This window comes from Amphiprion ocellaris, chromosome 17 (genome assembly GCF_022539595.1).
Source record: "Amphiprion ocellaris isolate individual 3 ecotype Okinawa chromosome 17, ASM2253959v1, whole genome shotgun sequence".
Lineage (NCBI taxonomy): Eukaryota > Metazoa > Chordata > Actinopteri > Pomacentridae > Amphiprion > Amphiprion ocellaris.
The window spans coordinates 18,514,397-18,658,575 of record NC_072782.1 but is presented as its reverse complement, the minus strand read 5'-3'; the positions used below and the strand labels follow the sequence as shown (position 1 = coordinate 18,658,575).

The window sequence follows — 144,179 nt, the reverse complement described above, 5'->3', positions numbered from 1 at the left end:
GCGAAATTGAGGAGTCACATACAATGAGTGTCACCTCATGGGGGGGACAGTGGCCTCGGGGTGGGGGTGGGGGACCAGAACCAGCAGCTCTTTGTAAAACACTGCAGCAACTTTGAAAAAATTAGAGAAATGCACTGTATCTTTTCTTTCTTGCAAAAAAATTGCAGAAATACGTCATTTACTGAAGCAAAGTCGGTTAAAAAGTAAATTCAGGCTATGTGTAGACTCCGGAAGAACTAAAAACAGAGGAAAATGAGAGGAATGTGGGTCAGGATGACACATTTTCTTGTTGATTTACTGTTAGTTGACTTGATATTAGAACTAATACAATTGACAGATTAAGTAGTTTGCTTATTTTGATAATGAACTTTTGTTTTTGGGTATTTGTCAAGCAACAACGTTAAAATATGCTTGCAGCTTCTCAAATCTGAGGATTTGCTGCTTTTTGCTAAAATACATGCTAATTTGTATGATTTTGTGGCTTTGAACAAAAACAAGCATTTAAGCGACAGTTTTTCACAATATCTCCATATTTCAGACATAACAGTGGACTGTGGAAATGAAAAAAAGAGCTAGTTGCAGTCCTTTTGGTATTATGCTATTGCTATTGCCACAGCCTCTGCCCTGCAGCCAGTTTTCTACTATATTTAGGTGTGTTCGCATGTCAGGGGTTTCTTCTCTTGCCCATTAAACTACAGTGTCTTCAGTATTCAGACTGTTCAGTTTAGTAAAAGTATTGAAACAGCTCCATAAAAATACTCCATTACAATTATAGCACAGCTGAGGCATTGGAATGGCTTCTATATCAGTATTTGTGGTGGAGTTTAGGGACTATAAAGGAGAAAAAAAAATGTGTTTAAGTGCTATAAAATTGTGATTTTGTGCAGCACTTGAATAAATGTACCAAATTTCTTTTCATCACTGTAAAAAAAAAAAAATAAGCAGAATTTCACTTACAAGACGTATAAATGTCACAGAAAACACATTGTAAGATGTGGTTGAGAAAGTATGCTGAAAGAAGTAGCACGATTACACTGGAAACATATTCTATTACTATCATCAGTGTTACGGTGGGTGTCAGAGGCTCAGGTGCAGGAAATAGAGATCATAGGCAAAAGACTTTTAGAATGCTTTATTTACAAAGTGCAGAATGTAATAAGGAATTACAACAGGAAACTGGAACTATACAAAACCCAGAACTACTCGGAATGAGATCCCCTCTATAAGGGATGGGAAGACTAATTACATTAAAGAAATAAAGAATGTAAACCCCGGCTTGGTACCACCTCGTGAGGAATACAACGAAAACCCAAAATTAAACAAAACCCTGAGTAACAATAATCCTAATGGAATCCCCAAAACCCAATAATGCACACAGCAACAGTTATAGATGTAAACCCATAAATTAACCTTAGCTGGGATTAACAACTATACAGAAAATAGAAATAAACAATGAAGGAACATTAGTTCATCATAAAAAACTATTCTCTGGTTGAGCTCAGTATCAGGGACTTAGCTGACTGGGCAGGGGAACAGAGTTCTTGACGAGGACAGGCTTCAACCTTCCCGGTAAAGAGACGACCCAGCAGGTGGAGAGTGTGGGACTGTGGTGGAGTGGCAGGTGTCGTACTGGGAGGGTTAGGCGAGCTGAAGGGCGTTCGGAGCTCCTGGTGTGGGAGGCTGGCAGCAGGTGCTTGCTTCAGAGGACAAGAATGGAGAGCTGACTGACTGAAGCATGAAACGCAGGGAATCCAACAGGTGAAGTTCTCTCCAATGAACCAAACGGAGCAACAACAGATCGAGGAGGTACAGGTAGGTGAAAGAACTAAACAAAGAAACACAGGACTGCTGGAAGTCACAAAACAACTGGCAAGGACTGAATAGTGCGCAGCACTAACGAGTGAAGGTTCACGGTTCCACTCCGAGTGAACAGCGGCGTCTGGTTTTATGGAGATGATGATCAAGGACACCTGCCCACACTCTGCCTCTGCTGATGCATATCACCTGCACCTGCTGCTCAGCCTCTGTGTCAAAACACACCTAGGAGAAGGAAAAAGCCTGGACCAGAGGAGGGAAGGAACTGTCACTGATCACAGCCAGAGGCTGTGACCATAACAATCAGAAATGGAATGTATTTAAAGTTGCAAAAGTAAGTTTTACACTTACATACATTACCAGTCAAAAGTTTGGACACACCTTCTCACCTTCTCAGTGCATTTTATTTATTTGTATTATTTTCTTCATTGTAGATTAATACTGAAGATTAACACCTTTTTTGTTTACAAAAAAACATTCCATATGTATCTTTTATAGTTTCGATGTCTTCAGTATTAATCTACAATGTAGAAAGTAATTAAATAATAAAAATCATTGAATGAGAAGGTTTGACTGGTATAGTGAAGTAGCAGAAATTCCATTTACGTGAATTGAAAGAGCTCAAATTGTACTAAGCTAAAAATACAGATCAAGCTGCTAAAAAAGTGCAGAACAACATCAAACAGAGACTATGAAATGTGCTTCTGGTCCCATCAATGCCTCCTCCCCATGGTGCATATTGTGTATAGGATCCAGAAAGGGATGCAGATTCAGACCAATTAAAGAAGAGCCCACAGGTCCCTGTCCAGTTTAGCTTTTAAATTGTGTCTAATCGACTGAAAGCACGTTTAAAAGGCGCGAATGAGTGACTTATCAGTGGTGCTGATTCGATTTGTAGAGCTAAATGAACATTTGAGGGTTGGAAATGGCTGAAAAGGCTCTTAGCACAGAGCATGTTGTAGAAAAAGGACCCAAAAATAAACAGTGTGAGACTGTTTTAAAAAAAAAAAAAAAACACACACACACAATCAGGATTGTAGAAAGAAAAACATGAAGGAATGAGGAGGCAGAGAGAGCAGAGCTGGTACAAGGGCAGCTCCCTCACTGGTGTGTGAGCAGAAGGCTGAGAGCCTCCTTCATCGTCAGACGCCTTTTTTTTCAGCACTGATGTATATTTCGTTGTCCGCCGGCTTAATTTTGATTTATAGTCCGTCCATAAATTAGAAAAATATGTTTTAGAATTCCATCCCGCGGAAAAAGCGGCCCGTGATGTCAGGGGATTGGGTGATATTTAAGATGTCAGAAATACATATTGGATTAGTGCGCTTTGTTCCCCAGCAAAAGCAGGTGTTTAATCATAGCTGATGGCTGCAGCGAAATGCGTCAGGACAGGCCAGGCACCAAAAAACTGGAGCTGCGTTCCCATTGCGATAAATCATACGGCCAAATGTTGTTACATTCACACTCACATGCCCTCCCTCCTCCCTCACTCCTCCCCCTCTGTCTCCCCCTTCCTCCTCCCTCACCGACACTGGCAGGTATGTTTACTGGGAAACTCTATCACATGCTGGACGTGCACTGTAAAACTAATCTGTACTCTTATATGGAATTTATCCTTTTTTATTTTACAGATTAAAAATAAATAAATAAATAAAAAATATGCAGAAATATATAAAAACAAAACTATTAAAGCAGACCATGAAATGTCGTGTCTGATGTAAAATAACAGTAAAACAGTGTATTTCTGAAAAGTCATTTTTAAGAGTAAAGATTTTTTGACATAAACAAAAAAATATATTGGTAAATAGTCACTTTTTTAGTTTAATAGATGAACCTGTTGAATTTAAGTTTAGTACTGTATATACTTCTAAAAGCACATACAATTATTTACATTAACAGAAAAAGAAGTACTGTGGCTGTACTTTTACATGCATAGATTTGTTCAATTTGAGATATTTGTATAATTTCAGAATAAAAATGCTGAATGAATGTATATGTATACCACCAAGGAACAGGACAGAGTTCTTTGACGATCGGCGTGTTTGTCTGTCTGTTTGTCTGTTAGCAACATTACTCAAAAATAGACCAACGGATTTGGATGAAGTTTTCAGGGAAGGTCAGAAATGACACAAGGACCACCTGATTAAATTTTGGCAGTGATGCAGCTTATAGTCTGGATCCATGGATTTGTTAAAGATTTCTGTATCATTGTGAGATAGCATCATGGTGTAATTATGAAAAGTGAACGCTATGTCAGCTGTTGATGATCACATGATTCAGGTCCTACTAAAAATCAACCGCTGTGGACTTATTGGGACTTATCCGTCGGAAATGATACAACAATTGAGCAGCCTTGGTGGAGTACTGCGCTCTCTGAGTGCTTTTCTTGTTTCCATCTGTGTTTGTCATTTATCGTTATGTCTACATTGTAAAAATATGTAATTTAACAGAATATTTCAATTTTACTTCATTTTACTTTAAAATACACAAAAATATCACATTACAAATCGATCTCTGAAATTGCATGTCTAATGGAAAATATCAGTAACATCAGTAACATTTTTAATTTTTTTTAAAGAAAAAAGAATTAAAGGATTATTTTTACATCAAATGACTGGTAAAATACATTTCTAAATATACAGTTATTTCACAAATATTATCTAATTATTTGATAGATAAATTAAAATATAGCTTAATACTGTGAATGTATTTCTCAAATTACATATAATTAGTGACAAAAAGAAGCATTGTTGGTGTAGTTTTACACTGATTTATTTGTTAAATGAGATATTTTTTGCATTTTCGGTGTAATTTTGAAATTATTTTATTTAATAATTTTTACATCCGTCAGCTAAATCTATATGTTTAATAATAATAATGATGTAGGGTGTTATCCTTACCATTTCATTTAATGGGGTAAGTACAATTTTGTAATAATTTTATAGGATTTAACAATCATTTTTGAATTATTCAGGTAAATTCACATCATACATCCCACTGTAGGGTCTTAACCTTCACATTTAAGATAAGATAAGATAAGATAAGATAAGATAAGATAAGATAAGATAAGATAAGATAAGATAAGATAAGATAAGATAAGATAAGATAAGATAAGATAAGATAAGATAAGATAAGATAATCCTTTACTGCTCCCACACCGTGGAAATTTGTATTGTTACAGCAGCAATAAACATAATAATAATAATATGTACAAGGATGAAAATGAAGAATACAGTATTAATACACTGTAGACATGAACACCCAAAAAATAATAATTCCATGTAAAATTAAGATCACAAAATGTATTTTAATTCTGGAATATTACTGTATATTTAAGCAATGGTTATTTTCTACAGTTTTCTACATTTTTTTCATTTTTTTTTCATTTTTTTTTTTTTTTACAGTGTGTGTCTCCCACCTTTGCACCTGCGGGTTAAATCAGCTGATCAGGGGTGTAATTGAAGCAGCGGTCCATTATCTGAGCCTGATGGATGACAGTAAAACAATTAATCTAATCCTTGGGCCTAATCAGAATTTACACAGCAACACTGTGCTTTAGATCATTTGCTTTAATTGTCTTTTTTGTGTGTGTCAGTGAAGGCAGCAGTACAGGTGAGCTCTGCGGTCATTTCTGAACACTAGCACGGATGAGCAGCTGAGGACAAACCAACTCCTGGCTCTGATAAATCTAAATGACACAAATGAATGCGATCCATCAACGTACACTTTCAAGGGAAAAAAATCCATTCATTTAGGGATCTCTGGGGGTGTAACAGATTTTTTTGTTGTTGATATTAGTAGTTGGGTAATCCTCTTTACGCACAGCGGCCTGAAGTGATCCGGTGCGTCCACGGCCCGGTTGTTTCCCGGGATCAGCGGGGATGGATGAGAGCTAGAAGGCAGCAAGAGGAGGGAGACGTTTAGGAGAGCAAACATTTTCAAGGTCACCCGGTGAACTGGAACCAGAGGAGGGGAGATGCATGGAGAAAATAGTGCGTTTTGACACCAGCGCGCCGTTTGATTAAAAGGCAAAGTAATGGGTTTAAACACACGCAGCCGGAATGCCGCCAGACTCTGTTGGCTTTTTTCCCCGCAAATTACTTAACGGTGCAGTGATGGAAATAAGGTTGTAATGTTTGGTAATGGAAAAGAAAGCCTATATATTCTTTTTTTTCTGCTCTTCTTGTTTTCTGACATACACAAAATAAATTGGCCAAGCTAATAACCAGGGCGCATGAGATGCCTTTTTCCCCTCCAGTGTGGGAATTGGTTTCTTTTTTTCTTTTTTCTGTTCCATTTTACATTCATTACCATGAACAGTAATGGTGAAAATGATGAAACATCAATCTTGTAATGTAACATTAGTGAAAGAAAGAAAGAAAGAAAGAAGAAGAAGAAGAAAAGAGCAGGTGTGGAGTTGAGGGGGAAAAAAGCCAAGCTTGCAGGTTAAGGTGCAGGGAGCCCTTAAACGCCTCACGGTGGCACCGGGGGTACCTGCAGAATAAAGCAAACCCGCAGAGCAGAACAAAGAGGATTGCAAAACACACTGGAAGATGATTTAATGCAGGCTGCGTGGGGAAAACAACCTCCAGCATATTAGTTTCCACAGAGAAGTGCTAATCATGCATGCTCGCCAGTGGGGATACCGCCCGCAGATCTGACTCTATGGTGCGCTAAATATAGGCTTTATTGAACATGGAAATTCAATAATCAAAGCACCTTAAAAGAGAGAAGCAGGAAGCCTCGGAGGGCTGCAGGATTTCTCTGCGTCTGTCTGTCTGTCTGTCTGTCTGTTTATCCTGGACGCAGCTCTTCACTGACTCTCTTAATTCCTCTTTAATTCCGGTGTCAGGGCCGCGCGTCCCCGCTGTCCCGCCCGGTGGCCCCTCCGCCGCCCCCGTTTTCAACTCTCCCCAGCATTACTCAGCTCAATGACACACGGCAAATTGCATTTAATAAATTAGCTTAATGGATTCGACGATCGGTTAGCGGGCACAGTGTTTCCTCTGGTTAAGCAAAACATTTATATCCCACATTCTCTCCCTCTCTCTCTCTGCCTCCTTCCACGTTCCATCCAGATCTGCAGCAGGATGGAGGTATAATGGGCCCCCGGAGTTTTTGCTCATTTTCAAATAATCCTCATTCATTTATGACTTCTTGGGTAAATAATACAGCCTCACTTGACTCCAGGCTCATCTCTCCTGGAAGCAAATCTGCTCCTGACCTGGTTCCTTTAACCTCTCGGAGTAGGTTCAGGGCGTTTTTATTTTGCTCCTGTCACGTTTCTAACCACTGTGGGCTCATAGTCCTGCACCTATATGGAAACAGTACAACAATGGCTAGAAGCAGAGAGAAGCTAAAAAAAAAAAAAAAAAAAAAAGTCCTTTGAGCAGTGTGGCACAATTACAATGCCATGGAATATTAAAGAGGAAAAGTTAAATTGCTTTGATTATGTAATTTACAATAAAAATATATAAATAAATAAAAAATTGTCTGTTTCGCTTAAGAAAATTCAATCCCAAATGGTTAAAAATTTAAATTGCTATTTTTATTTTAAACTGTTTTTTTTGTTTGTCTTTTTTCATTTCAGTGCTGATTATGTTCTTATAGTAGATGTATCTAATAGAATAAAATAGAATATCTTTATTGTCATTGCGATTTGCAACAAAACTGGCCAATCTTTCAGTACATATTAAGTAATAATACAAAATAGCAGTGAAGTCCAGACATTTAGTGTGCGTCTGTTGGTCTGTAATTTGATGGACATACACTACCGTTCAAAAGTTTGGGGTCACCCAGACAATTTCATGAAAATTCTCTTTTATTCATGTGCTAACATAACTGCACAAGGGTTTTCTAATCATCAATGAGCCTTTCAACACCATTAGCTAACACAATGTAGCATTAGAACACAGGAGTGATGGATGCTGGAAATGTTCCTCTGTACCCCTATGTAGATATTCCATTAAAAATCAGCCGTTTGCAGCTAGAATAGTCATTTACCACATTAACAATGTCTAGACTGGATTTATGATTCATTTAATGCTGTCTTCATTGAAAAAACAGCTTTTCTTTAGAAAAAAGAATAGCACATTTCTAAGTGACCCCTTACTTTTGAACGGTAGTGTTTATGTGCTATTAAGTATGTATGTACTTATGTGCTACTACATAAGACCACCTGAAACTAGTGTTGAGCCCACACTGTGCTGAATATAACGTCTAACTGAGTCTGTACTGATTTGTTGGATTCAGGGCAGTTAGCTGCTTCCAGTTTTTATGCTAAACAAAGCTAAGCAAACTAACTACTGTCAGTAGCTTTATATTTAACAAACAGATGTGATTGGGTGGTGTCAATTTTCTCACCTGTATAGCCTGATATAGTTTTTGTATCACATTTGATAGGTTAGGCAGTTTGGACATTTCTTTGTTCACAGCAATGTTGATTTTAGAAACAAAAACTGCTTTTTGTCATATTTATTTAACTATTTGTCATGTTGATGAGATAGAGCTCTCAGAAATTCATGTAGCCTATATAACCATTTGTATCATATTTGCTACATGAGTATTCCATTTTCTATCAAAATAGAATTAGTATGTACATAATTTTTTACCATTTTGCCAATGAGTATTCCCAATACAAGAAATAAGCTGTAGTTCCACATGCTATAGATATTTTACTACTTACATTTTTAATTACTTTCTACTTGTCTCCTCTCTGATCTGTGTAAACAAGGCCTGCAGCTCAGCCGAAAAGAGAAGTTCTGAACATTTTTATCTTAGGTTTAGTTGGAATATCCCACAAGTGAAATGAGAAGGATCATCAGAAACTTGATAATACAGTAAATTGTTCTGTTTTGACAGCTTCAGGCTCTAACAAATAGTAAAATATTGTTGATGTCCTCACAAAGATAACTTGCCTTTAATCCTGCCGGCAGGTTTGGTGTTCAGAGGGTTAAACCAGTGTGTTACAGATCACCATCATCATCATCACCATCACCACGAGCATCATCCTCCACTCTTGAAGCCACGCTGACTGCATGCCGTTAAATGTCACGACATCCTCCCTCCTCACCACCACAACAATCCTTTATGGCCTCTGCATGTTTGGTTGCGCAAAACAATCTCATCGGACATTATTGATGTTACAGATGTTATAGTAATCAAATTATCGGCCTGTGAAGGGCCTCTCTGTCAGCGCGCCGTGTGATGAATTATAGTAAAGGTCACAGCCTGCTGGTGCTTTATGGAGGGTTTGGATGGTAACGCTCAGGTGGATGCCTCTAGGGCCGGCTGGGCGTCGCCTCACACACACACACACACACACACACACACACACACACACACACACACACACACACGTATATATATATAGAGGTGCACACACGTTATTCGTTCAAGTTAAGGTGTTGTTGCATCTCGAGGGAGGAGAGATGGAGGTGAGGGTCACCTTTTCTCATAACACAACCTTACCTGTTGTATTTACACATAATGGGGGCTTAACTTCCCAGGAGCATTTGGGGCTCAGAGGAAAGTGAGACTGGGAGCAGTGGGGCTCTGTGGAACAATTAAGTCTGGAGATATTTTTCTTATTGAGAACAAATTCCAAAACCATCAGGGAATGAACCTGCCACGCATCCAAACACTGATGTATCTCATTCCTCTGTACCACTGAGTGGACACTCAGTGAGTCACACACTTTTTGAATTTCTGCTGTAACAGTGGAAACACATGATGTTTTTTTTTTTTTTTTTTTTTTTTTTTTTTTTAGTGGACTAAGGAATTAAATATAGAACAAGAAAAGCACTCGGAGAGATCAGTACTCCGCCAAGGCTGCTCAGTTGTTGTAGAGTTTCCCACTGACAAGTCCCGATAAGACCACAGCAGTGGATGTGAAGTAGGATCACAATCATGTGATCGTCAGCAGGCAGCTGACGTAGTGTTCACTTGTTGTCATAGATACAATGACGCAGTGACTATTTTATAATGATACAGAAATCTTTAACAAATCCATGGATCCAGGCTATAAATCGCATCACTGCCAAAATCTAAACAAGTGGTCCTTGTGTCATTTCTGACCTTCCCTGAAAATTTCATCCAGATTTGTTGGTCCATTTTTAAGTAATGTTGTGCACAGACAGACAGACAGATTTACAGACAACGGTACAATCATCACATAACTCCACCACATTCTTTGGTGGAGTAATAATGACTGGTTTACTCTGTAAATGTAAATAACATTTAAAAAAAACAAAAAAAATGTATATTACACTGTAAAAAAACATACTTTTAATGAATTTTTCCATTAGATTTTTAGAGGTTGTGAATTTGCATGTCTAATGTAAAAGAATGTGAAAAAGTTGTAATTGTAAATAACCATGACCTTTTTTGGTCAGAAAAATATTTTTTCAAAAATCATAAATAAATAATTGTTATTTAGTAGATGAAACCGCTAGATTTAAGTTTTTATCAGAAATCAGCCCAAATTTTGCAGGGCATGAATGTTTTAAACTGAGTGTCACACACTAATCATCTACTAAACTCAGAGCACCTGCACAGGTTTCCCCAGGTATCATTAAATTGTTTCAGTTTGGTTCAATTATCTCAGTTTGGTTCAATATGGGGAAGACTGCAGACTTGACAACTGGCCAGAAGACCATCACTGATACCCTCCATAGGATGGGTAAGCCACAAAAGTTCATAGCTAAAGAGGCTGGCTGTTCACAGAGTGCTGTGTCCAAGCATATCAATAGAAAGTCCAGTGGAAGGGCAAAATGTGGCAGGAGAAGATGCACCAGCAACAGAGATGACCGTGGGCTTCAGTGGATTATCAGACAGAGAAGATTCAAGAATCTGGCAGAGATCCAGAAACCACCACATTCAGACGCATCTAGGAGATGAGCCACAACTGTCGGGTTCTTCGGGTCAAGCCACTTCTGAGCCTGAGCCAACGTAGGAAGCATCTCAACTGGGCCAAGGAGAAGAAGGACTGGACTGCTGGCCAGTGTTCCAAGGTTCTCTTTTCCGATGAAAGTAAAGTGTGCCTTTCATTCGGGAATCAAGGTCCAAGGGTTTGGAGGAAGACGGGTGAGGAACAGAACACAAGCTGCTTGAGGTCAAGTGTGAAATATCCAGTCAGTCATGATTTGGGGTGCAATGTCCGGTGCAGGTGCTGGTAAACTCTGCTTTCTTAAATCCAAGGTCACCCCAACAGTCTACCAGAATGTTTTGGTGGACTTCATGATTCCTTCTGCTGAGGATCTGTATGGAGATGCAGATTTCATCTTCCAGCAGGACCTGGCCCATACTGCCAGAAGCACCCAAACCTGGTTTGATGCCCATGCCATCACAGTGCTTGACTGGCTAGCCAACTCGCCAGACCTAAACCCCATTGAGAATCTATGGGGCATTATCAAGAGGAAAATGAGGGGCACTAGACCCCAAAACAAAGAAGAGACAGCAAGCATCAAGGAAATATGGGCTTCCATAACTCCCAGGCAATGCCACAGGCTGATTGCTTCAATGCCACGGTGCATCGAGGCAGTGATTAAGGCAAAGGGATTCCCAACCAAGTATTGAAGATTGACATATCGTTTTGTAAGGTACCATATTTTGATTGATTTGATGTGATCCTAATTTCTTTTTTTTTCTGCAAAAACTGAGAAGTAAATGGTGATTTCTTCACAGTATTCTAATTTTTTGAATTCCTGTTTTCATGGGTTTTATGAGCTGGAAGCCCAAATTATGTAAAAATAAGCAAAAAAATACTTGAAATCATTTAAAGTGGGGCCCTGAATCTATAATCTATGAAAGTTTAATTTTTTTGAATGGAATTATGGAAATAAATAAACTTTTCCATGGTATTCTAATTTTTTGGAATGGGTCTGTAGATACAATTAGTGACATTTAAAAAGAAAAAAGTATTTATCTAATTATTCATAGATTATTTTCATTAATTGAAACATTTTTTGCACAGTTATAAGTTTTCAAATCTTGAATGGGTTCAGTTTTTATTATTACTTACATCATTATATTCATGTGTTGGTGCAATTACATGTGACTATTATGAATTGCATGCAATTTCATCTTTTGTTTCATGCAAATATCTCTTATTAAAAACTTTAAATTCAAATAAATGCACATGATGTCATCTCAAAAATGCATTTTAATTATTGAAAATTACTTTCAAGAGGTGGTTATTTTCCATTATTTTACAGTATTTTTGACATTCACCTGCTGGAATATTATATTTTTTTGTTTGTTTTTTTACAGTATTTTTTCTAACAATTTAGACAATCAATCAGACTAAATTAACTCTTCTTGATACTGTTATTTACACATTGCATACATATTTGAATTAGGTTACTCAGTTCTTGCCTTTTACTTTTAACTGAGAAACATGTACTTATTTGCGTGAGATAAGCTGTTGATAGTAGATTCTTTAAATCTGCACTCTGTAGTAATTCGGTCTGCACATGTGCAGCTTAATAATTAATGCTTGTGTCAGTGATCAAATACAATATGACGACATCTACTAACATAATAAAGTCCAGAGGAGTAAGGATCAGTGTGAAACATGGATCATCATTGCATAGACAGTTATTAAGACAGTAACCTACTTCGCAGTTGCATTCATGACACTAATGCTAACACTAACAGTAACACTAATGCATCAAAGAATCTATCACTGACAGCAGCATATAGTACTTCACAGCTGTAGCACTAGAAAACGTGGTAGAAAGTAAGAAGAATTACAATTAAGCATTTTTCATTTGTGTAGCATATTCCACTGCTGGTGTTTCCACACAATAAAACTGTGTATAGCTGTTACCTTAACCCTTTTCTGCAGATCAATACACATCCATGGTTAATGGCTTTAACACTTTTGGGGGAAGACAAGTAATTTTTTAAAAAATAGACAATGAGGGTGAAAACTTTATTTTCTCTTTATAATTGTAAAATGATTAAAAATATCTCCATAAAATGGAGATTGGAGGGTTACTCTTATTAATTACAAAGCAACAGCGGCACACAGAAACTTAAAATGTTACATATTTGTAACTTTTACAATGTTAGAGAGCTGCATTTATATGATACAGACTTTAGCTTAATAAGCAATGTGGTATGAATGTAAACAAATTGCAACACCCACATCACTGCTGAAAGAGGTTACAATAAAGATAAAAACATGTCAGTCAAAGTTTGCTGCAATTGTGTGACTTTCACAGAATAAAGCTGAAACAAAAATGTCATCATAACATTCGTTTATATCACAAATTGAATATATTTTGGGTATTGTGATAATAAGTTGATAGCTTTTCTGTTAACTGTAGCTCATTTGCAATCATTTAAGTTCACCTCATTATATTTTAAAGCCTCATCTATTTTCATATCATAACAACATGGTCTCTTATGGAGGGTAACGCTTTAGCACCTCATTCAACCTATTCTAACCAAACTTCCTCATCTGAAATCATCTGGACTGTAAACTGCAGCTTCAGCAGCCATTGTCCATTTTCTTTCCCATATTCCATATTGAAAGGAATGATCAGAGGCATAAGAGGTGGTGATGATAATAAACTTCCCAATTTGATGGATCAAATAGTTGCAAAAGCACTTCATTGTTTTACCAGTTGAACTAATTAACATAATACTATTGAACAAAGAGCCTCCCCAATGGCTTACATGTACTATGTTTTGCATTTATTTGTTTTTTCTTGTATTGGAATTTTTAGAAATAATGTTAATATTTACCAGCACAGACCCTCAAATACACGGCACTGCTCAGTTCAGGAGCATTAAAGGTGGATATTCAAATGCATGTAGTAATGCAGGTTTTATTTCTTTCTAAAGCTCATAACTTCACAGAGGTTTTCTTGGAGTTAGACTGCAGGGTTGGAGGGAGGCTCTGCTGTCAGACCAGCTCACATTAATCCAGACACAATTATGTGTCATTGTAACTTTTAAGATGTTGCAGAGCTGCATTTATGATGCAGACTTTGGTTTAGGTTAATAAGCATGTAACTTTGAGGTTTTTGTAGATTAAAGCTAAAACTAAAAATTTATGTGAAAATTTGCTTATATCACAGATTTAACTAACTTGAATGCATTTTTATCAGGTAACGCATTTAGACTGATACTGTAATAGAAACTCTGCAAACGTGGATTATCTTGAAATATGTGAATGTATCCAAATCCAATTTACTGCATTGGAATTTTTAGAAATCATTTTAATATTTGCACTAGCACATGCCCTCAAATACACGGCACTGCTCAGCTCAGGAGCATAAAAGGTGGATATTCAAATGCACTTTATTTCTTTTTAAAGCTCATAACTTCAGAGAGGTTGTCTTGGAGGTAGACTGCAGGGTTGGAGGGAGGCTTTGCTGTCAGACCAGCTCACATTAATCCAGACGCAATTATGTGTCAGCGCTCTGCTGCAGTTGGGTGTGATGTAGCCTTGGGCTGCGCACGGCGCACACAGCCCTAATCAGGAGAGTAAACTCCGCTATATTTCAATTTGGGAGTGCGCTCTTCCGCTCCGGGGGGCTGTGGCACCGGTGATAAATAAAACGCCCATTTACTCCCCACGTTCGCCCACCGCAGACATCCAAACTGCAGCCGCCACCAGGCCCGTAATCATGGGCCGCGTTTGGACGGCGCACATAAATCACACAATTGGAAACGCCATGATTAGGGATGCCAAACTCAAACAAATGCAGCGTGTAACCTTGTCAGCCGGCGGAGCTGATATGAAATCATCTTCAATGAGAAATGAAACAAAATGGAACAATTGACACTCATCCAAATATTCAATCCTGTGTGAAGTTAAAGCAGCGCAAACCCGAACCATCCACGAAGTCAGATCTGAGCTGTAATCTTAACCTAAAAGGATTACAAGCTCCTCTCTGTAATCCCTCAGTATTATGACACATCTGCTATTAACAAGCGGGACAAAGGTGGCAGCCCGGGCCTCGAGCTCCTTTCAAATGTTAACCAGCATGTTCCTGAAGCCGGCTAAAGTGTTAATTGGCTGATTGAGTCCATTTATGTAATCCCTGAGTTTCAGTGGTGCCCTCAAACCCTCCAAACCGCCAGTGGATTTGGGTGAAGTGCTGCAACACGATCTCTATTCAAATATTTCCATATGACAACTGCTCACAGAGCACTCCAATTAAAGGCCAGTCACTTTCTATTTAAGCTGCCTCAAAAGATCGCCGCCGTGTGCGTGGAGCAAACAAAAGGATCTTTCCAAAGCGTTTAACTCCCCCCAGAGTGACTGCGGCCGACCCGCCCCCTCACAGGCCATCTCAGGGGATTAAATGCTGGATTTGGGAGGAGAATTGGGGTTGCAACACTCACTGCCTTTCCCCCCTATTTCTCTTTTCTCTCTGTGCGCTAAAGAGGCCCTGCCTGTGCGTGTTCAGCACCGTGGAAATGAGATGCGCATTTAAATCTGGGAGCAGCGTCCGCCGCCTGTGGCCGTGCGCTGCCAGGAAAGCTGCCCGCCCGCCCCGCCGGCCGGCACGGCACGGCACGGCACCGCCCGGGGTTAAATAAGCGGCCTTCAGAGCTGCAGGAGAAGGAGAGGCCAGGCTGGATGCTCTCTACATCTGTGATTTCTAGCAAATTCATCCAGCGGTCCCCCCGGTGGAGAAGGGAGGATTTTTAAATAGGAAATTAGCATTCAGATGAGAGCCGGGTGCGTTACAGCGCAGGACGGAGGATTCACACATGATCCAGTTTTATGTCCGGGAAAAGATACTGAGGACTGACTGTCTGCACCGAGCAGGACTAAACATAAAGCTCTCATTCACCCACTGATGTGTTTTGGTCGGAAATCTTATTTTTTCCCCAGATACAAACTGTTAGATCAAGATGAAGAAATATTCCAGTCTGGGAATCATAAAGTGCCAGTAAAGTGGATTTCTTTGCCAAGTGGTTTACATTAAAAGTATAAACCTCAAATCAGGGCTTCAAACAACTGTTTCTTTTACTAAGATAATGTCCATGAGGGTCGTCTTAATGTGTGTTTACATACTGAAGACGTGTTGTACTATAGGATCATAGAATCTAAATGTTGTTCACTAAGTCCTCTGTGTCTCATTACGCATTCTGCAGCCCACAATGTTTAGAAAAAAGGTACCAAGAAACAAAGACTGCAAATTGTTTGAAAGCAAACCAGGCCTACTAAGCTGTAAAAAAAAAAAGGCTATTTTTTTTAACATCTGTTTTCATATTTTACAGATCATAACTAGAAAATCTGACCCTAATTAAAACAGGCCCGAATCCTAAACAATGTCCACATCAAAAATTAGTATTCTCAGAAATGATAATTTCAAAAAGTAAAATCACAGTCTTTACTGCATTTAAGTCTCCAAAATCGGATTAGATTTTTAGCTTTTTCCTGTTATTTGAAAGAAAAAGTTGTATATTAAGTATGAAAAATGAAAAATAATTTTTACTGGTACAGATTAGCCCTGTTTTGTTAAACTACAGATGTTATCAAGTAAAATCACAGAAAGTGTTCATTCATTTACACGTTGACTGTACAAAAGCAGACATAGATCTGTATTTTTACCAATAGTCATTTGTTTCTTTTACAATGTTTTACTATAAAGTGACACTATTTTACTTAAATCCACTATTTTATGTTATATTTACCGTTATGTTTACCACTTTCTTTACAGTTTTAGAACATTACATTATTCCTTTATTTTTTAACATTTTTTTGATACCCTTGCTGCCAGATTTTCACATTTTTTAATGAATTTATTCTTATTTATTTATTTATTTTTACAGGGTATGATGCAGGTTGGGCAGGGTACAGGCTTTATTTAGGTTCATATTTTCTGTGAGAATTTCAGCTGACCTCTGGACCAGCTGATCTGTTGCAGGCTACACCTGGACTGAAGATCAGCAACTCTGATCCTTTCAGTAGGGACAGACTCCAGCTCCCCACAACCCTCTACAGGATAAAGCAGCGTATAGAACATGAATGGATGGATGGTAACATCAGAAAATGAAAGGAAAGAGCCTACCACAACATCCCAGAATCATTCAGAGATATTCAGGGATGGAATACTTGAACTTTACTTGAGTATCCACTTTGTGCTACTTATACTTCTAGTCCACTGCAAGTCAATTTTAATCTATTCCATTTTATTTGATGAATATTTTAAATTAAAACAAATAAAATACACAGTTTAAAAATTAAAATCTGAGGTTTTCTACATCTTTAAGCTTGTGACTCATTTAAAAAGCAGGGCCACACTTCTGTTGTCTATGAGCTGCTGTGCTATGACAAATTTATCCTGTCAATGTCTGGAATGGTTTCCTTCAACTAATCTTCTGAGGCTCAAAGATGTAAAACTATCCAACATTTGTTAAAAAAAACAAAAAAAAACAAAGAAAAAATAAAGAACTCAGCACAGAGTAGCCATGTATATGTAAAACGGAACATGAAAACATTACTATCTAAAACATGCTACACATTTACACCTTCATAAAAACTAGGGCTGTCAAAATTAGCGCGTTAACACAGATTAATCAGCACCATAATTAATCAGATTAAAAAATTTTAACGCAATTAACACATCTGCAGTGCAGAATGACTCAAAATCCCTGAAACGTATGTGGCAACACATTTAGGGCATCTGAAATTTGATGGGTCGCTTCTATTTCACCAGCGCAGCTTTTCCAATGTTTACCGCATTAGTTTATCAGCTCAGGAAACACACAGACCAATTAGGTACGAGTTCAGCCATCCCATGTGATGCTACTCAGCCAATAAACTGGTCTCTGCATTCCAGCCGCTAAACTATGCAGCTGAGTTCAGAAAACAGATGAGGGACAGACGAGAGGAGGACGGATAAAAAGATAAACAAGAAAGACACTCATAGAGTGCAGTGCTCCGCCAAGACTGTTCATTCCTCAGTTTGTGTATTCAGAAATCACAGCAACATAGAATCTGGCCGTTTGATGTAGATCGACCCACAAACTAACTAAACAAATACTAAATTGCCTTGCGTGAGCACAGGTATGTGTTGTGCATGCGTACCTTATGTAGTACAGATACCGAAATGCGTGACCGAAATATGTAACGGGTCGAGTGAATTGTTGCAGGTGTTACCAACCCGATTCTGCTGCCGAACCGTGGTTGGTCAGCCTCGGGTAGCGCTAGCCCGCTTAGCTTAGCACGGCTCGTTAATGGTAAGAGCCAATATAAGCGCGGACAAACTTTGCAGGGGTAGAACAAGGCACTTCTATTGAACCGGCAGCAGCTGTCCACACTTACAGTTCATCCAGGGTACTCTGGCTTCTCCCACTTGCCCTCTATAATAATAATAATAATAATAATAATAATAATAATAATAATAATAATAATAATAATAATAATAATAATAATAAATTTTATTTATAAAGCGCTCTACAAGTAACTCAAAGACGCTGTACATAAAATACAAAAAAATAAAGCAAGAGTTATAAGTAAAAACAGTTAATTTAAAATCAATACACAGTAAATAAAATTCAAGATAAAATATAGTATCACGTAAGGAAAGCAGATCTAAAAAGGTGAGTCTTTAAAAGGGATTTAAATGTGGTGAGGTTGGTGCAGTCACGGAGGGCATGGGGGAGTGAGTTCCAGAGTGTGGGGGCGGCAATGGCGGAGGCTCTGTCCCCCCAATGTCGCCGGCTGGTCCTGTGCGGGATGGAAAGGAAGTTTGCGTGGGAGGAGCGGAGATTCCTGGATGGGGTGTAGGGGAGGAGCAAATCGGTAAGGTAAGAGGGGGCAAGATTATGGATGGACTTGAAGGTGAGGAGAAGCAGTCTGTACTGGATATGGTGTGAAATGGGGAGCCAATGGAGGTTCTGCAGGACGGGGGTGATATGGTCGTGAGAACAGGTTCGGATGAGGAGTCGGGCAGCAGAGTTCTGAATGTATTGAAGTTCACTGAGAGCATTGGAGGTGGAGCTGAAGAGAATGCTATTGCAGTAGTCAAGGCGGGAAGTGATGAAGGCATGAATGAGGGTTTCAGCGGCTGAGAAGGAGAGGAAGGGGCGGAGACGGGCGATGTTGCGGAGATGGAAATAGGCAGTTTTGGTGATCTGATTAATGTGGGGTTCAAATGTGAGGTTGCTGTCAAATATCACACCAAGATTGCAGATGTGAGCGGAAGGAGACAGGGTGGTGTTATCAATGGTAATGGGGGAGTGGGGAAATGGTGTGAGTGATTTGGGTCCAATAATGATGAGGTCGGTCTTGTTGCAGTTTAACAGGAGAAAGTTTTTCCTCATCCAGGATTTGATGTCAGCCAGGCAGCTGGAGAGAGAGGGGAGGGTGGTGGTGGAGATGGTGTTGGTGGAAATGTACAGTTGGATATCGTCGGCGTAGCAATGGAAGTGTAGGCTGTGGTGGCGGATGATGTTGCCGAGGGGGAGGAGGTACTGGATAAAGAGGAGGGGGCCAAGGACTGATCCTTGAGGGACACCATGTGAAAGGGGGGCAGTGGAGGATGTGCAGTTATTCACCTTGATGAATTGTTGTCTATTGGTGAGATAAGATGTGAACCAGGTGAGGGCGGGGCCGGTGATGTTGATGGAGGATTGAAGGCGGAACAGGAGGATGGAGTGATTGATTGTGTCAAATGCGGCAGAGAGGTCGAGGAGGATGAGGATGGTGACTTGTCCAGCGTCTGAGGAGAGGAGGAGATCATTGGTCATCTATGACTGGCTATATCATCAAGGTGCATCTCACTATGCCTCCTCTCGCAATGATACGGAAATCTTTAACAAATCCGTGGATCCAGACTATAAGTCGCATCACTACCAAAATCTAATCAATTGATCCTTGTGTCATTTCTGACCTTCCCTGAAAATTTCATTTAAATCTGTTAGTAATGTTGCTAACAGACAGACAAACAGATGGATGCATCACATAACAGGATGGCGGGATACTAATTGATCTGTTTCTCTGCTGATGATACTGCTGTAATCCCAAGTAGTCATTTGAATGCAATATTCTAACTTGTGATGAGGTATTTATGCTTTGTTTCTATTGGTATTTTGCTGTTATTGAAGAATTTGAGGAAATTAGAGTCAAGGTTCCTGTAATTTGGTCAGACTCCTGCCTTTGTTTCAGAGCAGCGGTGGCCATATAACACCAGCAGGACTGTGAAGTCTTCTGATCAAAGTTTGTTCGTTGATTCTGCATCAGGGCAAAATTAGATGGAACTTATGAGGTTGTGGCTCTGAAACCTTGAAGCTCTCCCCAACTGGACTTAAATTCTGTGGACATGATTTGTTTCAACTTGCTTCTGTTTTGTTTTTATCGGGCGGTCTACATTTAATGTCTGTTGCTCCTTCTTTGATTTGCTTTTTAGTTTTGTATTCTCAAGCAGTTTGCTCTTGAAAGGCGTTATTTAAATAAAACTTACTCTCTTAGTTCTTCCACCACCGGAGATATTCAATTTTTTATTGCCGTACAGGAGAAAAGCAACAAATTCTGACAGGCAGGAAAAAGAGAAGACAGACATTTACAGTTTTAAATTACTTCATAAGGGATGCAGGAGAGATGTCCTCCTCAGTATTTTAACAATTGGTCCATAAAAATTCACCAAAATGCAGGAAATTAAGTGTTTCATACTGAAAATGTCCTCAGGGAGGACACCCAGACCTTCCACCTGATGTTCCCTCTGTGTCATGAAGGATGTCATCATTTATCAGAGCGAATGTTGATTAACTTTCTGTCCTATAACTGATCGACTGATCTGTTGTCACTGCATTATATTCTGTGATGTTTTCCATCTGTTATTCTGTCCAACACAAGACTGGAAATCTGACTTCAAAAGTTTGAAAAGTTCACCGCCTACATAAATCAACAATAATACAGCGGGTTCACAAAAATAGATCTTTGATGACATGACATGCAGCGTTCACGTCATTTTGTCCACCTCCAGCTTCTCTATATAAATACATAAAAGAACCTGCCACTGATCATCACATTTTCCTTCAACACAACTGCACTTTAACCAACTTTAAACACTTTATTAATACTGACGTTAAAAAAAATCCTAAAATCTCAGCACTGTAAGTTTCACAAGTTTTATCGACAGTAAAGCCTCTATCTCCATGAGTATTTTATTAATGTCAGTTAGGGTTAGGAACCATCTTCATGTTTCTTTGTTTGTCCATAACCTCAAAATAATCATTTTACATAATATAAAACAGATAAAATCAGTAAATCCTGATATTCCAGAAACTGGAACCATCATATTTTGTCATTCTTTGAATGATAAATGACTTAAATGATCAATTAAATAATCAGCCAACACCACAGAACTACAATTTCAATTTTACGGATCCCACAGTTTCCAAATCAGCATCTGCCTGTTACCAGGGAACGGCTAATAGAGACTACATTCAGCGTTGAGGATAACACATTACTGTAATCACATTACATTTGACAGTACTCTATTAATGTTATTCATCACTGTTTAGTATTGACGGTACAGTTAGTAATTAGTGACAGTTAAGTCTTATATTTTGAGGAAGTGATCCTCTGTGATTCTCTTAGACATGCAGCTGAGTCTTTTTCTTCCTATGACATTTTTCTATGAAGAGCTCTTCTCACTGACGTCGCTGTTGGCCGTGTGGTAGAATGATCCAATGAAAGAGCATAAAAGAAAGATTTAGTGTGACGTTTTCATTGGGATACAGATTTGTGCTGATATGTGGCCATATGTAAGGTTTGATGTTATACTGTTAACTGGCAATATGTGACATACAGGTCAGTCAATACTGCGGAGTAACGCAAAAGTAACACCAAGGTAACACAAAAGTATTTCAATAGGTAGTAAAACCAGTTAATGTCTGCAAATAAGCGCAGTAACACATTCCTTAAAAAACAAAAAGTAGTGAGACATGTGTAATACATATATTTATTCCACCAAGGAATGCAGCGCAGTTAGGTGACCATCGGTGTACGTTTGTCCGTCTGTCTGTCTGTCTGTGTGCAACATTACTCAAAAATGGACAAACGGATTTGGATGAAATTTTCAGGGAAGGTCAGGTATGACACAAGGACCAACTGATTAGATTTTGGCAGTGATGCAGCACATAGTCTGGATCCGTGGATTTGTTCAAGATTTCTGTATCATTGCGAGATAGCGGCACCGCGTCACTGTTACTATGACAACAAGTGAACACTACGTCAGCTGCCTGCTGATGATCACATGATTGAATAAAAAAATAACAAGAAATTGGCAAAAAAAATCTGCCCAAACTGGCGTCTAAAAAACAATTGCGTGATTGCAAAATGCAACCTCCATTTCACATTTTTATCTGTTTATGATATCATGTATCATCTTTTAAACGAGAGCTGCAACAATTTTTCGATTATTCAGTCGTCAACTTGTAAATTAATCTGCAACTATTATGACAAACTAAATATCACTGGTTTGAGGTTCAAACAAAACATTAGTAGTTTGTGGATTTTTCTGACATTTTATTGAACAAACAACTAATCAAGAAAATAACGGTCAGGTTGATCACCAATAGAAAGAATTGGTCATTGCTGCCCTTTATTTACATCTCGACTAACGTGTGACGGCTTAGCGGTATGTTACAGAGATGGTATCATCAGTACTGAATATTATTACTGCAAATAATGTTTACTTTCATTATTGATGAACTTGCTTAATATTTTCTCAACTAATCAGTTAACTGTTTGGTCCATAAAACTTTACAAAATCATAAAAATAATGTTGATCGCTGCTTCACAGAGTCTGAACAACAATCCAACAATCCACAAACATTCAGTTTACTACCATGAAAGACAAAAAAAAACCCAGCAACAAATCCTCCTCACGCTGTTTTCTATTGCTGTTGCTCTAATTATTATGAATAATTCCAGGAATACAATGTGTTCTGAGGGGAAATAAACTCATGCAAACATAATGCATTGTGTAACGAGAAGAAAATCAGCAGATACGACTGTGGTGAGTAAGCAAATCATGAAAAAGGGGCAGATTCAATTTTCTAAACGCAACTAAATTCCTTGAATGAACAATACATTCAGTGAAAGCAGAGACAGACACACGCAGAAGCACTTCTTCTCTGATTTCCAGACTCCACTCTGGCTTTTATAATCACTGGGAGGACAGAGGCTGATGCAGATGCAAAGTGTTTGCAGGCGGAGAGGCCTGGCACTCTGCTCACTGCTTTATTGTGCGCTCGCTGTCACATACAAGTCTTCATTAGGAGCGTCGAGAGACTCGGCGAGGGGCTTTTGTGTGCGTGAATCACTGTGGTTTATGTGTCTTTTGCACCACTAATATGCCACTATGTCAGATGGAGTCTGTTTTAGTGCAAGCCTTTATGGGGGCAAATTGGTGCCGAATAGGACAGCGGAGCACTTTAGCAGCACTCACCTTCTCCTCACCCCTTTTAACTTATTAACTTACATTAACTCATTTTAACCTGTCAACAGTGCTGCATCTGTATCACAAATAAATCACAGCTACAGTGTGTAGCCGGCTGCAAAATGTGTTTACCTCCGTGTGAATCCACACACTCAAGCTTTCCACCTCCGAGTCACTATTAATGAAGCCAATCTCCATTCTGACTGTGTGATCACTTTTTAATGCACTTGAGTGGTTTTTAAAGTGCAATCAAATGCTAATTAAAGGCTAGTGGAGGTTTTTTTCTTCCTTAAGGGCTGACCATAAATGCTCTTTCTCCGTGTTTTCTTTTGTGCGTGCTTTCTCTGTAGGAGAAACATAAGCAAGAGTCAATTGTTAAATGCACCTGCAAGGCAGCTCTCAGTGAACTGTGCTTCTTCTTTTAAAAGGACACAAAAGTGGAAGGTAAACAATGTCATGAAAGCACAGCCTTTCAAAGAATTTGCAATGATTAGGCTTTCTCTGGCTTCTGAGAAACAGCATGAACTAGATCAGTGCATAAACACATAAGGCCACAACGCTTTCTTTCCACAATTTCATATTTAACAATATCATGTTGATAAAGTTCCATTTAAAGCTGTACAAAATCTAATTATGCTTTCACTATTACTGATCACACGATTCAGAGTATCTACCGAATGCTTTGCTATTTCAAATCATGAAATACAGCCACGTTTCTCCCAGTGCTGCCAGTAACCTGTTAGAAACCTCTCGCTCCTCATCTCCACTGGACTGTAGATTGATAAATGCGGGACACCAAAAAGGAAAGTGAAAAATCAAATCAGCAGAGCTGAATGTGTCTGTCCCCCTAATGAGCCTTTGATTGAACATTTCAGTGGGGAAACATGTAGTCATTAGTCTCCATGCTCCAAAGAAGCATTTAAAAGAAACTTCAGTAGAGCTGGAAAAAAAAAACCTAATTACAATACAGGAGACACAGGAATAGCTGCGAAGCATCAATTTAAGCATAATCACCACAATTACTGTTCCCACGGGTCTGCTGGAGTTACAAGCTGATTGTTTTGGGGAAGAAATTGTATTTGTGTAGATGTGACACCATTTCCTCAGATGTCGTGCATCTTCCCATCATCACGCAGGTCTTGGTTTTAAGAGCATTTAGCACATCGAGGGAGCATCGTTTTGTGCTGCCGGAGGATCAACTGCGTTAGTGACTTGTGAAATGATCAGCTGCAGAATCTGTAATCTGTTTATGTACTGTAGCCTTTAACAATTAGACTTAGAAATGAATCAAACTGTGCATGCAAATTTATGTGCTTTAAACAGTTTAAAGGGTCAGTCCAACCAAATTACAGACAGAATAGACATTTTCACTTATTCTCTGGTGAGACTGAACCATGCAGAGTACAACTGATAATTGGACTGAAAACTAAATACTTGGTTCACACTGTCATTCTAATTACTAAAAAGTTTCTTTCTTTAAATGCTGTCTTTTTGTTTGTGATATTAAATGTTCCACAATGTTAAATATCTCTATTCTTTGGTCAACCATCAGTCTTTTACATGTTTTCTGAATAATTGTCAATAGATTATAATCATTGTTAATATAGTTTTTGTCCAACAACAAGTGTTTCTTTGTGAACATACAGTGGTGGAAAAAAGTTTTCGGACACCCCATGCATTTGTCAAATATCGCATCAAGAATCACTCTTAGGTCTTCAAGTGCAGTTTCTTTTAGTCCAGTCACAGCCCAAATACTAAACAAATCCTAAAAAAGCCAGTAAAAGCCTAAAATTTATTGGTTCCACAAAAATACATAAGAAACTTTGAGTATTGGGTCATTTTGGTACCAGTGATCCACCAATGAAGGTCATACTTTTTATTAAAAGACACAATTTTTGTTACCGTGCTTCGTGTCTATATAAAGTCAACACATTTGAAAGCTATTCAGAGACAAAAATGGCTAAAACAAGAAACCAAATGCAGGAAACACGCGTGAAGATACAGATTCTCAGCCAGGAAGGGTCCAGCTGCCGCCAGATAGTCAGGAAATGCAGATGCAGTCCTTCAGCAGTTGGATACACTCTGCAGAAATACAGACAAACCCACAGCTTGGAAGAAAAACCAAGATCTGAGCGTCCAAAGGTTTCTTCAGCAAGAAATGATCACATCTTGATCCACATGTGCAGGGAAAACCACTGAAAGACATCACAGGAGCTTCAGCAGCAGTGGTCAAACCAAACTGGTGTCCAGTGTTCCACCTGCACTATATGTGGCTGACTTTTAGATCATTGCTTAAGGTCCTACAAGGCTGTCAAGAAGCCCCTGATCAATGAGAGACAGAGTTTAGCCTGGCGTTGTTGGGCCCAAACACACAAGAACTGGACAGCCAGGAATTGGAAGAAGATTCTGTGGTCACATGAGTCCAGCTTCCCAGCTTTATCTTCCTCTTGCTAATCTGAGGGTACGCAGAAGGCCAGGTGAAGCATTATCTCCAGCATGTACAGAACCTACTGTCAAGCATGGTGGAGGCAGTATCATGGTTTGGAGATGCATCAGTGCTGCTGGTGTTGGTCATCTCACTGTCTGTGATGGCACATTGAACTCTGCCAAATATTGTGCCATTCTCCAAACCCACATGCTCCCTTCTTCATGTGCACTGTTCTTTCGAGGTCTGGACCAGATGTTTCAACAAGATAACAAACCTTGACAAACATCCAGGGCCAGTAGAACTTTGCTGCAGGAGCTCAGTATCCAGGTCTTAGAGTGACCAGCTCAATCCCCAGACATGAGCCCCATTGAAAATCTGTGGTGGATTATCAAAAGGTCTGTTTCAAAGTGTAAACCAAAGAATTTAGAAGAATTAAAAGCAGTAATTCAAGAAAAATGGGACAAGATTACCCCTCCACAGTGTAAAAGGCTGGTAGGGAACTTGTCAGTCAGGAATAGAGCTCTACTGCGTGCTAATGGCAGGACTACTAAATATTAATGTGGTGGTTTATTTATTTTTTGTTCAGTTTTGAACACATTCTCTGTTATTTGTTGACTTTGATACAATGTTGAGAACTGACATATTGAAACTGTCAAGAATTAGTTTTGTTAGTTTTTCTTGTAAACAATAAACAAATGTACGTCATTTGTATTTGTTTGTGTCTGTCTAATGCACCCACACCTTTTGAAACACAAGAGATTTTTCCATAAATATTTCATGATAATATTTGAGATTGTGTAAAATTTTAAAGGTGTTCAAAAACTTGTTTCCACCACTGTAAATGGTGTGAAGTCAAAGTTGTCTTTTCATATAATTACTGCAAAAGAAAAAAGAAAAAAATCATTATTTCTAAATATAATTCCGAATCTAATATAGTGTTCAAAGGCCATGTTAGAAATGTTTCTTCTGAACAACTTCAGCGTTTATTTGCCATGATGATGTTGAGGATTACAGCAGTGATGAGGATGATGATGGTGTTTTTTATTTTTTTCAATTTTTATTTGACCTTTATTTTACCAGGTGAAAATGTTTGAGAACCAGTTCTCATTTGCAAACATGATCTGGCCAAGAGGCACCAGTAGGAATAAATACACATGTAAACCACAGACAAAAATAGACATAACATGGAACACAAGTAAACAAGTAAGAAGCATATGCATATGAGTGAAAAAAAAATGTGCATGAGGTGTAAGAAAGTATGTGTGTATATATAAGTATGCATCTAAGTAAGGTCCAAAGTGATCAGCAGGATTACAATGTGTGGGAGTTTAAGCTTGAAGATGGTGAGTGGAGTCAAAGTTGCAAGTTTGCGTGTGTTTCGTAAGGTGTTCCAGGTGTTAGCTGCTGCAAAATGAAAGGAGTTCTGGCCAAAAATAGTAGAATTAATCCAGCTGATGAGCTTGATGTTTTCACTAGACCTTGTGTGATATGAATCATGGGCAAGGTGAGGAAAAGAGGACAGGTAGGGAGGTGTATGGCCCAGAATTGACTTCTAAACAAAATGAAACCAGTGGTGAAGCCACCGGTTATGAAGGGAGGGACACCTAACCAATTTACAGACATCGCAGTGGTGAGTGTGGAAGGATGCGTTAGTGGCAAAGTAGATGGCTGAGTGAAGAAGAGAGTGAGTGTCCAATTTTTTGAGCATGGTACTTAAGGCCATTTTGTAAATTATGTCGCTGTAATCCAGAATCGAGAGTATCGTCATCACAATGATTTGGCAGCATGAGTGTTGTGGAAGAGGAAAGCTAGTCTGGCTTTGAGTTTGGTCTGAAGGTTGTTAATGTGTGTGGCAAAAGACAGAGATGAAACCAGCCAGAAGCCTAGATATTTATAAGTTTGACGTAGTCCACAGACGAGCCATCTGTATAGCTGATTGTGGGGGGGCTGGATGCAACATTCCTCCTGTCAAAGACGATGCATTTGGTTTTACTGATGTTAAGGCGGAGGTGGAGGTTGTGAAAGGATGGTGTTGATTAGAGGAGAATATTGTATGTGTTTTACCAATTGAAATTCAGATTCTGCTTTTTGATTCTGGTTTTTTATGATTCAGATTCTTTGAGTTTCAGGCTGTTTAGGGTCACTATGACAATAAAATCCAGTTTTTACATCAAAGCAGAAATAATAATCTAATGATATAAAACAACACATTATAGTAAGGAGACATTTCTCTACATAGATTTTACATTTAGAGATTTTACATTGACTCTATATAATCATAATATAGTTACTACTCCTTTTGAAAAGTCTGTGTGTTGTGTATACTGTCACACAAGACAAATAAATCTTAATTCACATTCAGTGTTACCAAAGTGTCCTTCTGCATTTTGTTTACAGCAGAATAGTGTAAAACGCTGCTTATCACAGCTTAATGTTAGCAGCAGAAATACCTAAAGTAATCACAGTAGCAATAGCGGTCTCTTCTGTGGCTTCTCCACATTTTTGTATTAGCTTCAGCTCCTTTCCTGTAACAATAGCGTCCTTGTAAAGTGTTTGTAGCCACATTTGCCAAATTAAGGTGATTGTTACAACAGAGTCACACAATTTGTGCTGTTGTTGATCTGCTAATAAGCAACTCAGTAACAGCTGAGTAAGTTAACTGAGAATAATGCTGAGTCTCAGTTTGTTGAGCCAAATGCAAAAGGAGATGAGAAGACATGCAGAAATTCAGCTCCTGACTAATGGCGCAGACAGACAGCTGTAGATATGTTGTTTGAAGCTCACTGTTTTAAAACTAGTGCAAGTGAAATTTGTTGGAAAATTGATAAGTGGTGTCAAAATTAAAATGTGTTGATGATTCCTTTAGAATCAGACTTTGGAAACAGTTCCAAGTTGGAACTAATAGTTGATGCTGAACCTGAGTGATGATTATTATTACCGTGGCTTGTCTTTATAGCTTTATCGGATTTAAACTCTGTGCTTCTATCAGATATAATATATATGTGTTACCACAGTAATACAACGATAGCACCACCACATTCAACCAACACCACTAATGTAGCCAGAGAGCAGGACAGCCATTAAAACTAGTGTCACAGCAACCAAAGCCACAGTCGTACTTACAGCTACAATCACAATGACAATCCCATCCCCCCTAAAAAACGTTGCACGCTCTAATATTTTTTAGCTTTGAGTATGGCATACATTCACTGTGGCATCGTTTCGATAAGTTTCTGCAATGTCACAGCATTTATTTTCGTCCAGAGTTGGATTCATTTTCTACAAAGATCCTATATTGATGATAGGAGAGTTGGATCGCTGTGCAAAGTCTTCTCCAGTACATCCCAAAGATTCTCAGTGGGGTTGAGGTCTGGACTCTGTGGAGGCCAATCCATGTGTGAAAATGATGTCTCATGCTCCCTGAAACACTCCCTTCGCATTGTGCGTGTTGAAATGCTCTTACTTTCATTATTAAACAAAGCTATGAGTACTACTGTTGATTTCTTATGAAATGATTTCACCAAAGATTTAAGTCATCTCCGATCACGATCATGCAAGAGTTTGTTGTTTGCACATTACTTCATCGAAGATGATGGTTCACCACTATCTTTCCAGGTTTTAATAATGCGTTGGATGGTTCTTAACCTGATTTTAGTAGTTTCAGAAATCTCCTTAGTTGTTTTCTTTGCTTGATGCAGGTCAGTACTTTGACCCTTCTGAAATAGATTAACATCCTTTCCAGGACCACAGCATATGAATTCTGACATGGTTGTTTAAGAAATGAGAAGCTCCTCACTGCATCAGCTAGGGTTAAGTAAGTTTTTACCAGCTGAATCATGTTCATCACTGCAGTAATTATCCAATGGAAGGCTCTTACCTATTTGTTTAGTGAAATCCAGGTGGTGACTTTTTATTTGGACAGGCAGTGTATTTACAACGTCACTCCATGATAATACATCCATGCTGCATGCTACTTGTAGACCTCAGTCCTGTACTAGGAATTTATAATGAAAAATAGTTCCCATCATGAAGTGTGTAATTTGGGTGAGCAGACCCTTAGACACAGCTGAACAGTGAAGATGGTGCTGGTTCATATCTGCACAGAATAAACATCTGGTGTTTGGATGTTGATCTGGCAGTTGAGAGTGAGGGTAGGTGACAAAAAACAACAACATCATTTCTTTGTCCGATCATAACAGTGTGTTGACAAACAGTAAGAACTGAACCAGGGTTGAAAGCCAAAAAAAGGCTGACATAATTAAATTTTACCAAATTTAAATGCAATATGACAGCCAGTAGAACTCTTACTATGTCATTGCTTATGTGTGCTGTATCTTTGCCTGCATGTCTGCGGCCTCCTGTCAGATGAACGAGGGGCTGATCAGACACATGCTGGCTAATGAGAAGTTGCTCTCAGTGTTAAGGTCAGACAGGCGTTTCCTCAGCTGGGATCTTCTGCTTTCCCCCTCCCTCTCTCTCCACCATCGTTCCCTCCATCCCTTCAAACAGAGACCGTGATAAGACCAATTGAACAGGCCCATCATGTCACTGTGCTGCAGCCCAGAGGGGGAACCAAATCAAGCTGTCACTGCACAGCAATGTTGAGGAAGAGGTGAAGGGGAAGAGAGAGAGGCAGCCCCCTGTTCTCACATTCCCTCCCCAGAGCCCATTATAGCAGGTGCCAACACTGGGAGATGGATCACTCACACTCACACTCACACGCACACACATACATGCACACATGCACGCACACACATACATGCACACATGCACACATACATGCACGGATCACTTCAGAGGACACTACAACGACTTACATTCATTTTACACAGACTTACTGTAACCCTACACCAAGTCTTCACCCTGAAAATGACTTCCTCAAAGTGAGGCGGATCCTCACAATATGATTGTAAACACATTTATTTCCCCACAATGCAAGTAACAAAGCGCACACACACACACACACACACACACACACACACACACACACACACACACACACACACACACACACACACACACACACACACACACACACACACACACACACACACACACACACACACACACACACACACACACACACACACACACACACACACACACACACACACACACACACACACCCTTGTACCAGTCTTTAGGATTTTGTTTTTTGTTTGTGTTGTTGGCGTTCAGTTAGAAAGATTCACAGAGGATTGTGTAAAAATAAAATAAAAGTGAGGATATGGAGCAGTTTGGCCAACTTGGTTTGAGATGGATGATGCTGAACTTAGGCCTAGTCTGGTATAAACACACTGGAGCTAAATCTACCCACTGGCCTGGATGTGACTGGGATCCTTCAGTAAGGTGCTACACATAAACAACTCTAATTTTCCATCTGCTGTTAAGAGCTCACTTTCATCACTATGACTTTGAAGGAAAGTTGTGATTTGGGAGTGATGCTGTGTGTGGAAAGGAAATGATAATTAACATTTTTCAAATTTGATCTTTTTTTTTCAAGGCGAATGACAGAACACACAGTTAAAGCTCAAAGAAGGGGAATGGATTAGCCCCAGTGTGCCAAAAAGGATATATGTATATATAATATAAGGATATATGTCTCTAACCTATGGATGCAACTGACAAGTCTGGGAATGCTATTCATTAGCCTACGGCTGCTGGCCACAAGGCTAGAACTTCTAGTCTGAGTCTGTGGATGCTTGTGACTAGCAGGGGAATCCTAGTTGCCAGAACAGGAATGCTAGTCACTAGCCTAGAAATTATGATCATTAGCCTTGGCATGCTAGTTGCAAGCCAAAGGGATGTTAGTCACTAGCCTAGAATTGCTAGTCTCTAATCTACAGATGCTTGTGAATAGCCTAGGGATGCTCATCATTAGCATGGGAATACTAGTCTCTATTCTATGGATGCAAGTGAATAGGAAAGTATGTTACCTATCCAGTTGGTTGCCAAGGTAGCCATGAGAGTTACTTCACTTACTGAATGAAAAGCTGAGCTCGGTGAGCGAGTGATTCGGCTCTTCCAGAAAGAGATCCTGCTGACCTCTCAGTTTCCTCCACTGGTCTCTAATTTACTACTGCTGACCTGTCAGCTAAATCAGCAGCTAAACCTCTCGCTGACTTCGATATAAACATCTTGTCTTATTAGGCCTCTTTTGCACACTACCTGCATGTACATGTATACACCCTTTCTCTTTATACACCACTAATCTAGAAATATGGTTTGGACACGTTGCTGTCTATACAGCCACGTCAGCATCTTACTGTTTTCCTCTGTGACATAAAAGATCAGCATTAAACCTGACCAACAGTCATTTTCATAACCCCACTGCTGTCTGTTGGTTCTAGTGGAAGGGAGCGTGTCGTTCTTTGTGTGAAGTAACTTGTAAAGTGTGCAGATATGTTTGAAAATCCTCTCTGTGGCTGCGTGGATGTGTGTGATGTGGAGGAAAGCGAGGAGTGTGTGCGTCAGTGTCTGGCAGGCCTGACACAGCGGCGGTGTGTGTGTAATGGGAACAGCTGGCTGAGGGAATGAGTACAGAGGGAGAGGTGATGGATGCGAGTGGAGCTCCTGTGACAGATGAGCTAACAGGTGTTCACCACAGTCCTCAGAGAGACGCTATTTATGAGCCGGAAAAGACAGCCAGACGCAAAGCACACTACGCCACCGGCCTGCTCCATGCTGAAACACATCACGTACATCTGCACAACTTTGCTCGACAATGAGCAACACAGCAGAACTGTCTTTAGGCGGCGGGCCGGCTTCAGTTTGCTAAAAGCATCTTTACTCAACAGTGGAGCCTTTTCATCTGTCTGTCTGCACAAAGACATCATGCATCTTGTAGTGCAAAATATTAACATAAAATAAATGTATATAGCTACAATATACTTAATCCTGCACCTTAACTTGTATACATTCATGACACTGCTTCATATCAGGGAAATACAGAAACTACACCAAAGTTTTCAGTATGTTTCTATTTGTCTACGACTATTAATTAATTTAAGAATAACTGTGAAGAATACAACTGTTTATGACTGTATCTGATGGCATATATTTATATTTATATTTTTTTACCCATCGGTAAGTAACTCCTACTGACTATGATGTATTTTGCTTTCATTTTGTCTTATTTTATTATTTAAAAGGCCAGGATAACATTTACATTTTTCTCATTTTATAAATTTCTTTAATTACATTTTAAAATCTTTTTTGTGAGTTTATTTTCCTTCATTCACTAAATATATTTGTCTTTGTGAGTAAATCAAGATGAGTAATTCGTAATTGTTTAAACATCCTGGCTTTCAACCCCAATGTCTGCTACTAGAGCTACATTTTTATATTATATATTTAATACTCTGTAGTGAAAATTTGTTGTCAAGAGATCCTTTAATTTTTTCATTTTTCCAAACCTGAGATTTTTTTAAGGAAAGGATAAAAACTTAGTTATGTTTCTATTTTAAATACTAAATGTATTTCTTAATTTAACCCAGCCTTCAACAGGCTTCGTCAAGGAGAACTTCTGGTAGAACCGTGGGATCAGATTGTGTTTGTAATATAGTGTTTGCTGCTGTTGTAAAAGATACTTGTAGAATCCTACAGGATCTTTCTAACCTGGATGAAAAAAATGCCACGTTACAAAATAACCTAAAACATACAAATATAAGTGACAGTAAAACATAAAATTTTAGGTTTAAATTGTATAAATGAGGCACAGATATGTAATTTCTGGCTACCATCCTCACAATCTTGCAATTTTCAAAGCAAGCAACTGTAGAAACACAAACAATCATCAGATTTTCAACTTTTTGAGACTCTTTATCATGTGTAAAATACTGTTTCTTCAGTAAAAATAGTCAAAAATAGGCCTAAAACTGCTACATTTCATTAAAATGTGATCATGTGATGAGAATTCTGTGACTTTTGGGGCTGAACTGGAGGCTTTGTTTAGATAGAACAGAGAGGAGAGAGACTGAGATGAAAATAAAACACAGGATCATTAAAATAAATGCTGCCTGGCTTATAAATGGTTCACAGAGGAGCAAAGTGGGAGATATGGTGGAATATCTTTCTTGAGTTGATGTGCAGAGTAGAGTGAATAACACCTAGCTTGTAGAGATTGTGAAATGTAAACAGGCCTAGTTATCTATAGTGTGTGGAGCCTCCAGTGTATTTCCAGTCCTGGAAACATCAGTATGCACTTGGAAAAATGTTACACGCATTGATTTTAATTTATCTGTTACTTGTCCTGTAAAGCACTTTGACTTGAGAGTATTATATAAATAAAGCTATTATTATTATTATTATTATTATTATTATTATTATTATTATTATTATTATTATTATTATTATTATTATTATTATTATTATTATTATTATAGTTGTTTATGGTGTATGTAAAATGACTAGATTCAAATTTCGTTTTTTATCTTTTTCACGATTTATGACATAACTTTATTATATGAATCAAAAGACATTTTGGAGTTCTCTCTTCTTGTAGCCATGTGTGTACTGTTTTCTATAGAGGTGTAAGACTTGATAGTTCAGTGAGAAATGAGCCCCACATGTAGAGAAATGGAATAAATGGAACTGAATATTTGTCAAACCAGATGGTTAGAAGAGTCTATGTGGATTATAGAAAAACCTTTTCAAAACAGTGTCAAGTCCTCAGCGCTCTCTTAAGATTTCTGTTTATTTGTTTAAAATAAAAATATGCTCAACTGTCTGACTCTAACTTAGCAGTAACACATGAGAGGCAGAACAGCACAGATACACCTGGAAAACTACTCAGAAAAGCAATTTTTTGATCCCGGTGTGACCTATTTTTGCCAGTGACACTCAAATCTGAGTTTGAATAGCCACTGCCTACGCTGTTTGAAGTTTCTGATGTACCCGCTTCTATACTCGTCTTGCTTTGCTGTTTTTCTTCACATGGATTCATTCTAAATGCCATATGTATTTGTGATTTACTGGAAGATGCATGTTGATTTAAAAGCTGCTGCTGCTTACCTAGTCCTATTTACAGGAGTCAACAGAACCGATGGTGGATAGAAACATGGATTAAGAGGGAGAAGAACATATGTCAGCTGGTGGAGTGACAGATTCATCAAAATCATGATGTCATGAGTACATGGTATTTACCTCAGTCTGCCAATTAGCAGTGCTCACCATTAACGATTTTGTGTTTCAGCCACGTTCCATTAAACGACTATAAATCACAGCGCAGATATTTCATCCAAGTCAAACTGTTGTGTGCAGCAACGCAGAAAGAAGAAAAAAAGGTTTATTGTAGTAATAAAGTCAAATGTTTATTGTTCAGAAATAGAGATACAAATAAAAACATTTAATGATTTAATGATTGGTTTTCTAGACATTATTCTCATGTGGAAGGCACTTCATTGTGGTTTGGAGCAGTTTAAAGGTTGGAATGTGAAACTACATCTGAGTTTGGTGTCACAAATGCTTCTCAACAGTGTGTAGATGTTTTGAAATAAGATGTAGAAACCCTCCTTTTCCAGTTATCTTGGCAATAAAATAACACTGCAGAGGAACAGAGATATTGGCACTGCGTGCAGAGCAGCGATGTACTTATTCTCCCAAACTGTATGTACAGCCTATTTGTACATAATCATGCCTGACCAGAATAAAACAGCATGAAGTTCAAGTAATCACTGCCAAGGCCAGTTAGTCTGGTATTTGTGTGATGGAGTATTGTCATGTTTGGTTCTGACTAACAGGGTGGGAAACATTTAAACACAATGAGAGACCTTTAAAAACTAATTTCTGTGATGCCTTCTGAGTGTTTGAAAGGGGATCATCACTTTAGTGAAGACTTTCAGTTCTTCCAGTGGTTTAGGACAATTCTTTCCAAAGCCACAGACTATAAAAACAACAAACCTTACTTCAACATTTCCAGTTCATGCTCTCCTAGAAATTCAAGTTTCAGTTCTTGAGCTTCTGGATTTTGGATACCATGTGTCCAAGAATTGTCCCAAACCACAGAAATAAAATATATGAAGTCTTTAACTATGTGTTGTTCACCTGTGTCTTTACTACAGGAAGCAGGGGAGAGTTTTACGCCTGGGTGAGGGCTTGTTTGATGTCTCGGAGCAGCATGGAGGCCATGACAGTCTTCTCTGTGTTGATGGTAAGAAGGGCAGTGGAGGACTCCTTCAGCTCCAGAGACACCAGGACCAGAGCTCCGCTGCTGACTGTCCGCCCGGCAAACCTGCAGGGGAAGAAGATCAGTCAGCTAGATTTTCAAAACCGTCAAGAAAGAAAGAAAGGATGGATGGACGTAATGTAGAAAGTGTGGCCTTCAAGGGAGAGTTCAGCCAACAGTTTTGGTGAAGACAAGAGTCTACTGAAAAGTTCCAAACAGACTGATTTGCAAAAATACATTTATTCACTAAATCAGCTAATGGAGGGCTTGGTTCGTAACATCCGACTGTGGGGGGGTATCCGGATACCACAGTTGGGACCGAATATTCGGATATTTGGGTCCAGCCCTACAAATTTGTTTCCATACTATTTTACCATCTGCTCTCCTTCTTTCTTTTCTTATTTTATTTTATTTTGACAGAATCTGGTTGGTACACATGCTTAAAAATGAAACATGGAGAACACAGTGACTATGCTGAAATACCAGAATTTAAAGCTTGCATTTTTCCAGATAAAACCAAAAGTCACACATTTCAAGTTCCAGGATTTCTGGAAATTTTAAAATCTCAATGTTTATTGTTATTATTTGGTATAATGGTGTAATTTTGTCAATTTTCTAAACAGATTTAACATACCTTTCAAATCTGCTAGTGGGTTTTGGAGTTCAGAGGAATTCAGAAGCTTTGCAACCAAACATTTCCCATGTACTATAGGAAGACATGAATCCCATAACATCATTCAACTGAATCACAATTTTCAAAAATATGTATTAAGTTGTAAAACTCTATACAATAAATCACAAATGTACACTTTTTGTTACAAGTGTAAATTTAATGACTTCAATGTTTAATACCCCCAGGGGCCAAACTGTGTTATCCAAAAATATATACATACTAGTTTATATTCATGCCCTCCTAAAGCAGTTAGCTTCATTTCTCTTCTAAAAAACATTTTCCTAATGCACCAAAACAATGCGAACTAGAAAAGCACTCGGAGAGCGCAGCAGTCCGCCTAGGCTGTTCATTCCCCTATATGGCATTGTCAGAAATTGAATTGAATTTGATTTTTTTAGAAGTGCAGAATTTGTTTATTAATTATTGATGATCAGAAATCATGGCAACATAGAATGTGACCAGTTAATATAGATGTACTCACAAACAAAATGACTTTGCGCTGAGCACAGGCATGTGTTATGCATGTGGACATTATGTATGGATACCGAACTGTGTGAACTAAATATGTAGCGGGTGGCAGGAATTGATGGGACTCTATGTACATTAAAGTAGAAACACAACATTAAGTCCTACAGGATCAGATTAACTTGTACAATTGAGTGTTCGTCATTATCTCTGTGACACGTCTATTATTATATTCATAAGAATGCTATATAGGGCTGCACAATATTGGAGAAACTGACATCATGATATTTAGTTTGTGATACGAAAAAATACAGGAATTTTCATCATGTGACTTGAATAACTATTTGTAAAGAATGAACCATTCTACAATAATCGGGCTGATTTTAAAGACGACTGCATTTGCAATCAAAAACAAAAATGACTTTGCACTTGTCACAAGGAGTTTTGTAGTGCTGATTTAAATGGTCAAACAAATGAGTCATGTTCCCTCATGTGGTGGCAACAATTGCAAATTACTGCTGACAGAGTAACAGTTTTTGGTCAACATCATGCTTTCTGCAGGGAGAATATTTTCACACAAATGGTTCCTTGTTGTGACCAAATCTTCCTTTTCAGTGTGTCTCTTCTTTTGCTTGGTCATGTTGCTTACACCAAGTTATAAATAACTCTGTGTGTCCAACAACTCTTAAAGTGGAGTAAATTATGTTCTATCTGACGGACCTCTCTTTTAGATGGATAATGCACACGCTGCTATGCTGATGCTGAAATGACGTGTGGCTCTTTGCCACCCTTAAATGGCAAATGGTCTGTATTTATATAGTGCTTTACTATACCTGAAACGACACCCAAAGCGCTTTACATTATACATCACATTCACCCATTCACACACACACATTCACACACTGATGGCGGAAGCTGCCATGCAAGGCGCTAACCACGACCCATCAGGAGGAGTTAGGGGCTCGGTGTCTTGCTCAGGGACACCTGGACATGAGCTCTCCAGGCCAGAATCGAACCGGTAACCCTCTGGTTACAAGACGGTCACTCTACCCACTGAGCCATGCCGCCCCACCATTAGTGTTGTACAGTTCAGTTTCAATGCAATATTTATTCTAAAAGGCTCAAATTACAACAAATATCAGTAAAATTCCACCTTAATTCACAAAAACGATGTGAAGCCAGCCAGTGTTTAGCTACAATCAGTGACCAGCTTGTGAGAACAAACATCATGAACCTTAATAAATGTGTTGCTCAGCTATTCAGCTATAGGCTTACACATTTACTCACACTGCTTCCACACAAATCCTATACTGTTAGAAAATTCTCTCACACCTCACACCTAGTAATTACCCTAAATTAGGGAATGAGACAAAGAAGGCAAATGATGTGACAGGAAATATAGAGCGTGATCAACAGACAGTCTATTATCCCTGCTGACTAAAGAGCCATTAGGGATGAGACACGCCCTTCATGCCAGTCAAACAGAATTTCGCCTGTTTTTATGGACTGTGAGTGTCTATGAGTGTGTGGGAGCCTTGGGACCAGCATGGGGGATGCCTTGTCCCACCAGCTCCCTCTGGGCCTTCGGGAGAATTCTCCATCCACCGTTTCCTTGGATACCATCCCTGCAGACCGGGAGCAAATCTGGGCGCACATGGTCCCCATTGAGAGCGCTAACAAGAGGCAGACAGGGGCTCTGACCCAGTGTGACCTCTTTGAGGGTGACAGAGCCGAGCTGGGCCCCTCTCCTGCTCCCCTCTGGCCCTTTGCACCTCTGAGCCTCCCGTGGCTAACTCCCAGCCATCTGCCTCTATTTAGCACTACATCCCCGCAACAAAGACCCCCCGTGGCATCCCGCTTAGGCCTGACAAACAGCCCACAAAGAGCCCCACTTAGGCCTGACTAAAGCCTGTGAAGAGCCCCCACAGGACGGCCTGTGGACAGGCGCTGTCGTCGAGGCCTGCGATGGCGTGCTGCGTGGCAGGATGGACGAGCACATCCACCAATCAGCACGCACACTTTAAAGATGGAGAGAGGGGGGACACTGAGAGGATATGCATACACAATGAAACAGAGCTGGCTCGCAAACCTAGTGTGTCTGGGTGTGTCTCTGGGGAGCTGCTAAATTACCATCAACAGAGGACAGGGAGTTTATCAGGGAGCTCTCAGGGAGGAGAGAGAGAGTCCTCCTCAGGCTTAATTAAAATATTAGCCACTTCAGCAGGAAACACAAGTCATTCAAGAAGAGGACGAATTTCTCTCAGAAACACTAACCTCTTTGCTCTGCTCTTATTTCCTTAAATAATTCAGGAGTTGTATATTAATCCAAATTACTAACTGTGTGTATCTCGGATGTGTCCTCTTTAGTGCTTTATTCAAGCTTTAAACCTCAAAACCCACCAGTGAGTTTAAAAGGCTTGTTAATTTCTTAGTAAATTTCCAACATTCTGTCATTTATCAGAGCAAGAAACTTGAAAAACAGGAAACATCATTTGATTTTTAGCTTTCTCACTGTCCTTGAAGTAATTAAACCCAGCTTCTGTTGTCTTCAAGAAAAAATCCAAATGCATCCAAATCCAAGCTTTAAATCGAAATATTTGACCAAAATCGCTTTACTCTATGTCTTGTTTAAATATTACCAAAAATGAATAATTTGCGTAACCAGACACCGAAGAGTCATTAGTAACTCTGTTTGTGACTTTTCAACTGAATTGCAGGTTGGGTTTACACAGAAGAGAGAGGCGGGAAGGATGGAAACCTACCATGCCTATAGTAAGTCGAAACAACATTTTTCACCCCATTATTGGTATCACCTATGGTCACTTAGAAAATAGTGTACGCATTTATTCCAAGTTTTTAAAATTTTTGTTAAATACATAGCCAAAACAATTCAACTTTTGCTTTTTCTATTTCTATGATGTATGACATTACAACTGTGTCAAACTGCATTAAAACTTTTCTGAGTTCTCTTTATTTCTAGCCATGGTTGTGCCATTTTCACTGAGGAACAAGTTGTTATATTGCAGGGAAAAATAAACCCACAGTGGAGTAAAATGTCACAAACATTAAAAAACAGCCAGAAACTGCTTAAGCTTCAAAGGGTTAAAAAAAAGCAGAACCTAAAATAAAATCCTGCTCATGCAAATACATTTTCCCCATTCTTTTTAATGTGACTTTTAACACACATATCTTGAACTCTTGTAAATGTACATCCTTGTGTCTCGTCCTGGTCCCTAAGCTCCTCTGCTGGCCCCACTGCCAACAGCCTAAGGTGTCTATGCGGTCCCTGTGGCTTTGCTAATGGATTTAGGATATAAATCTATCATTTACTCAGCCAGTTAACACCACCCTGAGGCTGCTTTCATTTCGTCTCAGGAGACGCTGCTGTGGGCTTTTGTTCATGTGTGGTAATAAGCAAGTGAAAGAAACAACAACGAGTTTTGATTGTGTTTGATTTCCAAGTGTATTTGCTTTGAATACCCTCACTTTGCTGTTTGTGGCTCTGTGCACATTTGGGTGCGAAAACACCACATCTAACACAACATGAGCGCATTTTTAAGGACTCGGAGGGAAAGATTAAGGTCAAGCAGGCCTTAAACGGGTCATTGGTATTCTCCTGCACTCTTCACATACCGGGCTAAACACTGGATTAATTGCAGTCTATGGAAAGAAAAGCAAAGCATAACCCCTGGACTTAGAGCAGGTGGATTGGCATCGATCAGCAGGGCTGCGGCTAAGCATCACTCTCCAATTATCTGTGATTCTCCTCAGTGCAGAGAGCCTGTGTGTGCCATCTGCCTCCCCTCCACCATGCCACTGCAAACACAAAGTGGGCTTCACCTTTGCATTCACTCTCACGCAGAGAAGACACCCAGCTCAGCAGCCAAGAATGCATTCTTAGATGTTACAACTAATGCACAAAAATGACTCAACTGCATGTTTTCACCAGAAACTCAGAATGGCTGAGGCCAGCTGTGGGGTGGCTCCAGCTGTATGCTTGTTTCATGCTGATTCTTGGCCAGGTGGACAAGTGGAGGAGTGTCCTTCAACTGAGTGGTCAGTGAGGCCAGACCAGAGCCGAACACAAGCGAGCAGACTCAGACCAGGCAGATGGCCAAAGCTATTAGGCCCAATTAGAACCAGGAACCCTCCACGCATCTCCAGAGCTAAGCCATACGGACAAACTGCAGAGCTGCACTCAAAGGGCAGAGGGGCAGATGGATGTGAGAGGAAGGAGAGGACAAACAGACAACAGAAGCGACAGAAGAAGAAAAGATGCAAAGAAAAATGAGTTAAACAAATCTGTCTGAAAATAAACCGGCCACACAGAGCTGTTTGTATCATCTGAGGACAGATCATACAGCACAGTTTCTGCTGAAGCAATCTATAAAGGAGAGACCAGTTGTTTAATTAGTTGGCTTATAAATGATAGTCAATTAAATTTTAAATAGGAACAAGAATTCAACTTCACTAAAAGGAGGAGAATTCTGTGTTTAGAGGAACATAATCGAATTACATCAAAGTGTAAAATAAAGAGAAAGCACAGCTTATAAATCAAGGGGTTCAGTTTTTTTTTTTTTTGAAAATTAGGCTCTAACCAGAGGGATTGGCAATGCATGCAAAATTCGATCAAATTTGCTTTCAAACGGACTGAAAAATAGAGCACATTTATTCTATTCCGCCTGTTTAGACATAAACAAGAACAGCGTTTTCTACATTTGCTTTCCTGCTTGATTTATTGCCATTCTCCTTTCCAGCAATCAATTTCTGTGTTTCAGTGGCATCCCCCTCCGCTCGGCCTCGCTGCCTGTTTGGGAAAAGCAGTGCTGCACCCTGCTGATAGCCGAGGGGAGTGCAGGGAGGAGAGGGGGAGGCAGGCTGTTGCTTTGTTAAACAGAACATGTGCCAATGCTGCGATCTATAACACAAAGAATTTGAGGTCAGTTTAAAGCACATGAAATATGTGTTGTGAACTTAGGTTTCGTATTGAAATCCCATCCATTATTTCTACATTAAATACAAACTCTCACTCCTCCGAGGGCAGATTCCTGTGTGATCTTGCCCGGATTAGAGAGGCCTTTCTCTGGGGAGATCAGAGGAGAAAAAGAGGATGGAGGTCACCTCACACATCACATTTAATGCAGAGTGACCTCTACAATAAGCTCTCAGTGGGTGTATCCGATCTGATCGATCAGTCTGCTATGTGTATGTGTGTCTGTTAGTCAAAGTAGGTACAGCAGCAAAGCACAAGAACATCAAGAGTGATACTGCCATCATAAATATGGTATTTATTGTCACATATACTGCAAAAAAGACAAATCCTCTCCTATTTCCGTTGCTTTAATATGAGGATTTATGAGAGTTATCTGTTCTACATTGAGTAGCTTAGGATTTTAAACTAGTTGTTGGACTTCTCACTATTTTCTGACATTAACTAAACACATTCAACAGATTTATCAACAGTGAATTGAAGTCGTTGGGATGTGCATATGAAAGCTAAAATGAAGTATAATAAACCACACTGTACTGTAAATATAGCTGACGGAAGGGAACGCTCTTTAAAAAACCTGCTGAATTTATTAAAGATTAAAACTAAACTGTCTACAAACAATTGCAGCTCTAATCATAACAAAAAAAGAACTATATTCGGGTTTTTCAGCTGTAAATTAAGTTTAGACCTTCGAGAATTTGTAATTGCTGCCAAATCAAAACCATCAATGGACATAATTAGAGGACAGAGGCATTCAGTCCTGCTCAGTTTGCATCAGCTTGTCAAAGACAAGTCTGTCAAATGTGCCAGTTGAGTTTCAGAAGTGAAAGACTGAGGATTTTGTCAGGGAGGAACTCAATAATCTCCAATAAATGGACCTCTGAGGGACAGTGTGGAAGACCTGGTCATCATAAGGACAACATCAGACAGTATAGAAGGGAGCATCTTCATTACTGTTAGACTACAGGGCAACACTGGGACACTGTCTTCCTTTTTAGCTGTCACAGAAGCAGGAGAGAGATTGATAGCATGAAGTCATTTGAGCTATTGGTTATTCTGAATGAAGTATGGGCTTATTGGATGCAGGCCTTTCCCACTGCCTAACATTGATTTCTACTCACTCTTCCAGCGCTCTGTGCCCTTGTGCAAATGTCTACCTCTTATTTTTACACTCCGACTTCCTCGCTGTCCCTTATTTATCCAGTGTCTCCGACATTTCTCTTCTATTCCAGCCTAAATCTATAAAGAAATTATCACAGGCACAAGATCGCTCGGAGACTGAGACATGGCAAGGTAATAGCAGACAGACAGAAAGAGACGGAGAGGAGGACGGAGCATGGTGCAGAGGGATAGAGTGAAAGACAAAGAGGAAGTGAAAGAGAGACAGCAGAGCGGAGGGAGAGACAGATGGGGGTGCAGAAATGAACGGAAAGAGAGACAGAGCAGGAAACAGAGGGAGAGAGGGAGGTGTAATTATCTATCAGGTGTTCGGGTGTGCGTGACAGAGGAGGAAGCTCATTAGCACACTCTGTGTACACCAATTACACAGCCAGGCTTCTCAGGGCATTCCCCTGGCATGTCTGCATGAGGCTGCTGGGGACACACAGACACTTTCACTCCATGACACCCCCATACACACTGTTCAACCAAAGTCCACGTAAAACGCAATTATAAGGGCACATGTACCCAGGAACAGCCGCCTTCTCAGTCTGAGAGAGAACAAATACACCTCTCTTTGAATCTGTGTAGATACTTAGTCATCCAGGTCATGGTAATCCTAGCAGCATCAGTCATGAACAACTGGATTTTTCTTTTAGGGTTTAAAATACGTTTGACCTCTAATCCACGAGGCTTCTTCAGTTGTAAATGAAGCTTTGTTAGAACTAAAGTTCATTAGAAATGAAGAGGCCTCTTGGATAAAGGTGAAATGTCTTCAAGAAGCTAAAAGAGAAGTCCAGTTTACTGAAGCTCTTAGGACTCTCTTTGACATCTGCATGTGACTCACAAAGTAGTAACTTCTTGCTGGTACCTGCACAAATTTCACATTTTATCACTGTCACATTTGGAGGTGAAGTGTCATAATTTATTTTTTTTTGCATGCAGTTAAATTGTAAACTACTCAGCCATGCTTTTCTACAATCAAAATGTAACGCAGAAGTTTCCATCCACCTTTGAACATACTGTTGAATACTATGCTTTCAAGTGTACTTGTTTAATTGGATACCATCTTTTTATTACCTATTTTTATCACTGATAATTTTTATTTCTGCATTTTGCATCATTAAAATATACTAATACATAGCTTATTTGATTATGTGACTGATCTCATATCTGCCTTTAAAATCTCACAGAATCTGAATGAATTAGTTAAAGATATTACATATTTGAAAAGGATAATTCTATGCAACATTATAGAATCCCAAACTGCTGAAAGATAATGTCACTCTCGCTCCACCTTTTCACTAATTTTTTGGATTAGTGAGGAGTTACATGGAGCCAAGATGACGACAGCCAGAGCCCCCACATAGCTTTAAATCCACTGTTCAGGAAACATGACGTTCAAATATTGTTTCATGAACCCACGATAAACAAGCATCTTTACCAAGATTCCATACAGTTGGTGATTGAAGACCTGTAACCAAGAAAGGTACTGAACTCAACACTGAATTAACAAATTACTGTCAGTCTTTTCTGGTGTGATGTCAATACTGTTTTATAAATTAATTTAAATATAACTCTGCACTGCATTTTCATCATTTATCAGCCAACATGTATAATGACATCAGTACATCTTATATGGTACCAATTTATTGGTTTAGCTTCAACATATAGATGACCCCATGTTCACCAGCAGTGAATGGTTTATGTACCATCACTATAATACCTCCTCTAAAATGTGCAGATATTTGAGGTCCTCACCTCTTTGTCCATCCTCCTCTTGAAACACCTGCAGCTTCAGCACACCAGTTTATTTCAGACTTTGCTCAAACACTGTCAGATATTCAGTGCTATACAACAGCACGTTGTGGCAAGGTGGATATTCTCAGCCATGGTGTTGACTGCTTATTTCACCTATAATGTGTCTTCCACTATATTATAAACACCATACTGACATGATAAGGTACTAAATAAATAAATAAAGATACATATATCCTCTAGAGAGGGTCTTTAAATTACATTAATAAAGCTGTATGACGGCTGACATGATATGTAAACTACAGCTACACCCACTCTGAATACTGATGTGTACTAATTAAACCCTTGACCTGAGAGGAAGTTAAATTATAAACAAATTTAATGCAAATTAAACGGATTTGGTACAAATTTTAAGCAACTGATTGGCTATTCAGTTAATGGTGTATTTCAACAGCTGTCAAAACACTCTTGACATCTAGTGTATAATGCTCTGTCCAGGTATTTTATCAATGAACATGTACATGATCTCTACCACAATGACTACAGCTTGTTACAGTACATTGGTCTGTAAATATGAAGAAAAAAAATGTTTATCTGCAACATCAGGCAGTAAATGGTAAATTGCAAAAATAATCTGGATAAATTCTCTACATAAAAATGACTTTCTTGAAATCTAAAAATCATCACAGTGCACATAAAAGGCATTTTGTGACTAAATTTGAGTGCAGGTTCAACGAGTGAAAATCCAGGGGCGGACAATAACTGTGATCTGAATGCTATTTTAGTGTGCATTTCACCTGCTGAAGTTGTTCTGGCTGGATGAAACCACTCCTACGTTGGCCACAGACAGGACCTGCTTGCTGATGGCCTGACTAGACGCGTTAGCTGTTTCCATGGTGATGGTTGCCGAGGTCTCATTCATGCCCTGCAGCTTTCCTGGGAAGATGCAAAACAACAAAAACAGGAGTTAAATTTGATTACAATTACTTCACGACTGCAATTCTAATGTACTGATCCGGTTTCAGTATTTATCCAACAACAGGTATTATTATGATTCCACTGTCAAATTGTACACATTTCAAAATCATTAAATTGCCATACACAAGTATTCTAGAGGCAGCTTTCAGGAATGAAGCTAAATAATAAAATGCAAAGAGAGACTCAGTTGAAGGCAAGAGATCAGTTTATGTGCACTTAGCAATGAGCAAGGATTTGACAAAAGAACGGAGATAATGTGCACAAGTTAGGTAGAAATAAAATAATTCTTAAAGACAAATAGAATAAAAAAGCTGTTACTTGAAATAATTAATTTGCTTCACTGAAATGGTATATGTAAAAGAAGAAATTTGCAAAAGAGAAAATGGTTCTGCCAGGCAAGTTGCTCCTTTTTTGCCTGAGTGGAAGGTGCATTCAGTAGAGCTCAAAAACGTGAAGTGAATGAAGATTAATTAATGCAGAAGCAGCATTTAAGAGGCACTTAGGAGCAGACTGATGGCTTGGATATGAGGATGCTCTCAGCTCTCAATAGCTCCCACAGCATCTAACTCTACAGGTGTGTGGTGTGTTTGAGCTGGAAATACCATTAAGTGTTTCATAAGAGGCAAGCATTTTGTCCTAACGACAAAGGGGAGGAAATGTTTATTAGAGGCAGACTAATTTGAGGATTTAAACATCTAGTTTTGTCACTAAAAAATGCAATGAGAATTTTAGATTGTTCTCTCACATTCACAGAACAAGGGTGGTCTTTTTATATTTTTCTTATTCTCAGCAAATCCTATCAACAGCCTGATATGTCTTCTTGTTCTGTGCCGTGAAGCGCCATTGTTGTCCAAACACTATTAAAAACACCAGTGAAGCACACTGTTGCCCACTGACTGACTCAACACACACAGTTTGCTTTTAGTCAATCCCACACATAACATCTTGCTGCTCTAAATACTTGCTACCGCACATAATAATACATCCACAGCTGAAAATATTCCCCCAACAAGTGCAATATGAACTCCTCTTTGAGTAAACACTCACTACACTACACTGCTCGGATGATTTTAGAGAGTATTTAACTATGTATTTGTCAGGGATTTTTAAATATTTCAGTAGAAAACTATTTGGATAGGGGATGAAAACATAAAGACATGGACTAAAACATTGTACATTTTGGTCTTATCTTGGGTTTTTCTGAAAATTACAATTTAAAATACTGCAACCTTATTCTTTCATCATTATTTTTACAAATTTCAGAGATTGAGGTCACTTGAATGAGAGAACTGAATTTGTGTAGTTCAATTGTGCTCATGAGCTTACATATCCCAGAAGAATCTGTAAAATGTGTACCATTCTTTAATGAAAACATGAATGATCAGAGCAAATGACAATAAATAAATGTGTCTGACCACTAACCCTAAATGAAAGAAAAGTTTTGCCATGATCAAACATAATTTCTATTTTTAAAAAAAAAGGACAATATTTCATAAAGCTCGCCAGGGTATGTAAATTTATGAACACAACCGTAGTTCTATCAATATGTTTTTTTCATGGTCGATATGAAGACCAACGATTGGTAATCAACTACAAGGGTAACTCATGTTTATTTGAAGTACACATGAAAATCCTATAGAGAGCACAAGAGAAGAACAACTTAAACTTCAATGCAAAATTTAGTTGAAACGCATAAACTGCTAAGCATTTTTTCCTCAATGGTGATAGACTATTACTTGTAACATGTAACCGGTCAGACAGTGCTGGGGGCGAGGCATTGCTCAAGACGTCAGTGTGCTGAGGAGAGATCGAGAGGGGAGGCTGCATCAGACCAAAGGTATTTTATGGCCATTTTTGGCTTTATTTGACAGGTTAAGTTGACAGGCAGACAGGAAAGTAGGGAGAAGAATGAGGGGAAGACCTGCAGCAGAAGGCCGTGAGCTGGAATCGAACCCAGGCGGCTGCGTCGGGGACTACAGCCCGTTTATGGGTCGGCCACTCCATCAGTTGAGCTATGCGGCCACCCGAAGTAGCACATTTTTGAACAACTTCATTTTGATCAGGAATCAGTTTTAAAAACACAATGATACTGACAATTGGGAACGTGTGAAATATCAGATTTGACAATCAGCAAACAGATTTACGGTTTACAGAGTTGTCTAGTTAAATATCAATAACAGACACTATAGCAACTCGACAATTACTGCCTTGATGTTTCTGACATTTTCTAGATAGCAAATGGCCTGTGCATTTACTCAGGTGGACGTCATTGTGTATTAAACAACTTTCCGTTGAGCCACGATGATCTTCACTTTGCCACAAGCTCTTTATTTTGCAAACACTGATGCAGTTTTAACTCACCTTGCTCCTTGCAGAAGTCCTGCTCTGTCATGCTACTGGGCATTAAGAGCTCTCCTACAGCAGGCTGAATGGACACACTGAACTGGTCCTCCTTGGTGCTAAAGGGAGGAAAAGCAAGAGGAGGAGAATAGTAGCATATTTATTTACAGTATGAAAATGGATTCTTGCACAAAAACATGCAAGTGACCTCATTCCCTTCTGCTCTGTAATTTAAATTCATCTCAATCTGAGTGAACAAATGGCGTATGTTTTCTGCACTTGTGTGTGCGCGTGCTTTGTTCGCGTATGAAATGTTTCTCCTGTGATTGCTTTGCAAACCACGCTCTGTGAATGGCATTTTGGGCCGGATTGATTCCCCCATCTCAAACAGATTTTCTGATAAGGTTATTGATCGGCTGAGCAGCGTGCCAATGGCATTCAGCAGGTTGATTTGGGCTAGGGCTGATTACTGGAGGAATAATTGTTATCCCAGTGAACTGGGATCAATTGTGGCTGATGTCTCACCTGGGAGTGCTGGCACAGAGCTGGTAGGAAGAGGAGAATTAACAAAGAACCGACGAGAGAGAGGAAAAAGGCAAGAAAATAAGCAAATGAAGGGACAGAGGCAGATGCAGGAGATGTGATAATGAACAGTAGCAGAAAAAGATAGTGAAAAAGAAGTAGAACTGAAGGGGTGAGAGGAAAAAAATATACATGACTTGATATGAGTGGATGTCAGCTTGTTTTACCACAACTGGAAGTTGGCTGCTTGTGTCGAGTCGCTGAAGTCAATACCCATGGATACTGTCACTGAGGCCTCTGGCTCCAACCGCTCTGAGAATGGAAAAGAAGGGAGGGAAAGACGGGCCGGGGGGGGAGAAAAGGAAGAGTGAGTGACAAGGGCACAGTGTGCAGTGTGGGGAAGGATGGAGCAAAGAGGGCTGGTGGCGGAGGAGGAGGGGGGGGCAGCAGCAGAGTGGAACAGACAGGCATCCACACCACTTGTGTTTTCTACTTCACAAAGCAAGGACACCGTGTGTGAGAAATCTATCCTTCAATCTCATTCCCCACACCTCTAGCCTCGGTGAAAAGAAAGAAAAAAAAACACATGAAGGACTAGCATATTTCCAAAACAACAGGCTTGTCAAAGAGAGCATCAGCATCAAGAGAGATGGGTTGAGGGAGACAGACAGAGCGGGCAACGCTGGGAGAGAGTTAAGCAAAGCCAAAACTGCTGAAGAGGGAGTCTGGACAGCTGGATGGGAGAGTAGGAGGAGGAGGAGGTTAACGATGAGAGCGCAGACAGACAGAAACATCCTCCACGCCTCCCTGGTCGGCCTGTGTTTCTCTCTCCATGGAGCAGCAGCTATTTTACTGTATAACTCTTTCCACAGACAGAAGAGAAGAGCAGAGACTCCAGAGGAAACTGTCTGAAAACAGAGCCATCATTGACTCACTTCCCATCCAGCCTTCACAGCTTCTCTAACCAGCTCGGGGTTTACTTTTATTTTACTTTCTTCTGTCAATATGAACTATTAAATAAACAATTTAGACTGCCATCTGTAGTTGATTATTTTGTGTCGAGATAATAATATCAATATAGGAGTGAGGATTCAGCAATGAGGCTAAGGAATTTTCTGCAAATAGAAAAGTAGCACATGCTGTTTTCATCTCTTAGTACCTTAATAACGGTTCTAAAATAGAAATACAAATTGCAATAGTAAGTTAGTATTAATGGGTAAAATACCACACTGTTTTCAAAAGAAATAAGTGCACTCAAGACAAAATCTGCATGTACTTCTGTACTATTGTAGCTTATTCATTTTTTAAAAAAATAGCAAATTTAAAGAAGCAGTTTGACATTTCAGGAAACCTGCTAATCCAGGAAAAAGTTCCATGAAATGATTACTTCATTTTGAGGTAAAACTAAAATGAGAACTGCTAAAATGTTATGATAATCCATTAATCTCAAGCAAACTGGTGCATACAACTATTACTCCTCCAGATTAAAGCAGAAAATCTCACCAGATAGATCGAGTAATAATTGTACTGTTCATCTTTAGTTTGCCTTCCTGCTAGGTGTACTGTTACAAAACTTTGCTGTCAGTAAATAAGTTAACTGAAGTATCAGATTATGTGCCACAAGAAGTTAGATTGGAGCATCGCTAACATCACTGGGTCTGACAATTAAATATTGAAAGAAATGATGGACATAAGCCTCAAATTCAAATAAACCAAGATTCCCATTTAAATGTCTTATCAATTGGTGTATGTAGTATTAAAGACTGATGACCTGCTAGTACAGTTAAGCAGTATATTAGGGCTGTAGTCTTCAGGTCAACAAGTCGATTGGTTAGTTAATCTGTTTTCATCCGACCAATTTCAGATTAGTTGGAAAATTTCAGAAGTGCTAATGCATTCCATCAGCAGCATTCTAGGATTAAGTCATGATTATTGGCAGCACGAGAAACAACTAACTAATACCACACCTAATCGGGGCAGGTGAGCCTACCAATGTTACATGATATGTCATGTCGGTTTATTGAGCTACGACACAGTTTGCAAAGATTACACTGAGACATCTGATTAGACAAAATGCAGCCACAATGTTGATCAGTTGGTTTGGAACAGAATCCGAGTAAACATTTATAAAGTTTGACGTAACAGTCTCCATTAGGTTGTGAAGATGTGGAGTTCTTTACAGGTACTTTATCCCTCCTGCCACCAAAAACAAGAAATTAATCCTGGAAGATTATTGGTGTAGCTCATTTGTCATTATGAAACTTACACCAGCGACTGTCTGACCAATGAGAATCTGGTCGAAAAAGAGCATATGGACCAACCATTCGACTAAGCAACAGGGACATTACAGCCCTTGTTGTTATTTACTTGAATACTGGTAGCAGCAGTTAACAGTGACAAAAGAAAGGCAGTCATGTTATTTGGGTAAAGGTAATATAAAAATAATGTGATTTCTCAAAGACAGCAACCGCTCTGTGAAGTTTGTAAAAACTCTGAACGAAAAGTGGCAGAAAAATAAACCTGCAGCACCAAACAACTAAAGCAGCAGTATAACACCAGCAACCGGTGTTTTCTCAGTTTCACATGAAGCTTCATCCCCAATTCCAAAAGCACAGCTAGAACAGACAATGTGGTGGAAGGAAATTACACAGAAGCATTACAAAGATGTGCTACCAACCCCTACAACTGCTGCTGCTATTCTGTTTCTGTTGCACAGCAGCTCCTGTTGTTAACAAAGAAGCACTGCTAGCTGTTATTGGTGCTTTTCTTTTGTTGCTCTTGCTCATACAACCCAAGTTACTAGTTTTAATTAAGGAAACTATTTTAGTGTTGTGTTTTGTCTTAAGTTTACATAAAAAGAAACAAAATAGATCCTGAAATCATCTACAAGACGGGAAAAAAAACAAGATTCAACTTTCTGGCTACATCACCCAGCCCTACACGCAAGTAACTGTTACAAATTAGCAAACAAGTAGGATGCTAATTGGTTCAGATAAATGCCAAGTGGATGTACACAGTAAGAAAATCACAAATACTATCCTATTCTAACCTGTTACATTATAGGTTTAACAACTGTTCAAGTGGAGATGAACAGCAGCAGAAGATAATGCAGCTTGCAGGCAAAGGGCAATATTTTTTATTAAATACAAACCCTGTCATATGTTATCCTTCACCTAACACACACAAAGCAGCACTACATAAAGCTTTGTCTGTATTCATCCTCGGCAACTTATCCAAACTAAGTCCAGCCGGCCGCTCACAGTAGCCAGGCCAAATCGATCCAAATTACCCACTGCTTGGCTGCTTGAGTTCCTTCAATGCCCGATCAATCCCCCACAATTGACAGTTTTAACATGCTCCACCGCACACCACTTCTGTCTGTGTGTGTATGTTTGTGCACACGTGAAAAAGAAAATGTTGAAGGTGCACTGTTCTCTGTCTCATATTATTCCAAGTGTTGCCATCATACTATAGTGTGGAGAAATAAGGAGATAGTGTATGTTTGTTTGTCCTGATCAATACTAATGAAGAGGGATTAGCTGAAGTAATATTGGCTCTTTTCAGGTTGGGGGAATGGGACAGGGCTATTTGCTGAACTGATAGCAAACAGGCTTAAAGGTTTTTGATAACATAATGATCATTTAATATCTGTCTGAGAAGTATAGCACAGTTGCAGACATTGGCAGAAGTCATTGTGAAGGACCAAAAGGGACCGCAAATATTAATCAGACTGAAATGAAAGTGGTTATTGAAGTTATAGCAGGAAAAAAAACATCTGGGTAGTAACAAATCTTAAATCTGTGAAAACAAAATAGCACCCACAGAATCAGCTGGTATCAGTTAGTTCTCGCTTTTCTTTCATGAATGAAAACTACAATTTAAGGTGCCACAATAAAGAGAGAGGTTAATGAGAGCTGATTAATTCAGAAATTTGCAAACATTAAAGACGACACACAGTGCAGTTTGCATATTCATTGAGCTGATCTGCAACTATTGGTCCTGCTGGAATCAGAAGCTACTGCTACTGAAGCTGCTTTGTACATCAAAGAAACTGCAACATCTGTCAGAGTCACAATTCCTGGCTTAAACATCCAACCCAGAATGCCATTGTATCTCTAGAAAGAGCCTTCTGTCTAAAATAAGCACTGCACAAACTTGTGTTTTCTGCACAAACACAATTATTCACCATAATGAAAAAAAATACAAAGTAAAAGACCAGCTTTCGAAATCACAGTTGCTTAGACTCACTACTGCCTACTACTGCTCAGTTTGAAAGAAAGGAAAGAGGACTCCCTGTTGTGAAAGAATATGACGTTGTGGAAATAAAGCACTGATTAGCTCATAAAAACATACAATCCTGCAATAATTTCCAAAATATATTAAATATACACTGATCAGCCACAACATTATGACCACTGACAGATGAACAGAATAACATCGACCATCTTGTTATAATGCAGTGCTCTCCTGGGAAACCTTGAGTCCTGACATTCACGAGGATGTTTGACATGGGGACACGACAGAGCTAAGCTGTTCACCCGGGTTCCACACTGAGCATCTGTGGGATGTGCCCGGATAAGCCTGATCTAGGTAGATTTCACCCTGCAACCCACAGGACCCACAGAATTCACTGCCACCATCCTGGTGCTACAGGACATCCCCAGAGGTCCTCAATCAATGCCCCACTGGGTCAGAGGAGTTTTAGCAGCATAAAGGTAGCCAACACAATAATAGGCAGGGGGTCATAATGTTATGCCTGATTGATGTGAATATAGTTCCTTCTTAATATTTTTTACTACTACTGTGATGACCCACAGTTAGATATTTTACACATGGCACACTCATACTCACCGATGGTATTGAAGCAGTGGATGCTGAGGCTTGCTGGGCTCCGGTCTCCTATATGGATCTCCTCCAGGCTGTGATCTGAGCTGTTGGACAGTATGACCTGCACTGCAACCATACTGGGCTGGTACAAACATGGCTGCCTGGGGAAATGGTACTTCGCTGCCAGGCCTTTTCCTGTCATATGGTGAAGCAGCTCATAGGTTTTCACAGGGCCAAAAGATGAGGTGGTGACCTAGAAGGATACATGAAAGACAGGAATACACCACTGATTCTTAGTGTGACTTGGCGCAGTACTTGAAACTAGGGCTAAACAATATTATATAAACCTGATAATGCAATGTTTTGTTTTTCTGCAAGTTATATTGTATAACATGAAAAAATACTTTATTTTCACCAAATGACTTGACAAATTATTTTGAAAGAATTAGTCCTTAAATATAATGATTTTGTAGGGGAATGCACCTACATCAGCTTATGGATAGATGCTACAATTTTCAGATGTTCCTTAAACACCTCACAGACAGTCTGTGGTAGAAGCCAACTAAACAGTTGTGCACAAAAGAAGCCTCTAGTCTCCATTTAACTTTTGCAGAAGCTCAGGCAGTTGTGCAATCAAAAATGACAATAAGCATCCTAATGTCAGTTTTTCTCAAGATGCCTCCAAGTTATTATATCTAGTTTTTCATGCCAAAGTCATTAAGGTTCATGTAATTGTGGGTACCAAGCTAAAATCATGATCATGATTAATAGTGCATTAATTCAGTATTTCTGAAATAGTGGGGCGCGCCCCTCTGGGGGGCGCAGAGGCAAGTCAAGGCGGGCGCGAGCGACTGGGAAGAAAAGGTCCATCTACACGGAACTAATAAGCTGAACTATTGTTTTAACGTTGGCCTGTTTTTCGCAGCGTACAACAATACTGAAATTGCGCTTGTCTATAGACTGCATATGGCTGGCCGTTCAGACTTGGAAGTACAGACTCCCGAAAATGGGAGAACACATCGTGAATGTGCAGTTGGAACACCAGCGTACTTGATCATTTCATGTACTCCGCTCATCTACTCCGATTATTTTTACCAGCAATGTCAAACATACGGCCCGCAGGCCAAAACTGGGCCGCCAGATGGTCCATTTCGGCCCGCGGGACGACTTTACAAAGGATAAAAATTACGACATTAACTGTAAATTGTAAATTTGTAAAACTGTAAATTTAAAATAATTTGTAGACCTTGACAAGTTGTTTTGATCATGAAGTAAAATACTAGATTGTTCAGTTCCAGATACCTGTGACTGAATGTTTTGTGTTTTTGTAGATAAACTGTGATCTGGCAGTTATAATGCATGTGTAAATGATGAACTGAGGCATAATAGGCTACTGTTGAAAATGAACTTGTTTTCCATAAGAAATTTCAGGTTCATAATGTTTTGTAAAAAGATAGTTCATTAAATGTGAACATTTTCAGACTGACTTTTTTGAACTAAAACAAAGGGGAAAAGCTGGAGTTGTGGTTATTTATACGTTATTATGCTGTGATTTTACTGGTGGGGCCCACTGGAGATCAGATTGGGTTTATGTGGTCCCTGGACTAAAATGAGTTTGACACCCCTGATCTTTACTGTGAAAAACAACAAAATGGAATCAGAAAAAATAACACAGCCCTGCATATTCACATTTTATATCTATATCTATATCTCTATATCTATATCTATATCTATATATATATATATATATATATATATATATATATATATATGTATATATATTTATGTATATATATATCAGTTTCACATATGCACATATATATATACACAGACACACATATACACACACAGACACACACACACACACACACACACATATATATATATATATATATATTAGTGGTGGGACATGATTTAAAAAATTTATCTAATTAATTACATGCTTTGTAATTAAATAATCGCAATAATTGCAGTTTTGTCAAATAGCAATATTTGACACAGTAAATGACGTTTTTCAATTCAAATAAAATTGTGGTTGACAGTTGAATCAATGAATAGACATATTGGTGTTCATAATATAAAATTTATTTTAAAAAAGGAAAATGGGACATATAGAAAAAAAATTTGATGACTTAAAGCCTGAATTTAGTTGTTTTTTCCACTGTATGGCACACAAAATCAGCATAAGTAGTTGAAGGAGCTTCAAAAAGTTGAAAATCCAGAGATTCATTATGTTTTCATCTTTTCTGGGTCTGATAAATGGTGGAATTTTGATGGTTCTTTTTTTATAGGAATATCAATTTTTATTTATGTAATTTTTTTAAAAACAAAAATTTTATAATTAAGTTATTAAAAGAGATATTTTTGTTGTTTAGGTTATTCCTCCTCCAAGGAGGCAGAGCCTCGACGGAGTAAAAACTTAAACCACAAAAATGTTTCATTTCTATTTATCTGCATTTTTCATCTGTCTGCTACATTCACAGATTACTGCAAATCTAAGTGCAATTATAGCGATTTTATTCAACATTTTAAGACTTTCTGTAAACTCAAGCACTGTCTAGAAAAGTGGTCTATTATGGGATGGCTACACCGTTAGCCGTTAGCATGACTCGTAGCTAACATTAGCTCTGGTGCTAACAGCAACATGTTTTACATTGAGGTGATACCATCGGCTTGAAATGACGCAGTGATCAGAAAAGTCTTTGTTGTACAATTTGTACACAACCAGGCTTTTATCCAAGCTGCCATCGGGAAGATTTTAAAAGAAAACTTTCTGCCCAACAAGTTCAATCTCATCTTCCTTCACTGTTCACCAGTGCCTGACTTCACTCAGTGCTTCCTGTGCTTCTTCTTCATGGTTACAAACAGACTTTAGGTTCATTACCACCACCTACTGGGCTGGAGTGTTCATCAGAGTTACCAGTGTGCCAGAAATGGGGGAACTGAGTAGGGTGCAATTAATTGCGTTAATATTTTTAACGCGTTATTTGCACTGTAATTAATTAATCGAAATGAACATGTTAAAGTCCCAGCCCTAATATATATATAGATATATTTTTTATTTATTTATTATCCCTTATTAATCCCACGAGGGGAAATTCAGATTTTCGCATATCTCCCCAATTGGGGGAGTCAGAGCGACGGGTCAGCCACGGTACAGCTCCCCTGGAGCAGGAAGGGTTAAGGGCCTTGCTCAAGGGCCCAACAGTGGCCACATCGGGGCTTGATCTCTGACCTTCTGATCAGTAGTCCAGAGACTTAACCGTTGCGCCACCACTGCCCCAATAAAAAAAAAAAAAAAAAAAAAAATTTTATTTTTATATATATATATATATATATATATATAAAAAATATAATTATATTATATATATATTTATATTATATATATTATATATATATATATTTTTTTTTACATATATTTACATACGTATATATGTATATACATATATATACACACACACACAAAGTTATTGGGAGGGCACGGAAGTTTTTTGTCCTCCGAAGCGGGGCCTGACAGAAAGAATTTGAGAACCACTACATTAACTGCAAAGACCTACAGCTGACGTGACTTTTCTTTTTTGCGACCCAAACTTTCTTTTCAGGGTTTTTGTTCTGTTCCTCACTCATTGAGCAATTGCTGAATTTGCTAAAAAAAAAAAAAAAAAACAAACAAATTCCTTGTCCTAGAAATAAAATTCAAAAACAAAACTTTAGAATATCCCAGAATCCTTCAACTGGAGTAAATTGTGTTCAATCCGATAGACATCTCTTGCAGATTAGTTATAGAAAATGAGAACCATGTGAGTTTTCTTATTGCATCCAACTGCAAAATAAGCTGTAGCATGTACTTCACATTGTACTTTCTGTAATGGGACTACTGTGCACGTGCACATCACAATGCTGATGTTGAAGTAATTTATTATGCAGCCTGAGTAGGCACAAATCATGCTTCTTGTTTATCAGAAAGATAAACTGCACTATGGATTAGAGTGATCTTTGAGCAGAGTCCTGTTAGAGCAAAAGAAAAGTGGAAGATGATGAAAACAGCACATGCAGAACATTGCCCAAATGTATAAAGCATTAACACAATATCCTGGGACGCTTTGTGCATTACAGTGCAAATGCACCCACACAAGAGGGCAGATTAATAGAAGAAGCTCCGGTCTTCCCATCACCTATATTCATGCAATTGAATTCATCCAGTCAGCAGTCAGAAAGCACCACTTCATAGTGAAGTGGGACCAAACGTTGGCTGATAACTCCCCCACCCAAGCCCTTCGTTCATTAACTCTGTAGGATAAAAAGGAGCGTATTCAAGAAACGTCCTCCATCCGCCCAGTTAGATGGAAATGGGCTGGATGCTCAGTCAAACCAGGCTGAATAAAAACAAACTCTAATGAATAGAAACACAAGTGCCTGCATGGGCCAAACCTGCCATTCGCTGGCCGTCTAAAGGGGCTTTTACCTTTTCAGAGGCAGGAAATTGTATTACCTTCGAGAGAAGTGGAAAACAAAGGAGGCGGAGGTGGGTGGTGGTCTATTTTCTAAAAAATCTTAGATGAACGCTATGACACTTGACGGTGGTGAGATTTTCATTTGATGCTGGCAACTGTCAGCTCTAATTGGAAAGATAAGATGGGTCGGCCCACACAATGCAACACAGCAAACTTTACATACTGCATTGTCAAATGTGAGAATAATCATTTAATGTGCAATAACATGAGAGACACCTCTGTTGTACTTCTGTCAGCAATGCAAAGTAAGAAAAACTGTAACCAAAGCATGGCAACATTAAGTAGTTTTTCTAGTTGTCAATAAAACTCAAAGATCCTTCTGTCTTGAGTGACAGCACTAATTAGTGTTTTTAAAAAAAAAGGACAGATAAAGCCTCTTCACACCTTCTAAAACAATTAGCACCTGAAAACACTCGTACATCCACACAGAGCCAGCACCTGGACAGATGTATGTCATGTGCTCTGCTGCAAAAGAGTTCAGACACAGAAAAGTTTCTATTTACCACTTGAAAGTGATAAAAAAAAAAAATCTAACTCTCAAAGAAGTCAAAAAAGCAGCAAAATAAAGTCACGAGTGCAACCTTTAAAAAAAACAAAACAAAAAAAACCAAAGAGTGGTCGAAAAACACATCTGCAATAAATGATTATGCGAAGGGTGTGAACTAATTAAGCTAATGGAAAATGACTAAGACTATGATAGGAAGAAACACAGTGGAAACATGCTGGTATGATGGCGCTGCTCTGCGTGTTGAACGGTGTCAGTGTACATTGTTTTACTGAAGCTGAACGCACTGCCAGCGTGTTCTGACTTGGGTGGGAAAATGTACGAGGCATCCTCGGACTTGTCATGTGGCTTGTGAGGATGAAGAATCAGGCTGACATGCGACAAGAGCTGTTGAGATGAGTTTCAGTGTGTTTACTTTGGAGGAAGGGACTATACTTCAACAGCAAGACATGAAACAAGCAACATTTGTGACACTATTTCAGTAACCTTGAGGCTACCCGAAAGTGTTGGCACTGCATCAAAATCTCCTTCAATTTTGTTCACTTGTTCTTAGGTCAGATATTTATTCACCTAATCATGAAACCGAGAAACCAAATTTACTTTTGTCATTGTTTGGTGGTTTTCCGGCAAACAATTTTGCATTTTTCAACCAATTTTAAACTCAGTGCCAATGAAAACACAATAATTCCTTTGTTCACCAATGCTACAGTTGCAGTTTGTTGCTCATGGTTGAGAAATTGCCATGTTCTTTTCTTTATTCTTTCTTTATTTTCTCAAAACAAATGGAATAGAATAGTGATTTTTAGGGACAGATAAGTATCTGCATATATACAAGGCAGCTCAATTACAAAACAATGTTGCTGTTGTGAGATGCAATGACAAACTGTGTATTCGGTCTGCTAAAGGATAGAATGTCTGCACCACAAGTAGCCTCCGTTTGGGCTGTCACACTTCTACCATTCTCAGGCTGACTCGGTGTTATCAAGAAACAGGATCTGTAGAGGACAGAGCAAGCGCTGGGAGCAAGTGCACAACCACGGTTGCTCAAAACGGTATATTTTGCTCTCCCATCTCAGAGATCGGCTCCATACAGCACCCCAAATGGTTCAGGTAACTCCTGGAAGACATGAGGCACAGGTAAGTGCAAATGCTGTGAGAAGAAACCTCAGCGGTCATGACCTTCTGTTACGGAGGATCTAAAGTCACCATCTATAGGCAAGACAGTGAGCCTGATGGATCCTACAGAATGTAACAATGTTGTGTTCTTAGACGAGTCACAATTTTGTCAGTCTAGAGCTGACAGATGTAAACGTGTGTGGCAAAAACTTGGTGAACATCATGCAGAATGTTGCATGAATCAGGTCAATCGGTGTGGTGGTGATATAGTGTAATCTGGTATCGCTGGTAACCACAGAACTTGTTGTCATCGATGACAATAAGACTGACCGTCGTTACATTGACACTGTTGTTTAGCCTGTTGGTATGTTAAAATTGTGCTGTGCAAAACTGACTCTTAAGAGTAGAATAGCCGGCTTAACATTTCAAATAGCCCCAGACAAACACATTTTTTGCTAATTCAGCTGTATCTACGATTGCAACAGTTGGAGTATCATATCGGCAACAGTAGAAAAAAAATGTAAAATTGCTCTTAGATAAAGAATACTCTTGGATCAAGAACACTGTCTCCTTGACAGACTCGCAGCATCTCTCGTGGCCAGACCGCCCAAGCACTTACAGGAGGTCAAGCAAACATTTGTTGCCGTGCTGTAACGCCGCTGTGCCCTCAAAAGCGCCCGTCACGCTACCGCCAGCCTGCAAATTTATTGGGCCACTTTTGGATGTGTCAGAGCAGTCGGTGTCGATAAAGCTTGCCGTAATGTTTGCCACCCCATCACAACATAGATTTACCTCCCTGACAGACACATCCTGCTTCAAGGTCCTGTCTGTCCCCTCGCCCCGAGCAGGCGGCAGCGAGGAGGAGGAGGAGGAATGGACGGCGATAGGACAGGGCTTCAAACTGCTTATTATCACCAATTTGACACAGTGGACAGTTAAAGCCTGACACGTGTCCACACAAGCCCCTTCACCCTTCCATCCGTTGTTGTCCTGCTACGCGGTGGAAACCCATAACACCTCAAGTGTAAATAAGAGAAGAAGAGGGATGTAACCTTGACTTCTCTGTCAGTTGTTTTTTTTTTTTGTTCTTCGGGTTTGGTTCACAGTCTCCACCCTGGACAGGAAGGAGGGAGGTGACAATGAGCGAGGAAGTTGATTGAGAGGCTCTATTATGCATCAACTTAAAGGAAGCTCCTGTGATGGATGACACAGACACTAGTCACCTTCAGAACCCGGACGCCACGTTCCCAGCATCCTGTCTGGCAAATGACCTGAAAATCCCGCTGACATATTCAAAAGGACTAACCAGAGCCGGGCAGCCTTGTGCCGTGTGCATAAGAGGGCCAATTTAAAAGAAAGAGGTATGAGCTGTACAGAGATGTATGGGCATATATTGAAAATCCATTTCTGTTTTTCAGACACTGTCTGCCTCAAACACCAGCGATAGGATTTCATTATGCTCTACAAGTGTTGTGAGGACTGAGGTAAGGGACATGTGTTTGACTTTAGGCCCTTAATTGTTCCCTTCAGTCAGGAGATGACAATTAATTGAGGGGCATCACAAAGACCTTGACTGCAAATTGAATTAAATAAATGTTACTACAGCCACCTAAAACCACTCATTTAATGTAACAAGAACTCTCTCCAGCGCATATAGACAGAGGTTACTTAATTTATGCCAATTTGTCAGTAAATTAGGTATTCTAAAATGATTAATTTTGAAAAATTTTCATTAAAGAGCATTAGCAATAATAGAGGACTGTTATTCAGAAACAGTGGTGTCCTTCATCTAGGTCTGCAAGTATTGATAACAAACTGCCAACACTTTTTTGTATTAGCATGATTTTTAATTGAACTACAGCTTGAACTAAGTATTATTAATTACTAGTTTTCCAGATTAGTAGATTATTAGTTTGTGGTATAATGAGTCAGAAAATTATGCCAATCACAATTTTCCAAAGCCAGATATTAAATGTCAGTGAAGACAAAAAAATTCAGCAAAAAATCCGTTTGAAGAAGCTAAACCCAGTGAAATTGTGATATTTTTACTTAAAAAGGACAATTACATAATTATTAAACTGCATACTGAATCACTTTTACTGACTGACCATAATCCACTAACTATTAATGTAGTTTTAATGTACAGACAATGTAAAATCAAGCTCAGAGGAATATAAGAACATGTTGACTGGGGCTGCAAATAATTCTTTTCATTGTCAATTAACCTGTCAGTTGTTCGGTCTAAAAAGTGCCAGAAAACTGCACAACATGTTGATCAGTGTCTCAAAAAAAGGCTAAGATGATGCCCTCAAACGCCCTATTTTGTCCACAACCCAAAGATACTGCATTTACTGTCAAAGAGTACGTAAGAAACCAGAAAATCTTTTAAATTAAGAAGCTTAAATCAGACAACTGAGATTGCTTTCCTTTTTAAAACTACTCTAATTGATTAAACTAATATTAAAATAATTGGAGATTAATTAATTATTGGAAATTAAATAACTGATGAATCATTGCAGGTGTAGTATTCAAAAAAAAAACACAATTTGTTTATGTGTTGCACTGATGGATCAGTACCAATGTGTAATATTAACGTCACTTGTAAATGATTAAAGTGTTTCATGTATAGAACAATTTCTGCAACAGAGACAATTACTAATAAACTAAATTTTATTGGAGTCTCAAAAGTAATATTTTTTTAAAGCAAGATAATTAAAATTTTGAATGCAGTACTGTAATTTGTAACAGCATTTTGATACTATGATTGTTACTTTTACTAATAGTATCAGAATAATGTAAAAAATGAGCTGTATAGTAGCACAGTAATGTATTTATTATTATTTGTGTAGATATGGCCTAATAATTATCTTTATAAATTTGAAGATTCGGGGTTGAGACTAATTCAGTTGCTTACAGTAATATTAAAAAGCTGTGTGGTTTGGTGATATAACTTGAAATGTTAGTTGTCAGTGGCCATGACAACACATATGATTATAAATATTTTGAAGGAACGCTGTCTTAACCTCTGTCACCTCAGAAAAAGGCAAACGAACAACAAAAAGAGGTGGATAGAAAAGATAAAACACCTCCACAGACATATGCATGAACAGATATCGGTGCTCGTTTAGTAAAGTAATTAATAAGCAAAGAAATGCTGCATTATAACACTGACATTTACCAAACTACCTGCTGGCTGCTTAGGCCACCGCACTGACTGTCTATTTCCGTGTAGGCATTTATTCCTATTTAAGAAGCAATCTCTGCAGTTTGAGTGGCAGCAGGAGGTTTGGAGGGCAGGAGCTGCTATATTCGTGGCACTCGAGGTCCTTCTGCTGATTCATAATGAGACGTGAACCCAGAGCGCCCACTACGGGGGAGGTCAGAGGGGTGAGGCGGGAGACGAGGGAGAAGGAGGGGCTGAGCTGGCGCCCGCCTGATGGACACCAAATGAACAAATTATGATGGCCCCCTCTGGGCGTGATGGGGTCAAACGCCCTGCGCCCCGCCGCTGACAGTTCAATTTCCCCCCAACGCAGCTCCATTCGCTAACTGCTAATTATGAATGAAAAGTTATCAGCCTCAGCCACCCCGCCGCACACACGGACAGCGGTCGGAAGAGGTTCGGGGTGGGGTGGGAGGGCGGCGGGGCGGGGTGGGGGATTTAAGAGGCATTTGTGAGAGATCCTAATGTCAAAATGTTATTAGAGAGAGCGGTAGCATGCAGAAACTGGGGAGAGGAGGAGGAGACAGAAGAGGAGGTGGGTCAAAGACAGTGACCAGGGTTAATCTAAATGCCTTTGATAACCATGCAGTAATTCTCTAAAAAGGCCCGAGCGCTCAGCTGAGACAGACTCGCTGCCTCTGTGGGCAGATTGCTGAGAAATAGAAATGACACTGAGGCCAGTGTGTGTGTGTGTGTGTGTAGCTGTTGTGTGCATGCACGGGGAGGGGTGTGTGTGAATAAAGGTGAGGTTATTTACCCTTGTCTATGAATCCCGTTGCCCATCATGTATTTATGCATAGAATTGACTCTAAATCAGATGTTGATGTGCAAAAAGTTCCCTGTTCTAATCTGCATTTCTATTCTCTATTACTCCCTGGCCTTCACCTGAGGAGGAGAGATTGACTAACAAGACTTGTGCTGCATAAACGCTGGCCTGAGACCAGCTGTCAATCATACTGACTGACAGGCGGCCAGGACTGACGGGCAGAATATAGACTAACTCACCACAAAGCTAAGTACAGCAGCAGAGCTGGGACAGTGTGGAGGCCATTCAGATAGCTGGGACTGAGAACACACTCATCAACATGCAGCATAATGAACAGTTTCCAATAAAAAGTTGAAACAGATTTAGAGAAATAAGTGTTTTAGATGCATCTTTAACATGAACTTATCATCCACTGGTATTTAGCCTCATTTAGACTGCAAACAAATCTTTAATTCCCTCTCTGGTCATTGATTAAATCCCAAAAACTCATCTCTGTGTATCCAAGTAACATATTTACATTGTTTTTGCATGAAACTAATCAGTTCATGTCTTAAAATGGCTTACATGCAAGTCACCACTGTTGCCTCAGCTGCAGATCTACATAGTTCCCAGCTCTCTTTTCACTCACTCCTCCCCACTCACTGCAGCTCAAGCAGACCAGCACACCTAAGAATCTGCACAAAAAATGTAAAACTACGCTATACTACACAAGGGAAAGTTGCAGTATTGATGAGAGTAATCCAGACGTACATGTTTAAATTAGAAACTGACTATGAAGAAGAACAGTGAAACAGACAGCTCAACCATTCAAGTTGTAAGGATTGGATTTTTAGGTTTGTTAAGTATGAAACCTTAGAAAGACTGAACCCACATTTTTGAGACCATCATCAATACACTGCAGTTTTAAGGTGAAAATGCTCAGCAATGGTGTTAGCTGCTTATTTCACTCATGATACGTGTTTCAGCAAACAAAAAACACTACAAGGACATGTTTACATTGTTAAAAAAATATTTTCACCAGAAGAGGTCTTTAAAAAAAAAATCTTGTTCCCTCCTCAGCAGAGCCAGGCTAGATGATTCAGCCTTTCTTCCAGTTTTAATGTAAAGCTAAGCTAAATGGCTACAGCTTTGTCTTTATTCAAACAGGCACTGGACTTATGTATTCCTCTCGACAAACATTGTGGCAAGAAAGCATTGCTTGTAACTCCTACTTCTATCCACTCTGTAGATACAGCACCTATTATCTGTGCATCCCTTTTGAAAGGAGCTCTCCTTAAAACCAGTGACTTTGTGGTATATATATGATACAGAATAAATGAAAGTTTAGAGAAATGTCAAGACATGTTTACATATAAAAAACTGTTTGTTTAACCTTGTTGCTCCCATTAGTCCCTATCGATGTGTCTGAATAATTTCACTGTAAATGATACAAGGGCTAATGTTGGCAACAGAATATGGAAGAAGCAACTGTTTAGTTGAGTATTTTCATGTTTCTTTAACTTTATAATTCCACTCTAATGAACTCTTTATCCACTTTATTAGTGCATGTGTCTTTTCAGATAATTTTAAACTTTTATTTTTACTTGAGTAATGGGAAACAATGTAAGAAACAAGCTGCACAGCAGCACAGCAATATATTTATGCAGGCACAGATTTGGCCTCATTATTATGTTTATAAATTGTATTTTGTCTGTGCATCCCTATTGAAGGAGACCTGTGTTACATTTGCTGACGTTTCTCCCTTTAAATCTGCACTTATAAAGGGTATCAAGATTTGGGTAGATTTAAAAAGCCTTCTGAGAAAAAGTTTTGTTTTACATCATACAAATGAAATGAATTCGACTTCAACTGTACAACAGTTCAGATGCCTTTGAGACCGGAGAGGCATCTAGCTTTAACCTTCTAAGCGTGCAGTAATATTGGAGAATAAGAAGTGGAACTAGCTGAACATGAAACTTCAAATTAAGTACTACTAAAAATGAATGGCAACCAATTACATATTAATCACTGAATTCAATGACTGTACATTTAATATCTTTGGACTGTTGTTTGGACAACATAAACAGTTTGAAGACAAAACCTGAAAGCTTTCTGACAATCTAGTGATTAAATGATTACATAGGCAATAAAACTGGTTAAGTAAAGTAATAACTGTTACTTGCAGCCAATTATAAGTAATTTATGTGCAACAACACAAATTGAACAACAAAAGTCATAAAATTCAAATAAATTGTAATATACAACCACATATCAAAATCCTATGTGAATGCTAAACAAACTGAAGATTAGCACTGTTAATACTCAGGTTAACCATCTTAACCTGTTCTGATGTAAAATCTTTCAACAGTAGAGTTACCAGACGCTTGTGTGACACAAAATAGACACAGCAACAGCAGAAAGAATGGTCTGGACATTTTCCTCCCAGGGGAAGACAAGATACAAAATACACAGATGTGAGGAGTCGCTCACATACTGAGGAGAGAAAGGAGCCGTCACACTAGGAAAGGTCAACCATCAGATATACACAACATGGAGGCACGAGGGACACAACATCTGACAGAGAGAGATGGAAGGTGACAGAGAGGAGGAGAGAGATAAGAGAGAGAGAGGTGGAGAGAAACAGAGTGGGTGGACTTATAGATGAGACAGAAATAGAGTTCAAGGGTGTGGAAGAACAAAAGACAGCGAGGGTGAGAAAGACAGACTATAAGAGATACAGGAAACAGGGAGAGCTGTTGTACCTTCCTGACTGGCTATAAATATAACAAGGCAGAAAAGGTCAATAGTTGGCGTCTGGAGCAGAAATGTTCCACAAGGGAGAGAGGCTCATTTCACCATCTCATATGCTGCTCTGCTGTACTGTCAGTGTCCAAACAATTGACTCTCAACACACGTTGATGGAGTTAATGTCATCCAGTGTGTCTCTAATGCAGAGACACACACACACACACACACACACACACACACACACAAGTGTACTAACCTGCATGGTGGAGGAGACGCCGGAGAGAGAGAGGCCTTCGAGGTCGGACAGCAGGCTGGGAGAGAAGATCGAGGACTGTGGTGTGTTTGTAGGTGCAGGAGAAACTGAAGAACCCAAAGAAGACAGAAAACATCAACTTAAACCTTATCAAAGACACTGTGAAGAGTTTCATGCAAGGCTGTGTACTGTACTGTGGATTTCTATACTGTCACCGGGAGGTGCCAAAGACTAGAATTTTCAAACTGTACATCTTTTACAGCAGCTGTAACGTCCCATACTGTGCCCCTTTCACAAATTAATGCAAGTTATACATATCCCCAGATTGTTTCTTTCAGTGTTTCAGATGGCTCCTTTTACTGTGACTGTATAACCCTTGGTTTTAGTCCTGTTCTAAACTGTTTCAATGTCTGTAGCTTTAAATGCATTCAGGAAGAACACTCTCTCTGCATCTGTGGATAACTGTGCAGCAGCCGACACAGACATGAATGAGAACAGGACTTTCGCTCTAAGCACCCATTTTACATGGAAATATCTCTGAATTTACAGCACAGCTGTTGTTTTTAACTTGTGTTTGATGAACTTGTCAGACGACATTGCGGTTATTAAATCAGTAGTTCAGCACTGCAGAGTCGTTCTAAAGTGACTGTTGGTTAACATGTACTTTTAGCAGGCTATGTTTCAGTTACTATTTTCTACTCGTTCTGTTGTCTGACAGACAACAGACAGACAAATACATTAATGAGGGCAACTTTATGGTTTTTTTTTTTTCAAAACACACATTAAGTTCTGTGTTACACTATGTAACAGATTTTAACTGATGGCCGGGTTGAGCGCGGTTGTTTACAGTAGTTATTAGTGGCTCAGAAAAATATTCTTTTTCATTTGTTTTTGACAACTTCCAGTTTCTGCTTGTAAGAATCTATTTTAGTCAAAAAAGCTACAGATATGAAACAACAGCTGCTTGAAATGAGGAGATTTAAATGAAGCATGATGATGAAGTACAATAAAATGTGGAATAGTCTGACACAGAATGAGGCAAAGTAGCAGCAGTTTGCGAGCTTGTTTTCCCATAGAGGAATTTATTCTTATTAGATGATACAAGTACATATTTATTATGATTTCATTAGTCGTGTTTTAGTATTGCTATGACTGGTTTTAATGCAATCTATAAAAGAAAAACTTCAGGCTGGTAAATTCATAAAATATTTTTTAACTGAGGACCGTATTTTGCAAACAGACTGTTGTGGCAATTCTGTTATAAAATTGCCCAATTACACATCCAGCAGACACACAGCAACACTGACATTCGCTTGGACTGACAAATATTCACTCTCATATTAGTTCTCTTTTGGTTTCCACAGAAAAATACCTGGGGTATTAGTTGGAAGAATTCAGCCCTCTTTAATAGGAATCTATCTTTGTGTGTTTGCCATTTAGGGATGGAGAGACAGAATACACAGGAACTTTTTTGCAGCCTGCTGCTGTTACTAACTTGGTTTATGCAAGCAGCATTTGCAGATATACTTACAGTCATCAAGGTCCAATAAAGAGACTTCCTTCTTGGACTTCACTGCCACCTAAAAAGCAAACACAGCAACTTGATGGTGAGCAACACCAGGAGCAGAAGAAGTACTGAAATAATTTCAATTTCACTGGCAGTGCCTCTGAAGACAAAACATATTCATGCCAAAAAATAGATACCCTGCATTTATATGTAACATGTTTGGAATTTTCAGTGATCAGTCATGCATGGTGTCGTGTCACAGCCGCCACCTCGTGCGACCGAGCCCGGCTTGTCAGGTGTTGCAGGAATTACAACACTTGCCTCAAGCTCACATCACAAAAGCCCCAATAAAAACACATTTAAACATACGAGCGCTTTTATCACCCTTTCTCTTAACCAACCTGGCTCCATTCGCATCGCATAAAGAACCATAAAATTCCACTCTGCATACTCGAGGCTGAGCAGACAGGGAGGGGAAAAAACAGGACAGAGATGTGAGGGAGGAATGAGAGTGAAAACAAATCATAAAGTTAGAGGCCGTATCTTATCAGATTGTCTCTGATTGACGCTTGGTGGTGGTAATAGAGACGGAAACCTTGTTAGTAAAGGGCGGTCTGAAAGAGCAGGAGAGACAGAGAGAGACAGAAAGATGCATAATTCATGGGCCATGCCCAAATGACAAAGTGTATGAAATGAGAATTTCATAGTGCAGAAAAGCAAACGGAGGGAGGGAAATAATGTGATGAGCATAACAGCTAAGAAAAAGATTGTGAGGACTGGAAAGAGGGCAAATGAGACACTGGAAGAGAAAAACTAAAGGTGGTACCATGGAGCCAAATTATATCCCAGAGCATAATTTGTGATTTTGAAGCTCTCAACCCATGTGCAGCCAGGAATCATCTGTCTGGGAGAACATGGTGTTAATACTATAGAGTTGAACAGAGAAGGCCCGTTATCCTGTTTACAGTAACATCGTACTTTACATCGGTTAAGACGTGATATATTGTGAATAGTATATATTATCTTACACCAGGGATCAGCATGACAGTGGGAGGAATGCATGATTTTCTGTAGCTTTTTATTTAAATGCTATTAAATGTTTGATAACAGCTCCAAATCAACATTGTATTTATTTAGCACCAGATAATGAACCACAGCTGAACGAAAGATGTTGCCATGGCTACAATGATCTATATAAAATGTAGTCTATTTTTTAATATCTTGTTTTTCATACAGAGCTGGAAATTTCCCCCATAATCTCATCTACTTCTTACAATGTAGCACCTTCACAAAACCATCATAGAGAAGGAAAATGACTGGTTAAAATTTGACATGTGAGTATTGTAAGATACAAACGATATTAAAACTAGTTCTCTAGTTCAAACTAGGCTTGGGATTCATTAGGTTTTTTTGCATATTACTTGTTTCTTTTGTATTGGATAAACAAACCTTACAATTACTAAAAAAAAATAATGCTCACTCTCTTGGGTCTATCTAAATGAAGGAAGCTATACAACAAAACTGACAGGAGATAGCATCCGGATCGATCAAAATGAATAGAATGATCGACAATCATGTGACACGTGCTGTATTTATTCATTTCATATCCAGGCATTCTTGGGAAAATAGTGAATTTTCCCACAGTGTCAAGTAATCCTGAAAAAACATACAGTTTAATAATAATTTCGGTCACAACAACTCTATAAATCTCACGTTTGTCTGCTTAATTGTTTTTCGTTTCCACAAGGAGTCAACATTGTATTTTCAGTTTGAATATTTAATCTCTATGATGAGATACAAGCAGGAATATGCATTGAGAACTAGTTCAAACTTAAAACAGATTCTTAAAGTCACATTCTAAAGGAATCATTTAGAGAGTTTAATTTTGATTCTGTTTCTCGGTTCCAAAACAAATTTGACTCGCACTGCATGCATCTACTGCTCTCAGTCTGCGCCATTAGTCATGCAAGTTGAGTGCATGCGTGCCCTACCATCTCCTAATGCATTTGTCCTAATAAACTGTGAGTCGAGCATTATTCTCTATGTTGCGGAGTTGCTTGATTAGCAGGTAAACAGTAGCACAGATTGTGACTGCCTCATAACAATCGTCTTAAATTAGTGACTGTTGCTACAAAACACAGTACAAGAACAGGACTGGACTCTGTTATCATTACAGTAAACTAGTTGAACTAAACATGGACACATTAAGCAGAAAATAGATCACTATTGTTGTAGTTACAGATATCTATCTGGGTGTTTCTGCTTCTTAAATTGATCTGTGGTAAGCAGCATTTCACACAACTTTGCTGCAAATGGTGGAAGATGCCATAGCAACATGGCATGAACAGGAACTCTTCATATTCAGTGACAGTGAACACAACACACACAGTTTCAGTAACTATTCTACTTATCTAGGCTTGTCACAATTGACTAAATTAACTGTACATGTATAGCAACATTTAACTGTGACTGAAGCAACAGGCTGCTACTTCTCTCACACACCAAGAGAGAACAAACAAACAACAAATCCACTAGTTCAGTCTAGTCAGCACCTTTTTTAAGGAAGATGTTCTGTCTGGCAGTGTGTGTGCTAATATTAACTGTTCAAAAACATAGCAACTTTTTCGATTTATGTATTTATTAAGTGCTTGTTCAACTTGGTTGAAGGGCAGCAGTGTAAGTAGTATTCAAATACTCTACTTGAGTAAAAATACCGCACAAAAGGTCCTGCATTGAAAATGTTTCAGAAAGACAAAGTATGTCAAAATAATCAGAAAAATGTGTGGACTGAAAGAACCCCAGACACCAGCATGAATAAAGCACAGTGGTCTGCGTTTTCAACCAGCTAAATCATAAGGTCACCTTGGGTTTGGTCTTCGTTTCAGTCTTCTTCTGTGGTGCAGGCGAGTCTGAATCCGAGTCGTCCTCCGAGTCCGTCTCAGAGCCAGAGGAACTTTCAGCTGATGAGCTGCTTTCTTGGGCTACAGGTCCGTTACCATTTTCATCTGACTCACTGGAACGCACAAGAAAACTACCTCAGACGTTGGATCAATATAAGCAACAGAACATGTGTATAAAAAACCCTCCTGCACATTTATTCTGTTCAGCTGTTAAGTGAAACTATTTATTTACATTAAACTTCCACAACTTCCACATGTATATAATTTGAACTAACAGCCTAAGAACCAAAAGGCAACGCACACTTGACAAAATCTTTTCTCTTTTCCATCCAAACTGAAAGTCTAAGATTGGCCCGATCAATCTGTTTTTGTTTATGAAGTTAATTCAATGCTGCATTCACTCAAAAAGATTTTTTCCATCTTTCTCCTCTCTCTTTCACTTGCTCTGTCCCTCTTCAATTTGTCCTGATAATGAGTGTTTACTCCGCCTGCCTGGGATTTTCAGCCGTTAAATTAATGAGGGGAATTGTGACGGTAACTGGCTTTTTAACTTGGGCGATGATGAAAAGCCAGTATTAATTTGGCCTACAGATTTCATTTGCTGCGAACAGGAAAAAGTGATATAAATCACTGTGGGCCTGATTAGGCCCTGCCTGAAATGACTGGGCCATAATGAGGGCATTATGCTGTGTTTGTTGTGGAAGCACTGGGGTGAGCTGCTCTAATTACTGTGTGTATGTGTGTGTGCGTGTGTTTGTGTGTGTTTGAGTACTGGGGTGAGTTGCTCTAATTATACTCTCTAATGGAGAGAACAGGGTCAGCCGGCGGCCTGTCACACAGCAAAATCAGGTACATTCTGTGTGAGTTTGTGTGTCCATGAGCAAATGAAGTAGAGTGCATAAGAAACTAAATTTGCCAGTGTGTAAGAGAGTGTGCGTGAGCGTATTCAGTAGTAATGACTCAAATCTCATTCATTGGTAACACCAGGCTGCTAAATGACCAATCAAAAGTCATTATCCATTAGCCATGTAAATGTGGGTTACGCTACTGGAGGAAAATTCTCCTTGATTAGCTTGTTAATGGAACTCACACTAAGGATATTCCAGCAGCCCTGCCAGCCCGACAGAGAGAGAGAGAGAGAGGGAGAGGTAGTGTGTGCACGTGCGCCCGTGTGCGCGCACGTGTGTGTGTGTGTGTGTGTGTGTGTGTGTGTGTGTGTCTGTGTGGTGTGAGAAGAGGAAGAGGTGGTGTACATACAGCATAATAGGTGTGTATGGCTAGAAAATTGTCATTTCTCCTTCCTATTTAAAAACACAGATTTGGATTAAATCTGATAAACAGGGCACATCTGATCCCAAAAGATGTTCTGCTGTCAGGAAAATTCCTTTTCATTACATTGTTCAAATTGAAATTTTTTTTAAAAACTGTCTTGAATGAGATTTAGTGCCTTATTGTGTGAACAGCATTGATTTATAAATGTGTCATATTTTGTGTTGTGATGTATTTTTTTCCACGCATTCCAATATTTCTAATGTGTTTGTGACAATTTTTGGTATTTTTTAGGATTGCCTATGAATACTAATTGTACTACTTATATTATTTTGAGGCTGACTTGAAGGAGTGTTCTCATCAAGTTGCCAGGAAGGACATTTAAGGAGGGAACACAGACATTTTTTAACAATACTTTAAGAAATTATTAGTAGTGTCATTACAAGCAACAAATAGAAGTCTGGTCAGGTCTGTTCATTCATAAAAGTATGATGCTTATTAAAGCGTCCACACTTCGAATATACTGACATGCTTTAACGTTCAAAAAAATGGTAGGTAGCAGTCAATTTTTTACTTTGCAAATTATAGACATACAGCAGATTTGAAAAGGATTAACATCACAGACGACCTTCAATTTTTACAAATTACTAGAAATTGCGAGAGGAAGTATTAGTTCAGTGACAAAAGGGGCCTCAGGATTTCCTTGGAAAGAGCACCTGGACAAGAATGTCTGGATCTGAGTTTTCCCATCATTATTCCACTTAGATAAGCATGTACTAGTTACTGTGTCTATCTTCAAAAACTACCATAAGCCCTATTTGCACAGGACTACAATGACCTTAGGACCTCCACCAATTTGCAAAAATTGCAGCGGTCATCTGTGATAATAATCCCATTCGAATCTGCTCCATCCGTGCTTTGTAAAATGAATTTTCCACCGCTAAATACCTGTCATATTTCACCAAATACAGAGGTCCTGCTACAATATTAGTCCCATGCTATTAGGAATAAACTAATTTTTTTTTCCCTTTTTCTGATTAAGAATTGCGTTGCAATTACAAATTAACATTTGAACAGCATTTTGGCTACAATTTCAGGAGGTTCATAACACTACACAGCATGCAGACCCACACATGGTACAACAGTAACTATGTGGTAGCCCACTAATATCATATTTGTCGCTAGTGTCAAAAGTTTGAGTGCAAATCACATGGTCTCCAGGTAATACTAGCCTTGTGCAAAGAGGATTTTAGTGTCTCAGTGCAGATGTGTGAAATTCCATAATGATATTTGCTGAACATAGTTACATTAACTTCCGTATGTCTAGTGCAATTAGTCAAAAGATCTCACCCAAAAGATATAGCATATGAAAAAAAGTGCTATAAAGCCTGGAGCTTTCAGTTGGAGAGTTGTTTAGGCTTTGCTCATACGTGATGAAGCATTTTGAGAGTTTTTTCCTTGATTTAGTTTTGGGTGTCTTTTTCCAAGTATTGCGTGTAATTAAGCAAACTTTGTAGCTATGGGTGCCAAAATACTAAAATCTGGTGGTTATAATGTTCAAGTTTAACCTTTTCTTGGCAGATACAAAAGATGAAGTAAAAAATGTCTTTGAGAATTCAAACAGAAAAGCTCAAACTAAGCAGAAGGAAATACAGGGTGTCCCAAAAAATTTGACATCATTTCGCAGGCCAATAATTTTGGCAATTCTTGTTGAAATAACCTCAAATTTTCACAGAATATATAGAAAGAGATCAAGATTTTATATTTAATGTTTTATTTTTGTTCTGTTTTCAGGTTGAGCCATGTCGTTCACTCCCAAAGAGGAGTCAGTTTGCGTCTTGGAATATGCTCGCACACAGTCACCCAAGACTGTGCAGCGTGCCTTCAATGTGAAATTTGGAACAATCTCACCAACTGGCACACAAATTTGGACTTGGTACCAAAAATTTTAAGAGGAAGGCTGCTTATGCAGGGCTAAAGGATCTGGTAGACCATCATCAACATCGGAAGAGAAGGTCGAGCAAGTTCATGAAAAACTCTTGCGAAGCCCCAAGAAGTCCGTAAGGAGAACAAGTTTGGAAACCCAGATTCCTCGAATGACGGTCCCATAATAAACTTAGGATGTTCAGCACCTAAACTTTTCAGTTTCATTGAGCTAGACTTGGTAGTTTTCAAGATAATTGCTTTTAAAATGATGTCAATTTTTTGGGGACGCTGTATAGCAGCAAGTGGGCTGTCAGATGGATAATAAAACTGGCTGAAGTTTTCAACAGATGGAGGTTCAGATTATTGATGCAGCAGAGTCGTAGTCACATTTGTTGTCGACTACGACGCCGGTCCTTCTAGCAAACACACACACCTGTCTAATTAGCTAAGTGGGAAAGAAGCAGGTAACATCTGGACACACCGCGTTCACACAGGGAAGAAAAATGATGCTCTCAGGCTCCAGCAGACAGCAGGGATTTCACTGTACCTGTCAGCAGCAGTTGGCTTGCTTTTCTTCTGCGGCACTTTCTTGGTCTTTTTCTTCTTTTTCTGTTCCAATTCGGATTCACTGGAGCTTTGTTCAGATCCACTGGAACTCTTTCCAGAATCACTGGAGGTCTTCTCGGACTCACTGCTTTCCTCCTCGCTGTCACTGCCTGACTCTGTACAGACACACATACAGTATGCATATTAAACATAAGTCTGATGAGGTCTAGCTTTATTCTACATGATTTCATGAATTAAGACATATTTATGAGCTGCATTTCTTTATGAACAGGCATTTACATTCAATAATTAGCTCTCAGTATAGGTGTAGCTATCGGACTGTGTGTCATTCCTGAAATTATGTATTCATGTAATCCAGTGTTGATACTTGTAATTTTATCTTTTGGATATGAGCTTCACTGTTTACTGCTCACTCACCTACAGCTATATTATATGAGTTGTATTAAGGCAAGACACTAAAGGCAAAAACGTAATTTTTTTTCATGCACTCATCTGCACTTTGTCTTTTCGTGTTGTAGATTTCAACCTGTATTCTCAAAATCAGTTTTTGTCCTATTCTGAAACAAAAATCTACACTTAAGTGACACTAACATACACCAAACTTTCTGTATAATTCCTATCTATATTCTGAAGGGTTTTATTGAGGGGGGTTGTTGATAAATCATTCATAACCTCAATTATAGAACATTTTATCCCTTAATACATGTCAAAAATATATATATTTTCTGTCTGCTGACAGCATTTTCTAATGTATGGAGTGATAAAAAGAGACATCAAAACCCCCTCTGTAAAATAGTTTGGTTCTAACATGAACAAAATACAACAAAAAATTGAAGCTGGCTTTGTCCAGTCTTCAGATTTCTGTTTTAGAATTTAATGCAAATGAGTGGATGTTTAACTAGATACTACCTTATTTGCACATTTAAACACAAAATTTGAGAAAAGCTGCAATACAAAAATTCTTCAGCAAGGTATCAAACTTCGACGAGCTTTGCTGATGTGTGGAAGGTGCCCTTTGTGACATGCAATCAAATTACTGTGTCAAAAGATAGTAAAAAGGCCAAATATTGACTAATGGTGTTTGGTTTGATAATTTGTTTGGCTGCATTGTGGAAAGGTAGCAAGTCTTCTCTTATATTTGACAAAGAAGTGACTCAAGTATTTTTTGTAGAACTAAAACACGGGCATCACAACAATCAATCAGTGCTGAAATTTTAAGAATCATAACTTATCATTCTCTTAACAGGATGAAAACATTTGCATTGTAAAATACATGAACAAACCTTCACTGCTGCTGCTGCTGCTGTCTTCACTGCCACTGCTGTCAGATCCTTCCTCCTCTTTCTCATCTTCATCATCCGAGTAGAACTTGTCGTCAGATTTGGGTTGCTTGGTCTTTCCAACGGTCGGTGTCCATTCTTTCACCTGAACAGACACAGCAGAGAGAAGTGAAGCAAAATAAATCACAACAGTCAAGGTTCATCATTTATGATGAGCAAACTTTCAGATCTTTAATTGTTCTACGAGTTTGTTGAGAATAGCTTTTCTTTTGTAAGTGCTCAGAGTGAAGACTTTAGTAAACAGTGAAAAATGCACACTTTGGGCTCTCAATCATTTCACTAAAAAGCCTTATAAATTAGTCAATTAACTAAAACCACAGCTAATTACATCAGTTTCTGCTGATATTTATTTTGTAGTGCACAAGTTACCAAATGTATTTTCTTTTGAATCTGCATTATATTTAAAACTAGGGTGAAAGCTTGTTAACAACTGCTTTATTGTTGTTTAATTGTTTTATTAGGGTACCCATTAACTGCCACAAAGAAGCAAAGATGAAGTTTGAGGTGGAGTTGAGAGAAAATGCAGAATCGATAGTATCTCACACTGAAAAACAAAGCGCTTTAATTTTTGTAATTTTCGTCCTTTAACTTATAACAAAGTTTTTGACTTTCAGCTGAATGAAACAAAGGTATGCATGTTAATTTCTCCAACCAAGAGCAGGAGTGAAACAAAGCTATAAAACAAGGGATTGAAAATGGGAGAAGTCGGTAAATACCAAATAGGTGTGTTGTGGGAGATCAGACATCACTAGACATGATAAAACAATCCAACCACAGTCATTGGTAGATTACCTTTAACACCCTGACTTTTCAGAACTACACAAACTATTGAACTTTACTTTGAACCCAAAAGAATACCTCCTATGAAACACTTGCTGCTGTACTTCCAAAACAAGACGAAGTCACATCAAGGAACACATCACTAGGTTAGTTTTGTGTGCACTTATTCCAGTACCAGATACACAAACTATACCACATACACTAAAATCTGGAATGAGATGTTTTACTACATTAGCGCAATAACAATAATAACATACAACAATCAATAATAATATAATAATAATAAGAAGAAGAAGAAGAAGAAGAAGAAGAATGCACATTTCAAATAGACATGTAAATACTATCTACTTGCATCCACTGATTCTAATTACTTATACCAACTTAAGTTGTCTTCTGTTATTCTGTCCTGATTTTGTTGATTATTTTGGTTTATATTTTGAGTTATTATGTGATATTGTCTTTAATGTCCTGTACAACACAAACCTGCTGTAAGCCAGTTGTAACTGACTCAGGCCAGTTAAAGCGAAGCACACTTAACATTATTGTTAATGTTTTCATCTTAACCTACATAACAACACAATGAAATGAAGTTATTTTAAATACAAGCTTATAATATTTCTGTTTGTTGTTGTCTTCTATTAAACATAATATCATTTATATTTTTTTCTTTATTCCATTTGATTCTATAATTCTTAGTTATTTAGTTCCTTAGTAATTCTCAGCCTCAAGACTCCCTTGGCTCCTACTGGATATATAATCTTCTGTTTCAAAAAGCTCGGGAATTTCGTTGAACAGCTGGACTATCTTTAAATATCACTAAAAAGAAGCAAGCAGAGCCTTTGCTGGGGAACCTTTTTAAAGCTGCAGACTGACTCATATTGGTGAGCTAGTGAGTATTACAGCAGTAGGCCGCTGTATGTTCGATTAAAAATATATGGGCTGCATTCATTGTGATGATGTAATGCAACAGTTTGCCTTATTAAGATGTTGTTTTTGTTTAGTTTTTTTGTCAATCACTCTGCCTTGTTGCTGATAGGTGTCCTACAAATAAGCCTGTACTGTCCTAACTACCAAGACAAAAAGTGGCTGTGATAATTTTTCACAGCGTTCTGTGGAAACTATATTATTGAGCTTTCAACTGACAGCCAGTGGGAGCTTACATTTAAAGAGGAGTCACCCTGGAGGCTGTCAGCGTTGAGATAAAACAGAAATACACTGCTACGTTCAAGTCCAGTTCAGTCTTTCATCTCATTTGTTAGTAGAGCTGAACGAGTGCTTGTGAGTAGTTTTGGTCATGATCCCTGATGTTGTGTTGATATCCAAATATTAATGAGCTTTTTGAGGTGTGATGCTTGTTATATTTAAATTCTAGCACTTTGATAGTTTTCTAGTAAAAACATCCTCTTAATTCGAGCTTCCAGGTGGGAACAATGCCACTGACACTACTTGAACATGATTTAGTTCTGTAAACCATCACAGTTAATGATGATACATTTCATTCCATGACAGAAATCTTGACTGTTTAAAGATGCACCTACATTCCCTTCATATTACAACACATTGTAATATCCCTTATAGTTTTTATGTCAAAACAATAGAAATGGCGTTATTTCATTGATGTTTGCAGAGGGGCAAATTTCTCTTTATGTCTAACAGAGATGCTCAAAGTGAAGAGATGATGAACTGTTGTAAATAAGAAATAGACACATATGAGATTTAACTATTACAGGAAATCACTTTGCTATTTTTAATTTATATTATTTAGTCTGGATTAACATTTGTATTCAGCCTAGTCCATTCTGTTCTGTTCTTTAAAGCTGTTGCATTGTATTTCAGTACGTCCAAAGACACGTGAACACATCACCAAAGTCAATTCTGACTCAGTTCAGCAATACATCTGGTTCATTGTCAGGCCATGGTGTTACATTCAGTCATACAAAGGTCAACCTAGACAAGCACTGCGCTTAGCAGGCTATTACTTACAACAGAGATTTCAGATTGATTTAATTGTTTCTGTGGCTCTCATTGTTTTTTAATTAGCTTTCTACAATGAAGTAACCCACTGTGCATTACAGCTGAGCTAACAACAGCACTCTCAGACACTTGTGATGAGCTCCACAGCTCAAACCAACTGATTTCTGTTGTTCTTCAGACACTTCTAATATAGTGAATATAGTAGCTGTGTTTCTCTATAGCAATTAACCGATTACCGGCATGATGTTCAGCCTTTTTCCAAATATCATTATTTTGTTTAACCAGTTTCAGTTAAAAAAAAATTATTTAAAACTGTGCTAGTTTGGCTCTGATACAGCCATCTCTCCACCTGCAGTCACTCTGTGGTTCGAACAATCCAAATAAACAGCACTATCTAACTGGTATTACTACTGCAGGAAAACAGATAAAAAGCTTGGAATTTTTATATTCAGAAAAAACGTCATCAATATCACAATGTGGTTTGAGTTGATGCACATAAGGGGAGATGGAAAGACCTTTCTGGGTAAGTTCTGACATAACGAACATGAAACTCGTATGACTGGTCAGCTGTACCATTTCTTTCATTGTTTTCATCTTGAGACGGCATGAAACTTGGCCAGTAACAGTTGACATGAAAGAAATATTATCAGTTTTCTCTTGTAGGTAACCAAAGATTTATTTTTTTTTGCTTTTTCCTCTAGCTGTTGGCAAAAACAGGTTTTGTTTCTGTCTTTTTCTACGCTATATATTACAGCTAATGTAGTCTATACCGCCACCTTCTTATAACACTTCAAAGTCTGCTTTATTTGCTCTGAAACAATTAATAGAAACAAGACTAATTTGCATTTTCATGTTTGTTTTGCTTATTTTTTTTTTAATTTACATTTCTAAACTTCACCTTCACCACAGCTAATGATGGGAATTGTGTTTTAAAAAAAAAAAAAAAAAGGTATATTCCTTACTGCTTCAATGATCTCCACGTTCCTCACAGACTGGTCAGGAGCAACAGCTGGCCAGTCTGACAGCTCCTGGTAACCAGTAGCTTTACTGTTGAGACTGTGAGAGAGAGTGCCCAGCTGGAAACGATCTCGATCTGAAAGTAGAGAAGAGAGAAATTACAAAGTTGGAGCTGGTTAAGAAAGATGACGGTGGTGAAAATCAAGGTTGATAGGAGGAGAAACAAGGGGGCTAGCAGGAATCACAGTCTTAATGAGGGAGCTGGTGGTTAAACGTACCTAATATATGTTCTCGGCATCCTCTTATTCATATACATATATTTACTATCACCTTTTTGTGTTTGTCTCAACACATGCACACAGTCCCTCTCCTTTCTCCCCAGTGGTCAACACAAGAAGATAATCAGCATCTGTGCCTTGGAAGGTGAGCTCTAAAAACAGTGCTTTGCTAACCAAAAAAAGAAAAAAAGGCTTCACTTGTGAATATTAAGAATGACAGGGGTGGTTAACGCTTTCCATAAACATCCAGTAGGTGCAAACTGCCTCTGAATTTTAATGTTGGAGGAGGCAGTTTTTGTCCCTTTTGTCAAGGAGGGAGAGAGAACGAAAAGACAGCTAAATGAAGGAGATTTTTTCTCCTCTCGCTGTCTGAAAAAGGTTAGCATTAGCTCAATAATTTACCCATCTCATTAGTGCAAGGTAAAGGGGTCTGACCTAACTGCCCTTCAGAGAGACAGACACACCAGAATAATAAAACCACGTTCTGAATCAACTTTGCATACTGCTGGAAATAGAGCTGCTAGATTTGAAATGGAGGTCTAGCTAATATGTATTCAGTCATTCTCTTAGATGATGAAAGATATGAGAGATTTAATCTCAAATTTTGAAGGTATTTAGAGAATTTAATACATTTCAAATAAGGATGAGAGTTTGACATTACATATGTATAAGGTACCTTTGAAGGAAGACTCAAGAACTGGAGCTGGTTTGGGGGCAAGTAAGATGCGTCGAGCATACTTGTTGAGGGCGCCACTCTTCTCGCTGGGCACTATCAGCTGTCTTATGAAGCGTGTTCGGTCTCTGATATCGTAGTTCTGGTCGTATTTGCCAAGGTTCAGGATGTACTGGGTCAGCAGCTTGGTCTGAGGGTGAAATATAGAAAGCAGTCATCAAGGCAGTATTTGTGAGGACAGAAGGAAGATGTTTGTGGAACAAAACACAGTTAGATACCATTGCATCACAATTCATGTTGTGGAGCCAAATGTTCTCCCTCAGACACCTTAGGGCTTTACAGAACTCTGCCCTCACAGTCCAACCTTAGCGAACCAATTCCCGCTGCACATCCTTGTGCTCCTGTCCTGTCGTGCATTATCTGGCTTTGAAAACTGCAGGTCTTCCACTGTAAAAACTGCTGTTTGGTCTCTCTGTGGTACCTGCAGACCCACCTCTCATCACCAGTAATGATCCTCCTCATGAGGCTGGAACATCCTGGCTACTGACTGACACAGAGTGTTTGGTTTGCTCTTTGTGAAAGTCTGAGTTATCGTAATTGCCTACCAGCAGTCACAAAAATGTGTAACACAAGTTTTGCTATTGATAGCACAATGTCACAAAAAATCCTAACTCGAGACAGTTATTGCTCACTCGTGTTGCAAATGAGTGACCGTGAAATGTTCTGTGCACACACCACACACAGTCTGAGAACTATTTGATTGCAACTCCTAGATGAACAGATACGCAACGTAACGTATAGAAGAAATGAATGCACTTGTCTCCTCTGTAGAGTTGGAGGCAGTTGTAGCCATGCTTAAAGTTTCTCCCTGCTTTCAGTCTTTATGCTATGTTAACCAGCTACAAATGTAACGCACAGGCATGAAACAGACATTTTTCAAAATGTCAAACTGTTCTTATAAACTCAATAAAATCCATAAACTCTATGTACAACCACTTGAACAGAGCAAGGAGCAAATGTGAATTTCATAATGGCTGCCACTTATTTTCAGACGTCTCCTCCACCCCCTTTTCTTCCTCTATCAGGCTTGGTCCTCATTTCAGTCTGGACAAACAAATTTTTTCCTACCCTGCACAGGGAGAAAGAGCACTTCCACTCGCATAAATTATTTAGGCAGCCATAAAAACAAAAATCACTGCTGCTATGAAGGCAGCATTATCACCCTAATCCTTTACTGCATTGTCTTCATCTCCCCCTCTCTCCTTCCCTATCCTTCCCAACACATTACGAGGAGCAAGAGGTGTAATAATGTGCTCGTTTGAGACAGCAGTGTCCGGGCTCATAAACCCAGCTCAGAGGCCAATATCATCCCATCTAACTGAATGGGCCTGCAGACGGCAAGTTGCACTAAGAGATGCACCATTACATTCATGGCTCTATATTTAAACTGGGCATTTAGCTTCCAGTCGCACAACACAAATGCAAAGTTACTCCAAGACAAAGCTGTGTGAAATAAAACAATGAATGTGAATATTTTCAGATATCAGTGGCTATAATCTTGCATCAAATTTGCCCCATGTTAAAGTCAACACAAAATCTCATGATTGTGATATTGGTGTCTTATTTTTACCTGTTTGGAGTTGGTCAGGTAGAGTTTGGCTGCTAGGTTGACTGTCTGCAGCTTGACGATGTCCTCCTCTGCTGTGAAACTCTTTGCCATCTTACGGAGGACATCAGGTGCAATCTTTGGCACCCTCTCACAGTACTCTCCAATCAGCCACAGGATGCTAGCTCGGGCCATGGGAACCTGCAAGGAAAAGAACTGCCACTGTCACATCACTAGTTTACCACACAAATCTGTTACTGTCTTTACTTTCACATTGAAAAAAAAAAAAACAAATGGGTCAGCAGCTGACATAATGTAATGATAAATCGTACAGTGATGTTGTCAAAGAGCTTGGCCATGTGTTTGATGATTTCACTGTGCTGGGTAGGCTGAGTCTGAAGCAATTTCTTGATGACCACCACACTCTCAGCCACCACAGTCTCTGTAGAAACAAAAGAAATCTTCACAAAACTGACACAAATCTGGAAATTTAAAGTGCTTCAGTGCAGAAGACAAGATAGAACTGTAGAAACAGACAGGTGAAAAACCACAGGAAAAACCTGTACATTTGGCTGTTTGTCAATAAGGGGATCCTGTTGGCTCTATCATGCTGCAAACAAGTATTATACTGCCATGGTTTGACTACATAAGTGGAAAATAATGGTTCATGACACACTACAGGCAACTATTAAGATTCTTGTGTCAGAGGGAGCAGTCAGGGCTTTATGTAGGTTTGTCTGTGAATTTGTCACCCGTCCCAGTATGCACTCAACTAAGACAGTTTACCATCTCTGTTGGAAAGTAGCAGCACCAGGCCATTGAGGCACGTATCGGTCACCTCCGAGATGTTGGTAGCACACCTGCCAATAGCTTGAATGGTAGCTGCTGCAAACGCTTTGTCCTGACTTTTTACATAGGTCTAAAAAAAAAAATAATTGGAACCAGAACAAGGACAATGAGAAGTGTTAAGAGGTCACCAGGAGGCGTAATACAACAAAGTTGATACCACATCTTAACTACTGTCAGAGTTCATATTGTTAATAAACTTAATTTATGTTGGGGAATCACAAAGTATTGTTACAAAAATGGGCAACAATGAAGCATTGAAAAAAGACAATTAAACATTGGACAACAAGAACATTAGAAAGACATTATAACAGATTATACTAATGGAAATCAGTACACGTCGGCTTTTAAAAGCTTAATCATTTTCATCAATCATATAATCCTATCATCAACAGCCAAACAGAAACAAAGAACAAACCTGAAATTCCCTCAGAATAGTGGAGATGTTGGCTTCATTGGCCAGATTAGTCAGGATCTCCAACTGAAAATTACAAAGCAGTTTTTTTTTTTTTCTAAACAAACAAGGTGACTATGGAATAGGTATACGAACATTTCAGAAAGGTTTATGGAAATTTAAATCTGAAATGTTGTTGTATATCACCCTATGTAAATATGTGACAAAACGACATTTACCACGTGTGAATGTGAAGAAAAACTGTGAAAAAACATGGGAATGTGTAACACATTTTTGAAAGCCATGACATAAAATGTTTTGCCCTTCCTTTATTAGCTACAAAGAGAAACAAAATGCACATGTGTAATTTTAACACAACTTTACACTTTTAATCTGTGCTCAGATGCTCATGAAATCATTTCCATCTCTCATATACTCGTTTTACCAGTGCTCATTCACACAACTATATTCCACGGGTTTACAAAGGATGATACATGACCACGGGTTATAATAGTATTAATGAATACCATTTCACAAGCTCAAAATCTTACTGATCCTGATTTGAGCCATTATTGTGGTAAAATATGTACATAATACACAGATAAACTGGTAGCTACCTTCAGTGTTTTGATGTGTGTGGCATCTGTGGATCTCACGTAGAAGCTCTTCATGAAGGGCTCAAACATCCCCTGTTTGGAGATAACTCACGTTACTACATAGTAGGGCTGAGCGATCAATTTAAACAAAAACAGCATTTTAAAACAATGCAATTAGCAAAGCACAAGGCTGCAATTTAAGATGCATATAAAGATATGTGTCTGATCCAGAGTTTAAAGTGTTATGTCAACAGATTTACAAATTCTTGCTGTTCTTTTTGTGTCTTGGTTTTGACGGTATCTCATGTTGGAATGATCTATGATGTTTTAAATGATTACACAGTGAATAATGAACTAAAGCTTTTCTGCTACAAGGTGCTGGATGAAAAGTAAATAATTGTATAAGTCCATGAAGCTTAAGCTACTTGACACTGTGAGCAATGTAAAAAAACATGCAACTGCCACACATGGTGCCCAGTTGTCACACTACAACCCAGGGTCAGGCTTATGGGTTCTGTAGAGCGTCTTTGAGACAATTTGACTGTAATTGGCAATATATAAATAATATTGAATTGAATTGAACCCCGCCCCCTTTAAAAGTCTGTTGGTCTAAGAATAAATGGATAACGATACTGCTGCCTACTTTCAAAGCGTCTCCCTCTAGAGTTCACTGCTTATATTTTTGCACACTTGATTTAAAATCAGCTTTTTAAATGTAACCTTTAATTAATAATCTGTCTCAGTTTATTGTTTTCAGTGTTGCTCTAGTCCAAAATTTTAACTAAACCTTGATAAGAAGTCTTACCTTCCTCTGAATGGACATGGTGGCGATGTTCTGAAGCACAATGTACTGCACCTCCCTGTGCAAAAGATTTCAAAAACATGTTTAGAAATAGACACAGACATGCTGTACAGTACCTACAGCGTCAAAGACAAAAAGCGAGTCATTCATCACAGACAACTGTGTGTATTGTTTTACCTGTGGCTTCTCAATAGTCGAACCAGTGACTTGGTGACAATGCTGACTTCATGCTTAGGGGCCAGATGCCAGTAAAGCTGAGCGACAGACATCACGACCTAAAAGACGTGTGAAGACACAGAGACATTAAACGAATTCAAAGATCTTCCTGCATCTTCTTAAAGAGCCCGTGTTCTGCAGATTTCAGAGGCGGGTTCTGCTCGAGGTTTTTTCCCTGTTAAAAGGGTGTTTTCCTTGCCACTGTCGCCTTTTGGCTTGCTCTGGGGGTCAGGCATATGGGTTCTGTAAAGCATCTCGAGACAATTTGACTGTAATTGGTGCTATATAAATAAAATTGAATTGAATTGAATTGAATGTTTGTAATTGTATTTTTGAGGTCTACTAGAACATGTTTACATGCTTTAACCCTCCCACAATCCACAAATGAGTTTGAAAGGCATGGTATTATATTTTATTAATGCTAAAATGACACCACTTATCATAAACAAAAAACTATAAGAACAGAAAGAAGTGTCAGATGTTCAAATTTTTGATAATCATTAAACTGACTAAATACACGTCTCACTTTAAAAATGACAAAAACAAACATTGCATTAAAAGGATTGGACAAAAAAAATCATTTTGCATTCCCCATTGTAACCAAGAAGCCATGAAAAGTTAGGACAAACAGTCATGTTACAAAAATTCAGGGAATTTTTCTGCTAAACTGCTGACAGGACGAAGTATGGAAACAAATTAAGAATATAAGTATCGAAGTATCTTTAATATTGAGAGCCACCATTTCTTCACCAGCTTTAATACATGTGAGCACTTAGAAAAAATGTTGTATGTGTTGATTCTAGGCATTTAAAAAAATTGCAGCAATAATACATTTATACAAACAATTACATTTTTCATTTTTCAATATTTTATGGCATTATCATTGTGCCATACACCACACAAGACGTATTAGGGCTCGTTGTCCTTTAAACCACAGCTGTGCTGTTTCCATGAAAGTGAAGGACTTTTTATTGCAGTGAAAAATGAGCCTACAGTGAGTAAAAATGTGAAAGGAACAAGAAAAACACTTTCAGAGTGTAGAACTACTTTCAGGGAGTCCACAATACTATTAATGTGTTACTAATTCTAGGTCACTTTCCTTGATTCAATATTTTCAAAAACACTTTTTTACACCTATTATTTTTACACCAACTTCATCTGTCTACTCGTGTGAAAATAAAACGCCTTCCCTCCTACAAAGGCACTGATGACATGTCTCTATGAAGGTAATTTTTTAGTGGAGCTCTAAATAGCAGGCAGACGTGTGTCCATCGTTGCAGGCAGAATGAAAGGGTTCAGGCGTCTATGAAGATGGAGGATGTCACTGTGTTGTCGCGAGTAGAGACACAGCATGTCACATTTTAATCAACACTTTCATTTGGGAGCATTTTTCCTCCCGCTGCCACACAGCGACAGAGACCTTGAGTCTCCTGGATGATGGAGATCTGTACTCGCTCTGGTTTTTTATCTCTTTTTTTCAGTCTTGGTGGGGTGTACTATGGCAGGTATGCCTGTGTCTATATGTTGTGAGTCCCAGTGTACATGTTGTATTTATGTAAGAAAGAGTATCCTGGGAAGATTTATTGCTAGGAAGTGCATATACATCCATACAGGGCTACAGCAGCATTAGCTAATGTGTAGTTTTACTTCATGAAACAGTGACTTTATCAATATCTATATCTCTCAACAGGTTAAAAACACAAACACTGTACTTAGTCACACTTTACCAGTCAATGTATATGAGCTTCATTAAACCTGTCCACTCTAATAGTCTTAAAAACAGCTGTACATGTCCGTGTTTATGAACTCACAGCAGTGTTCCTGCTCTGCAGCAGAGGTTTGGTGTTCCTGAGCAGCAGTCTGTGATCTGGATCCATGATGTAGGGCTTTTCCTCTGTGTGGCCTTTTTTCTCCTCAGAGTCAGACTCATAAAATGCTTTCTCGTTATTCTCATCAAACATGGCACCCTGAAACACAAACATGGTACATCATACTTAACTATTTCAGAAAGTGTATTCCTCTATGACCCTCATGAAACATCAGAATGTTGTGTTGTTGTGACCTAAAATTGTCCAGACATCCTTTTTTGTTGGTATTTATGTTCCTACCTGAGGCTAAGGGAATATTATTGGCCCCTCTGGTTTGACAGAAGAGACTGGTACATTGTGTTGTGGGATACTGTATATTACAAGTCTTTCAGTTATGTGGACAAAAAGTACATTTTAGGAAAACAAAAATTTCAGTGCCTCAAGATATTAATCACTCTGCTAATTTCCTTGCATGAAGCCATTATGCATTACCTCAGAAACACAGTTTGTACAGATATCCCAACTGTGAAAGGGATAAAATACAAGAAAGCCATTTAAAAACAAGGAAAAAAAGGAGTTCTACCATCAAAATGTTCACTTTTTCCCATTTTGTATTGAACCATTTAATTTTTTTTTCTTTTTTTAGCTTTATTTTTCTTATTTGTATTACAAACATAGTTAAACATACATAACACAAACAACAAGTTCAGGGAGTCACAACCTAGATAGGAAAAAAATACAATAAATACATACACTCATCCTCAATTGTCTACCCACATGCACTCTCACACAGTATAGATGTGTTTGTGTAAACACCTGCCTAGGCAGCTTAAAGCAGGTAGACTTTTTGAAGTTACTGGGCTAAGAAAAGGGTCCATTTTTCCCAATATCCTTCCTCTATGTCCTTTTGTAGCCTCAGATTATAAGTGATCTGCTCCATATGACTGATTCACTATATTTATAAAAGTATCCACAGATGGGCCGTGTTCTTGAAGCCAGCATCTTGTGATAGCTTTCTTGCTGGCAGCCATAAAGATCTTTAGTAAATATGTGAACTATTTAACTTTTAATTTACTTCTGTTTTATGGTATTGGGCTAGGGTTGGTCAATATTACTACTCTTACTGTCACCAAATCCCACAAAAAGACCAAAATCAACAACTTTTTTTCAGACTCTCAATAATTTCTTACTTTCTCAGCCTGTCTGTGGTTCAAAGCTTGAGATTGAGACAAAATTAAACACCAGATGAGAAATTGCGGTAATTGAAAACTTGTAACTGAGTGTAACAGTGTCTCCTTGATGCATCTTCTTATTCCCCTTTACTCTATGGTTCATCAGCAGCATTAGACTTCTGATACAGGCAGACAATATTGGATAAAAAATACCAGAATAAAAAATGTCACCAGATTTCACATACCTACAGGGATCACATAGATGCTCTCATAAAACTAGATTTATCGGTTGTATGCCTTTACCAACCAACCAGTGAAGCTGAAATTTATTTTTTCTAGTTAGTTTATTCTAGATCTGTCCAAACAACTAATATATGAAGTGAAGACTTTAAAGCAAATTAACTGGTAGGTACTAATGATTTGTCTCACCAAATCAGTATCTGACCAAATTTTCAAATCTCTGCTTCACTTCCAGAGTTATGTTGTTGAATAATGTCCAAAAAAAAGTGTTTTTAGAACATTATGGTGTCACTGTGAAGTTAACTTTTGACCTTTTGGAGATGAAAGACCATCACTTCACCACTTTGACCTCTGAAACCATTGTGGTAAATACTGTCAAAAATAGAACATGAATTCTTGAGTTATGGCCAAAAATGTGTTTTGTAAGGTCGCACTGACCATTACTAAGTAAAATTAAAGTCCTGAATCAAAGTGAACCCTTTGTGGAAAATTTGAATTAGGCCTTGAACAAATCATTGATTGTCAATAATTGTGATAATTAGTTAAGTCTAATTTCTCAGATTCGAGCATCTTGAATGTGTATAGTTTCTGCTTTCTTTCCTGTCTTGTGACAGTAAACTGAATATCTTTAGGTTGTGAACAAAACAAGACATTTGAGGAAAACTGATTTGGCTTCAGGAAAGACTGACAATTTCACTTTCTGAGATTTTATAGACCAAACAACTGACAGATCGATTGAACAATTGACTGATTGGCTGTTAAACAATGAAACAATGACAACAATGAAAAAAAAAATGTTACTTGCATCTTCAAGAATCAAAAAAGGAAGTCTCATTGCCTTCAACTGAAGCAGTTAAGATTACATGACCTGGATGATTGTGCATCAACACGGCCACTTGAGAATAGTGTTTTGTGAATTGACATTTGACACACGAAATCTTCATTGGTTTTAGTTGTTGGTAAAAAGCAATGCCTCACCTCCTTCCAAGGACTGGTGAACTGTGTCCTGGCGTATCGCGTCAGCATGGAGATGATGACCACTTGGCCCCACTCCTCCACATCCACCAGCAGGTTACACAGCTTTCTGTAGTTCTTGTGGATCAGATCAATGCGATCTGGACACACTTCCTCGAAGGCCATCACCACACTGCCGGCCACCAGCTGCAGGCAAAGTGTAAGGAAGAGGAGAAAGGAGATACACTAACTTGTGAGGAAAATGTTTCTTTATTTACTTCTCTTCATACAAGTTAATGGAGGTTGTGGAGATTTGTAGCAGTTGTGTTAGACAAACTGAACAAAAACTTCTTAAACAAGCCATAATACACAGACTCGAGAGAAATACAACACTGGTTAAGAGATTTGACCCTGGCTACAATGTATTATAATTGCATTTACAAAAAACACAATGCCAATTTACCACTTTGATTACAATACACAGAGTTCAGTCTCTGAGTAGTTAGTTGGCAATTAAAAGGAAAATGTTTGTACTTAAAATTTTAAGTTTTATACAATCCTGAATGTGACGGAAATCAATCAGTAAGAGTGTTTTTCTCAAGTATAAATGTTCAGTTCACAGGGAAAGCAGGCTGAGGAGGAAGCAGCAGCTGAGAAAGCCAATAATGAACTATGTTTTATTGGTGGAAGGAAAAAACCCATTTGGCTGTGGCATGCCCCCCCACCACCACCCAACAGCCTGCTGCCTCGCTGGCTGACTGTGAGACTGAGTGAGTGACATGAAGGTGTATTAATATGCAAACAGCATTATCACAGGCAGGCGAAGGTGAAGAAGAAGAGAAAGGGAGCAGAATCTGGTCTTCGCAATTAAAGCCTTCTGGCCCCTGGTGGCCCTGTGGGAACCCGGTGCATTTACCCATCAGCCCTGCCATGAGCCTGCATTGATTGTGTGTGTATATGAGCTGTGGATGTGCACAGCTGCCGTCTGTGGAGTCTGTGTGGAGTCTGTACCTTAAATCCGTGAGATGATTAACTTTTCTGGCATTCACACAATAATACTGATGGATGAATGACTAGAGGATCAAACAACTACATTTTATGGTATTACAGTGCTCTATGAAGTCATATCTAATGAGAGACACACCGAATTTTCATGTATACTTAAGCCGTGAGATCTAGATAAAATATCAACACTCTTGCATGCTAAAATGTACGTTATCATTGCTGTATGGCTACTGCTAGTCAAAACATAGAAAGCTAATAATATTAATACTAACAATCAGCTTTTACATCTGGTTTTCATAAATGATACCATTTGAATGGAGATTTAAATGATGTACATTAGCAAGTCAGTGTATATGCTAGTAGAACCACAAAAAACTTTCTCTTTATTTGTACTTAATTTTGTGACTATTTATCAAGGTAATTAATGTTTTAAGAAAAATAACAGTATAATCTTTGGATAGTAACGTTAACAAATATTCCGTAAATGCATCGATTATTTTGTAAATATGTAGATCGATTTGTCAATCACAGAGGAAGCAATTGAAGCACAAAACCTTGATTTTTGTAGTAGAAAAACATAAGGTGGACACTAACTTCAATGAGACAGTTTATCTCATTTGACTTAGGGGAACAAGTGAAGGCACACGGAGTTCAGCATTGTGTAAAAGACTTAAAAGGTCAGGTCAACCAGATAACAAAAGAGTAGACAAACAAATATCCCTGCTCTCTACACCGTTTCCATGGAAGACATTTGGTCAGCGCTAGATTGTATTAACTGTTCTGATTCAATGGGAGGAACGTACAGCTTTAACTGGCAGTTTAAGGCTAAGGTTGAAGCCAATTTATGCTTTCCACATCCACGAGGGTCCACCTGATGTAAAATTTGTCTGCATGGACCTGCCTGTAGATGTCCACGTGCAGTATGAAATTTGTGACCGTGCAGACTATCTACATTGCAAGCATGCCGACTGCACATGTGCCAGGGAAATAAATCAAACTTAAAACAAACGCCTAATTCAAGAAGAGACTGTGTGAGGAGATTTTTCATCATCTATACCTCTTTAATTCATCATTAAAAGAGCTGTAATTGAAGCAGTTGCTGCCAGACCTTTGGAAGTGCTTTGATCTGAACATACTTTTCATCGACTTTTCCAAAACACAGTGGGAAGTTGCAGATTCTCCAGAAATCCTGTGCTATATCTCCCCACGGTGCTCAACTCACCTCAACACACAGATTGCAGTGCTACAATCTGTAACTAGCTGCTATATCCTGTATAAAGTACAAAGTGGCGGTCAGCCTTTCAGAATCCTCCACAGGAGCCCAAGGTGTTTTTCTGTGTTCAATATGAGCAGTAATGCCAACATGCACCTATTGTGTTATGAATAGAATCCAGAGGTCCACTGTTCGCTTTCAAAGTCTGAATCGGTCAGCACACTGGGATACACAAACCATGAATTGGCCTTTAGGGTATGTTGGGTCAGACAGTAGAGTGGGTTGTGATTGAAATGTCAAAAAAATTACATCCTATGTCTTTTCTCAAACACATTTTCTTGACTTCGATGGAAAACAACATGATGTCAAGGGAAAATGTGAAGCAGAATTCATGAGGACAGCAAAAGACAACTGCAGTGCTACGAGTATCCAGCTCTCACTTACAGTAGACCACATAATCATCTAACGGCAGACGTTGACGACGTATGTCTACCAAGGACAGCGCGTTGCTTTGAATTGTGCCAACGCAAGGAATCATAAAACAGCACCATCTTCTGTCCTTTTGTAAAGGATGGACTAGTCTATCATATGGTAAAGGAGGAAAAAAAGGAAGTATTGCAGCACCTTTCCTTAGCATTTAAAGAATTTGTGCAGCTCTTATCATGGTGACCACTTGGGTATTCCCAGATTATTTCACTCAGTTAACCTATCTATCTACACAAAAATTACTATTGAAACACAACATAGGGTTGTACGTATTAAAAAACTAATTGTTTTTCTGTTATATGTTTTGTGATATTAGAAAAAATCTAGAATTTTCACTGGATGACTTCAATAATTCTACTTGGAAAGAATTCATCATTTTAAAATAACTGAGGTGATTTAGTAGTGAAGTGGATTGCATCAAAAAAGCAAAATACTTTCAAGCTGAAAAAGTCAATAAAACACCAGCAAAGGCATCCACTTGATGTTTTTTGCACTAGAATTCAGAACTGACTTTGCATTCGTCATAAAAAGCTTTGCAGCACTGATTGAAATGATCAAACAAGTAAGTGGTGTTGCCTCGTGGTGGCTACAACTGCAAAACACTGTGACAAAGTAGCTGTTTTTGGTCAACATCATCCTTTCTGTAGCCTACATTTTTGCATATAATTTGACGCTGCATTTCTTTTGGCAAACAAACCTTCCTTGTAAGTGTTCCTCTCATGTTCCTCGCTCATTTTACTGTGCATACGTGGAGTCTGCATGTCAACAAATCCATGTCTTGTAAAAAAAAGTTGAAAGAAAAACTCAGTTTAACCAAGAACCCTTAAATCAGAGTCATTGATATTCTATCAGACAGATTTCTCCAGTATATGTGTGATTAGACATGGAAAATGAGAACTGTGCGACTCTTGTTTAGGATCGAGCTACTGAAAAGTTGTAGCATGAAGCCTTTGAGTTAATCTACCCTATTTCACATTGCACCTCCTGCAAAGTGACTATTGCACATGCACTGGTAAAATGCATACTAAGTTTTCTAAAACATCCAAATGGAGCCTTAAGTAAATGTAGTTTCTAAATACTAAGTTAAATCTGTGCTCTTCTTGCTATGAAAAGTCAAAAAGCAGTGACAGAAAAATATCTGTTGGTATCAATTTCGGTAGTTTGCTGCACTGAAATTGGTTTGTGGTGCTTAGAGCGCTGAAAACGGTTTTAAAAATTCAAAAGCAACATCTTTATCCAACAATTTTACTATCAAACTGCTTTTACAGGGAATATAATATGTAGAAAGCTGTTCCAGTGGAAACTATTCACGGAAACATTTGTTTGACAAACAGTGAAAAGCATTACTCTGACAGGCAGTGTAAATAAAACTGTGAAAGGAGTAGATTCACAGCAACTTTACTTAGTATCACTGCCAAATATATTCCACTGTACATAAACCTACTCAAAGCATTTGATTAGAATACAGATTTTCAGAATATATCTGAGTGTATTTCTGTAAAGGCGTCACTCTCACCTGGTGCTCTCCCAAGGCCTCTCCTGCCTGTAAAGCTATTAAAGGCAGCCGTGTTTCTGAGCATGTGGATGCTGCTGCAAGGCTTTGTGCATTCTCTCCCAACTTCCCCCATTAGACACAGCTCCAAGGTAAACTACATGCACCATCAACAAAACTGACACCCCAATCTATGGAGTTCATACACTTCCTCCCCCTCCTCGACCATATTATCTACCCTGCGTGACAAGCCGGTAATGGAAAAATCACACTAAGCAAATGGTTCTTCTAATAACAATAAATTTCCTATAAAATTATGAAGGGCCCAAACCGTTTCCTTGCATCTATTTTGCTATGAATTCTAATTAGGGTGCCAGAGAGGCAGAGAGTGCTGGGTCATCACGTCAGAGACAACGTGCGCCTTTTTGATTGATGGCCCGGTGTGGGGTCGGCCTATCCTCCCTTCACTCGCTTCTACCCTGCTCTCCTCTTCTTCCTCCCTCCTTTTTCTCTTAAATTAATGGGCATCTCACCTAGCCCCTAATCATAGTACCCCCCTCCCACCTCCTGCTCCTCCTTTCTGTTCTCATTTCAATTTTGCAGAAGGTGCAGAGGAGTGGGGGGGTGGGGTTTGGGAGAGATCGATCATTTATCTTGTAATGGCTGGATAATAGATCCATCACGGTAAAACAGCTGCACAAACTCCTATGTTGTCTCTGTCATCAGGCCTTCCCATTTTCTCTTTAAGCCATCCAGCCTATAAGCAGCCTCCCATGTGTCACAGCCATTTAACCAAACAGGCACATCTGTAAAGCTAAACGTCAGGAGGCCTGGACAATGCCAAAGACACAACAATAACCAAATGCTTCCTTCTTCCATTGACATCATATTGACGGCATCTGAACAGTGTTTAACCACTTATTTGTAGTTAATTTAATTGATTAATGTTAGGTATGGGTACAAATCAAAAGGTGTCTGGAAAAGTGTCTCAAAACTGAAGTAAAGTCACAGTAGAGTAAAGGTTGAATTATTAACTAAACAAGGAACCAGAGGAACCACGTCCCTGATGCAGTGCATGCTGGTTCACTGATAACAGGCTTATTCAAGATTAACTGTGGCTCATCAGAAAAGCAGACAAGAGCAGTTGACAGCATCAGGGGGTTCTGTTAAAAGTTGGCAGGCAAGACCATTTCCAGCCACCTTTAGTTCCTACCAAGTGTTACTGAAACATGCTAATTTATTAAAACGTTGTAGCATTTTTGTAAGCAGGCTACATAAAGTTCTAAACAAAGCGGTCAGAAGACAGGCTTTGAGGTCCATCTAAATGGGTATGTTTTCATTTGTACAAGGCTTTTTTTTTTAAGTCTTTGGAAAGTTGGACTAATCGTTTGATTATCTGAAGGAACTCTGTTACTCTCAGTATCGTATGCAATAATACATTTACTTATCCAGCAAAGTGTTTTGGTGTGTGTGTGTGTGGTTTTTTTTTGTTTTTTTTTTTGTTTTTTTTAAGTTTTGTTAAAACAGTAAAGGCAATTTTCCATGACACAGAGCAACTGTGTGGCTTGATTCCAGGGTGTAACCAGAATGCGCTGTGTGGCGATCACTGGTGATCGAGTCTACGTAGGTCTGCCTCACCTCAAACAAGCCTATTTGACAACTTGGATAGTTGACAGAACAGAGTCATCTTTAGCAATATTAGTATCATCTGTGTTTCTTCTGCTAGGTGACATATTAAGGTCTACAGATATGACTGCCCTTTACGGTGGCCTTGGAACACAGCTACACAATCAAAATCAGTGGTTCTCAACAGTACGAGTACCGCCTGCCTATATGTTCCATCTAGTGGTATGCAGAGGAATCTCTCAAACTTCAAAAAACAACTTGTAATTTCTACTAACAAAATACTACAACAAAGGAAAATACTTTAACCACAAGATGACTGAAATTGGATTTAGAAATAAATTTGCCTTTCCAGTAATGTATTTTAAATCACCTTAACAGAAACAGAATAGTCAGATGAAAAAGAGTCATTGGTGGCAGCCCTAGTTCATCACAGCTCTGGATATGATAAACAAATAAATTGGCTCGGACAGGTCCACACAACACTGTACAGTGCATGTACACTGCACACTAGTGCACACACACAGGTTCATGTTGTACATAATGGCCTGGCTTCACCTCACTATCATTCTGTTGTAGAGGGAAAAACACACTGGCTTGTTTGTATAATTTTGAAACAATTACAATTGTGCTTGACAGAGCTAAGCAAAGGCAAAACAGGAAATCTTCAGCATGGTAGGTCACTGACTGGAAGTTGTTGTTTCATGTGGTGAAGCGGATTTTGAAAATGGTAACACATTGATAGCAGAAGGTAAAGAGACTCGACTGAAATGAGCAACCAACCATAATAGGCTTATATCTGCAGCCTACATCTAAAGATTCAGACTAAACATGACAAAGTTCCTGAAGAGCTAGAGAAAACATCATAAACCTGTTTTCACCCACTGGTAACCTGACCTTTATGTGTAAACTCATTGGACTGGCCCTTTAAATCACATGTTCAGCCTCTGACAGCACTGATCCAGCTCCTGGACATCCTTACATAGCACTGCTCCCAGCCTAATCACTGAGGGCCTTCTAAAAACAACATGGTATCCTCCCAGCATCATAAAAATGCATCACTTGATAGCTATTAAGTACCCACTATGTTTAGGTTTTTCGCCATTCATCACCGACTGATGTGCTTGTGTGTCTGTGTGATGATAGTGCCCTCTCTCGCTGTCCCCTGCCTCGCAATATGGGCTCCAACAGGGAGAAGTCATCTGTCTTCGTTAGCGTCTGGGGCTAAATATGCTATGCATCTGGTACTGGGCTTTCCATCCCCCCTTGGCCTAAGCAGCTTTGTTTTGTTTGTATAATGATAGGTATACTCTATGAATACATAATTACAACAAACTGTGCATGACTCGCACGTACAAACACAACACGCTGCATTCTCCAGCCAGTGTCTACATATTTGAAATTGGCATTTAAACACCCTTAGTATTCATTGTGACCTCCTCAAATTAATGTGCTGCCTGCTGATTTCTAATGGGCTGTCTGCATTGTGTCTGTGACTGGCCTAAACACAGAATTTGAGAATCCAACTCATTTATGGCCCATTTTGGAAAAAAAGAGACGAAGTTGGCCTTTGAGAAAATTAAGCTGACACTAGCATCAGTGCGAAAATTCCTTCCAAATGGACACTTAACAAGGAGCATCTGAAGATGTGTGGGTTTAAGTGGGTGTTAACAAACCATGGCATTGCCGAATGAGCTGTGGGAAGGAGAACTGAGAGGAGAACTGCTTGACTAGGGCGCCCTCCAGTGGTCTGTAGGCTCCTCTATAGGAACCGTACTGTACAGCTCAGGTTGTACTTACTGTGCTTTTGTCTTTCAGGAGTTTCTCAATCACTTCGATCAGCTGCTCCTTCTGGTCTGCATCCAGGCTGAAGACAAAGGACAGGGAGCTTTGAAACAAACTGTGAACTACTGAAAGGCAATTATTAACAAATTAAATCATGTCCCCTCTGTGTGTCCAGAATACAAAGATGTGCTTACAGCGACTAAGATCAACCGTTTATGACCATGTTTTATTTTCTGCTTGAGACAGTGTCCAAAACCATCCAGTCTCTCAGTCATTCCAGATTTCCTATATAGTAGACGCTTAACAGTTTATGCTAAAATTAACAGTAAATTATGATTTCAGACCTGACTATAAATAATTGCTTTTATGCAGTATCATCACTGAAACAGAGTGTTGTAACTGATATTCCAACATGTGATTCCATACACTCAGCAACCATCCAACAATTCATTTTGTGTCAACTACTAAATTAACTGCCAGCTATTTGACAACTGATTAATCAGCTTGAGTAACGTTTTTCTGAATCTAGCTTATTCAATTTCAATGTTTTCTGGTTTCCTTTCTCTTCTATAACAGTAAACAAAATATCTTTGGGTTGTGGACAAACCAAGACTTTAAAGGACATTATCCTCAGTTATGGGAAACAATGAGTAACATTTTTTATAATTTTATAGATCAATCTATTAATTGATTAATCGAGAAAATAATCACCAATGAAAATAACTGTTCACCAAATTGCTTTAATGGATTATTTGTTGTTGTTAGTTGATCAATAGAAAATCAATCAGCAACTATTTTAGTAATTAACAAAATTTTAATTTAAACAAAAATTTCAGTTGCTGATTAAAGCTTCTCAAATCTTGATTTGCTGTTTTTGTCTGTTACATATAATTACAAGCTGAATATTTTGTGGGACTCATCTTGTTTTTTAATTAAAAAAAAAAGCATCAAAATCATCTTCAGGTTTTAGAAAATAATCATTAGTTGTTGTCAAACAAGTAACACCATATTCTTTGCTCCATTGTGGAAATGTTTAAATGCATTAATAGTATAGTGTTGTCACAATACTGGAATTTCTTAATTACTACTTTGAAAAATATCAACACAAAAAGAAAAAATATTGCCCATTTTTGTTAACACACTTTGGAGCAATGCTTGCATATTGGCTTGCTTGTGTCTTAGCCATTCAGCTTTTATTTCCCTCAAATCTGAAATATTTCCAAACAACACTCCAGCTCTTTAGCCACCAAACCTGTCACTGAGGCTCTGCACTTGATATCTGCTTAACATAACAAAATGCTGTTCAACTAGGCTGAATGAGATGAGTAATAACAACAAGATGGCACCGCGATTAACAGGGAAGGTAGGGCTATGTAGGAAGTGAGAGCGAGAAATTGCAGCTGGTATCTGTAAAAAAAAAAAAATTAAAAAGTAATGACAGTAAAAGTATTGAAACGGTTTCAAAAACTCTGAATCAACATATATTTAAAAAATTTACATCAATAAAGGGCATACATTTCCTTAAATAATATGGTGTACTGTAAATAAAACACAAACCTGTCCCTCCTCTTGTGAACTATCATCTGGCATCATCCACTAAATCAAATATCCAACTGCTCCATTCAGGTCAGATTTACTACTTTGTTCATACTTCAAGCACTTGTTCATAGCTTGATCCATGCTGGTCTTAGAAAAACTCAGTTGATAACAGTAAGATAAGTGCAGGGCAGAGCCCTTATATCAACATTACTCAACATTTACCACCTCATTCCTAAGTTCACTGCGCAGGAACGAGGTGGTAACAGGAGCCAAAGCCAACCAGTGTTGTGGATTTATTGGAGTGATATTAGCAGCTTGTGTTACAGTCCTGAGGAACTGTACCTGAAGAGCTTTTGGATAGCATGGGCAGATGTCTTCCTAACATATGGAGAGAGGTCAGCTGCAGCCTCCTTGATGGCCAGCATCATGATGGGGACAATGATGGGCACACGGATGCTGGACAAAACCCTCAAGGCACTCGCCCGGATGAACTGGTTTGGGTCCTGCCACAGAAAGAAAGTGTTTATGTGTGAAGGAAAGTTTTGTATTGGGACAAAGAAAACAACAACAAAAAAAAAAAATACAAAAGTTATTTCGTTTAAAACCAGAAACTGTAAAAACGGAAAGGATTGTCAGATTTTAGCTTTCCAATAGTCCTTGAGCTATCCATCTCTTAAATGCCATTCTATCAGGAGACTAAATCAATCTGAGCTTAAAATTGTAATATTTTGTCAGTATCACTCGACATGTCTAATTCAATAAAACAATTAAAACAAGGTGTGGGTTCTAACCAGATTGTGTAAAAAACTAAAATTCTGTGCTCCTTGGCACAACCAGAAAGCCACTACTGACTTTCCATACTTTTCTGACTCAGAAACGTATGGAAACAAATTAAAAACGCAAGTTATCTATAGTATGTAGAGCCACAATATTTTTCCAGTGTCGGTAACATCTGTGGGCACTTGGAATAACATTGTACATGTTAATTCCATTTCTTTTTTTGTACAATAAGAAATTATCGAAATGTAACTTTCAGTTTCACTTTTTGAATGGTTTAGGGAATTATAACTTTGTCATTCTGTGCAAAAGATGTTTTTGAGTTCTCTCTACTTCTAGCCATGATTGTGCAGTTTCCATAGAGGTGCAGACATTTACAGTGCAGAAAAAAAGTAGACCACAGGAAGTAGAAATGTGACAGAAGCATAAAACGCTGACAAATTGCTTTGGAATCAGATAAAGACTCCAGTTTCTGAAACAATGAATGGCGGAGATTGTGTGCCATGACAACAATAATGCAGCAAAATCAACATCAAACAGCAGTTTTACAGTATTCACTAAAAATTATGAATAAAATGATCTGAATATCAGTACTCTGTCCACACAGATTCTCAGTTTATATCCTACAAAGCTTTTTTTCAAACTATCAGTAAAAAGAAACAATTAGACAGATTCAAGGGGTATAAAAGTTACCTTAAGGGCCCGCTGGAAAGTGCTGATAGATAGCAAGGCCAAGTCCTGCTGTTCCTCTGCATACCTCACCAGGTAAACGTACACAAGCTTCTTAAGCTGCAAAATACAATTACAGTAAACAGCAAGAAATTTAAACAGCTGCAAACTGAGATTTAAGTAACACGTGGAAGTAAAGAAATAAAAAACAAAAAAATGTACGATAATGCAACTTGCACCCAACAAGTGACGCATTCCTTTAGTTTAGTTTTTTTCTGCATGGAAGTTTGAGTTTATTATTTTAAGGGGTTGAGAAAAATTATTTGTATGGAAAGTTTTCCTGTCTTGATCTCACAAGCAGCAGATTCGATCGCGTGTCGTTTCAGGCCATGGAGAGAGGTTATACGTTTTATTTTTGACCCCTCCAGAAATTGCCTTTGAATTACTTGCAGCCCCAGCATGTGTTTTGGCATCCACACCTCTTCTTTTCTTGCAGGAAAGCCTGAGATAATATTTGTCCTGCATCCTGATGAGTTTAACTGGAGGTCAAAGGTAGCTCCTCTGCTGATTCACATCAGCTATTCAGAAAGAGAGGAGGATAAATGGACCTGATTTCTGCCTATAAGACTGCAGATTTATGTATAATGGAAGTGGGAGAAGGGGGTTATGAAAAATCATGATTTACTCGAGGAACTATTGCTAATTTCATTTATGAGCTGATTTAAGCTTGAGGTCAGAAGTAAGGTTACATTTTAGGTACAATCACCAAGAACTTTAGCCAGTAATCAGTGCCATGCTTTCTAAAGCAGCCAGTATTGACCTGCAGCTGTGCACCACAGTTCTCAATCATTGTTCTGGTCATTACTGCTGGAATTAATGGCATTACTCACTATAAAAAGGAGACACAACCCATCTGCCCTCAAGGATCTGGTTTCTATGACCACAAAGCACACGACTGACTTCATTTTAAACCATTAAGTAGGTGATTAAGGGCAGTACAAGAGAAACTTGCTATGCATCAAATGGGATTTTATGTCATTCTTATTATTATTTGAACATAAACTCTCAGGCGTACACAAATTCATGTAAGGTATGGAGTGTTAAACTGAAGAGCAGAAATGATTAAAGAAAATAAAGAGCACTGGTATCAAATCACGCAACACTGTCAATAAACTGCATGTTCTTGTGTTGTTATGCTCTAATTACAGTGGATCAGCGGCAGCTCGTGGTGACAAGCAGAGAAGGGGTGAGGGCGGGAGCAAAAGAAGAGGCCATTTTTAGCGAGATGTGCTGTAGGTGAGCGGAGTGTGGAGGAGCTAAGGGAAAGAAAGGACAGAGAGAGAGAAAACATAGACCGAGACCTCACACTACCTTAGCAGCTGGTGTGTATGAGACAGGAGAGAGAAGATGTGACTGTGGACTCTCCTCTCTCAATTACATCCACCCACCTGCTCCCCTACCCTGCCATGAGCTGCTTCGGCTGCATGCCTTGCACACAGCGGCTGGCCTCAGGCCCCCCGCTCACATGCTGCCCCTCACGCTACCTGATTATTCTGCTGCTGCTAATCAATATTCACAGGTTCTGGGCATGGGAGCCCCTCTTGAGCTATTGCTTAGTGTTTGGTCATTCGCTGGAATAGGCTGTGCACAAGTCCGTCCTGGCTCACAGATTACAGCATTTAGTAGAGTGTTGACGCAAGCTCACAGTGTCTTACAGTACTGAGATGCTGCTGCAGCACCAGTTTATCATAAAGCTACCTGTGCTGCTATTGACTGATGAGGGAAAATAAGTAAAAATGAGTCAAGTCACCGTTATTTATATAGCGCATTTAAAGGTAAAGTACTTCTTCCAAGGTGTTGTTCAGTGTAAAAATAAGTCATATTATTTTCATGGATTTATCTTATTAGTATAAATATTGAGGTAAACGCCAGATATTTGGTTTTATGAGAGAAGGATGCTGTACAAATGTTGTAAATGAAGAACAACACTTTACATCCCCTGCATGACCTACTAATCAGACAATCAACTTCACGACGGTAAGTACGGCTACAGACAGTCATTCCTGACCCCTGTAATAATGCTGTGCACTGACTCCCATCTGTGCAAGGAGAGGAGATATATCTTCTGAGGGACTGTGGATAAGTGTGTGTCGGTGAGAATAAAAGTTTATATACACTTGTAAAGACCAAGTATGGCCATGCTAGTAAGAAAATTTGATTAATACAGCTTTCTTTATCACCAACTCATAATTCAAACTGCTGTATATATATTTTTGACTATGCATATTTTACTCTATTTCCATTTCTAAAAGATCAATAACAAATTTATTAAAGAACTAAAATGTGTGATTGTTTTTTGTGACAAACACTTTCAATCACAGAAAATTAAGAGTTATAGAAGTCATTGGTAACTGAAGACTGGTATGATATACATGTGTTTACAAGTGTAAGTAAACTTTGATGGTTACATCATCAGACCAAGGGCCGTACATCTTGGACAATCAGGTAAAGAGGAAGGCAGAGCTGTCAACTGATCACCACCAGGTGGTAGGTTGGATCAGATGCCAGGGACAGATCTGGTGAACCCAAACATGTAGGGCAAAGTTGAGGCACCTATGGTCCCTAAGTGGGCAATGTTTAAACCTCTCTTGCAGAGGCTGGTGTTAGTAAAGGTTACCCTGAGATAACTTAAGTTGTGATTTGGTGCTCTATTAGTAACATTAAATTTAATTGAAGTATTCTACTTTGTACAGAAACATAAAGTTAAAAAACTCAAACTCAATTAAGGAAAAGCTCGAACATGAAGCCAATCCACATGATCACATTATTGTTCTGTAAGAGGAAGTTTCCTCTCTAACGTCATACTTAATGAACCCACGTGCTGTGTTACACGAGAATTAAAGGAATCAGAAGAGCCCATGGCTGTGCGTAAGGATGACAACATCAGGGATGAAGTTTTACTGAGTCATTTCTCAACGATGTCGTACCTCAATGTTTTTACTCGCAACATTCTTCACAACTGCAGGAAACAACTCGGATGCATTTTTCCCTTTGGCAATGAGCTGAAAAACAAAAAAAAAAATCAAATATTAAAGCTATATTGTCACCAATATTAAACTCAGCTGTAGAATGAAAGCACACACAAACAGACAGGTTTTTGTGATTTCCTATAATGCACTCACCCCAACAATCCTCTTCATGGCCTCCAGTTTGAGCGATTCCTTGCTGCTCTCCAACATCTCTTTAAGATCTTCATTCCTGCAGACAGAAAATAATCTTGGTCTTGTTGGGATCAACACTAGAGAAGGTAAACACTCCTGAGGTGACTAATCAGATTCAGATGTTGACCAGTGGTGCTGTGCAAGTTCTGTGTATAAGACACCTGTGTGAGCTTCACAGATTACAGGGTCCACATGCAAACTGACAATGCAGCCAGCCAGACAGCAAGAATACTGTCCAAACCAATGCAACAGCAGCAGCATCACAACAATGTCTGCTAATACTGCTGAGCACTCACATGATGCTCATTCCATGGCTAATGCAAACACACAATGTCATTCTAAAACTGCACAGCAAGTTGTTTGTTTCATATGGATTCTGTGAAAGACAGATGATAAATTGTCAACTTCGTTTAGTCAATTTCATCCATGTACTGCCAAGTCATAGGTCCTCTCATGGACTTCACATAAGACAACGCCAATGCTTCCCTTCAAACAAGGACTTGGCAATGAGGACGAAATGTTTTGGCCGTAGACTTGCACTCAGAGAGGAAGATAAATTGACATCATAGTGGATAATCTATGGAAAAAAAAAAAACTACTAGAGCTGCATTACTGAGCCACAGTAGCAAACGAGCCAGGGGGCTAAACTTTAAAATACACACATTGAGTTAACCAAATTATACCAATATGGTGTAGTGATTAAAAGTAATCATTCGCAAGGTGATTGTTTAGCTTTGACTGACTTCATAAATTCTGTCTGAAACTATCAGAGAGCCTACAAAGTATGGTTCAGAAATTCAGTTTCTTCATTTTCTAAAGTAATTAGTAGCTACAGCAACCAAGAATGTACAGCAGTGGCAGCAGAATTATAACATATCATAGAACGGAAACACTCACATGAGGTACAAGTACTTAAAATTTGCACTCAGTACAGTACTTAAGTAAACACACTTTTACAACTGATGACCAAATGCAAACTAATGATTTTTCCATCAACCTCAGCTTTACTATGTATTTGGTGGTAACTGGCAAATGTGAGCATGCTAACATTAAAAAAAATGGTGATATTACAACTGGTAAACATCAGCAAGTCAATATGAGCATGTTAACATCCTGACAGAGCTGCTAAAGAGGTGATGGATTATGATTCATCACTACTTCAGTTTAATAAAAACGCCAGCAATGCACACCATGCCTGTCATCACTTTCGAGGCGTTGTGGTGCACTATCCCAACATTCACTCACTTAAACTAAACAATCAGAAGTTAAGCAAACTTTCTTGATGCCAAGCACAGTAAAACAAAACAGAAGAACCAACATAGCCCTCCGTTGTGCTGAAAGCAGACAGCAGCAGCTACTTTTCATCTGTTTTCTTATTATTCACATTCTTAATGATAGGAAAAATGATTAAAAAAAACTGAAGCACTTCTAAATTTTGTAGCTGTTGTTTCTGATCAAAAGTGAAACAATTAGCTCCATCAAAAGGTGTAGTTGCTAGCATATCTGTAGGCTCTTGGTTCTACTTCATCGCTAGTCCAACGGGCTAAAATTCAAAGTCACCAGTGTAGCATATTTGTCAAAAAGAAGATAATGTCAATTCAATTCCTAGTTTGCCTTAATCTTAATGCCTTATTTCATTCAGAAAAACTACCAAATTTAAAAAAAAAGTTAGAATTCATTTTAATAATGGATATATTGGGAGTATTTTTATGAGATTGTTTAATATTTTTTAATGTAAAAATAATCTTATAGGAAAATAATCTACAATAATAACCAGGAAATTAAGTTTGCATACATTCTCAGGTTAAACACACAAAACTTTTTTTCAAACATGATTTTAAAGTTTATTATATCAATTATTATGCATTAGACAATTTTTGAAGATGCTATGGGTGATCTTAGGACAGTACCCAGCTTTGTGTGCCTCCTTGGGGTTACTGCGGATGTGTGTGAGGGCCTGTTCTTCCTGACTGAGCTCAGCCTTCAGAGTGAGCTGCAAGTTCTCAGCAGACACCATCGCTGTCCTCACGGCTCCTACTGCCTCCGAGCGCAGAGAGGAGAAACCAACATCCATACCAGCTTCCTTCCACAGAAGTCCAAAAAACACAGCAGTCCATTCAACAGCTAGCAGCTCTTGAGTGTTTGTGTGTATGTGTGTCCACAAACACAGCTGACTGTATTTCCACAAACTGAAGAGTGAACGAGAGCTGTAATTACTTTCCTTCAGGCTGTGTGCCTTGTTCTCTTGGCTTTATTTACAGTTGTCTTCTTGTCCTGTTCATATCTGTTGAAGCAGTGGAAAAACAGCTCAGGCTCCACTGCCTTTGTGACTGTCATTCACTGCTCCCTTCCTCTTCTGTTGGGCAAAAAAAGTCACAAGATGCCCCGTCAGCTCGCTAATGGCAAGTTATGCCTGAGAGCAGTGCCTGCTCACTGGGATAAGACCTCCTTCTCTTCAGAAATTCTGCTTGTTAGGTTGTGTTTAAATTTCTCTCCTATCTTCTTACACATGTAGACTTTCCTATGCCTATGGAAAGCCGGCTATCTCACCTGCCGCCTGGCTGCATATGTGACTCTGTGTGTAACTGTGTTCACTTCCCTCTAGGGGAAAAAGGAGGGCCTTATCTAGACGGGTGGGTAAACAGTGAGCTACTTTTCATCACCACCACTGCACAATAATCCACTTTAGTTTGACAAGCGTGCATACCCTTCCAAGTTTGGCTGACGAGGCCAACAGGACAGGCCTACATCAAAGATAACAGCACCAAGCTGAATGTGAGGAAATACCCATGAAGACGTGAATGGAACAGAAGGATTTTGAAAGAGGACAAATCTGCCTCCTGCACTTTCCCTGGGAGTAAATGACTGACCTGAGGGCCACACTGTGTCATGACTCTGGTCAAGTTCACAAGATGATGCCGTTTCTAAACTGTGTAACCCCAAAACCTGCTGGTAGTTTCAAAAGGCATGTTATCTTTACAAAAAAAAAAAAAAAAGAAAAAAAATCCATTCATCAGAGCCCCAGGGTGTAAAAACAAAAAGAACTGTTGCATTATCAGCTTTTCAGCACTATTAGAACATAAGCTTAAAATAGCTCAGAATATTTCATGGGAAACAATTTAATTCCAAGTCTCATTGAAAAAAAAAAGCAAAAAATAAACCATTTGTTGGAGATCCTGTAAAAAAAAATTAAAAAATACAATCCTCAGCACATCTGAGTAGCCGCGAGTGACTCAACTGCAACCAGTGGTCACAAGACATACATTTAGCCACTTTTCAGCTGAAATGTAGACTGTCTTTGCATAGAGAAGACAATGAACAAGAGAGATTTAGAGGAAAAAGTTTGGAGTGGTTATAAAAATGTGAATAGGCTTAGTTAAATAGCATGTGATGACCACATTTTTCCCCATTTGGACACTTGGAAAAATGCTATAAATATTGATTTTAGGTTTTCTAATATTTATAGGCAGTTTGTTACTATTTAGAAATGGCTTACAACAGTATGACGCAGCTGTAAGCAGATAAGTATTTATAAATTTATCTGTCAATAGGGAAGATGGTATATGAACAGACAGTGAAAGACACAACAATGAAACACAGCTGAAATAAGACAAAATATGTCTTGACAGGAGAAATTATAGCTATTGGACATTGTTTACTAATAAATCCACAAAAATGATCTTTAATGTGCTCACAACTGCAATGTATTCTGTTATGAGTCATTTATTAAATGGCAATATAATGCTTAAACGTGGGTTTAATTTCTGTCAGCAGCATCTAAAACTATAATTTCTTTTACATATATGATCCAGGTTAAGTTCAACATGCTAACTCAAAACCTAAACACATCTAAAAGCTAAATACATGCATCACGTCTGGCTGATGAGCTTTTCAAATCTTTTTTCCATCACTGCTGAGATTGATTATAATATAATATAGTCATGGCAGTCTGCTAATGAATATTTATCACAAAAGAGCCACATGTGTATCCATCTCATTTAATGCTGTGTAATATGTGCAGACAGAACACATTTCATAATATGGTTTGTCATTATTCCAGTGTGATTTCCGGTTAATTTGATTACAGATCATGCAGTCTAAAAATCCATTTTGTGTGTTATTATACAATGTTTAAACTTCTGTATTTGCTTTCTTGTACTTTCTGCTTTTCCTGTACATCACTTTCAGATTTTGTGCAGACTGACTGGTCAGTTTAAAGTTGGAAATGATTCCATTTCAGGTTTTGAAGACATAAAAAGCTGAAAGACTGTAGAGGTTAGTGTCTTTCATGTGGCCATCGGCCTCACCAGCAAGTACTGCATGTTGTAACACACTGCCAATACAGCTAGAGGCATGGAATGGATTTTCTAAGGCTTACCAGAACTGTTTGTCTATTAATTCCAGTAAAATAAAATTCCATCTTTAGCATTTTTCTTAAGGAAAATGCTGCAGCCATGTTTCAGAGTGCTGCCTGACACCGACAGTAACTCATGACCAATCACTGTCATTCACAGCAGTCAAAGTGCCAGAGGGAGCAGAGAGATGTTTGGCAAGTTTAGCTAACATGCATCTGACTTAAAATATCACTGCATCAACTAATGTCAACTGTTTCTATGTTTTTATTGCTCAGGATTCATTGTTCCGTTCTTGTGGTGCAACATTTGATAACTTGGAGAGATATCAGCACAGCAGAATAACTCAATGAGTCCCGGTTAACACGGTTAGCTCACTGTCTGACATGCCTTTTTATTGGTGTGGGATATGCCTCTGTAGCACAATACAAGGACTTCATACACAGCATAGAGGACTAATGTGGTCTGAACATTTCTCTACATTCCTCAACTGCGTTAAGGTATGCAGTCACATTTTCCTGAACAAATTCAAAGAAAAAACAGAGTTGTGTGACTCAGTTTAAATCAAGCTATCAAAATGAAATAAAAATGAGCTTAGCTTGGTTGTCTTTGCACAATCTCTCACAAAACACTCTCAACAAGCATCAGACAGATGGATATGGCCTAGGTGTCATCAATTGTAGATTTACATTTTTCCTAAAGACGTCAACACTCGCCCACTGAATTAAAAACTGTCACTGAACATTCATTCTTGACACTGCAAAGAGTAACTTTTAATAAATTTATACTAGCAGCTGCAACATCTGAGAAAAAATATTTTTACAAGAACATAAAATTTTTAATAAAGTGTAGGAACCCAAAATGAAAATGTGACCTCAAAATAATGGAATTTAAAAAAGGAGTAAGTCACACTGTGCTCATAAATAACTGGAGGAAAATAAATGCAGCTTAGCCAGCTTTGGTTCTATCAAGCATGCCAAAACGCATGGAAAATGTGTAAGTTCTTGTTAAACGATCTGGATCCACCTCTGTGACGGCATGCCAAAGGGAAGGTTTGAGACAGCATGACAAGACTACAGTACTGGTGAGCAGTCAGAACAGAAAGGGATCTTAAATATCTCAAATTAAAAAGATAATGAGAAAAAAATCACCAAAACTACACAATTTATCAGGGCCAGAAACTGTAAAAACAGAAGTGATTGTCAGATTTTTTTAACATCAAATGGTCCTTGAACTAATCCTGTGTGATGTTTGGTTCCGTCAGCAAAAATTAATCAAATCTACATTTACATTCAGCTAGTTCATCAAAATCTGTAAATTTTACATCTGATTGTGGGCAAAATATTGTACATATGGATTCCATGTTTTTAAATGTTTTTGTACAGTAAATAATTAAAATAAATTCAACTCTCATCTAACTAGTGCCAGAACCCTGAAAACAATACATAACTGTTTAATATGCACCAAAACCACTTCTTGTTTAACCCTGAATCAAGAGTTCAAACTTTAAGACAGTGAAAACCTTCGATAGAAAAAACTTAAGTCTATTCATTTGCTTGTTATTCAGCCTTTTTCAGTTCTTCTTGGTTGAAATGCCTGCTTTCAACAACAGCAATGTTCACTGAACTAAAATTTCATTTACAAACAGTTCAACCCAAACTCAGTTGAAATAAAGTCTGAATAAAATCCAATAATGTGACTCAAGTAATAATGTATCATATTATAAATCTATCTAACCAAACCACTCAGCCACAGTGAAACATCTCTTCGGTCACAGATTATAAATTAGTCACATGCTTCCAAGCTTTGCCTGGCATAGAGCTCCCAGACTAAAGAAAAAGGTCTTTAAGTAAACAGGGTATTACAAGAATGCTGCGTTTTTCCTCACATGCAGCAAACATTCAGTGACTCCAAACAACAAAATCAAAACTTGATTCATTTCTTGCAGACCAGCCTCTAAACATGTCTTTTCAATTTGAACTTGCACTGTGAATTATGTCAGACAGACATGTTTGTACGTGTCAGAAGCATCTGTCACGCTCATCATGTATTTTCTGTCTAGTCTCTCAGCTTGGCCTAGTGGTGGCCAAACATATGACCTAACCTCCCCTAACTGATGGTCATGTGAGACAGCTTAAAGGTTAATTTCAGCATAGTAAGCAACATTTAAGATTAAAGTGGCACAAATGAGTCTTTATCAGTGATATAAAAAACATCACTTGAAGTTTCAAAGCAGAAGAAAGCTTTTCACAGAGAATGTAAAATGCCAGAATGTAAAACAATGTAAAGGCATGCTATATTTCTTACTGGAGTGACTCTACATTACTTACACTAAGTGCTGAAGAACAAGATAAGCAGCTCAAATTTGAAAGTGTGTCATGTAGACCTGAACATCAGGTGCAGAGTGTACCTTCTCTCAGAGAGCATTAAACCAAAGCAGTTAAGAAAATCGTTGATTTTGCAAGAAATTACAAAAAGCAAAGGATGGTTACACTGATTATTGGCTGCCCTCTAGTGGCAGGAGATGAAAATCAAACTCTATGATCAGACGAGAATACTGATAGCTTAGTTTCAGTTTTACAACACTGGATTGATTTAAACAACTTTTGGATAACCATGACCTGGAGGAATGAGAAACTACACAGACACCGATTAAACATGGTTTAGAGTGTGGTTTTCCAACTAAACAACCTCTTCTCTACAGGATTTCTCGATTTTAAAAGTTCCTCTTAAATAAGTTCTCTTTCTCGGCTCTTTTTGAATGTATCGTACATGATAACAGCCTTACAATTGTGATATTTCATTGAAATCACTATATTCAAATTGTCTCATTGAAAAAAAAAAAATCACCAAAAATAAAAGGTCTGTACTAAACAGACGCTGTAGCGCCGATGACAGACCATTGTTGACTCGGCTGCAATGAACAGTCAAATGATAAAAATTCAGGGACTTTGGGGTGAAGTGCAGGCTGTTTACACAGAGCAGAGCGGAGATGACAAGAGAAACTAAGAGGAAAATGAAACATTTTGATCAAGGAAATGCACAGCCAAAAAGATGTAAAACGAAACATGTTTCTAGAGCTGATGTGCAGAGTAGCGTGAAAAGCGCCTCGTTTGTAGAGGTTGTAAAAATGCAAATAGTCCCAGTCAAATGTCTCTATACTGCATGTGGAGACCCATTGTTTCCTGGAATACAACACTTGTGAGCACTTGAAAAATAGTGTATATCCATCCATCCATTATCTATACACCACTTAATCCTCATTAGGGTCATGGGGGCTGGAGTCTATCCCAGCTGACTTATGGTGAAGGCAGGGGACACCTGGACAGGTCACCAGTCTATCACAGGGCTACATATACATATACATTGGCGCTATATAAATAAAATTGAATTGAATTGAATATACAGACAAACAATCACACTCACATTCACACCTACGGACAATTTAGAGTTAACAGTTAACCTCAGTATGTTTTTGGACTGTGGGAGGAAGCTGGAGTACCCAGAGAAAACCCACGCATGCACAGGGAGAACATTAGAGGTCAACCGATATGGGATTTTCAAAGGCCGATATCTAAAGCCGATTGTAGAAGCCGATTTTTAAGGCCGATATAATTTTTTTTTTAAAAGCACATCGATTACAAAAGGCAATTTAAACACTAAAAGTATATACATGTATATATTACAAATTAAATACACTAGTAGAACTCTAACATTTATTGAACACAAAAAGTGAAAAAGTACAATAACATAAAAAAAATACTTAAAGTTTACAAAAAATACAATTAAAAAGTAACCTGAAAGTGGTTAGGGTTAGGCTTGTTGTTGCCTGGCTCACTCGCTCCGCTCATGCTCCGCTCTCTGAGTTCCGGGGATCCTTCTAAGGGAAAAGCGGTCGCGGCAGCTGCCCGTACGGGTGCCTGATCACAAATCAGCTTTTTATTTGTAAATATCGGCGGATGGCCGATATTGAAAAAAGTCCGTATATCGGCCCAAAATATCGGCCGGCCGATATATCGGTCTACCTCTAGAGAACATGCAAACTCCACCCAGAAAGATCCCAAGCCTAGGCTGGGATGCAAACCAGGGATCTTCTAGCTGTGAGGCGACAGTGCTAACCACCAAGCAACTGTGCAGCCCAATATTGTATATGTTAACTGAATATTTACACAATTTTGCAACATAAATTATCAAAGAATCTTATCTTTTTTAAATTATTTATGGCCTTTTAACTATCCTATACTGCACAAAAGACATCTTTGAGGTTTCTCTACTTCTAACCACATGTGTGCTGTTAGGAGCAGGACATAAAATTGAAGTGAAAAATGAGCCCACAGGGAGTAAAGATATGACAGGAGGAAAGAATTCCCAAAAACTGCTTGACGTTCAGAGGATTAAAAGAGGAAGGTGTTCTAAGATAAACTCAGATAATAAAGCATGCTGTGGTCAGTCCAGTCCACCTGTAGGTTTACAGATACGTTACTGCTGCCCAATTACATGGTGGTACAATAATAATACACTTATAGTGATAAATGAAGAAGGATATCCAATCAGTTTTTGCTGCAAGTTGCTTTCAAAAATTTTGGATCAGTCTTCTGAAAAACTAAGATTATGCTACACTTTCTTCTAAACAGTAAGAAGCTCAACCACTGACAAAAGAACAGAATAAAAATGTGGAGTTAATTACAGTTTGAAGCCGTTGTGCTATTTTTTCTGACTCTCAGAGTAAAAAATCCCCACTGTAAGCTTTATATGAAGCACTCTGTGAAATGATTAGCGCCTTATTGAACCGGTTAAAGATCTGTTTACTGATGCTGATCAAGAAGGTTAATCATTCTTTGTTGCTCAGGCTAATTTAGACCTTTCCCACTCGATTTCCTTAAGTCTACTACTACTGTTGCTGCACATTATATGTGAAAGTATGAGGCTTTTATGATTCTGTCAGCAGAACATGATGAGGGATTAATCAGTTGCAAACGATTGGTTCTCTTCACACTATTCTGGTGCACTTTTGATAATAGAATAATTGTTTAAGTTGGTTTTCAAGCAAAAATGTTAACATTTGCTAGTTTTAATGTTACCTTTGACTTTTGGAAATGTATAATGACAAAATTAACCCAGAGGTGCAAAATAAGAGGCAAAAAATGACTTAAAGAATGAAATAAAAACAACCACAAAACACATTTACAGACCACTAAAAGATGCAAAGCCACCTGGAGAAAAAAAACAGTGCAAAATACCCAGACAAAAATGCCAACCAACACAAAATGATAGCAAAGAAACACAAATTAACTGCATATAGACATAACAGGACACTAACATTCGAAATGATCACAATAACATGCAAAACAACCAAAAAGAGTGACAAAGTGACAACAAGGACATGCAATATTACTACCAAAAGATACAAAAAATACAAAAGACACACAAAATTACTGCAAGAAGAGGGAAAAAAAACAACTAGAGAGCCAAACACCTGCAAAAACTCACATGATTGCATAGAGACAAAACGGACACTATAAGGTTCAAAATGACCACAAAGAGACACAAAACGACTGCAAAAACAGAAAAAATAGCCACTATAACATTCAAGAATGACTCCAAACATGACAACTACAAAAAAAAAACACATTTGAGAAGAACTGAAAGATGCCAAACCACCACAAGAAAGAACAACACAACTACACAGAGATGGAAACAAACACAAAATGACACCAAGAAGACACACAGCAACAACCAAAGTGCCACCAATATTCAAAAAGATCACAAAGTGGCACAAAAAATGAATAAAAATGACCCCAAAGAGACAAAAAAACAATTGCAATGGGAGACATGAGGACCACGAAAGATTCAAAATAACCACAAAGAGATCCTCAAAGTGGCAAAACCACTGCAAAGTGACAAAAAACTGAAGATGCACAATGACCAAACTGGGATGAAAAACATCTTCATTTCACTTGTCATTTTGTGTGGCCACCTGGGGGTCTTGCTTCTATGCAGGAGGGGTGATGGGCCTTTGACATGTCTGTGTCCAGTGTACCATTTCCTCATAATCTGTCTCCCCTGCCTACAGTGGCTTCATTTCAACTAGCAGAAATCAGCAGTTATCTGACAGGCCCTAAAGTCACGTATAATAACTGACAGAGAGCAGCTCAGCAGCTTCTACCAGCTAACAGTCCTTTGTGATCAGTGTGTTGATGCTGACCTCTCCTCAGCAGCACCGAGTCGCGTTAAGTTTAACATAACCGTCTAACTCGGTCATACATGACCCAAACTCTTGGTTTATGGAAGACATGCCGAGCTAACTTACTTTTTAAAGTCGGCGCTGAAGAGTCCGAAGGCGGCTCCGGAGCCGGAGGAGGTCGGGGTGCTCTCCTGCCCCGCTTCCACCGCAGCCTCCGCTCCTCCTTGGTCGTTATACAAGGCTCCCGTCGACATGCTGAGCTTCCAAACGAGCGACAGACAAGAAAACTTCCTCTGCTTCTCTTTCGAGCTACAAACTGCTCATAAATTTGACGAGACGTGAACGCAGCGCGGCGTTTAAATTTACAGCAGAGAGAAACTTCTGCCAGATTTCACCAACTTTTTACACGCAGTAGCGGAAGTGTGAGTTGGACAAGTTGGAGTCACATGACAGCCTCAGCTGCAGAGCCGCATAGATCTACGACGACTAGAAGAGACTCTACTCAGCTTCTATATCTACAAAGCATGAACTAAAACCTCCATACAAGACAACCCGATGACAAGTAAACATTTTATTTACACAGCAAATATTTAGAGATAAAAAAGCAAAATCATTGAATTATTTTTTAATAATAATAATAATAATAATAATAATAATAATAATAATAATAATAATAATAATAATAATAATAATAATAATAATAAGCAAAAAATATTACATGAAAGTCATAATTTTGAGACAAAAAATAATAATATTAAGTAAAAAAATTGTAAATTCTAAACTAAACCCTTTGACTTAGTATTGATTGTGAAAAAGCAAGAAAATATTCATTAAAAAAATCCACCTTGAGACAAGAAGACAAAATAGGAAATTAAAAGTAAACAAATGTGAAAATATATTAAATTTCTAAGATAAAAGGAATAAGAAAATGCGTTCAAAGTCAAAGTAACATATCATATGTATAAAACTGGCCAGTAAAAACAATGTGAGCATGAAGTCTAAATAAGAAGAAAGCTTTTTTTTAAAAATAAAAAATATTCAAAATTATGACCAAAAAAATGAACCTTTTCAACAAATCAACTGTGAAACAAGTAAAAAGAATGAGACAAAAATGTCACACAAAAAAATTCATACCTTTGAGATAATTTAAAAGTATAATAATAATATGACAAAATCAGAAATGTGAAATAACATAATACTATGAGATGAAAAAACCAAAGCAATAATAGAATAAAATCAAAATTAGAAAACTAAAAAGTAAAACTTTTGATTAAGTCAAAATTGTGAAACAAGTAAAAAAAATTATAAGACCACAAAGTCACAAAGGTGATATAAAAAGTCAGAATTTTGAGACAAACCTTCAAAATTATGATATTAAAATAAAAACAAATCCTTGGTAGGTTTAAAATATGAGATCCCAAGTAAATAAAAAAACAAAGTCAAAAATCTGGGATAATTTGTCGATATTGAGCGATTAAAAAGGGAACATGGTAAGATTAAAAGCTAAATCTATAAAAACATCACAACTTTGAGATAAATAAAAACAGTCATAGTTGTGAGATAAGTGTTTTATGGTAAAAATAAATAAATAAATGTAAAAGGGCACAATAATGAGACAAAAGTGAAACTTTTGACTAAGACCAAGAGTAATAAAAATATGGGACTAAAAAATCACAAATTTGAGATAAAATGCTCCAGTTGCGTGATAACATGTACAAATCCAGTCGAGTAAAAATATGCGCTTAAAGCCAAAATAATGAGACGTGGACTTACATATTTAAAATTATAAATACCTTTTCAGTATTATTGGCAGTAATTGTATTCAATCTAATGCATTTAATATGAATAATATTTTTATACATTTCTTTGCAACCACAGCCCTTGGTTCAGGTTGTAACTTGGGCGGTGACACCTGTTTGTATTTTATTTTTTCTTATTTGTTTTTATTTTTCACATTTGTATGCCAAAATAAGTCTGAATGTGGACGTTTTTTGTTTGTTTTTTTTCAGACGTACAAACTGACGTTCCGTCACTTACGCGTGACGTCTGGTTATGTCACATCAGATCCGCTGCTGGTGACCAATCCTCCGCTCTGATAGGATCTCTGGACACGGTAAACACTTGACTTCACCTCCGACCGTGCCAGCTCCTGCGTTCGCCTCTCTGAGGGTCGTTTTTAAAGTATCCGGCCTTGACTTTGGGGATATTTATTAGCTCAGAGACTCATTTAACGGAATTAGTCGTCCTCTGAGGAGATGTCAGATTTCGACAGCAACCCGTTTGCGGACCCGGAGTTCACCAAATCTTTTCAGGTAACGTTAGCTAGCTAAGTTAGCCGCATTAGCGTTAGCTGTTGCATTATTTCACATTAATAACAGTTTGGCCTGAGTTAGCCCTAAAACTCAGGCACTGGTTGGTGTGTTTTTAGCCGCTGTGATACGGTAGCTTGAATTTAGAAGCTGCCAAACCTATTCATTCACTTGTTGGTAAGGTTTAATTTATTGTCGATGTTGATATAGTTTTCCCACACAGGAGTTACGCAACATCCAAATGTATCCGGCAATAATAGGATAGCTAGCTCGATACCTTCAGTTAGCCTCCCTGGTGGTACAGCAGGTGTTGGCTGTGATTCACACTGCAGCAGGTTGGGTGGGTGGTATTTTGTTAAATCCAGTGTTTTCCTAGAGGACACTCTTTCAGTTTTAACTTTCCACGTGTCACCCCCCTCCCTTTATACAGCCAGTTATCTGTATTTAGATGAAGTTATGTTCAAAAGTTGTTCCTGTTTTTATGAATGTTTGATATGTTTGCGTATAGGATTTTTTTTTACTAAATCAGGGATGGCATTACTAATAGAACAATGTGAGTGCCATTGAAGAACCAGTTCTCATAAACAGAGAATTTGTGATTGAACATTGTTTTAGTGTCTTGTCTTAATTGTGCTGTTTGCTTGATTTAGGCATGTGACTAAGTACAGCCTTGTGTGTTTACAGTGTGTCATCACTCTGAAAGTACTCATTTGATCATGTCCTGTTCCTCCCTGTCTCACTCATCATATCAGGTGTTCTAAACATGTACAAAAGGGCATCAACTAATTAGCAACTTTCATTAGAGCTTAACATTAATTTTGGAACAATTTTGATAATTGATTACATTTTTTAAAACATCTCTCAAGCTAAATTGCCAACCTCTAGTTGCTCTGATGTGATTGCGAGCAGTTCCTTTGTTGTATTTCAACAAATATCTTTAAGTTTTTGGTTGTTGGTTGAACGAAATAAGTAATTAAAATATGTCAGCTTTTGATTTGGGAAATTGTGATGTGCAATTTTGACATTTATCAGCCAAAGAATTATTGAGAGAACAATCACTGATGAAAATGATTAATAATTAACATTTTCAGCATTATTTTATCACTGATTGTTGAGTAAATGTAAACATAACTTCTCTACACATAAATCCGAAATATGGGCCAACAAGAATATTTGACACAAAATAGAAGTTTGTTTTTTTAATATTTTTTTAAAGGTGGTTTTAGGTAGAGAGTTTCTTTTTAAGTATGATGTTTACGTTCTTTAATATACACATGAGTATTAAAATCCTAAGGATCTATACAAAACTCGTGATAAATGTTGTAAATCCAAATTTGACATTATTATTATTTCATTAATCACCTGGTTGTGATGTTCCAGAAATTATATTAAGCTATCACGATTCAAAATAAATTGTTAAAATTGGTAATATAGTTTAGCCAGCCACCAACTAGAAGTAGAACTAGAACAACTCATTTTAGATAGGTGCTGAAACTGACTTTTATTTTCTTTATTGTCTTGCAGATTATTTTCTCAATTAGCTGATTAATCATTTAAAATAGAATGTCCAAAACGGTGTGAAAAATGGCATTCAGAGTTTCTGCAACTGCAGCATCTTCAATTTGCTCATTGAATATTTTCAATTTACTGTCACATATTACACAGAAAAGCTCATATTTAGGAAACAGAAATCAGCGCGTATTTAACATTATTGCTTGAAAAAACAACAAAAACATCAAAAAGATATTGACAGCAGTGCAAATATCCTGTGGTATTTTTCACAACAAATGCCTAAAATGACTGATAAGTAACTGCTGTCCATGAGTGCATGACTATAAAATAAGAATTTTCCAGTTTAGTAGCTTTAATTTATTGCAGAAACTCTTATTTTTTTTTAAATTCAGTTTGTGGTGGGAAGAAGCTGAAGGCACAGTTTGACCCTACAGACACAGGAAAAGTGAATTATTCATGGGGTTCATTAACATACTGACATGAAGTAGTGAGCTCCTGCTGTCCTGCAACTTTCCTGTCATTTATTGGCTCACACTGTTACGCCTGAGGATAGATGGAGCTTTGTTCCCTTCTTTGAGCTATCTTCAATAGTTCATGAAATCATATGGTGCCATCATGGCGACATGTGGCGTAAGGATCCCTGCTGGCTCCTTTCCTTCTCAACTTCATCATTGCCAGTCATGCGTCAGATTGTTCAGTCTGTTTTGGCCTATTTCTCTGGATGTGGGCTAATTACAGGAATTAAACTCCCATGTTAGTTAATAAAACAATGTTGTAAGGCAGCACAGATCTCACACTGTAAGTTTTAGTAGCTTAATCAAATGTGAAATGGTGTGGAAGCCATACAGAGCTGGTTTTGAAGCTGGAAAAAGTGTCATCAGCAGGTGATATTCATGCACAACAACACCATTTCTATTGTCTTATTGTGGCAAGTACAACTTCACAAGGTTTTGTGTTGTTGGGCGACAAAAAAAAACCCATAACCAGAAAATAAATGATGCAACAGGTGGAGCATGCATGGCGGTTTTTACCTCCGTATATGTCCAAACTTTAGTGAATATGCATGCGTTTGTTTGGCTGCACACAAGGGGCAGCATTAAATTTTAAACACAGCATTCCTTGAAATATTTATGACCCCGGTCTGGTGACAACTTGTGTGTGTGTGTGTGTGTGTGTGTGTGTGTGTGTGTGTGTGTGTGTGTGTGTGTGTGTGTGTGTGTGTGTGTGTGTGTGTGTGTGTGTGTGTGTGTGTGTGTGTGTGTGTGTGTGTGTGTGTGTGTATGGCAGTGGAAGATATGCTCCTAGAAATTTAAGAGTCAGAGAGACAGTGAGAGGACAGCACTGAGACTGGATCAGGATAGCACTTGAGGAATACGTCGATTGGATATTCATCTTGAGCAACAATTTTAATGAAACTAGTGCATGACTGACTGCAGCTGATGGTGAGCTTACTTGAGAAAAAAAACTTGTATAAGCGCGTAGCTTCAGTGATGTCTGGCGGAACAGGACTTTTATATGCAAATTGAAGTAGAATATATTAAAGCAGGACCGCAACTAACGGTCATTTTTTTTATTGTCATGTAATCTGTTGTTTGGTTTATAAAATGTCAGAAAATGGTGAAATATGTCGATCTGTGTTTCCCAAAGCTCGGGATGACGTCCTGAAATATCTTGTAACCATCACAGCAGAGGGAAGAAACCAGAAAATATTCAAATTTAAGAGGCTGGAATCAGAATTTATCAATTGAATTAATTACTGACAACCAACTGAGTAATTGTTACTGCCTTATTTCTAAGAAATTGTGCATAGCTGAACTACAGCGTCACCCATTAAAATTTAGTGCAGAAAGGCTTACCAGTGTAGAATTGATTGTTGTTGCTTTATGCTGTTTTGTAATTTGTATTTTTTTCCTTAGTGAAAGTGTCACTCAGTAGCCTTTGTGAACAGGACTGTTTAAATATGCTGGTGTTGCAAATCAAGAAGGTGGTTAAAAGCATTGGAGAGTGCTTTAGAATTTTTTTCTTTTTTTTGCAACTAGAAAAACACAAAATCTCCCTTTTTTTCTGTCTTTAGCTGCCAGCAGCCTTCTGAAACTCATGGACTTGTCTATTTATAGCCACCTTTCTGTGAAAATTATTGGAATCATCCTGTCTTTGCCAGTATTAAATTATAGGCCTGTTGGGTTTTGAATAAAGAGAGCCATTTGGCCTTGATGTGGCAGAATAATGGAGGGTGTTTTCAGTCACATGAGCCGTTTTACTCTTACCGTAGAGATTTCTGCTGCTGTCCTTGGTTGAAATACAAAGATAAGACACATCAAAAGTGCTGTTGTCACTTCAGATTCATTGCTTTAGTCTATTAAGCCTCTCTTGTATGTTCTATGTTTAGCTCATTTAAAGCGAGACCTTTTAATCTTGTTTTTTTTCCAGGATCCATCAGTAACACAAGTGAGACCGGCGGCTCCTCCAGGGTTAGAGGAGTACAATCCCTTCACAGATGCCAAACCAGTGAGTAGTTTTAAACAGCAAATAGATTAAGCATCAAAAAGATCTGCAGGAAATTCAGATGATGAAAGATCTATGTGATTCTAACACAGTCCTTATATTATTCTTCCAACTTTCCTATCTGTTTTGTCAGTCAGATGCATTAATTCAAAATTGTATTCAATTTTAAATGAGTTCTTCCATAGAGCTTACTGTATAAATACATCCCATCACTCAATAACTTTCACACAGAAATATAACAAGTGTAGCACCAAAGAGCAGTGGACTATTGTGTTAATCCACTGCGCAGTTAACCCAAAAAAGATAAACTGCTGATAATTCAAACAGTCCCATTTTAGAATTTTGTTTTTGTTCGCTCTCACTACATATAGTACAAGCATGCAGTTGCATAAGATAAAAGCCAAACATTATGGCATTGATTAGGTTAGCTGTTCCCATCCTGGATATAAGGACCATAAGACCATGAACTAATTAATTCATTTAAGATAACCTTTACTTATTATTTCATTGGAAATAGTAGATAGTTCGATATATTTAGCCTTAAACGTTATTCAAGTTCAACCATCTGAGATTTTTATTTAAGAGGATAGTTGCAAATAAACATGCTCTATTTGTGAAAAGGGATTTTAAGAAGACACCACTTCAACCTAACAATGTGTTGAAAGTGTGTTGACTCTAATGTTAAAGGTCCATTTACTACTTTGAAGAACTTTCAACGAGAAGTCCAATTTCTAGAAAAATCCATTAAAGTGATTGATAGTGAGTAGAGTGAGTTTTACGAGGGCTGAACTAACCATTATTTTCACTGTCAGTTAATCTTCTGATTATTTTCTCCATTTAATTGATTAGTTGTTTGTGTTGTTGTCTGAAGATATTTGATTTTGCTGTCATAGAGCAGTACAGAAACCAGAAAATATTCAAAGTTAAGAAGCTGGAATCAGATTGTCCCAGATTAATCAATTATTAAAACCACTGATTGATCAATCCAGTTGAGAACTAACTGACTAGTCATTGTGGCTTACATCATAATATTATTACAAAGCCAAACAAACACATTTTGATAGATTCTAAGAAGTTAATTCAGTTCCGTTCCATTCAGTTTTATTTATTTATTCATCTCTGTGCGCTTCATATATTAAGGTCAAGACCTTACAAAATTATATTAGAGAGAGAAACCAAACAAATGCAGCATTTCTCTTGGTGACAGTTTACAGAGTTTTTTTTCCTCTCAACCCATTACTGAATGTTTTTGTGTGCTTTCTGTCACCATCATTGTCTTTCTCACGTTCATACTTTGATGAAATATTTATACTGTATATAAATGTTCTTCAAATTTATGTTGCTCTGCTTTTTAGCATGAAGCTCCAATTAGTTGGCAACATTCTTGGACATAAAAAAAATAAAATCCTCTGTTTTCCTTATTTGATTTTATTCAAGTCATTATTGTTTTTATGGCACAATTTAAACCACAAGATGTTAAACAAAAGTGATCTCTATTACAGAAATAGGAATAACTTATAGAAATATTTATATATAAATGTAAGGTTAAGAATTTTTATGTAAGCTGAATTATATTTTTCATATTTTCAGTTTCCACGTTAAGTACAGCAACTTATGACTGACTGTGGACCAACAGTGCTTATACTACTTGCGGTTACAATGCTGCTTTTTGTTCTTGTTACTGCTGCTGATCATTATCACTGGTAAAGAGGCCAACATTTTAGGAAATATTCATCATTTTTAGAAAAAGTCGCTTCCTCATGTAGCATTTCTAGCAGCATTGTGTGGAGTTTTGCAGTGTCACAGCATTATCAGACTCTGTCAGCCGGCTGTAAATGCGAATGTTTCCTTCATAGACGCCTGCAGGTATGGCACCCAAAACTGCAGGCCCCACCATGAACACACAGCCTGCCATCATGAAACCCACAGAGGAGCCTCCAGCCTACTCACAGCCTCAGGCACAGGTAATATTGACCACATCTGGAGCTCACACAGCCAAAAAAACACCAGTGTTTTCACTAGCTTTATAGAGCAATCTTGCAGAAGTAATAAAACCTAACTCTTGGTCTCTGGTACGAGTATAGTTAACAAGAATGCATTTAGACATGCTTGTAGACTAGTGTCTAGATTAGAAGTAAAACTTGCCACTACACTTAGAACAGCTGTTATTAAAGATGTCATAGAATATTGGCAGTAAATCTGAGGAACACATTTTTACAGAATGAAAGAAATGCTAGATGACAGATTGCTTTGAGTTACAGAAGCTAGAGCAGAGGCAAGACCGGACAATGACTTTACACATCACCATACTGATGTTATTTTAAGTGTATCTGTGTCTGTATAAGCAAGCAAACTGTGCCATGTCTAACACTTTAGTCCAGCATCACCAGCAGAGATTCTGACAGTGTACCAAAGGCAGAAAATGTATTAACACGACAGCTGGTTTCATGCTGAGCTTGCGGACAGAAAAGCAGCTCTGCAGGAGGCTGTTTCTATCTGTGACTAGGCTTTCTAGCTGAGGTAGACACGGCACTAAAGAGAAATCGCCGCTGGCGGAGGAAATGACTTGTGATAGTGCATCTCGTTTGTTTGTAAGGCGGACTCCTGGGAGAACGTTGTTATGATGTGGGGCCTCCTGCTGGTGTTGCCCCCGCAGATACTGGGATTAATTCAAAAACTAGAACCAGAACATTTCTAGTGAGGTAGAAAAGAAAAAGAAGTCAGCAAAACCAATGTTTGTACTTTTGAGCTAGGCGAGCTGATATCTGTTGTTTTGTGTATACAGGAGCAGTCGCAAGCAGCCACTGAGCTGCTGAGGAGACAGGAGGAGCTGGAGAGGAAGGCTGCAGAGCTGGACCGCCGGGAGAGAGAGATGCAGTCATTCACTGCTTTGGGAGGTCAGCAACAGCCACCAAAACACAGCTACAGATCAGTGCTGTCACAGCAAAAACTGATGTTTCTAAATGCCCTGAATGGCTCAGAATGATGATGTCCACCAGCAACAGCTTTTCTGTTTTTCCAAAACTGTCAAGCATGTAATAGCTTCACATTTGATGGAACATCCTAATTCAGAGAAACGGTTTGATTCTTGCAGAGAGCAACATGAAATGATCAATACCACTCTCATGCCTGTACTCTAAATGTAAATATGAAGTTGGAAGCTGTAGGTGCTCAGTTTAGCTTAGATTAGAAAAAAGCCTGGAAACAGATGACCTGTCCAAAGGTAGGAAATCCACCTTGTTAATTTAATATGTAGACAAGCAGAAATATAAAAATGACAAGTTGTAGTCTTGGAGAAACCAAAAACCAAAAAAGCATTCTCCCAAAGGAATCAAACTGAAACCTGAAACCCAAAACCTTTGTTAAAATATGTTGCCTTCATAAATTGCCAGTGACCCCATTTAACAGAGCGAAAAACTGTAAAAACAGAAAGACTCATTTGATTTTCCATTTTCAGAATGTCTTTGAACACATCATGCGTTACATACCATCAGACAAATTAACCAAATCAAAGCTTAAAATTGCAACATTTCATCAGAATCACGTATTCTCTTTCAAAATATTTGCCAAAAATAGACGGTGTGCAACAGATTCTGCAAAAAATAAAAATTCTGCCCTGCTTAGTGCAACTGAAGAGTCAGTCACCAATTCAGAGACTTTTTGAGATGGGACAAAAGTATGGAAACAAATTAGAGAGTAAGAGGAAAATAAATGCAGCACGGTTCATAAATGGTTAAAGGAGGATCAAGTTGTCAGCTAGTTGTTGGAAGATACATTTGGCATGGTGAAATATCTTTTATAGTTGATGTGCAGTGTAGTGTAAGGAATGCCTAGTTTGTAGAGGTAAAAATCTAAATAATAACTATAATACATTTTATTTGTATAGCGCTTTTTAGAACACTCAAAGACACTTTACATGTAAAATCAGTAAACATTAAAAATAAAGGAACATCGTAAAACAAGTCATAAAAAGCTAAAATATTGCCGTCTGTAGAGACCTTTTTTTTCCTGGTATTGGTAACACCTGTGGACACAATGTTGTACATGTTATATGTTTTTATTTTTTGTATAAAATTATTATTTCTATTATTTATGGCATAACTGTCATACTGCACAGAGGACATTTTTGAGTTCTTTCTCCCTGTAGTGAGGAAAAATTGATGAGAGCAGAAAATGTCCGGAAACTGCTTGTTCAGAGGATTAAATTCCCATATCTCTTCTAGAGAGCAGCTTTGGTTTTTTACTTTATCCTGCAGATAAGAAACCAAGGAGGGAATCAGCAGAATGTGTCTTCAAGCACTGCAGTAACTGGTTTACTGTTTAAATCCCATGCTTGCATACATGATCTTTCTCTATACCTGCTAATATTTTTGAACCAAGCTTGGCTGATAGGTAACTCACAAACTTGACATTTGTTTTCCTGTTCCAGGCAGGAAAAACAACTGGCCTCCCCTCCCAGAGAAGTTCCCTGTGGGTCCTTGTTTCTACCACGATATTACTGTGGATATTCCTGTAGAGTTTCAGAAGACAGTTAAAATCATGTACTACCTGTGGATGTGTAAGTAACTTTTTATGTTAGGTCAACCACTACTGTTTTGAATGCCTGCTGCATTGTATTGACCCAGTGTTGTCCAAAGGCAGTGAATTAATCAAAGGCACACCTCATTTATTTTTCATGCAAAACTTTACGAACTTTACTCAGAAATATCAAGAATTGTTGCTTTTCTTTGTCTTGTGTGATAGTAATGAGAATATCTTTGGACTCAAAACATTTAATCCAAGAATCAAAAAATTGTCAACAGATTCATCAGATATGAAAATTATCATTAACTGCAGCCCAACAATAATTAAAAGAAGTGACTGCCAAGAGTCTTGTAAGCTTTGCAGCCCTATTTCATCCAAACATCCATCGGGAGAAACATGTTTCTGGCCTGTCTGCAGATCCTCAAAAAGTCCTAAATTCATTTGCACTACCGTTCAAAAGTTTTTGGTCACCCATGCAATTTCATGTTTCCATGAAAACTCGCTCTTTTATTTTTGTAAAAATTTAATTGTTGTTTTGTTTCATTCTGCACCAAGCATGCATGTTCCCTTATGTCTTGAGATTATTATTTGTAGACAGGAGCATCTCTGTAGCACCACAGGGCTCTCTCAGTGAAGGTACATTACTATTCAAAAGTTTGGGGTCACCCAGACAATTTCACGTTTTCCATGAAAACTCGCACTTTTTTTCATGTGCTAACATAATTGTACAAGGGTTTTCTAATCATCAATGAGCCTTTCAACACCATTAGCTAACACAATGTAGCATTAGAACACAGGAGTGATGGTTGCTGGAAATGTTCCTCTGTACCCCTATGGAGATATTCCATTAAAAATCTGCCGTTTCCAGCTAGAATAGTCATTTACCACATTAACAATGTCTAGACTGTATTTCTGATTCATTTAATGTTATCTTCATTGAAAAAAAATGCATTTCTTCCAAAAATAAGGACATTTCTAAGTGACCCCAAACTCTGGAACGGTAGTGTATGTATAATAAATTCCTTAATTGTTATTATCATGTCCTTAAAGTCATCTTTCAGCTTTGTTTAAAAAAAGAAATCAGCATTTTCGTATTAAGAGTGTTTGTAAAGCGTTTTATGTGTTTTTTGCTATTTTGTAAGATTTGGGTCTAAAAGAGGCTATATTCTGTCCCTTTTCTATACCTATTCTATACCTTTTTTTTGTTACTTTTGTGGTCTAGTAGAATATAATTGCATGCTTTCATGTTCAAAAAACATATTCTTTTTCTCATCCTGTGCATTGCTGTAACTTCCTGTCTCACCCTCTGTCTAAAGCAAACTCTCCTGACAAACTTTATTCTGCTCTGACTGGTCGGCTGGTCCCACAAAAGTGAACCAAGTTGGTTCTATACTGTAGCCCTACATCTATGAGAATAAGGATGCAATTCTGGCAGAGGCAGGTCTAGTGCGGAAAAAATGGCGAACTCCAAGGCAACTGCTCAGTCTTAGTTTGAAGGTATGCCAAACTAGGTGCTAGGCAGGAATTATGCAAATGTATTACACAGTGATGTAAATAAGTAACAGAAGAAAATCCAGAACTTCTAACAAGGTATTTCAGGAGCAGTGTTTTCTGTGCGAGATCATAACTTTGTTGTGGACTTTGGCCTGTGCACACCTTTTATGTGCACAAAAAAGGAGCCGTATAATACACAAGGAAAAACCCAAAATGCATAATGTGGTTACTTCAAATTTCACACTGTGGTTTTAAATTAAACCAGCTCACATCTTGATTTAGTGCCATCCCATTTCCGATTGGAAGGATTTCATACCAATAAAACCTGCTGGAAGAATTCTTGCTTGCATGTCACAAATGGAAAAGAACAATTTAATGGCTGCCTGCTGATATTTATGATTCTGTAAATGTTTCCTTTAAATGAGTTTAAAAGGCTGTTATGTTTCTGCTTCATTAATTAATATAAAGTAACAATATACTGATGTTATTTTGCTTGTACATTTAATTAGAATGAATCCATAATGAGAGAAACCATCTAAATTCCTGCTTTTTTCTTAGCCTGGCTCTTGACCATGTGATGATTTTAATCTGTTAAGGTTACTACGAACGCCTCAAAGCCAAAGTTATTTTTAATGAGTGGCAGTTTAGTAATTGATAATTGTGAATATTTCTTTTGGCCATACACACTAATCAGTTGACATGTTCACATATACTGCATCCATACATTTTGAAGGTCTTTACCTCCAGATTAAAAGAACCGATAGAAGATAAAAGATGCAGTTTTTCAATATTTCATGGCCTACTATTTGGATTTAATGCAATAAATAATAACTTTTACATAACTCCAAAGACATGAGATGCTTATACTCAATTATGAATCTTAAATAAGACTACAATAGTCAGTTCAGTTTTTGTATTTCACAAAATGATTAACAAATTTTCTTCAAATCAGTTGTAAATTAGTTTATCCAAATAACCTCCACACACTCCCTTCTCAGCATTTACAGTTCAATTCTAATGGTGGGAGAAAACAGAAAGGAAACCATTCGTGTGTGTATTTGTATGTGAGAGAATGAATGGCTTAAATTGAAATTCATTGGCCACATGACAAATGCATGCAGTGCAGTCATGTGGTCTGGTGATGTGACTTGGTCAGATGATTGCTTCAAGGTTGGTTCAGAGACAGAGTAGTGTTTGATAAAAGCAAAGAATTTCACAGTGTTTAAGTTCAACAAACTGGATCTTTTTTAAGCTCAGGTAGAGAAGAATGTTGAGCACACGTCAGCACAAATGTCTCCCCTCTACCCCCGTTTAGTTCTGGTGTGTCAACCAGCAGGCTAATGTCATATTTCCCACAGTGGTGTAAAATCCCCAGAGTCAAACAGACTCAGTACTTGTACAACAGTGTGCAGCCAATATTAGGTCTACGAGAACAAATGGTGATGATGAATTATTAAATGTGTGCGTGTGTTCAGTTCCTGACTCTGCGCAGTGTTACATGTTGAAATATTAAGCATCAGTGTTTCATCCACTTCCACACTTTCATACAGGACTCAGCTTGGCAGGACACTGGACACTGTTGTTTCAGCCATTACACAACCTGCTCTCCAAACTCTGACATGTACAGTTACTCACCGACACTGTTCCGCTTTTTAACTGAGCACTCTGTCCAGATACTGACTGCACATTTCTTTCCTCTTCCTCCTAATTCAGTTCATACTGGCACGCTGCTGGCTAACATGATTGGCTGTCTCTCCTGGTTCATTGTGGATGGAAGTCGTGGGGTGGACTTTGGCCTAGCCATCCTCTGGTTTATACTCTTCACACCATGTTCTTTTGTATGTTGGTACAGGCCACTTTATGGTGCATTCAGGTAAACGTCCCAAACCAATAGGTATTTACTTTATATGTAGAAACACAACACTCAGCTGGTGAACTTTCTGTGCCCACTATGTTGTTAATATATTCTGTTTTTCTGTCTTTCTGCAGGAGCGACAGCTCATTCCGATTCTTTGTTTTCTTCTTCGTGTACATCTGCCAGGTTGGGGTCTATGTTCTTCAGTCTGTTGGCATCCCTGGTTGGGGCGCCAGGTGAGACACTGAAAACATACATTTTTGGATTTCAGTCTTGAGCCCCTTTGAGTTGTGCACATCTTTCCATTAATCTGATGAGCATCCTAGTAGCAGTTCCCATTCACTTTCAAAATGGCTCAGTTCTGAACTGCATGCAATCACATTGACAGATAGGTATGCACAGTCAGCATACTTAGATGATGTAGTTGTATGATTCAATTTGGGAAAGATTTTTTTCCCCCAATTTTAGGACCAATAGTGGTCCTGAAACATCACTGTTAATGTGTGTTTGTGTGCCAAGATCATGAGTGTTTGCAAAGCATGCATATTGATGCACATTGAACACAACCAGTAACTTCATTAATTACTTGACTGAAGTAAATCTGCAAACAGTTCACAAACACATACATATTTTATTTAAAGAGTAAAATAAGGCAAGATGATTTTTTAATCAAAAGGGAACGGCAGTTTTTGGCAAATGTCCCACAAATATAAGCTGATAGTGCATTTGTTGGGAACTGTTTTTGCTATTTTGTAAATTAAAATGGTCATCATAGTGAAGGATGTTTGTGGCTCAGAAGAATAAGATGTTATTAAGACTTAGTAGTGGTCAGGTTATTGGTCGTTGTGGTATTTTTGCAGGATTTGTTGACAATAACAAAAACACATAGATCACCAGACTTACGCTTCTAATGATCTTTTTGTCCCTAGCGGGTGGATCTCAGCTTTGACTGGCCTGAATACGAACATCCCAGTGGGGATAATAATGATCCTCATTGCTGCTCTCTTTACCTCACTGGCTGTCATGTCCCTTTGCATGTTCAAAAAGGTAGACACACAACAAACCTAGACAACATTCATGTAGCCTCTATACAGCCACTTCAGTCCTCACTTTTCCCTTGTCCCCCATCACCTCAGGTCCATGGAATGTACCGCACCACCGGCGCCAGCTTTGAGAAGGCCCAGCAGGAGTTCGCCACAGGCGTCATGTCCAACAAGACAGTCCAGACGGCTGCTGCTAACGCTGCCTCCAGGGCTGCACAGGAAACCCTCAAGGAGCAGATCTGATCGGCATCTCTCCGTCCAGCCCTCACCTCCCCTCTGCATCCATCTTCCACTTACAACAGCCTTGTTTGAACACATGGACTGTGGTTTATGTGAGGGCGCTACAGCTGACCGTCCAGTCAGCTATGGTCTGTAACGTCAGTCAGCGTGAGAAAACAACTACTAAGAACATTCAAACAGGCTCTTCTGTCTTACTCTACCTGCCCCCAACAACATGGTGCACTCTGGGACTCCTCACCTCTGCTGCACTCGTACCACTCAACCAGCGTGCTCCACTTCATTTTTTTCTGTGTGGGTTTGTGTGCATGTGTAAATGAATGTTTGTGTGCCTTTTTTAAATGTCATCGCCGCCGCCTCGAGGCCTGTCTGTCTTCTGTAGACAGATTCTAATGTAGCTGTACCGACTCTCTGAACCTAACTGGGCATTTCTCTCCGTAAACCAGCTCAGAAATCCTCTGCGCCCCCACAACACTGGCTTCTGCTGGTTTTTGATTTATCAATCTAATCACCACTTTCTATTTTTAACTTAATTTATTATTGGAAGCCATCTGGTACCTTGAGATAGTGCACACGTAGCAGCATTCTTTGATCCATTTTGCTGTTTTCAGTGCATAACTTAACACTACTGACCCCTGGTGGAGTGAGTTTGTATTGCTGAAGATGAATGCTGTGCATTCCAGTACACTGCTTTGCCTTCTAATTTTTGCTTTCCTCAGAATTAGGTTTTAGAAAGTGTGTAGTCTTAACTTCCTTCAAGTGATGCTTCACCTAAAATCTTATCTGTTCAAGTATCAAACACTCATCAAAGCAGAGTGCAGGGCTGCAACCTGTTTTCGCTGCAATGAAGCATATTCAATTTACATATATTCAATTTACAATGATGCAAGGACGACAAAAACAGAAAATCATCACATTTAAGAAGTTACTAGCAAAAAATGTACCATTAGTAGCTTTAATAGTGGTGTGGTCTTATGTCAAGAGCTATTGGACAAATTGCCTGGTTCATTTCTACAGAAATTCTATCTCTCCAGATGATTATTCTTGCTGTTTTTCCTCTAGTGCGAGCATAATATTCTTTTAGTGAAATGGCTCAAGAACGATTAGATTGTCATGAAATTAGGTACACACAACTAATGATTATTTTTCTTGATTAATGGGTTAGTTGTTCAGTCTATAAAATGTAAAACATGTCGAACAGTGTTTCTCAAACCTCAAGTGATGCCCTCAAATGTCTTCTTTTGTCCATAACCCAAAGATATTCAGTTTTTCATCATACAGGAGTAAAGAATTTCTTTTATTCTTCAACAATTACTCAAACTGATTAAACGCAAATCAAAATAGTTGATTAATTCAGTCGTTGACCACTAATCAGTTAATTGTTGCAAATCTGCTGATTACTTGTAATGACTTCAGGAATCTGTGAATGTTCCTTTTAAAGCCACCATGAGAATTCTTTCAGTGAAATGTCTTAACAACTATTGGATGGATTATTTTGAAATTTAGTACATACAGTCACGGTCCCCTCAGGGTGAATTATTATCATTTAAATATTTGACTTTTCATCTTATGCCATCATCAGGTCAGAATTGACTAACTGTTAAAGCAGATTATATTGTTTTGATTTTCTTCTATGTAAAAATGTGTCGCTTGGTTTCGACAAACTAAACTTAAGCCGACTACAGTCATTGTTCTCTATCATCTACAGACCTTAAACAGCCACCTCTCCTGCCTTCAAACAGTGTTTGATTTTGAGTGAGTTATCACTTTAAAGTTTTCTCTCAAGTCCTTCTTTGCTTGAAATCTTTTGCCTATATTGATTTACATTTCCATTGTGAAATAACACCAAGTTGCACTTTAAATCTGGACATTAGATTCTTTGTCTACTTACTGCATTCGGTGCAAGTGGAATGATATTTATAATAATGCCCTCACTTCTTTTGCTCATCAACTCATATCGTCTATATGCACCAGCTGAGTTCAGCTTAGTTTTCACATGAAGTCTACCTTTTGTGTTATTTCCTCGAAAAGACAGTAATGAATGACACCTAAAGTAAGAGATCCACCTATCTCTGTATACAGCTGCATGTTTATACAGGTTTTTGAAGAGGAAAGTATAATTCGTCTCCAGCTGTTCTTGCGTGCTGGAGATTTACCTCAGCTTTACTCAGGATACTCTTCACTTGCATGACGAAGTTATACAAGACTGTAAAAAGTTCAATTGGCCCCTGGTTTTAAAAACGTGTTTTATTGTAATAAAAGTATTTTAAAAGATGACAAAAAATGGCAGTAATGTTGATGTAAGTTGTTATAATCGCCTGTTTATTCATAAATTTAAAAATGTGGATGAACTATCACTGAACTCCAGCAAACCCACAATCAAACGGTTCTCTTTCTTGATCATATTTAGAATCAGCAAAATTTTTCAATGCATTTCACCTGCTGAAGAGTCATCGAATGTGTCTTTTTCTACATACTGTATGAGCTGCAGAGCAGTTTCCACTGTCTGATTGTGCGCCATATCTCTGTTGCATCTCATGTTGAAACCAGTGAAGAGTTTGTATGTTTATGTTGTGTAGGAGTGTAAATAGGGGGAATTTGGCCTTAAGTCTTAATCTGTGTGCAGGGCAGAGTCTGGCTGTGGGTCTGGGATCCTTCTTGATTTCCTACAGAGATTTTTTCAAATCTGTTAAGCCTCTCTGCTTTAGTTTTTATTTTCCTCACTGGCCTAATTTGGATCGGTACATGTGTATGCCTAAGTACAGATAGAGATTATTCTTGAAAAGAATACAGACTGAATAGCACCTACAGATTTTTCTGGTCATTTTTGACTCGGTTAAAAATAAAGTGAGAAAGGTGATAGACTGCAATGCAATGTGAACTGTGTGATGTACTGTAGACCGACTGTGGCTTCAAGCTGTGCTTTATAATCATATTCATTATTCCTGATATGCGGTAGAAACACTGACAATTAAATGAAAAAGCTCATAAGCATCTCTAATAATTAAGGTTTATTGAAATTAACGAGGATAAATATTAAGGGATGTTTGTATATTTTGTATGATTTACAGATGGCTGGCTATTTGCTCTAAATTTTGGTGTAATTTTAAGATGCACTCTGGTTTCACCTACAGTCGCATGTTGAGTAGTTTGAGTTTTGTATATTTATTGTATTAACACTGAATAAAATTCTTCTTCTGTATGCGTTTCATGGCTTTGATTTAAATTTGCAGTTTGATGTAGCAATTCCAGATAACAGAAATCTGCACATCTTTGAACACTTAAGGTCAAAATGATTTAAACCCATGCCAAGTTTTGATTTATGGTTAATTACTGTTTCATCAACATACTTCATCTGCCTGAAAATAACACAAGCAAGTGACAAGTCTTAATTTCTATGTTGTTGTTTTTTTTGTACATTGTACTAAATTACCTAGAACTTGGTAGAAATTTACAGGACCATTCAGACCATTTGTAAAAGCTGCATTTTAAAAAACAAAAAAAAAAAAACTGGCAACAATTTCAAAAGGTATGAACAATTTTTGGCATACATGTAACAAAAAAACAACATAGAGAAATCCATTTCCAGCCAGAGGAAATCTGTTGGTTGGGTCGAATAAAAATTCACTGTAAACCTAAATGGCTATGAATCATTTTGGGATAAACTGAATTGAATGCAAAAAGTTTAAGCAGGCTTGCAATATCAGCCAGTAACCAGATGAGGTCAGTAGTTATCAATGAACATGAGCTTAAGGTCACATAAGTGGAAATATGTTAAAAGTGGCAGCCAGCAGCAGAATCACCCCACTCAGACAGCATGCGTTTGTACCTTTGTAGTTTTTGATAAATGTTGGAGGTTAACCCTTTGATGCATAGACAGAGAAATGAACACACCCATGCCAGGGCTGGCCCGGTTCTCAGCAGCCTGGAAAACGCCACTCATGACCGGATCTCCCGGACCGGCAGGAGCTCCACGCCTGGATCTACGTGACAGCCTGTCCACCCATGTTGTGCGCTCCAACCAGGCCTGACCCAGCCTGGCTCTACCCAGCTCTCTGTTCAACCCTGCTCACCCACAATTAAGCCCCCCCAGCCACGCAGAGAGCAGAAGCAGAGACGGCATCCCAACTGACTCTCCGTGCCCCTGGTACCCCGGAGCTTCTCCGTGCCCCTGGTACCCCGGAGCTTCTCCGTGCCCCTGGTACCCCGGAGCTTCTTCGTGCCCCTGGTAGCCCTGCAGTCATCCGTGCCGCTGGTGTCCCGAGTCAGTCTTAGTTTCCTAAGTCACTCTTCATGCCCCTGGTATTCCTCCTGCCCACCCGCCCACCCCTTTGCGGCCATGGTGTGATGGTGTGGCGGGCTCTCGCTTGGAGAGAGGTTCTTCCTCCATGGCCCTGTCTCTCACTCGGGGGCAGATTTTCTCTCTCTTCCACCATGGCCCCGTCTCTCACTCGAGGAGAGATTTCTCTTTTTTCTCCTTTTCCTTCTCTGTCTCTCTCCCTCTCCCTCCCTCACTCTCTGTCTCGGGCCCCTGGTACCCCGGCGTCCCCAACGCTTTCCTATGGAGCCAGGCTAGAGGGTGAGTGAGGCTAAACGTGGGTGAAAAAGGGGGAAAGTCTGGGAAAGACTGAGGCTTTATCATTTCTTGTTACTGGAGGCACTGGAGAAGCAGAAAGTCCGGGAGATCGCGAGATGCTGTGAGATCGCGAGATTCAGTGAGAGTGACGAAATTCAACATGGCGGCTCCCAGCTGCTAGATGAGAAGTAAACAAATCGCCGTTGTCTCGACGTATTTGTATTAAAAAAATAAATAAATAAAAAACAACAACCTAACTAAATAGCCTGCTCAAGATCGGAAACGGTAGTGCTCACAGTCGAGGACCTTGAGAACTTTATTGACGACTACTTCGTCCGGTGCACCATGGAAGACGCCAACCCGAGCAAGAGGAAGAAGGCAGATTCCTCGACAGACACACAAGACTTGGAGGTCACGGATATCCAGGTAAGTGTTCTCGTGTCTATTAATAAGAAGCTCGATATCCTTAGTTTGCTTCACCAGGAGATAAAAGACCTGAAAGCAAGCCTGGAGTTCACCCACCAGCAGATCGAGGATCTGCAGAGGGACAACACCGAACTCCGGTCCACGCTGACAGCTGTCACTTCAGAGGTGAATACACTTAAAAAAGAAAACAAAACCCTGAGGGAGACCGTCCTGGACATCCAGTCGAGGAGCATGCGGGACAACCTGATCTTTTCTGGTATCCCTGAGTCCACACCGGATAACCCAGAGACCCTTGTTAAAAACTTTATGGTGTCGGCGATTAAAATCCCTGCGGAAACTGTTAAAAACATCACTTTCCACCGCGTCCACCGGCTCGGACCCCGAGGAGGAAACCGTCACCGTCCTATCATTGCAAAGTTCGAGCACTTCCAGCAGAAAGTGCTCGTAAGAAGCAAAGGACGGGAGCTGAAAGGCACGTCGTTCGGGATGAACGACCAGTTTCCCTGGGAAATCAACGAGAGGCGCAAAGTATTATATCCCATCATGAAAGAACACAGACAGAAAGGTAAACGGACTGCACTGGTTGTAGACAAACTATACATAGATGGGCAGCTATTTCGGGAACCCTCCATTACCCCCTGGCTCTTCTTAAAAAAACAAAAAAAAACAAAAACAAAAAAAAAATGGCTTAAATGCTTAATATATCACTTAGTCATTTATGCTACAAAATGTAATCAAAAAAAAAAAGAAAAACTCACAGATGTAAATGTCTCACTCTCCTAATCTACACTCCCCACTGGAGAACCCCCTCCTCCTTCTACTTTTCTCTCTCTCCCTCTCTATATGTCTCCCTTTAGCTCTCTCCCCCTCTCACACACTCACCCCCCACACTCTCACTCACACTCTATGTACCCCCCATGTTTATTGTGCTTGTATGTTTTATAATGTGTTTGTTGATAGTTTTTCAGGCAATGATGTGCTATTATATAATGTATATATAGATCCTGACCTGCTGTATACATCTCTCTCCAACACTCACAGCTCACAGACAGCAACAGACAGCTCACAAGGACACACACAGATGTTATATTGTATTGCTACATACTCAGTGACAGAACATCTTCTCTCTCTATGTTCAAGTTTAATATCGTAGCCTGGAATGTTCATGGCATACGCTCACAAACAAAAAGAGTTAAAATCATGGACTGTGTCTCTAAATTAAAAGCAGATATTTTGCTCCTCCAAGAAACACATTTACTACAGTCGGAAGAAAAATCTTTATCAGACTCGAATTATAGTATTTTCTTTTCATCTTGTTATAACAGCAGACAAAGAGGGGTCTCCATTCTAGTCCATAAGAGAATACCATTCACTTTAAACAGTACAGTAACAGACTCAGAGGGCAGATATATTATTATCCAGGCAACAATCTTTAATAAATTATCTTCTATCGTAAACCTCTATGCTCCGAATAATGAAGATCCAGCCTTCTTTCACACTGTTTTCTCTCACTTAGCAGACTTATCTGCTAACTCAACAACTATTATCAGTGGTGACTTCAACATAGTTTTAAACCCTTCAGTAGATCGATCTAATAGTCCAATACACGTTAAACAGTCACAATCAGTTAAAGTCATACATGATTATATGAAAGATTTTGGACTAGACGACGTCTGGAGACTCAAAAACCCAACAAAGAGGGACTATACGTTTTTCTCTCCGGTACACAAAACATTTTCAAGAATTGACTTTTTCCTCTCAAATAACTCTATCGCACATAAAGTTACCACTAAAATCCACCCAATAATTATCAGCGACCACGCACCAATATCACTCAGCCTGCAATCAGATTCCATCCCTAAACCTCCTCAGACTTGGCGCCTCAACATCTCTTTACTCAAAGACCCAGAATTTGATCGAGTAATAAGGAGTGAGTGGGCAGACTTTCTAAAAAACAATGACTCTAATGACTTATCTCCATCTTTGCTTTGGGAAACTGGAAAGGCCGTAATCAGAGGTAAAATAATATCGTACTCCTCATACAAGAAAAAAAAAGATCTACAAACAGAGAAAGAAATTGAAGAAAAAATTAAACAGCTTACAGAGAATTATGCAATAAATCCAAGTGATCAATTATGGTCCGAACTACAAAATGCAAAAACCCTCGATAATATCCTATCCAAGAAAACAGAGTTTTTATTACAACAACTAAGATATAATGATTTTGAGCACAATAATAAATCAGGAAAATTTCTGGCGAACCAACTCCAGCGCAATAAAGAAAAATCCTTCATAACAGCAATTCAGGATCCCTTAGGAAAATATACTCAGTCACCTCAGGAAATTAACCAGACCTTCTATAATTATTACCGGAGTTTATACTCAGCAACAGTCAACCCAAACAAAGAAGATATTCATGATTTTCTCAACAATCTAAACTTGCCTGAACTAACGTCAGATTACAGAGACATACTAGATGCTCCATTGACTATGAAAGAATTACAGTGTGCATTAGACAGTATGCCAGCAGGCAAGGCACCTGGTCCTGATGGTTTCCCTGCTGAATTCCTTAAACATTTCTGGTCAATGTTAGCACCCCTTTTCTTCAGGACAGTGACAGAGATTAAAAATAATGGTTATATCAGTCCGCACATGAATACAGCTGCAATTAAATTATTATTGAAACCAGACATAGATCCTACACTTCCCTCTAGCTATCGACCTCTGTCACTGATCAACACCGACATCAAAATTATCTCAAAAGCTCTCGCCTCTAGGCTGGAGAAAATCATCCCATCAATAATTCACAGCGATCAAACAGGATTTATAAATGGCCGACACTCCACCAACAATATCAGAAGACTTCTAAATCTAATCTCTTTGACGCAACGCCAAAACAAAGAAGCTATTGTTATGTCACTGGACGCAGAAAAAGCCTTTGACAAAGTTAATTGGTCCTTTCTCTTTGCTGTGCTCCACAAATTTGGCTTCGGAGAATCGTTTATCCAGTGGGTATCAACTCTGTACAACTCACCCAAGGCTACAGTCACCACTAATGGCATCACTTCACAAAGCTTCAGTCTGCAAAGGAGAACGAGACAGGGATGCCCACTCTCTCCCTTATTGTTTGCGATCTTTATCGAACCATTAGCAACAGCTGTACGTCAGAACACCGATATCAAAGGTATCTGCGCTCTGGAGTCTGAACATAAAATTAACCTATACGCAAATGACATTTTACTTTATCTACAAGAACCCAAAACTTCAGTAAAGGAAGTATTTAACCTCATCACAACCTTTTCGCGTCTTTCAGACTACTCCATCAACTGATCAAAATCAATTATATTACCTTTAAAAGAAAACTCGTGGAATCCTGCAGTCCAAAACTCACATTATTCTTTTCCTACTGGCAACATCAGATATCTGGGCATAAATATTTCCTCCAAACTCTCAGAACTAGTTCACCTGAACTTCACTCCACTTTTGGACAAAGTCTGTGATGATCTGAGGCGTTGGAACAACCTCCCCATCTCCCTTTTGGGACGAATAGCTACAGTCAAAATGAAAATATTACCTAAAATCAACTACCTCTTCCCCATGATTTCATTTAAACCCACATCAAAGTGGTTCCAATCGTTAGACTCCGCTATTGGTAAATTCTACTCAAAGAATAAAAAGGCTAAAATCAGTTTGACTACCCTCCAGAAGAATAAATCCGAAGGGGGAGTGGAGGCTCCCAACTTCATGTATTATTATTTAGCCAACCAAATACAATATCTCACCAAATGGATACATCCACATGAAGAATATAACTCCTGGCTGGAACTAGAACAGTTAGATTGTAACCAGATCAAAATCTCTGACCTTCCCTTTATCACTTCTGCCCTTAAACATCATTCCTGCTTCAAGAACCCTATGATCACTTCCACCTTGTCTGCTTGGTGGAAAGCACTGGAAATCACAGGCTCCCAATTAAAACCCAGTATACTCTCCCCAATCTGGCACAACCCTGATTTTGCAAACAACAAAAGAGCTCTTTATTTCAGCACATGGGCAGAGAGAGGAGTCACTCACCTCCATCACCTTCTTGATGATAACATATTTAGGACATATATAAACTTATTCCAAACATATGATATAAGAAATGGAAATTTTCTCCAGTACCTACAGGTAAAGAAGACGATTACAAGTAGAATTCCGTTGCTTCAGACTACTTTACAGCCAACGGATTTACAGCCACCTGAATTTGTCAAATACATTGTGAAATTGTCTCCAAGAAATAAGAAGAATCTCTCAAAAATTTATAGTTCACTTTCAAAGACACACTCTATACACCTACCAACTCAAAAATGGGAAAAAGACGTATCCAAATCTTTTGACTCTGACTTTTGGACCCAGATCTGACTGACACTTACTTTCACGCTCTGTGGCTTTGTACACCCGTCTATCAATTCTGGGTAACGATCACACAGAAACTCTCCAATATTTTGGACTGCGGGATTCCGCATTCCCCAAACGTTTGCCTCATTGGCGATCTAATGCAAACAGCCCTTCCAGACATTCATATCCAACCCACACTTGCAGCTATCGCCATTGCCAAAAAAACTATTTTAGTTAACTGGAAAGATAAGAAAGCCCTCAGCATCATCCATTGGCTGCACCTCCTCACAGAGCACATTTCACTTGAGAGAATATCTGCTATCAGAAAAAACCAATTGGACTCCTTCAAAGAAAAATGGTCTCCATTTATTAAATCAATAAATATTAATCTATAGCCTCCGCTTGTATGTGGGCGTATGCCACTTCCCTCATAAAATTGTAATTATTATTATTCTGTCTGTGTGTATGGTCTGACTATTCTCTGCTTTATTTCAGTTTATTAACCCTCTACCTTTTTAAGTAGGATGGCACCATGGACTTCAAGGCTGTGTGCATGCACTAATGGTGTCCCTTCCCTGTTGCTCCTGGGGTCACTCTCTGGCTCTGTGGGGCCTGCGTGGCTCGGGCCCCTCTGCCTGGGGGTGGGTGTCCCCGGTGTCTCTCCCTTTGAGCCCTGGGTCTGCTGGGTCTGTGCACTCTCCTGGGGCCTTGGGGGTGGCGGCGGCTGGTCTCTTCTGGGGCGCCCTGGCTGGCCCTGGGGTTTGGGGTGGGTCGGCCCTCCGGTCGCTCCCCTGTCCCTTCCTGCTCTGCTTCCCTCCTCCTCCCTCCTCTCCTGCCTGGCCGCTCGTCCTCGTCCCTCTCCCTCCCCTGGGGGGTCTGGGGGTCCTCCGCTGCCTGGGGGTCTGGCATGGGGGCCTGGTGGTCTCTCTGGGGGGGTGGCTCTGGCTCATCTGGGCACAGGCCTTGGTACTTACCTGTGTGCCGCCACTGGAGATCAGTTTCTGCTGGCTGGGGGCTTCTGTCCGGGCCCGGTGCTGTCCTGGGGAGTAGTGGGGTGGGTGGGGTCTCGGTGATGCTGCGGGATGGGCGCCCTGCATCCTGGACGTGCCGGCTCCGGGGTGGGCGTGGGGGCTCATGGCCCTTGCTTCCTGGTGGTGCGGCCTGGTCCTCCCTCCGGGGCAGGGTGCTGCATGCGGCTGGCCCGTGGTGGGGCTGTGGCGCCTACCAGGGCGCTGCTCTAGCGCTGTGACTTCTGGGGGTTTTGGTGCTGGCCGGGCCGGTCAGGTTCGTGTGGACCCACCTTGGCCTCTTGCCTCTGGGCTCTGGGGGCCCTCTGCATCAGTACTGGTGGTCTTACTACCTGTCTCCCCCGCTGCTCTGTCCTCTTGGGCCGGATCCACACCAGACTGCCTCTTACTGTGCACTTCACATACTTCACACATCACTGTATATAGTTACTCTTAGGCACATATAGGGACACAACAGTTAGGGCCCTGAGAGCAGGTGGGGGCGGGAACGATGGGCTCTGTGGTGGGGTGGATGGCAGGGCTTTACGGCCTTGTCTCTTCCCCATCACCCTCTTGCTTGCCTCCCCTGCTCTCTAATTTCTTTTTAATGCACCACACACACTCACACCTTGGGGGTAGGTCTGGGACGGCTCGGGGAACTTGGGTCAGGGTAGGCTGCAGAGTAGCCATCCTCTGTGGTCCTCTGGCCTGCCCCCTGGAGCGCCTCGCCCAGCCTCCCCACTTTTAATGCACCACATGACACTCAGGGTTATACTACCACGGTGCAGGGATAATGTCTCCAGTCTGGGATCGGGAGACGTATTAATAGGGAGTAATGGGGGGATTTCACTAATATGGCCTCGCTGGTGGGACCCGGCCCCCTTATGGCTATGGGGTGGCGGGGGTGGACCATCATCAATGTTGCTGTGGCTGGGGGGTCCCCGGGACCTGGGGTTGTGGTCAGGGGGGGTTCTCCTGCGTGCCCGACGGGTCCAGGCTGGTGCGATGGCTCTTGGTGGGCTGCGGGGGCTGGATTGGCCGTCCTGGCGGGCGCTGTAGCTGTACTGCGGGCTGGTGGCGTGTGGTGGCTCTGTCTTGGTGGGTTGTCAGGGCGCATTGCGGGGAGTGGGGGCCCTGGGTGTACTGCGCTCACCTGGGGTCTGGTGCGGGGGGTATGCGGGGTGCCTCCCTGTCGGCGTCGCCGGGCCCCACCACACTGTCCATTTCTACCCTCTGGACTCGCATCGGGTCCCGGCTCCGATTTCCTCTGGCCAGTTCCCGGTGGCGGCCTGCTTTGTGCTGGGCTGGTTGCCATCCCTTCGGCGGGCCGCTCGGCCCCTGTGTCTGGCTTCCTGGCTGTGTGGGGCCGCTGTCCCCCTCGGGGGTGGGGGAGGGGGTGGGGGAGGGGGTGGGGGTGGGGGTGGGCGGGCGGGATGGTGGGTTGGGTGGTCTGGTGGGGGCTGGGGTGGCCGGGGTTGGGGTTTGGGTGGTGGGTGGGTCCTCATGCCCCGGGCAGCCTGGGTTGGGTGAAAACACATTTAAAATGACTGAAAACACCAACTTACAATTGATCCAATTTAAGGTGCTTCACAGAACGCATATAACGCAATATAAACTGTATAAAATGGGCTTCTCGCGCTCAGACACATGTACGCAATGCACCCAAAACATGACTGACACTTACTTTCACGCTCTGTGGCTTTGTACACCCGTCTATCAATTCTGGGTAAGGATCACACAGAAACTCTCCAATATTTTGGACTGCGGGATTCCGCATTCCCCAAACGTTTGCCTCATTGGCGATCTAACGCAAACAGCCCTTCCAGACATTCATATCCAACCCACACTTGCAGCTATCGCCATTGCCAAAAAAACTATTTTAGTTAACTGGAAAGATAAGAAAGCCCTCAGCATCATCCATTGGCTGCACCTCCTCACAGAGCACATTTCACTTGAGAGAATATCTGCTATCAGAAAAAACCAATTGGACTCCTTCAAAGAAAAATGGTCTCCATTTATTAAATCAATAAATATTAATCTATAGCCTCCGCTTGTATGTGGGCATATGCCATTTCCCTCATAAAATTGTAATTATTATTCTGTCTGTGTGTATGGTCTGACTTCTGTCTGCTTTATTTCAGTTTATTAACCCTCTACCTTTTTAAGTAGGATGGCACCATGGACTTCAAGGCCGTGTGCATGCACTAATGGTGTCCCTTCCCTGTTGCTCCTGGGGTCACTCTCTGGCTCTGCGGGGCCTGCGTGGCTCGGGCCCCTCTGCCTGGGGGTGGGTGTCCCCGGTGTCTCTCCCTTTGAGCCCTGGGTCTGCTGGGTCTGTGCACTCCCCTGGGGCCTTGGGGGTGGCGGCGGCTGGTCTCTTCTGGGGCGCCCTGGCTGGCCCTGGGGTTTGGGGTGGGTCGGCCCTCCGGTCGCTCCCCTGTCCCTTCCTGCTCTGCTTCCCTCCTCCTCCCTCCTCTCCTGCCTGGCCGCTCGTCCTCGTCCCTCTCCCTCCCCTGGGGGGTCTGGGGGTCCTCCGCTGCCTGGGGGTCTGGCATGGGGGCCTGGTGGTCTCTCTGGGGGGGTGGCTCTGGTTCATCTGGGCACAGGTATTGGTACTTGCCTGTGTGCTGCCACTGGAGATCAGTTTCTGCTGGCTGGGGGCTTCTGTCCGGGCCCGGTGCGGTCCTGGGGAGTAGTGGGGTGGGTGGGGTCTCGGTGATGCTGCGGGATGGGCGCCCTGCATCCTGGACGTGCCGGCTCCGGGGTGGGCGTGGGGGCTCATGGCCCTTGCTTCCTGGTGGTGCGGCCTGGTCCTCCCTCCGGGGCAGGGTGCTGCATGCGGCTGGCCCGTGGTGGGGCTGTGGCGCCTACCAGGGCGCTGCTCTAGCGCTGTGACTTCTGGGGGTTTTGGTGCTGGCCGGGCCGGTCAGGTTTGTGTGGACCCACCTTGGCCTCTTGCCTCCGGGCTCTGGGGGCCCTCTGCATCAGTACCGGTGGTCTTACTACCTGTCTCCCCCGCTGCTCTGTCCTCTTGGGCCGGATCCACACCAGACTGCCTCTTACTGTGCACTTCACATACTTCACACATCACTGTATATAGTTACTCTTAGGCACATATAGGGACACAACAGTTAGGGCCCTGAGAGCAGGTGGGGGCGGGAACGATGGGCTCTGTGGTGGGGCGGATGGCAGGGCTTTACGGCCTTGTCTCTTCCCCATCACCCTCTTGCTTGCCTCCCCTGCTCTCTAATTTCTTTTTAATGCACCACACACACTCACACCTTGGGGGTAGGTCTGGGACGGCTCAGGGAACTTGGGTCAGGGTAGGCTGCAGAGTAGCCATCCTCTGTGGTCCTCTGGCCTGCCCCCTGGACGCCTCACCCAGCCTCCCCACTTTTAATGCACCACATGACACTCAGGGTTACACTACCACGGTGCAGGGATAATGTCTCCAGTCTGGGATCGGGAGACATGTTAATAGGGAGTAATGGGGGGGATTTCACCAATATGGCCTCGCTGGTGGGACCCGGCCCCCTTATGGCTATGGGGTGGCGGGGGTGGACCATCATCCGTGTTGCTGTGGCCGGGGGGTCCCCGGGACCTGGGGGCTGTGGTCGGGGGGGGGTTCTCCTGCGTCCCCGACGGGTCCAGGCTGGTGCGATGGCTCTTGGTGGGCTGCGGGGGCTGGATTGGCCGTCCTGGTGGGCGCTGTGGCTGTACTGCGGGCTGGTGGCGTGTGGTGGCTCTGTCCTGGTGGGTTGTCAGGGCGCATTGCGGGGAGTGGGGGCCCTGGGTGTATTGCGCTCACCTGGGGCCTGGTGCGGGGGGTATGCGGGGTGCCTCCCTGTCGGCGTCGCCGGCCCCACCACACTGTCCATTTCTACCCTCTGGACTCGCATTGGGTCCCGGCTCCGATTTCCTCTGGCCAGCTCCCGGTGGCGGCCTGCTTTGTGCTGGGCTGGGTGCCATCCCTTCGGTGGGCCACTCGGCCCCTGTGTCTGGCTTCCTGGCTGTGTGGGGCCGCTGTCCCCCTCGGGGGTGGGGGAGGGGGTGGGGGAGGGGGTGGGGGTGGGGGTGGGCGGGCGGGATGGTGGGTTGGGTGGTCTGGTGGGGGCTGGGGTGGCCGGGGTTGGGGTTTGGGTGGTGGGTGGGTCCTCATGCCCCGGGCAGCCTGGGTTGGTCTTGGCGCGCAGGGGGTGTCGGTAGCTGCTCCCTCTTGTTCTCCGGGTCCGCGTCGTTCACGGTGGCCCCGGTGGCTCTCTGGGGGTGCCACCCTGTGGCTCCTACGGCCCGGGGGGAGGGGTGCCCTGTTGGCTTGGCCCTGCCTTGCTGTGATTGCTGTTCTGGGCTTCGGGGTTCTTCACACTTGCATGTTTGACCAGGTCTCGCCAGCTACTGCCGAGTCCCATTTCAGCGAATGATGGGTCCCGCCAGAATGTGCTGAGAATCTCTCCAGAGTCTCTACCCTAAACTCATTCTCTCTTGCACTAGTATCCTCTTCTGGCCTATTCTATTCTA

At 39.4% G+C, this 144,179-nt stretch overlaps 2 protein-coding genes across 4 annotated transcripts; one reads left to right on the top strand and one right to left on the bottom strand.

The window, feature by feature from the left end:
- Positions 1-34,960: 34,960 nt before the first annotated feature.
- On the bottom strand, positions 34,961-114,216 carry ap3b1a (adaptor related protein complex 3 subunit beta 1a). 2 transcript variants are annotated; one of them, XM_023276389.3, is made up of 27 exons: positions 113,920-114,216; positions 103,219-103,294; positions 103,024-103,098; positions 100,061-100,156; positions 98,933-99,093; positions 97,067-97,133; positions 89,472-89,654; positions 87,085-87,240; positions 85,235-85,332; positions 85,061-85,115; positions 84,277-84,348; positions 83,684-83,746; positions 83,206-83,338; positions 82,752-82,861; positions 82,444-82,620; positions 80,817-81,003; positions 79,868-79,998; positions 76,095-76,236; positions 74,792-74,966; positions 71,012-71,162; positions 68,174-68,222; positions 66,646-66,749; positions 53,563-53,791; positions 48,939-49,023; positions 48,211-48,308; positions 45,669-45,807; positions 34,961-35,893 (listed from the first exon to the last, which is right to left on the bottom strand). In XM_023276389.3, exons 1-27 carry the CDS (start codon positions 114,045-114,047, stop codon positions 35,740-35,742), a joined length of 3,294 nt encoding a protein of 1,097 aa, XP_023132157.2. In that variant the 5' UTR covers positions 114,048-114,216; the 3' UTR covers positions 34,961-35,739. The 2 variants fall into 2 exon arrangements, with proteins under 2 accessions (XP_023132157.2, XP_035806944.2); XM_035951051.2 differs by lacking the exon at positions 113,920-114,216 and adding an exon at positions 105,168-105,708.
- Positions 114,217-115,891: 1,675 nt separating this feature from the next.
- LOC111572642 (secretory carrier-associated membrane protein 1) lies at positions 115,892-132,474 on the top strand. 2 transcript variants are annotated; one of them, XM_023276396.3, is made up of 9 exons: positions 115,892-116,105; positions 120,045-120,122; positions 121,976-122,083; positions 122,905-123,016; positions 124,549-124,677; positions 127,851-128,010; positions 128,127-128,228; positions 128,922-129,039; positions 129,129-132,474. In XM_023276396.3, exons 1-9 carry the CDS (start codon positions 116,049-116,051, stop codon positions 129,276-129,278), a joined length of 1,014 nt encoding a protein of 337 aa, XP_023132164.1. In that variant the 5' UTR covers positions 115,892-116,048; the 3' UTR covers positions 129,279-132,474. The 2 variants fall into 2 exon arrangements, with proteins under 2 accessions (XP_023132164.1, XP_035806942.1); XM_035951049.2 differs by lacking the exon at positions 115,892-116,105 and adding an exon at positions 118,919-119,056.
- Positions 132,475-144,179: the final 11,705 nt, after the last annotated feature.

What these genes read in the sequence shown, in the direction of transcription:
- ap3b1a (XM_035951051.2), bottom strand. Translation starts at nt 105,331, where the DNA reads ATGGATGTTGGTTTCTCCTCTCTGCGCTCGGAGGCAGTAGGAGCCGTG. An exon ending in CTATTCTGAGGGAATTTCAG is followed by an intron (nt 83,339 to 83,683) that starts GTTTGTTCTTTG and finishes TTTTTTTTTTAG; the next exon opens with ACCTATGTAAAAAGTCAGGA. An exon ending in ACCTGACCAACTCCAAACAG is followed by an intron (nt 81,004 to 82,443) that starts GTAAAAATAAGA and finishes TTTCACCCTCAG; the next exon opens with ACCAAGCTGCTGACCCAGTA.
- LOC111572642 (XM_023276396.3), top strand. Translation starts at nt 116,049, where the DNA reads ATGTCAGATTTCGACAGCAACCCGTTTGCGGACCCGGAGTTCACCAAA. An exon ending in CCACTTTATGGTGCATTCAG is followed by an intron (nt 128,011 to 128,126) that starts GTAAACGTCCCA and finishes GTCTTTCTGCAG; the next exon opens with GAGCGACAGCTCATTCCGAT. An exon ending in CCCTTTGCATGTTCAAAAAG is followed by an intron (nt 129,040 to 129,128) that starts GTAGACACACAA and finishes CCATCACCTCAG; the next exon opens with GTCCATGGAATGTACCGCAC.